This window comes from Melozone crissalis, unplaced genomic scaffold (genome assembly GCF_028551555.1).
Source record: "Melozone crissalis strain CALT ecotype California unplaced genomic scaffold, PUWL_Pcris_2 ptg000019l_1, whole genome shotgun sequence".
Classification (NCBI taxonomy): Eukaryota; Metazoa; Chordata; class Aves; order Passeriformes; family Passerellidae; genus Melozone; species Melozone crissalis.
This window is the reverse complement of record NW_026535797.1, coordinates 24,279,273-24,422,249: the sequence shown is the minus strand read 5'-3', so window position 1 is coordinate 24,422,249 and position 142,977 is coordinate 24,279,273. Positions and strand designations below refer to the sequence as shown.

The window sequence follows — 142,977 nt, the reverse complement described above, 5'->3', positions numbered from 1 at the left end:
CACCGGGTGACCTGGACACGGCAAAACCAAATCCTGGGTCAAGGCAAGGTTGTAAACCTTCAGCACAACGTCGGATTTAAACCCCAAACCATCCCTGACTATTCTCACCAGGAATTTCAGAAAACATGCTTTCCAAACACGGTGGTACAGAACAAAAAAAAAAAAAAAACAACATTTTGTATAAAACATACTTTTCCTTAAGTAAAATTCCACAAAAAAATCAAGAGGAAGGAGACTGATGGTGTCGACCTTTTCTAGTACAAGCAGTAATAGTTAAAGGCGTCAATAAACTTTTTTTTCCCCTACATGCATTCTTTAAAGATGAGTGAAGTTGCTCACATGGAAGCATTTAGAGAGAGAAAACCAAGATAATAAAAACGGAAAATAAAAAGGGCTAACATTTTCCAATTATATTTCTTTTGCCAAGACACTAATAAAAATAGCAAACACAGCATTATCTCACTGAATCACAGCATTATACAACTTGGGTGGGGAACGAACTTGACTTGGCAGCTGGGAATTTTGTGAGCAGGGTCCAGAACCTCTTTTCCAACACTTGCTTCTCTAATATGTATGCTTTGTAACAGGTAATTTCATTTAGAATGAAACTAAATCTGGATAGATGTGTTCACATTTCTTAAAGCATCCTGTTCACCAATAGCTTTCAGAGGAGGACCTGGGCTTTTTCTCCTCCAAACAAGTTTCACATACCACAATGGCCAATCATTGAAATACAGCAGCTGTGACTGAACTAGCAAAAAGAAATTGTCATTTTCCCCTCTCCCTCATCAAAATTTTAATTGGTACTGTAGAGGCCAAGGCTGCACTCATGGGAAACATCTACATTTAAAGTAGTCTAAAGGAAGTGAATATATTTGAATATAGGTGAATATATTTGAATATAAGAACATATGTGGTGGTTTAACCCCAGCCAGCAGCCAAGCCCCACACAGCCTCTCTTCCTCCCTGGCCAGTAAGATAGGGAGAGAATGAGAGAGGTAAAAACCAGAAAATGTGTTGAGATAAAGACAGTCTAATAGGAAAAGCAAAAGCCATGCACACAGGCAAAGAAAAAGGAATTAATTCTCCACTTTCCATGGGCAGGCAGATGTTCAATCATTTCCAGGACAACAAGACTCCACTACACATAACAGTTACTTGGAAAGACAAATGCCATCACTCCAAATGTCCCCCTTGCTTTCATAGACTGAGCACAATGTCATATGGGCTGGAATATCCCTCAGGGTCAGTTGGGGTCAGCTGTGTCCCTGCCCAACTTGTTGTGCTCCCCCAGACTCCTCACTGGTAGGATGAGAAGCAGAAAGGCCTCAGCTCTGTACAAGCCCTGCTCAGCAATAACAAAAACATCTCTGTACTATCACCACTGTCTTTAGCACAAATCCAAAACATAGCCCCCACTAACCACTGTGAAGATAAATTGCATCTCAGTCCAAACCAGCACATTAGCTTATAGTGGTTTAGCACAAATTATAAATTATCTTAAGATACCTTAAGCTTCACATAAAGACACTTCTCATTAATAGGCAAAACTAAGCATCAACACAGGTTCTGATGCAGAGTGTATCCTGATGTTCACTGTGCAGGCAGATGGAGAAATGATGTGCCCAGAGCAGCTCAGGTGGAAAGAAGGCCAGGGATCTTTGTGCTCTGAGTCCACTGCTATTGCTTCTCTTGGGAGTTAAACTCCTCTCACCTGTGCCAGCCAAAAGGGGCCACATTAGCTCTAGCACAAGAGTTCTGTTAACCAGAGTAGCTTTGAAACAGGTGAGGAGCCATTCAGAGGAGCTGCTGCTCCCATCAGATGAGGACACAGCAACTTCTACAAAGCATTATTTCTCCCAGCAGCATTTGAAAAAAAACCAAACTCATATTTCTACAACTTTAGTACTGCTATTTTTTCATGTAGAAAAGCCCTTTGAGTATCAATGCCTAGGCTGGAGGGGGTGTATGAGGAAGCTCATACTGCTGCAACCAGCCTGGTATTCATTCCAGACCAGGTTGTGCTCACTTTCAAGTCAATTGCAATCCTCCATGGGTTTAACCAAGGTCTAGATTTGGCTTACTTCTATGAATCCCTCTATTTATCCAGGCTCAGTGACTGGAAGTCTCACACCTTTGATGCTCCATTCATAAACAGAAAACTGGACTAGCTATGGCAGCATATGGAATATTCTTCTGACAAAGAAATCATTGTATGGAAACCTCACTACCTGCCATTTTCAGACAGTCAGGGACTGAGACATTTGCTTGACATACTTTATTTCTGGAAATTTTTCCACAAGAATGATAACCTCTGAGCCCATGCTTTTTCGAACCTCTGGCTGGAGTAAAACCTTTTTCCTGCAAAAACTGCTACAGACAGCATATGTACTTGTCAGCATCTACTTAAAGTTCCAGGAGTTTTAATATCTTCTTATTTACCAACTCCTTGGGTTTTAATACTTAAGCTGGTATTTAACCAGGCTAGAACCCCAAAGAACCATGTGCTGTGCAATTGAACAGAGGTTTACTTTTACTCATATTAAAAAAACTGTCACTCTGTATTGGCATTTCAAACCAAATTCATATAGACAGTGATCCCACAGTCAGAAATGAAGCAGAAACTAGAATCCTTGGTGTTGGGACAGTGGGAGTTTGCCTGTCATCTCAAGCATAGTCCCACTGCTTTCTGACATTGTGCCAATACTGACCCAGTACCAACTGAAACAGAGAAACCTTTGTGGGAGAAACCACAAAAATCACAGCAGCATTTCCTGCAAGCAATGCATTTTCCTAGTGATCCTTCCAAGCTTACAAGCTCCAGCCTTGTACTTTTCCAAGTGGATTTGTGCCATTATAACACACAGACCAGAACTGAGTGGTGGAAACTTAATACAACAAAACATCCACACTCCTGATTTCACAGGTGCTGTCTTCTTCATTTTACAGCATTTCATTTCTATCATTAAAATATTCCATTGCTGAAAACTCAAAAAGAAAAACCTTGGGTGTTTACAAGTAAAAGCCAGCAGAAAATACTAAGGAAAGCATAAAATCTTTAAGTATTACAACACCGTCTTTTATACAGTCTAGGACCCTGGAGTACCAGTCAGTGTGAGGTACATTTTTGGGAGTGCTAGCCTGGAACCAAAATGGTCCAGGTTACCCCAGAGGTCAGGTCCAGATCTCTGAAGGTGCACATACACACACAGCCTACATTCATTTTGAGCCCTAATGAGCTGATATACCTCATCTGTAACTCACTCTCTTATGAGAAAAGATGTTCTCTCAGTCATGCTGAGTTGTAATTCACTTTTTTTACAGTCATATTGGTTGATGGAGATTTTAGAAAGACATTGGCCTGAATCCTTTCACTCTGCTTTAGCCACAAGACATTTATCTTCCCTCCTTGCTTTTTCACTGCTCCTGAGCATTCTGTAGATTTTATACTTACTTTTTTTTTGCACATGGTTTCTAACTCCATCAGCTTGCAACTCTTCTATGCACCTGTTTTCCTTCTTCATAACTGGGCCTTCAGTTAAACCAGATCCCTGCAGGACAAAATCATGTATTTGGATTTGCCTCCCCTGCTTGTTCCTCCACAGGTTCTTTGTATATGCCAGCGTATCAGACTTGCAGATAACAAGTGTTTGATGATAACAGCACTATCCTCAATCTGTGTTACACTCCTGAGAAAATTTTACTGCTTAAAATCCATTGCTTGGAGGCAGGCTTAGCTGAAATGACCTCTGCACTCCAGCTTAGTTTCCTCAGTGCATTTTTGTTGCAACAGGAGACTGCAATGTTTAATGTCTGCTCTGCCACTAGTCTGGAATAAAGGTAATACAGCCTAGGGATCAACTTGCTGTACGCTGAGGAATGCAACACTACAGCCATTTCATAACTGGGCCAGAACTTGTGATGGACTGTACAAACTATGTTATCAAACTATCTGCCTTAGACCTGGGTAGGTCTCTACCATAAAAAAAAAATTGAAATTATTTTCTTGCCTATATCTCACATTTTCCCCCAAACCATCATGCTGTGAGCTTTGATCTGTGAGGCTGTCAATCTGAACATCTTCCATTGCTACTAAAAGCACTCAAATTAAGAGTGAATTGGAGTGTTGAGCATGCATCTGTATGTAAACCATTACCCTTCACATGCAGCAGAGTATAGCCTTGAAATAAACATTTTCATCAAGGAATGACAGGTGGAAGTGTTTTCATTTTCATTTTGTATTAACAGAAACTTCTCATTAAACTCTTGAAATGTTACAGTTGGATAGCTCTGTGTTTTCCTGCTTGGTGGGCATACCTGGCTGATTTTGTGGGCTGACACTTCACCACCTGCACTCATAGAAGTCACTAGTCCACCCCTTTACTGATCAGGTTTTCTACCATTTGTTTAGATTTTCTGTTTTGCATTGTGTCTTGTGTAAAATTGAATTCTGAACTCCAGTCAACATTTAACTTAAAGTAATAGAGTTAGCCAACAGGAAAAGGAACTCACAGAAACAGACTGAACACACACTTCACTTACAGAGTTTAAGCTCCCAGTATGGGGAAATAGATAAATATCTGCTAGTATTTTTAAGTACTGCTGAATGCAGTTCAGTTGATTGAATGGGAACCCCATCTGAATGCATTCTGGAGGAGCCATTCATCCCTATGTGTCAGCTGTGGCAATTTGTAATACCATTCTGAGCTGATTGCATCATCACTGTAAATGACGTTCCAGTCCTGCAAAGTTTCTGGGTGGAACTTAATATGATGCAAACACAAATACCTACCTACCTAATTTTTTACTCCTCCAGGAAGTAGAGAGCAAAAGCAACTCGGCCATTCAGCAGTATCAAAGTGTTTTCAAGATATTAATAGAAGCCATTATTGTAGGGTTAAGCAAAAAGTTTTATTAAAGAGTGATTTAACAGTGATGATTAAACAGCTACTAAACAATGACAACAAGGTGGTCAAACACTCTATTACTTACCACACTTGTAATAAATAAGCTAGCTTGTGTAGAGGACGCTTTAGATTTAACACCAGGTGTCACTTACCTTGCTGTAGATTTCAGATGCCAGGCAAGGGATCTCTTGGTCTTGAGGAGTGGCCTTGGGAGGCACCCCTGCTCAAGGGGACATCACCACTGTGCAGCCACTGCCACTTGGACTGTCCCTGTAGTGTAAAGCGATTGGCTTGTAGTCAAACTCCTCTCTGGTGGGAGCCACAGAAGTTTTAGATATGTCTGGTCTCAGTTCAGGCTGGTCCTGTTATTTCCCAGTAAGGCCCAAACTCTTCAGGTGAAGAGCTACAGCTTCACATAATTCCTCAAGGTTTGCACAGTAGGGCTGGCTCCAGCCAAGCCCATTTGCTGGTGATGCCAACAAATGGTGTACCACTGACTCAGAGCAGGTGTGCCCATTACACCATAAAGTTTGAGAAAGGATTTGGGAAAGAAATATCTCAATTCTTATACTCCTTCACTTCTGATGTAACTGTTCATACTTCTGTCTCACAGCAATGCTTCTGTTGTACTCCTAATAGAAAAAGGTGGGATTTGGAGTCACTCACAAAGCTCCATTTAGCCTTGATTCTGGTTTGACACCTTTTAGGTCCTCCTATCAGGTCATGAATCCACAGCTTTTTACCTTTACTGTCCTATTCATTAGAACTGAACCCTCTCATTTATCTTCTGTTCTGTTCTCCTCACCTTTAAATCCTATGTCAGAATACACATACTGAACTATTCTTCTTTTCCTTCATCTGCTATATGCCCCTCTTTCATATTTGTGTGGTAATTCTGTGAACAAAGGAGTGCCTATAGCTTATATGTGTATTAAATACATCAAAACAGTCATGGAGCTGAAAATACAACCACTCAGTAAACATCAAGGTCTGGGTAATTTTAGCTGACTATAGGCCTAATATGTGACTTCAGCCTGTTCATTCTTCAAATTCTCTTCCTTAACACTGGAAATAAATACCATTAATCAATTCTCAGTGTGATGATAAAAACTAAGAGGGCTACATAAATATCCTACATGTACTAGACTTCTTTGTAACTATTAGTCAGAATTGAAAGGCTTAATAAAAAATTCTCAAGACCACAAAAAAACCAGTTCAAATTGCAGTTAAAAGTGTAGCTTTTCAGAGGTTCTGATAATTAATGCCTGTGGGGGTCATCTGTGCACAGCGAGGTGTTTGGGGCTTCTTCACCTCACTAATGATATGGGTCAGCACTTCCTCAAACCATGCCTCCTGCTGTGGCAAAACAGCTCTTTGGGACAGAACTCTTGGACACAATACACCAAGTCTCATACAGAGAAGCAGCATAATCTTCCCATGACTCAGCCCTGACTCACCAGGAGCCTTTTCCACATTTAAGGAAAACCATGTCATTCAAGCCATCTTTAGCACAGATGACCTTTTAAGCAAGATTGCTCAAAATATTTCGCAACTATTAAGAAAAGCAAGCACTGAAAGTTTGCCTTTCATAGGTGTCACAGCCCAGCCTTGCTTGCAGGTAAGCACCCTAACCACAGACTACAGATCCTGAGAGAGCTGGACAACACAGTATTTAACTGAAACTGAATAGAGTCAGATTTGTGCTCTTGGTATTGGCAGCAACCAGGCAGGGTTTGTGTAAAAGGAAGAAGGCAAATTTAGAGCTAAGTAAGCGTTCTTCCAACAAGTATTGCCCACCCAGCTGAACTGTGAATCAGCACATGCTCCTTTGCTCGCCTTCCAGCTGCAGGGAGCAGGAGTCTCCTGGTGTTGTGGGAGTGCACAGCACTGCAGCCCCGGGTGGCCTCATGGCACAGGTCCCCTGCAGCTCTGCAAAACACAGGCTCCACTGCCATGGTCATCCACCCTTGCCAGGGAAATCTCTTTTCTTTCTCCAGCTCCCTCCATCCTAGGTGATTACAGCTGGCCTCAAATGCTTTCTGGTTTGCTTTTGGTTTTTTGTTTTGTAACTCTTATCCTTATTTTGAACACAGCAAACGGCTTTTGATTGAAGTGTTAAGGAAGGGAGCCTCATTGCATCCTGAACTAGACTTTCATACTCATATTTAGAAGTAATAAAAAGAAAGAAATTGTTGTTTTCTACAAAGCAGTTGCTGTCAGCAAAGCCTATTATCTGAGCTGGCTCAAAGCACAAAGGAATGACAGCTCAGTGCTAACATTTGATTCAGAGTTTCAGTCTATTTTAAAACATTCTATGATGAGTCAGAGCCCTCTCCTAAAATATGGAAAAGCATTTTTCTTTTTTAAAATAGTTGTACTATTTCATCTGAGAAATACTTAACACTCATAAATATGATCCACTGATATTCCTGCTTCCTTCAATTTTAGTTTGCTTATACAGCAGAGAACACAAAAATGGGGTAAGAGAAAAAATTTAACAATGATGCTCAGATGTAAATAGACCAGAATAATTAAAGTGTCTGAGTTTACAGTTCAGCTGCAGATTGTGGCTAGTTACTTTTGTTTGTTGAAGCACAACATCATCGATCAAATTGCAGAGATTTCACAAAATTCAAGTATCCCAGGAAGATACAAGCACACAGCAATTCTCATTCTCTCTCAGTTACCCATAGATTTGCCAACAGAGGGAGTCCTCTTACTGTCTACCAAAGCTTTGTCGGAGTGACGGTGCCCCTGCTGAGCAGCTTTCATTGCACTAATAGCAAGGATGAAAAAGGTTTGCAAAACAGTCACCTCGGGGTATTTAGCAAATCAAAACATGGGGTAATATCAGACATCCAATCACTAGAAGTGCACTGGAGGATTCAAGCGGTCGTTTGTGTTATTACAGCAATTATATCTATGGGCAGAGCTATGAAATATCTATCAGAGTAATTACTCTTAAATATATTGAGAAGAATTATGCCAGATAAACATATAGTTCCCTTATGACTGCAAATCAATACTTAACTGTAAAACTCCTTTGAGTTCTTTCCTGTTGTTACAGTCATAGCTCATGAAATAGCAACTATTCAGGCTGTGGTTTGGAGAAAAAAAATAATTAAAAAGAAACCAAAACAAACCAAAACATCCCCTCCATCCCCCCTCAAACAAACAAAAAAACCAACCAAACCCCAAGATTTTCTTTTACATTGTGATTTCCTTAAAGGATCATATAATTTTAATCCCAACCAAACTAACTTGTATACAGTAAGACCTCCAGAACTTCATTTGCCTTTTCATCACAGAATAAACCAAACTTTCTTGTGAACGATGAAAATATTAATATAGTATTTTATAGTCACTGTTTGAATCATTATGGTTTCTGCTGCTTACCCCTTACTTGAAGTGGTCAGTTCCCTTATGACTTGATGAAAGGATTTCAACAGCTGATGTGATAATGACATGCATCATGTTCCAGATTAGCTTGGACATAGCATTTCAGTGCATTTAAGGGAGAATTTTTAAAAAGGCAGAAACAGCATTATACTTATTACATCAAAGTAAACACTTTACAACTACAGTGTATTGCCAGAGCTTACAGTTTTGTGAAATATTAAGTAATCAAACCAAGAACTGAGCAGCAAATAGGTCTGGTGATTTCCTAGCAGTAGCATAAGGACAAAAATATGAGGTTACAATCACATCTGTGTGAAAGGAGCTCCTTCTTTCTCACAGAAATTGCCATTTTTACAGTAGTCAAGACTGAAGTGCTCATGAAGCACTCCTAAACCTGTGGGTTTTCTCAGCCTGATATATCCCAGTGAGTCTTTCAGAAAAATAAAAATTAAAACCAGTATTACCTGCATCTGTTCCATCCCCTTTCATCCTTTTACTGGGCCCGGATTTACACTGAGATTCCAGCAGCAGTCCTAATCTCAACCAATTATCTTTTAAAAGGAGTTCAGGATCAGTAAATCAGTGCCAAGGAAACTCAGAACTGCACCTAAATTGAGCCTAATTATTGAGGGGAGTAAAATTGAGATTTTTTTATTCTTCATTTTCAGATGAGTCAAGTTCTTTGTTTTCTAATTCTTTTAACACTGCAAACAGATCAGCTTTGCAAGTTTTGGACGTCTGGCCATTTTAGATAAACATTCCAACCTTTTAAGTGTTTACAGACTAAACTGTAGAGATAAATGTTTATGTCGCACTGAATAACTTCAGCTTTGTATTTAACAGAAAGACTGCTAAAGTAATATTGTTTCAATCAGTAGGTGAAGACACATGCTACTGAAATAACCAAAATTTTAAAGAAGGTATTAATACTAGTCTGACCACAAATATTTAATACATCTCTATGTAGTAGGCTTTATAGTTGGAATATATAAAATTGTGACAGTTTACAGGTTTTCTAATTTTAAAACTATTCCCAGACCCTTCAAAAACAATTATTATAGCCATTAGCTTCTAAAACTAGAATGTAGCTGTTTTGGTTTCAAATATTATGCTCCTCACCTAATTCCAGTTTAATATGAAATAAATCTTGGCTATGTATTTCAAGGAACATAGCCTCAGTTATTGCTCAGAACAGGGTTTGGATCCTGTTATTCTACCTTTGCAGGGCAAGAGTTTACCCTTACACATGGAAAACTACATAGAGCAGAGAACTGGTCTGGTGCAGAATAGAGAATTTCTGGACCAAAATATCTGTTCTCAATCAAATCTTAGTTTTAAATAACGATCTAGCTGTTGCTGCTAAGATTCATTTGAATTATGTCTCCCTCTTCTTGCTATTTACATTTTGCTTACTCTTTGAAAGCAACAATATCTAATAGTGTGTAAATCTGAAAGTATATAATTCACTCCAAAATACCACTTTGCTTGCAAAATGAAAACAAGCTGGGGCACAATATTGCTTCTAAGAAAAAGGAAAACAAGATGAAGAGAGTTGCAGTGGCATCAGCTTGCAGGCTGTGTTATTCATTGCTCAGCTGCTCATGTAGAGACTTTCCATGTTAAAACAACTTAATGATGAGGATATTTCTTAACTTCTGTGGTTAACTTGTATGTTTCCATTTGACTGTGAGTTTGGGCTGGATGTGTTTTCCACAAGGTCAGAAGAGTTTGCCCTGGATGGGCTCCTCTGGGGATCATACCATTACACGTTTCCTGTTTTGCTCATGACAACACAGTGAGCTTTTTCAAAGACACAAGCTGAATGTGTAAGCCATCTGAGCAGAGTTACTACTGTACTATTGCAAGAGTAAGACAGTACAAAGGGAAAAACTCTTGACAGAAACTTTTCCCATCTTTCTATCGAGTCCTTCAGAACCTCAGTTCAAGCCCATTGCTCTAACAAGTTGAATTCAAAGAGCAACCACCTCAGGCTTTAACCTGGGTTTTCAAATCCCTCAGTGTAAAGTAATAAAATATAGCATTTATGTTTTATGGTTTTTGTCTTTTGTCCATGGCTTAGTCAGGTCAGTTTTCACTGGGTCAGAGTAGTTCCTTCTCAAGTCTGGTAAGGTGAAGTTACCCGAGACTCAGAACAGATACATCCTTTCTAATGAACCCAGAGGTAATCAGGCAGCAGTTCCTGAACCATCTGATAAAAACTGGCATCCCTATTCCTTTTTCACAGACTACTTCACCTATGCTTAAAAAAGCTCCTTACTCTAATTTTCTCAAAGTTCCAAGTTATTTAGAAGTTGAACCATGTCAAGCGAGTTACAGTAACTATGCTGAACTGAAGATACATTTAGTGTTCAAAGGAACTAACATGTGCAAGAGTTTTCTGTTAATATGTTGTGTTGTAAAAGGATCTTTTTAAAGACATGGCAACAGTAAAAGCATGGAAACTACAAAGGGAAGTGTAAAGGAAATGACTATCAAGAAACACAGTTTTGGGGTTTTCTTAATCAGTTCAAGTGGAGATGCATATAGACACCCACTTGAAAGTCCTGGTGATGATCTACAAAACTGAGGAGAGTGCTGTCATTTTAAGATGGTTTATATCAGCTAAGTATACTGAAATTATACCTGAAGACTTGACATAGATCTCACTTTTTCCTAGACTGCTGGAAACACTGTCCAAACCAGAACATTGCATCCCTCATGCACATTTCTACTGCTGTCTGGCCACAGAGCATCTTTGGAGCATCTCAAAGATAGGAAAGAAATTGTCTGAAATGGTCAGGTTTGTCCTGACATGATCTTGAAATAATGCTGGCCTCCGTATAGGAAAAAAATAAAAAGGAGGACTTTTGACTAATTTATAGAATCTGATAGTCCCCAAAATTGGGACTGTTATTCATAGTTCACAAAACTTTGCTGTGAGAAAATGCTTGCAGTAAGTGGGACAGAACAGCAGGAGGGGATCAAGCCAGCCTTCGATTTTGGGAGCTTCAGGCAACAAGGAATCCCAGGCATACCAGGACTGAGATAGAGGCTGCTGTGTTCTCCCTCCCCTCTGGTGATTTCTGCATTATCATCACCCCAAAGGAAGCTCTGCCTTGGGGGAGCCTGCCTTGCCTGCTCCTGCAATCAGGAATGGAAAGCATTGACAAAGATGAGCCAGAAAGAGTGCATGTACTGCAGGATATTGGTATCTAAATTTATCATTTGGGAAAACAATTCAAAGGAAAAAATCAAGAAAATACATAGAAGCATTGTCATTCCTTTCTGGTGTTTCCAAGGATCCTGGCAACATAGCATTTCCTCAGAAAGCCAGCAGCCTGCTCCAGCTACAAAGATGGACTACCTCACTTCACACACAGTGAAAAACAGGTATAGAGAACAATCTGGTGCCTGCTTGAGTCCCCCAGAGTGAGATCCGTGGAGGCACATCCATAAACAGTGTTCAGGGGCTGCTTGCATGAAATTCAGTACAGGACTGGAGCTAAATTCTCTGTTCTGTCAGCTGTTGGTAGCGTGCAAGACCCCAGCTAGTGAGCTCAGATCAAGCCTCAACAGGCACATGCTCACCTCTTAAAATAGTACAGTCTGGCAATAGATTGTAAAAAGGCAAAAATACTCATGCTATAAAACCTAATTACCATTGCAGCCCGTGTCATGGCCTGCCATTGCACACCATGCACAGTGAAGGAAGGGTTTTATCCAGGACTCTGACAGCTCAGCATGGTGGCTTTTCACCCCTGGAGTACCCTGAAAAAGTATATCAAAGGAGAGATTGCTATCTATTTTCCTATAATGAAATAGTTTTGAAGGAGTGAGATTACAGATGCTAAAAATGGGGAGCACATACCATTGATTCATCTAGTTGTGTTCCATACCTAAACAAATCTGATCTCAACTGTGCATTTATACCAAATTACTCTCTATGTGAAAAAAATATTTCACTGCCTTCATCTTTGCAGTCTCATAGTGTTCACCATCAACAGATTAGAAGAATTTCTCTTTCCTGACTACAACCTGATAGTCTCTGTTTTGCACCTGTTTAACAATTCACTTCACTCTTCAGTGTTGGAGTTCACCAAGTATTTGCTGGCATTTACCTTGAATTCTCTGCAGGAGGACTTCTGTTCTTTGAGGGTTTGAAGAAAATGACATTCCCCATTCATGCCTCTACTAATGTACTATATGAAGTGCTAGTTCTGCACATATTTTCTAGTCTGTCCATGTTTTCCAAATATAATAACTGGGTCCTGACTATCAATAAAATGGCCAATTTTGATCACTACCTTCTGCACCTACAACCCCAAGCTTGCATCATATGTACTTCCTTGCCAGAACATTGAATAATTTATCTCTTATTCAGGGATTGCATTTTCACAGTTATTTCTCAGCCCATTCTAATGTTTACAGTTTCTCTAAATCTGGTATTATTTGAATATTTTACTAATATGCTGCGTCTGTTTTCTTTTACAATAGGCTCATGATGTTCTTTCAATGAATGTATTTAAATCAGTAGCTCATCCATGTACATGAGAGCAAAAGAAAAAGATTAAGCACTTGTTCAGTGTTATCTCCCACTATGCCTTGCATTTGCAATCTATTGCATCTAACCCTGAGTTCAACTCTAAATTTCTTATAAATTGAAATAAAACTTTAAAATTTGTTTGAATCTTATCAATTGAAACTCTACATTCCTAATAGCGGAAACTGAAGAAACAGTTTACTTACCATCTCTGTCAAATTGGACTCTTACTTCTACCTCTATCGCAGGAAACAGAGAAACTGAGAAACTTCATTTTTAAAATTCTTTTTCTAGGGTTTGGGGAAAGGTGGGGGAAGGCTTTAATAGTGCAGCCACTTTACCAGGTACAAGTTATTAACAGGAATTACTTACCTTCATATATATATGTATATATATATATTTATTTATATGTATAGACACATCACAGTTGATACGCCCACAACACAAAGAGTATCACCACACAGTACCAGAAAGCTTTAAGCACTCACCCTTACAGAGTAACACCTTGACCCATCAGAAGAACTCAGGTGTCTGCTCCTCCAGTTCTTCAGCCCAGGCTTTTATCCCCTCCTGTTGATGCACTGCCCCTGTGTGCCCTCTGCTCCCTTTGGTGGTTGGTCAGTGCCCCTGGGCACTCCATGGCTCATCAGCTCCAATGGGATTCACCTGCTGCTCCCAGCTGTGCCCATTGGGGATGAGGCTCAGCCCAGACCCACCCCAATTACCACAAACTGTGTGCCTACACTTCCATATTAGCTACCAGTGTCTAAGAGATTTACATGACCAAATCACATAAAACCTAAGCTGAATTACATGAGTGAGAGAACTTCTTCAGAATATTCCACAAAACAGTGCCTGATGTGTTTGAAGAAAGTTTACATTCAAAATACACTTGGATTTCTAGTCAGGAAAGGCCCACTGAAATAGGGAAACTCTCCCCTCAAGATCACCCTTTAACAGGCTCTTGCTTAGAAACTGAATATGCAGAGGGATAAGAATAGAGTGGCAGAGAATGCCCTGCTTAGAACAAGAGAAAATAGCAGCTGCTACTATGACTGCAATGCACTTGTGCTTGCAGGACAGCTTGAAAGTCGCAAGGGACTAGAAAGCACTACTAACTTAAGAAAAACAAAAATAAAACCTCTAATTCAGTGCCTAATTTTGTCTAATTTTAAGTTCTGCTGAATGATCAGCTGAACACAATGAAACAAGGACAGGCTAAAGAGAAGCACAGAACATTTAGATAGGATTTTGGGCAAGGTTCTAACTCTACTCCCAAAGGCAAGTGAGCTGTTAATAATCCTGTCCTTAATACATTATCATTTCAATTGACACAACTACTGATCCTATTACTGCTTAAGTACAAAAGCCACTTTATATGTGTAATAATTCCACAAGCACTGAGATTTCCATTCGACAGGCCATCTAATGTCTGCAGTTCAAGACTAGGGCACAGCACTTCTGGCAGAAAAAAAAATAAAATTCAGTCCCCAGTGTAATTGCACTAAACTGATAATTAACTGCTTAATGTGATGTGTAAGGAAAGGCCGAGGGTGAGGTGAAAGAGATGACTTTCACCTCTGTGCAGTTTGATAGCAGGAAGATTCCTTTAGAACCTAGAGATACAGTAGGTTGTTGGTTGAAAAGGAAACATTGTGTGGGTTTCTATGAGGCCTCTGTGAGCAGCAACAAAAGTTGTCCTTTCTGAGAAATGTACCCAGAATGAGAAAATCTCCTGCTGGACAGCTTGGACAAAGAGCTGGGACTGCCAAAAGCTGTGGAAAGCTGCCAAAGGACAAGGAAGAAAATAAAGCAACAGAGAAGTGCTAACATTTTATCAAAAAAATCTTTAGGCTAGGGAAAGGCAAACTTATAAATACCAACAGTCACCGTACATGAACACCCTGCAACAGGAAAGAGCAGAAATTCCAGCTGGGGAGCACAGTAAAAGATTTTGCACAGGAAATGGGGAGATCACATTACCATCAAAATGTTGATTTTCAGAGGGCCCAGATAGACAATAAAACAGTTACAGTCCTATAACTCCTTTTAATACTATGACTAGTAAAAAATGTAACATCTAACCTGCAAGAACCCTTATGGATCACCATCTGCAAACAGCAGGAAATAGTCACACACTTCACTTGCTGAAGAGGGATGCAGGCACATCAGTCTACAGACATTTTCAGGTAACATTTCACTGATATTCACCAACATCTGAGCCTTTGTTCAATCATTTCCTGTCATGGAATAAAATTTGTATCAATTGTTGCATAAAAATGATGAGGAGAAACGATTAAAACTCCTGTGGAGGACTACAATTTTGCAGCCACTCAATTGTCATGATTATCACTTCAAAAGTAAACCAAATTTTTTTCCTCCATATCCAAAATAAATAGAAAGATCTCAGAAAACCTCCATATCCAAGATAAATAGAAAAACCTCAGAAAACCTCCACCAGCATATTTGCAGAAAATAAGATCAGTGACATAGTGCTGGTAAAACAAGAGACTATTTAAGTCCTGTCCTCAAATAAACTGATTTTTGTTCATTCAAGCAAGCATTCTCACATACACTTCTACACGAGTTTGGGAAGGAATTTTAAAGGAATATCTTTAGAGTTGTTTCTGCTCTCATGTAGTCAGGCCTGACTTTAAGAAGAAGTTACACCTGACTGTGGAAACTGAGCTGCTGCATTGCTGCCACAGAGAGATTAGATACTACTAAAATTAAGATCCTGGAGCCACATGTCATGCTTTGCAGCATAGTTCCTTCTCTCATTACAAACTTTAGCAGATACTTCTTCAGTACTATGCAATTCAGTGCAGCTACACAGAGTATGTGCCCATGCATTTGTATATGCATATGCATTCTGTGTTCCAAACAAATGTGGCTGTTACCATATATACCTGCTATAATATTTGAGTTACTATTTTAGCATTACTGCACATGACTAGTGCTATCCAGCTTTATTGTCTGGAAGCTGCATATAAAATAGTAAGAAAAAGTGGCACTGATTTATTTGCATGATTAGTGAAAGCAGTCCTGTGTAAGGATCTCTTGATTACCACAGGCTGTATAAATTTCAATAAAAAGCATTCAGTAGCTGGCACTGAACTCTACGTGGCAGTAATGTACCAGCTCAGTCTGTACAGCCAAGGCTTAAAATAGGCAGGGGATTACATGTAGCAGGTGTAAATTAGGAAGATATTAGGACTTGACCCTGTGAAGCAAGAGAAAAAGTAACAACCTGTGAAACAAATTTAAAGAATTCATAATTTACCACAATTTTAGGAAGGCATGTTCCTCCATCTCCTGCACAATTAGCAAAAAATTCCCCTTCATCTTTCTGAAAACATATTCATTCTTGCTAGAGTCTTAAAAATCTGCTTATATTTTTGTGGCCATCCTGTCTGGCTTTGTAGAATCTTTTGGAAGAGAGCTCTACAATTTTCCATCCTAAGACATCTGATAGCTACACTAAAAATAGCCCCATGGCAGTTCCTCTGTTGAAGATACACCTACTGGCATGTGTCATGCTGATCATAGTTCAGAATCCTCTTGGACACTCAAACTAGGGCTGATGTCCCAGGGGCTGTAACAGAATGAGTCTCACTGTGCTCTTTAAACAATCATTAATAACTTATGCCCATAATAAACCACATGAGAGTGTAGCTATTTTCTGCACCTCGAGCATCTCAAACTTGGTGTTCTCTGACCATGTGAGGGGAGGAAGGAGATGCAAATCAGCGAGTGAGGAGAGGGCATGAAGAACATCTTAGCATTGTTTGCACAGCTGTGGTGTCATGTTTTCCCCTTGCATTACATTTTTCAGTATTCCTGTCCCACACAGTTAAATACTCCACAAATATCAAAGAATTTACCTCTCATAATTCATTAAGAACCAAGAGTTATAAGAGCTAGGCAAAGTCCCAGTTCTATGGATATCTGCTCATCTTAGGGAAATGTGAGCTGGTCTCTCACTGGGGTTTTTCTGAAAATCACCTCAGCAAGGCTTCTAGGATGTACAGCAGTAACTCAGGTGCCTCAGGAGAGAGCTCCAGAGCTTCCCTATGGCTGCAGGTAGCTGCAGTCAATGCTCTTGCAGCAGAAATGCTTCCTGACAAACTCTGCTTTGCAGTTTCTTTTCATATACATCAAATAGTTGCATTCTGTGTGTAAGCAGTATCAAATATTATAACAAAAGAATTAAAAAGGCTTGAAAAAGTGCAACTTAAGCTTTAAATCTTAAGTTCTCCTTTAAGGAAGCTCTGTAGCATCTAGGTGTTACTCTGACTAAAACATCTCCTCTGCCAAATTCTGGGGAGTATAGGCCTCCATTTCTGCACTGCTCTATGAGCCAGCACTTTCTAGTTTATTGCTTGAAAAGACATTCCTGTCTTTTTTCAATTATTAAAATGGAATTTCTGGAGCAAGTAAACTGAATTAAAAAAAAATTTAAAATCAGTCTCCATTATTCTATGTTTAAACATTCAAACTAGTCACTAGCTATCTACAGTCTTGTTTTTATGTTTTTTGGCAGCATAATTATTGCATAGATGAACTTTCCAAATGTAAACCTACTGAACAACAGGTCTGGAAAAGTCTAGCCCATTTTCTTTTTTCAAACAGAAGTTTGTAAAAATGTCATATTGATCAAACAGGGAAACTGAGGCCACCTCAAGCATGAGCAAGAACCAAGCTACTAATGATACTGCTCATGAGCTAAATTGCCATGAAAAGTAATATGCACAAAAGGCAAAGAGAGGAATGGAGTAGGTAGGGTGAGGGGGAAGCATCTTGAAAAGTGAGAACACGTTTGATAGGATCTCCCCCTAAGGGCTAGAATATCACTCCTGTGCCCTGGGAGCCTTTCACTGCTCCTTTCCAACTGCTGGCTTCAGCCTCAACTCAAGCCCTGTTATCCACACATGCACAGTTCTGGGCCATTTATACTCCAAGAGTTACCTCGATCCAACTTTTATAAACATGACAATGTTATAAACCTAACAACTGCTATAAACATAACAGTGTCACAAGTTAACAACTGCATGCACTGCAGTACATCATCCACCTGCCTGGAGTTCCAGTCACTTCTTGCAGGTGCAGAATTCAACACTTTATTATTATTACCTGGCCTCACATTAGTAACATGGAGAAGGTCTGTCCTCAGCTTTGGGAGTACAGGTACAGGGAAACAGGAAAGAGAAGGAAGTCATTAAAGAATTCTGATTCTAAAGATTTCAAGTACTACTTTGAGGGTTTTTTTGAGAAGGCAAATGATAAAAATCTCTCAATTACTTGTAGAAAAAAAACCACATTCCTGCAAGTCCAAAAAGGTACACAAAATATGATATCCAAAAGCAAGTAATGCAGTTGCAGTTCATATTAAAAAGAGTTTGGAACCAGCATGATCTTTCCATGTGCTCCAGGCAAAAAAAAGTTTCTTAGATATACAAACAAAAGCAGATGTGTTGATTTTTAGTGGCACAGTGATTTATCTCTATATATGGTATCAGTACTAGAAAACTGTGTGCAGATGACATCCACATTTTAATAAGACCAGATGTAGTTTGGAGAGCAGGGTAGCAGGAAGGAAACACTTCAAAAATTTTAAAAATATATTCTAGAATTGATTTTTCACTTGGTAATAAAGGGCCTCAAACAATTTAATATAGTAAAATGAAAAGGCAATATGATTATGGAACAAAAGCACTTTCAGAGAAATAAAGCACCATGTAATTAGAAAAACCAAAACCTATTGGCCTGGAGAGCCTCAGCAGAAAAAAACTAAACCCTACCCAAAAATCTGATAACTAGCAGCTGAGGACAATTTTAATTTGGAGAGTGATTACCCACTGGAGCTGATGCCCTTTCTGCTGCAGGGCTGTTTTTCAGATCAAGGAGATGATCAAGAAGATATTTTTAGCCAACGATACTAGAAAGATTATCCAATTCTTGGCAAAATTTACTCTCTTGCTTACTGGGGTTGTTCAGAGCAAACATTTCCATAGCCTTTTCCAGCTTTAAACTCTGTGAAGAGTTAGACCTTCTTTGAAACATATTGAGGTGAAGGCTCTTATTCAGTTTTTCACACGAACTCCTGCTATCCACTAAGGTATCTTGTAACAAGAACTGTATTTTTAACAAGGTTGCTACTTCACAGCAGTAGAAGAGAAGAAATATGAGCACACACAACAAAGCTGTTAAACCCAGTGCTAAAGTGCAAGCTCAAGCAAAGTGAGCCATGTTCCAGCCGTGTCTGTAGGGCTGAGTAGTCAACTAATTAGGTACATCTGTTTGTAAACAGCTGGCAGCGATATAACAGGGATTTTTCTTCCTATTCCATTCCAGGAAAAATGGACTACATTGGATGGGAATAAATCACACACTGATAAAACACACCAGAAAACACTCATGAGGAAACTCATTATTGAAACCTTGATCAGCAGGTTTGCTGTGCCTGCACAAAGCTATGTACTACTGCAGACACAGGGCAAAATAAAGGAAATCATTAAGAGTACGTATTTGAGATTGGAACTATGCAGGCTTCCATCATGAAGCCTCCTTATGGGCTTAAAAGCTCTTTGCTAAGAAATTGAAGAGACAAACAAGAGGCAAGAAAGACATATATTGCTGACAGCCACCTCCTGAACACCTACATTTGTCTACCAAAACTCATACATTTCTGTTTTCTGGGTACAACATATAGCATTCCTTTTTTCTTTTGCTCACCATAATTTTCTAGTAACTATTTCTGACCTCAATTCTTCTACTTTTTGGCTGGGGTATTGGTTTTTATTTGGTTTTGGATCTTTTTCCAAGGAGAAATTTTGACATTTTTGTGCTTTTCATCATACATTTTGTTTTTCAAACACTATGAAATTACTCAGCAACATCTGTCAAGCCAAGGAATTAGCCTGAAAATACTTAAAGGAACATATAATTTTGCCTCCTATTCCTCTACAATACAACCAATATAACAATATAAACCTATTAGGCTGCTTTCCTACAAGAAAAGGCACATGGGACAGAGCTATGTAGATGTGACCACTCTGTCCAGGCAGGCCTTGTGCTGAGCTTGGCAAAAGAGAACAGGGGATAAAATATCCCTAGAAAAATGTCGACAAAATCTAACAAAAAAAAAAAAAAAAAAAAGGAAGCAAACAGAAAGAAGTGAAAGGGTTTTTCTAATGCCATAGAGTAGTTCAGTGGCTGAACAAGTAATAAACAAGTAATTGGAATACAGTTCTTCCCAAGTTCCCTGTATTACCCTAACCACAAGATGTGCTGCTGCATACCAGTGATTATTCTATGAGATTAAGACTTGCCTGTGTCGTGATTCACTGTTTAGAAGCTGAAAACAGACAAACAGTTCAGAAGCATAGTAAGAAATCAATGGATCACTGTTAATTTCCTTCCCAGCATCCATTGTTTGCTAGGAGATGCTTCCACACAGCATTTATGGGAGCTCTCTAACCAACAATGCAGCCCTTCTTAGTCCAAGCAGTGACACACTTTTCCAAGTTGAATTTCCAAGAAGATACTTCAGCAGCTAAAGGTTTAAAATTTCTTAGCTCTTTGTCAAGCTCTTTAAGGGGGCTGGGGGAAAGAAAAGATTGGTAGATTCAGCAGTGAAAATAAATTCCCCAAAGAAGAGGAGAAGTTTTGGCAATGAATAATAAGTGGGAAAAAGGTCAAAACATCAGTTGTGAAAACTCAGACCTCTAAAAAGGTTCCTACAAGGTCTCAAATTTATTTACAGACAATAAATCTATAATTATAAAAATGTTCTAAGATAGGTCAAGATAGCCTTTTCCCTGCAGATTAGTTATCCAAGGCACAAACAAGATAACAGTAACATTCCCAAAGTCTGACTTGCTGCAAAGCTGATAAAGCCACATCACGTATTTTCTGGTCTTGATATGAAACTCATTCAAAACAGCAGACTTTACTGACACAAAATGCTTTAAACACCCTGCAGAGGAGCAAAGGGTTTGTGTTGGGTTTTTTGGTTATTTTCTTATTGCAGCCATTTAGAAACACTGACAATCCTTTATCAGAAGCCCACTGTAGTAGTACTGATATCAAAATTCAGTTCTCAACATATAACTACTGATTTTTACTCACCCTGGTTTTGCTTATGAATGTAAGTAATTTGTTCTTCTATGGCAGAGTAAAAAGTAAGAAAAGTTTCTTCTTAGATAAAGAACACATCAGCAAGTCCTAATAGGTAATTACAAGAAGGTTGCACAGCATCAAGAAATATTTTATAGTATTCTTAATAGGTGTGTAGAATAACATGGAGCCAAACTAATTAAATGTAGAAATTTCTTTACTATTATCTACTGCAGCTAAGGTTAAAAACAGGTATTTTGAGGAAAGTGGCCAGAACTCCAAAAGACAAGAGACTGTGCATTCAGCTGGCTCAGTCATACTGTAGGCTGTACAGATGCTGTGTGACAAACCCTGTCAGAATTACATGATTTTCTCTTTAGACTGGAAACTTGTGGTCCTACAGAGTAGGACTAAGGTTTGTGGTTTACTGATTGGAAAGATCTGCTGTGTCACTGTCTATATAAGCAGCACTGTGGCCAGCCCTTGGCCAAAGGATAAATATATATGATTTCCTAGTCTGCCAAGACATAGGCTCCACTGACATGTACACTTGAAAGGCTAAACTAAACTAACTCACTTCATCTAAGCACCTATGCAATTTAGCAACATCTCAAATCTATAATTGAAATTTCAGCTAAAATTTTTGTGTAGCACTGAGGAGCTTTAACCAGTGATTATTTTCAAGACAGTAGAGCAAGACCTGTAAAGAAAAAAAAAAGATTAGCTCATGCACAGTCATGTTAATAATGAATTCCCTTATGTATCCCTAGGCACCCCCAGGTTAATAGTTAATGCAAGGGGTTTTGAAGAAATTCTGCAAGAAAATCTAGCTTAAGCTAAATCTCAAAAATATAAGAGGTGTCAGATATTGGACAGGATAGTCAAAGAAGAAAAATAATATTTTAGTAATTTGTCCTTGGCAAGATACTATTTTTCTCTTAAAAATTAGAAACAATTTTTCCAGTCATATTTGTACATCATTTTCCCACAGAATCTGACGTAATCAGAAGTTGCTGATAAGACTAAAAAGAAGCACAGCCCTTTACACTTATACCACATTTTCTTTTGGGTGAAAGCTGAAAAGGAATAGCTGTGTTATCTGCTAACAGATCATCAAAAGCCTTCCAGAAAATGAACTTACTGTCCATGTAGAGCAAGCAACAGAATCACTGGGTCTTGATTAACCAGTGGTTAAAATAAACAACTGGGAAGCACCATTCCAATAGCCACTTTTAAAACCTGAAAAGAAATAACTTGATAATTATAATAACTGCTGCTGGAAAAAGTCTCAGTGGTTATTGCTTTATTCTTAAGCCAGGTACAGCCTCAGCTAGGAGGCAGCAAATTCAGGTATTTCAAAATATACTTCTTTAAAGCTGAAGGTACTTGGAAGGATTTTTAAAAAGCAAATAACAATTTAAAAAACCCCAAAACTATGTTAACAATGCATGTTAAAATTTAGTAGCTGCTTTAAATTTTTAATTTGTAATTTTTTTCATGAAGCATCATGAGATAAATGCTGGCACCCTTATGTTTCATTTTGTTAAATTTAGAGTGACCAAAATAATTTTATCACTCAGTGATTGAAATATTTACCCCACATTAAACTCTTCTTTCTTCATGTTCCTTCTGTGTGAGAAAAAAAAAGAGGAAAAAAAGCTAGAGGTGGGAAGTCTACATGGAGGAAGTTTGTCAGTGCTACAGCTTCAGTCAACTCAAAGACTTACAGTGTAGAATACTTGAGAAGTTCTAGCTAACCACGCTCTATAATAAATAATTCCTTTTTAATAATCATAAAATTTTTACTGGGAAACTAGTGAAAAATTATTGGAGACAGCATAGTTGACCATGGAGATAAAAAGCAATAGCTGCTCAGTCAAAGCAGTGTGGTTCCTTTAAAGAAAATCTGTTCCCTCCTTCAACAATTTGACTGCACTAATAAGTTAACAGAATAGCCAATAATATGGTTTTATGTGCTTTTTTTCACAAGGCATTGTGAAGAGCTGTCTCACAAATATTAACAAGGAAAATAAATAGTTGTGAGCACACATGCACATAACCAGAGACATCCACCTCTCTTCCTGCTAGGGAAGAACAATAGTACTGGAACAACCAATCTCCATTTATTAATTGTATTATTGATACATTTATTAGAGATTGGAAAGCAGAACAGAGTCAGGAAATGACTAATAATAATAGTCAATAATAATAATAATAAATAGGCAAAAGAACTCTTTTTTTAAAAGAGAATTAGAGGAATACGGGGGATCAAGAGGAAAAGTGTATTCTGTGTTGCCTTATATTGGAATACACTATCAATACTTAAATTTTTATTACACAAAAAGGCAGAGCATAATATTATTAAATAAATAATTTTAAAATATGATTTTTCAAGAAGAATGTTAATGGGCATCAAGTGTAAAGTCAAGACCAAATAACTTTGTTTGATATGCCAGTAAGAACTGTTAGGTCATGGCTTTTTATACAGGTATATTTGAGAAAGTAAATCTCTGAGAAAGTATTTCTGATATGCAAAACTATGCACTGTGGTTTGCAGAGCAGATGCTGGACTCCTCCCAGGATGTGGGAGCATTCCACACAGAGCCAGGGTGCTAGGAATGGTTATGGCAGAGCCAGAGCCTTCCTCCTGTTAGAAGAGGGTGGCTTATTAGTTTGGGAAACTGTCGCAACCAGCCAGTGGGAAACAAGGGAGCTGGAGATATTCCACTGAAGGTATAGCAAAAGTGGCTTTTCCACTGCAAGCTAGGGGGTTTTTGTTGGGTTTTGGTTTGTATTAATTCTAACAATGTCATCCAAAAACACCAATACTCAAGTTTAGCCTGTACCTATATTGCTGCATGAGCAGAAGTTGAACAGTAACAGAAGAACTTAACCTGAAAAAAAAAATGTTTCAAGTCCAAAGCTCATAATAAATTCTTAGCTTAGGCTTCAAGCTTCAGGGGTCTGGGCAGGCACTTAAAAGCCACAAACACACAGGTGGCCAAACAAACCCTGGCTGCTGCAGGGCTCCAAAGCCACCGCTGAAGGTTTGGGGTTTCACTGCCTTCTCCTGGCGATCTGTTGAGCTTGAGGGGATATCAGAACTAGCTGATTGTGCAGTGAGGTGTCTGACAGACACAATCGATCATGGCAAGAACAAGAAGAACCCTGTATTTGCTCCCCACAAGTATCCCACAGGCAGAGGGTGGGGCTGACATTACAGCCTTTCCCAGCCTGAACACGGAGGAGCCAAAGGCAGACGGGCGCTTTAAATTCACGGCTATGCCTTAACAGTGCTGCAGCTTTACAGCACTGCCTGAGTGCTGTGAAAATAAAGGAGAAAGTTAAATGGAGGCTTTTAGAGTTCCCCAGTAGCTTCTGTCACTCAAAACACAGCCACTCTTAATCCCAGTCCCAATAAACAGTGGAAACCATTCCCCTGAAATTCATGTGGCAAAGCAGCCTAAAGCAAAGGGCTCAGAGACCTCCTGGGTCCTGGGGGATGCCAGCAGCTTTAGCAGTCAAGTCAGCTCATTACAAAAGGCAGAAAACTAGTTCAAAGGTAAACAATGAAATAAAAGACAAATATTCTTCATGGGCCCAGATTCTAGTCAGCCCTTTAAAGAGGCTGTGGGACAAAAGTTCTGGAAGCAGACTGGCTTTTTTTTAGGATTTTTTAGGATTTTTTTTAACTGAAAGTTTTTCTAATTTCAGAGGTAAAGGCAGGATGAGACTTTGCATCCCAAGTGCAGACCATTTTTTCAAGGAAGGGGATGTATTTCAAGAATATCCACTGTTAAAGCACACTCATCAGGTCCCTGCTATGTGAGTTAGTGATTGGAGTTAGAAATTAGAGGTCAGAGTTTTCATGTCTCTTCCTGCTAGGGGTTCACATTTATGCACATTCAAATCAGGTTCTTGGTCCAAGTTTATACACCTACAGAGTTTGTTTTAATAACACCTAGCAAATGGATACACCAACCCTTATTTAATATTGATAAAGGACTTAGCAATTCAAGAGTACCATTGATTTGAAGGTCACTGAAGAAAAATATTATTTTAGAGCATGAAAATAATTATACTAGGGCATTTTCTTTTTCCCTTGATGGCTGAAATTTGTCTCACACCACTGATAAAATCCTGACTTAATGGGTGTTTAGTGTCCTGTGACAAATAATACATACTTTTGATTCTATTCCAAGCAAATAAGTAAACATCAGTACTGAACTGGGCCACTAAGCCTCAGAGAAAGGACAAATAGCTTCCATAATGAAAGAAACATAAAAATAGTACAAGTAAAGACAAACTATTCAAGGTATCACAGTGTGAAAACATTTTGTGATTTCAGAAATGCCAGTATGGCAAGCTTTCATGTAATATTCTGTGCTCTTCAAAAACACAGAGGGGGATCATCTTACCATTTTGAAACCCTTGCTAACAAAAATGCTTGGTTGAGAGCTGTCTTTCATGCCTCCACAGAAGAGAAAGCATAAAAAGCTGTATAACTGGGTGAGGAAATCAACAACAAAAAAACCCAAATAAAACCCCCAGAAACAAATAAACCCCCTCAAACAAAGAGCCAAAACAAAGAAACCCAGCAACAACAACAAAAACCCACACAAGGGGGAGAACTACCATAATACATCCTGAATGGATGGGCAGGGGAAAGGCAGGAATTTGCATTTAGCCCCAGGACCAGCACAGAAGGAAGAAGAAATGAAAGAAGAAATGCACTTCATCTCTCTTAAGGGCAAGGAGGAAAGGCAGAGGAGCAGCAGAATTCCTGTTCTGGTCTCAGGTAGGCTCACCTAGAGAACATGATGCCAATGCTTTAATCCAGACCAGGAGCAGTTCCTATCTTAAATATTGTTGGGACTGTTCTCACTTGTTTTTATTCACATCTCAGAGCATCCATAGCATGTGCTAAATAAATCTGTGCTCTTACTGCTGGTCTAGATGGCAAGACCATCATTTGCCTTAGGGAGAAAGAACCACAAAAATGTGTAGGATGGGGATACCAGAACCATTGATCCTTTTATAAAGAACTAAATCACTAACACAGATATAATCCTATTTGCCATCCACCCCTTGGGCTGGGCTGGTACTTCTCCAAACTGACATTCAAAACAATAAGCACACAAACGATTACAGGCCAGGAAATGGAACAGAGAATTCAGTGATAAAGAGTAACTCAATAAGGAGAAGTGAATGATTAGAGAAGCAGATTGAAAAGAATAAGGCTTTTCTCCCAAACTTTGAAAATTACCAGAAGTCAAAAATTTAAGGCACCTGGGCAGGATATATTACTCTTTCAATTTCTCTGGAGTTCTGAGTGATTTTCAAGCTTTCAAATGGAACATGCAAGTACCACAGAGCCATAGTAGTCCAATTAAAAATGCATTCTAGAACCCAAGGAGACTAAGCTCTATCTCTGGCAACTCAGTGGAATTTATTGGTCCTTGCAGACTGGCTGCTATTATGAAGAAAAGCAACTATTCATGTTAAAGTGTGAGTGTTAATTTAAAAATGTCCCAATGTAACCCAAGTCTCCTGTTACCATACAGCCATCAAGCCATCCAGAAAGCAGATCTTTATGGGGTATAGCATGAACTATTTATTTATTGGTCTTCTGGAGCCATTCTTTATGAAAGAATTACAATCACTTTGCTATGATGGCGGAAGGAAAAAGAGAATATTTGAAGTGTACAAACAGTACAAGATAAAGGTATTTTAAAACAGAGAATAGAACCAAATCTGAACCCTGTTCAAACTGTCCAACTACAGCTGAAAATTAATTATGATTTTGGAAGTACTTCTGCAAATTGCTACTCCAGCTGACATCCCAGCCACAGTTAACCACAAATCAAAGCCAAACCACAACATTTTACTGGGGATATTAGTTGTCACTGTCAGTTCTTCTCAAAAGACTTTTTAAAGAGAATCATAATTTTGGCAGTAATTGCAGCACAGTCATATTTTCAGTTCATCAAGGAGAAAGTTTTAAATAAAGGATTTTATTTCTAATATATTGTTGAATTCTCTACTAAACTTAGGTAAGCTTAAGACAAGTGAAACATTTTGGTAACACTCAGTTTGCCAAGGGATGCCTGATATTTTTCTGCTAACACAATAAAAACCACAATACAGATAAGTGGTTGTGGGGTTTTTTTCCTAGCTGCATGAATCCTCTTATCTCACCTCAAAACATCTGGCAAAATAGGGAAACAGATGCAGGATACCAACATCTTCATGCAAGTCATTCATGACCTAGAAAGAAACAGCTGAAAAGCATGATCCTTTCTTGTGCTGTGCCTCCTTGGGGATGTTACTGTTTGCCATCCCCACTTTGCTGTATTTTGATATAGATTCAGCCAAAACACACATGCTCACACCAGAAGCAAAATGACAAGCACATATAACATTACACCAGTGGTAAGGCAGAACATGAAATTTTTTCTGCAGAGCCTTCAGTGGTGCTCTGGACCCCTCTGGTTGTCATTAATGAGGGGCAATACCCTGCACCCCAACTTTCAGACCATAAAAACCAATTTGCATCTGTTCCTTTGGAAGTAATCTGTACATGACAGTGTTCTATTTCTTAAAATGGTAGACAATAACTCATTTCTAATATTTAAAGGGTTTTTAAAATTAATTCTCCTTTCCTCCGAACCCAAGACAGCAAAGATGAACACAGACTCGCAGCTGAACTCCTACTCACTGTCATGTCCTTGATTCAAAGTACATTAGCAACTAAGCAAAAACAAGCCAGACTGTCAGAAAAATGGTTCAACAATTTCATATGTTCAATAATTTCATCTGCACCACTAGAAGTGACAGCAAACAAACTGCATATTCCACATATGTAAAATAAATGCATAATTACTAGCTAAAATTTCAACCTTTTTTTTTGTTTTTTGGAAAACATAGCTGGTTTGGGGACCCACAGACTCAACGTGTATGATTTTAATTTAGGTTTTTCTGTGAAAATATTATCAAGTAACATAGTTTTTTTTAGAAGAAATGTCACTAACTCAGAAACAATGTAACAAAACCAGCTAAGTTTGCTCAAGTAGTGTCCCATTTTGCTAGAGAACTGGATATCTTCTTGTTGAATATAATTTTATTGTAGCATTTTTTAATTAAAATATTTAGAGATAGAAAAAACAATTGTGAATGCAATACATAACTGTGCTATTGACAAAGCTGAAATTTAGCAATGGCAGGAACACAGAGTACCTTTGACAGCACTGGTGTTTGTGCAATTGAGCTGGAGCACCTTTCCTGAAAGATGTTTCACCTGAAGGCATGAAAGGCAACCAGCATGGGAGTAAACCATCAAGAAAAGATTTAAACTATGATTTTATATACTTAGCTTTTATATTTCCCAGGGTAAAAAAGTGCAAGACCTTTTGCTATGGTTTGTAAGGTGAGAACTAAGATTCTACTGGGACATCCACCCATTCCTTCATGTCCTTATTTACCTAGCAATTCACTTCTGACACTTGTAAGGAATGTCTCTGACAGTGCTGACTGGGATGAATGTTTTTGACTCAGGGACAGGGATGCTGTGGCAGAAACAGTGAGGTGGGCACACATCAGCTGGAGAAGGTGTTTCTGTAGGTACACAGTCACACTCTGTAGCTGGCCCTGGCCTGCAGCTTGGGCTGAGACAAGTGGAAGAAAATAAAATGCAATCAATAAAGGTGGAAAAGTAAACACTATGCTTTTTTCACTTGTTCATCAATAAACATACTATCTGTTCATTGGCTGTCTACATTTCTGAGCAAATACGACATTCCATAAGGTAGAAATATTGGAAAGTTAATTTTGGAGCAATTATACCCTTGCAGACTTCCTCAGCTTTCATTTTTATTTTTCATTCAACGAGTTATTAGTGTTAATGATACCCTTGGCTAATCCCATCCTCACAGGACCAGGTGGTACATGTTAACACTTCCAAATTAACAGCTGTGTTTCAGATAGAGACACTGGTAGGCTTGTTCAGCCCTTGTCTCACTGCATTGGGCAGGGTCAGGTCAGTACTCACGGGCTGGCACCAGTCTTAGCTTAAGAGGTTCATTGTAAGGGTCTGCAGTAGTGTTTAGGCGAACACAGAGAGTAAAAATAAAGTTTCAGGTTAGCAGGCAAGAAAAATTACCATAAGAATTCAAAATATTCCAGTTTTACACCAAGAAGAGTGGTATACTTTTCCCTAAGGCATGAGTGCCTTTACCCTTCTGGTTCATTTATTTAGTGTAATCTTCACTATAACTGAATTTTTCTTATTCAGGATTGCATTGAAGAAGCAAAGAAAATGTCTTGCTAGAAATTCCTGTTTTGCCTTCAGTTGAATTAAACTGGGTAACATGAATAGGGACTTGAGTAGGGACAAGCAGTTTTAGACCAAGAATTGTTTTTACACAGGCTTCAAAAGAGCATTTTTTTCCTGTGAATATTTCCTTTTTCTTGGTAAGTGACTGGAATGTAGTGCTTCTACTAAACAAGACATCCATGTGAGATAGAATGATGTCTGTTGATTGTATTAACTGAGGTGAAAAAAAACCTGGATTAAAAAGGAAGAGGACAGATTTTAATGTTTTGAAGTAGTTCTAGTGTTCCATTAGCAGTGCTAACTTATGCAATATCACTGTGACTTTTATCTATGATTGACAGATGCATATATATATGGAAAGGGTTTTTTACTAGAATTTATTCCATATTTGTCTGCACTAATATCACTGTTCTCATGAAACCATATACCAGGACTGATGTAGTAAATCATTTGTGTTATAAAAGCTGATGGTTTTAGGCCCTTGGTGGGACAGTAGCAGGGAACAGCCTCTTCCAGCACAGAGCTGTGGAAGCATCAGTACTTACTGCCACTCCACTGCCTGCCCCAGCCAGCCTAAAAGCTGATGGCCCTGGCAAACTCTGTGGGTGTATGAGGTGTGCTGAGGCAAGAACCGAGCCCTTGTGTGGGACAGAGGTCCAAGTTTCAGAAAAAAAACCCCTTATGTCTTCAGTCATCTGCAGTTCATTCCTTTTATTTGAAGGATTGCCCGAAACCTGCTTGGAGAGCTTTCAAGTCTGATATAAATATTGTGCTGACTCAAAGTACCTAGGAAACAAACTTCCCTGCAACAGGGTTAGTGCCAATTAAGATTGGCAACTAATTCTAGCCTGCTCTAGAATTAACATGGCAGCTCAGCATGGATAAATATTTACACTCATGAACAAATAATTCATTCTGCTATCCAGACTAACAGAAAGCGGGGATAAAACAGAAAAAGCAAACCCACTGACAATCCTGGCTATGTAAAGAAAGCATTAAGAAGAAATTAGTGAGAGTGCAGCACTGACACAGGGAGTAGCAGTATGCTCTGTGATGGCTGGGGTGCCAGCAGATTGCCATGCCATGAATAAAATACTGCTTCCAGACCCCATCTGACTTCAGGACAATCCCAAAAAGCAGTCAAACAATCCAATAATCAAAAGATAATTGTGGATACAATCCCAGCTTCCCATCCCAGTACAGCCACTCTGTTTGCAGGTCCCAACAGTTCCTTCTTGTCATTTTCATCTCCTATTTACCACTATGGCCTGTACCATCCACCAATCACCATTACATGTACCTTTATCTCTGGCATTCTTTTTGTCTCCTGCAGTTGCTCTAACTCAAAGCCTTGTTCTACCTCAGCAAGCAGGGTGTAAGAAAAAGATCTGGTGGAGCTCCTAGGGAAAAGCAGAGAAGTGGTAAACAATTAGGCACCATCTCTGTCTCCTGGAGCTTGCAGTGCCATGGAATTGGTGAGAGAAGTAGATGGGCAGAGATACTGTATACAGTAAAGGGACACATAGAAAAATGCAAATCAAACCCTCCATGCATTGCCAAAAGGATCAAGTAAAGAATCCTCCTTTCCCTTCTTGGGTAGTTGCTTGAGGGTTTTTACTGCCCTCTTTAACACCAAGGTCTTTAAGGGGCTCCATAAACAGCACCTAACTTATTCTTCAGCTGGGAACCAGTTACAAAGCACTGAGGCCATTTAACCCTCAGCAAGGGGTCTCCTACAGCATAAAGCAGATTAGAGGGATCCCCAGGTGACACAAAATCCCTGGGCCTCCCCACTTGCCTGCAGAAGGAACCATCAGCAGCTGTTCCAATGCAGGCACTTCAGGTAAGGCAGATGGGCTCCCCTGCACTCACTTCTCCCTAACTGCTACTGCTCTTTTCATTTCCTCTGCTCTTTTCCTTGCACTCCCTCTCTTGGATTCCTGGGTCAAGCAAGTCAAAGGGGTTAGGCTGGGCTAAGGAGAAGGAACAAGATACCTCAGCTACTGTTTTGGACATGGATGCTGAACTTTTAGATCAGTACCAGAAACAAGGAGACGCTGCCTTTCAAAACTGAAATAATGGAACAATTCAGATGACTGTGCTGCAGCTGAAGAAGGTACAGGAAGCTCTGTAAAACAATACAGAAAGATCAACCACTATTTCTCACACAGCTACTCAGATCCAGGGCTTATTTCATGCAATTACTCAGCAATGCACTGACATCTTAACAGAGAGCAAGCAAGGAGGCCCCAGGCCTGGAAACCACAAACTGGCCAGGTGCAGGATCTGTGTGCTCCAAGAGGATCTGTTACCTACTTGGTGGTTTGAGACAGCCTTGCAGGAATTGCGCTTCACACACTATCCACAGCATTGTTACTGCATATGGTATATATTTACTAACATTCTACATATGGATGAACTATATCTTATACCCATATATTTCCAGGATTTTCTATGCCAAAACTATAGGAGGAAGAAAACAGGAATTTTTACTTTTATACTTAAGCACTGGGTTGCAGCTGATCCTTTAGATAGGTGCAAAAATCCGTGGAGTTCCATACCCAAGCACAAGCATTTCCCAGACTCACTCTAACTTTGGTTAATGCTACATTTCATTGCTGGCAGTGGAACTGTTGTACCTACCCAGCAAATACAAGTGGTTTTAACATCCATAACTCACAAATGCCACATGCAGATGTGCTTTCAGTTTACAACTCTGCTGAACTGCCTTCTCATAATTCGAGGAGGGCTCACACAGTTTCCACCACATAGCAAAATTATTTCATAATAAGATAAGAATCTCTGCTGCAGCAGATGAAAAACATTTGTTTGGAATATTTCAGCTACACTGCAGATGAACAGCCTATTGCATTATGTATAGCCTGATTACAGAAACCAGAGAATGCAGTGGGCTCAAGTTACCCATGTTCTCTAGTCTTACTGGCAGTTTTGGATATTTGCTCTATTTTCCTACTGGAGCCCCATCTAATCTGGGAGATGACTAAGACAGCAATTCAGACCAAGACAAATTTAAAAGCACAAGAATCCAGGATATCTGTAGTAGGGCACATGCATTTTTAAAATATGGAGGAGCATAAGCATTTTCTTTAAAAAAAAATCAAATCACATATATAGTTTAAAGGCTGACATCATCTAAAGGTATGAACATTGCAAGCAAGAACATAAATACATTAGACTATGAAACAAGTCCTGGCCAGAAGTGGAAAATCATGTTCCTCACTCTTGCAAAGATGTTGTGGGAAGGGTGCAGCCACAAGATGTCCAGATCACTAAGGGGACAGGCTGAGTGAGCAGTTATAAGGAGATTTTGGACAAATACATGATCACTTAAACAATAGGACTGAAGCAGCTGAATCCTGTCCCTGTGTTTGCCTTTGCCTTGTTTCAAGGCTTCTATTTTCCAAGTCACTTCAGCTATTCCATTTATCCAAAGTTTGATGTTAAAGTTCCAGTTGTTTTTTACTTCATTAGCAGTACTCAAATAAAACCAAGAGGATTCATAGATGTTTTGGCAACATAAGGCTGATGTAAAATCTATGTAGTTAATGTCACTTATACTCCATTCCAAAATAATCAATAGGAAGATATTGTGCATGTCTAGATGATATTTCAAAGCCATCTCACTACCTTATTGGGCACTTTTGTCTCAAGTATTTGAGAAGAAGAGATGCAATTGACCTTAGCACTTTTTTCTGCACTGTCATGTCTCTGCTCAACAGACCATTTATATCCATCTTCTCCTCACTCATCTACAACTCCCAGAGGTGAAGAGTGGCCTTCCAATGAAAAAATTGCTATCTTGAACCTAAGTGGACTGTAACAAGTGTGGCAGCAGCATTTTGCTAAGCTAAGAGCAGTATTAAATACAGAAATGAGAAGGAACTGCCTGAAACTGTTCCAGAAGAAATTGCACAGGAGACCAGGATGACAACTGAACCTCAGAGTGGGTGCTTTTCAGCTAGGCTCCTCATAGTGCATGCACTTGCAGCCTTTCCCTTTCCTGATATGCCAAACAAAGGATCTATTCAATTTACTCATTGCTCTGCATGGTTACTAGAAGCCACCAGGGCTGCTGCCAAGGGCAGTGACAGCCAGAAGCTCTGGGTGTTCAAATGCACCTGGTGGAGCACACGGTGCCCCTCACATCACAAGGGGTTGCTGCATTCATGAATGCAGCTGCTGCAATAAATGCACCCTAACTCCACCTTCCCCTGTCCCACAGCAATCTCTACTGTGTTGTCTAACTAAAGCAATCCAACCACCTACAATAAGAGCCATAGTCAATTTAGGAGAAAAAGTATCAAAATAGAGCAAAAATTCTTCATCCAAAACATTGCACCACCTTGACCACCTTTTATTTTGACTTCTGCTTTTGACCTCTATTGCTACAAGAACCCTTTTTTGTTATCTTTTCTGCCTGTTCAGTATTTCTATTTCCTTCACAGCATCTTACTAAACAGAGTGCATAGTGGAGCTGCAAAATACAAATACATATATTTAACTTAGCAAGTAAAAGAGGGAAGTGATAAGAATAGAAACTGTCTTTAAGGAAGGAATTAGCATGCTTACAAAAAAAAAAAAAAAAAAAAATCCAAACAAGTCCACAACAACAAAACAAGCAGTTTCAGCCTAGTTCCCCCTTCTGGACTTTCTACCATATCCTGACTTTTTAAATACCATCTGCCAGAAAGGCAAGTTCCTCAGATGTGATATCTGTTTCTTGGAGTTTTTCTTCATTTACCAGCAAATCATGGAAAATCCTCCTCCACAATTTAGGTCACTAAGCCTCATCCATATTTTCCTTCTTTAAAACACTATGGAACTGTTTGAGTATGGGATGCAATTTGACTGAATTCTTCTGTTATGATCTCCGTTGTGGACAGAGTATAAAGACCCTTTACACTGGTAGAAGTTTGTTCCTTGTTATGCTGATGCACACACATTTAAATGTGCCTCAAAGGGCTTCTAATAGAGTGTACAAAAGAGTGAACTCCATTTGTGCTGCAAGGACTTTGTCACTAAAAAAAATTAAGAAAGCCCAAAGAAAAGAAAGTAGCCTCTCTAAAGGAATTCAGCCTGATTCAGCTGTTCTAAGCTTGACCTTGCAGTTGTGGAAAGTAAGAATCTTCACCTGCATTTAAATTCCTGCAGACAGATCGCTCTGCTGCCCTATCTAGCAGCTCTCAGAAGTTGAATGCATCCATCTTTGGTGTTTGCAGCTGACAACTGAACAGCATTTTCTACTGTGTGTACACTGACCCTCATTTTCTGTTGCTTGTAACCAGGCCTTTTCAGAAGAGTGACTTTTCTTATATCTTGGCAGAGACATATGGCTTATTATAGAAAACGAAGATACCAACTTTGATGTTTGAAAGGTCAGATTTTTTTTTCTGTTATCTAAGTAAAGAAGGCTTTTTTCCCCCCCAAAACCATATTGGGAAGACACATTAATTTCTACCTTTTTATCACTCAGCAAAGAGCACAAGGAGCTACGATCAAGTTTTTAAGTTACCTCCTGGGAGCTCCTTTGAAAACTCCTAGTTTGATTACTGGGGTGTTTGTACCAAAGCAAGAAATAGCTGCCCTGTTCCACTCATCGCAGGGAGGGCAGCAGGGAAGAGTTTATGAACTGTAATTACCAGCTTACCCACTCAGGCTCCTTCCTAAAGCAGGAATCATTCATCATCCTCTTTTGTGCTACCGACTCCTTAAAAGGCCTAGTGAGCTTTAACTCCCGGGTATCCCACCAGAGCCAGGCTCCCCCGAGCCCACGCCAGGGCTACCTAGATGGATTTCAAAGGGAGCATCGCGCCGCTCGCCTGCCTTATTTGGAAAACCCAACTCTGCACGGCTTGGCACAACCTCAGCGGCCGCGCAGCGCTTCGCAAACCTGGAGCTCTGACAGAGACTTAACGAGAAGGAACCTCAGATTGCAATGAACTCCCAGCACCAGCAAGAAACAGAAATGAGAATAAAAAGAGCGGGCGGGCTGACAAGAGCCGAGCGAAAGTTGTCGAGTTAAAAACAAGCCCAAAAGGGCCCAGCGAGGAGCCCTCGGGAGGGCTTTGCGCGCGTTTGGAGTAAAAATCTTCAGGAAGGAGGAGAAGGAAGGCCGGGGAGCGAGCGAGGGAGCGGGTGGGACCGCGGCGGACAGGGGCCGGTGGTGCGGGGCCAGCCGCGGCCGCACACGCTCCTCCGGCCGCGCTCGGGCGGGCGGGCGGGGGCGGAGCGGCGCCGGGACGCCCCTGCACCCCCGCGGCGGCCGGGAGGCCTATGGGGGCGCGGCGCCGCCGCCGGAGCGCCGGCAGCCCCTCCCCGCCGCTGCCTGCGGGAGTGGGAATAAAGACAGATAGCGGGGCAGGCACCGGCCGGGCGGGCGGGACGGAGCGCGCACAAAGTTTCCTGCGGAGCCCGCGGGCGGCGGCAGCGATGCCCGTGCTGCGCGGAGCGCTGGGGCTGCGCGGGCGCCGCCGGCCTTAGGGGAGCGAGAGCGGCGCGGGGCGCGGCAGCGAGCCCCGGGCCCGTCCTCTCCTCCGGGCGGCCAGGAGGAAGCGCCCCGGGCAGGGACGGGAGAGCGGCACTGCCGGAGCGCGGGGAGGGGGACCGGCACCGCGGGGCCAGCCGCGCCGGCGGAGCCGGGGGGAAAGATGAGCTTGTTGTCAACCATCGACACCAGCGCCGCGCCCGTGTACCAGCCCGCCCAGCTCCTCAACTGGGTCTATCTCTCGCTGCAAGACACGCACCAGGCCAGCGCCTTCGATGCCTTCAGACCCGAGCCCTCCTCGTCCCAGCACCCCGACCTCGGCTACACCAAGAGCACCCCGGAGCTGGGCTCCTCACTCAGCTCCAGCTATCTCAACAGCTTCTTCCAGCTCCAGCGGAGCGAGGTGAGTCCGCCGCGCCGCCCGGCGCGGAGCCCCCGGCCCCCCCGGGCCACAACCGCCATGATGCCTCGGCAGCCTCCTGCCCCTTCCCCGGGCCGGCACCGAGCCGTCCCGAGCGGGGCAGCCCCGCTCCCCGCCGCGCTCGCCGGGGCGGCTCGGCCCCCCGCGCACGCTCCCTGTCCTCCCGGCCCCTGCCCGCCCGGCGCTCCCTCGCCGCCCGTCCCGCTAACGGGCCGGGGCCAGGCGCCGCCGCCGCGGCATTGGCGCGGCCGCCGCCTCCTCCCGCCGCCCGCCAGCGGCGCGGGGCGCCCGTGTTGACAGTCTGGTCAATGGTTACACGGATTTCCCGTGCGCAGCCGGAGGGACGGGGGGCAGGACACGCAAAAAGTGCTACATCCGTCATAACGTGCAAAAATACCACCGCTGCCGCCACCCCCCTTTTAGTTTTCTTTTTTTTCCTAAAGCGCTACTTTAAAAACTTGATACATATGGCTTATGAGAGATCAAAGGCAGGCACTATTGGAAAGGAAGAAATACAAACAGGAACGTGATAAAAACGGCAAAAAAGTTTTGTGCACGTTTTGTAACGCAAAACAAGACTAAATGTAACCAAAGGGAAGGAAGCTAAAAAACTGGGATATGCAAAGACAATTCGCTGTGGAACTCCCTGTCACAGGAAGTTGTTGAGGTCAAGCACTTCTGCATTGGAGGGGTTTCACATGTGTGGAGACACTGCAAGGTGGCACCTCACACACCACAGCTCCAGCCTCTCCAGAAAGGACCCGGCTACACTTTGGCACCCTACTGTGGGAGTTTGCCGGAGGCATTCAACAGCATCTTTGTTTGATATGGTCAGATGGACTATACACCCAACCTGCTCTGGCACTTCCCACAGAACGACATTTCCAGCACCTTTTATGTTAAACATCGACTTAAAATGTATTCTCAATCAAAGTACACCCTTCTGTTCTGTCAGAAAAGTTATGGAGTTATTAATTAAAACTAAATCAAATTCCCCAAGTGCACTCATAATAGAGCTGCTAACAGCTGAGAGCCAGAATTATATAGACACGTTTTCCTTTAATTAGAAATTCTTTCTTCTTTAAGAATTTAACAAAGCACATCCAATCTCAAAATAGGTACTATTTTTGAGAGTATGTGGCTCAGAACCCGTTCAACCTGATTAAGTCTTATTAAGCATGGCATGACATGGGCAGTGCAACAACATATATACCTAATAAGCACGTTGATTTTACAAAAAGATTGGCGGGCAGTGCAATTTAAACTATTAGCTACCTACCTGTTGATGACAAATTGTAGATTTTACACCTTCCTGCTTGGCTTTCGAGCTTTATGGTACCCAAGTATCAGCAAGGCTCCAGGAGTTCGGCCAGCATGGATTCCAGATTGGGACTCTCTTCAGACCCATGTCTGTTGAAGTTGGGATACATTCTGCTCACAGCAGGTCCTTTATTTTTTGGGAGAAAAAGGAAGAAACAAGTAAATGGAGTCTGCATTCAGGAAGTCTTTGAAACAGTCTCTGAGAAACAGTTTTCTCTTCCTGACAGTTCCCCAAGTTCATTTTTGGCTTCTACTATAGTCTGCGCAAGTAGGGGCTAATCCTTTTGTCACACTCCCTTTCCACTTGGCTCATAGTTTTTTCCATTTTCCCCCCTAACCTTTCTTCTGGAAAATAATTTGCCTGCTATGCCAGGCCTTCCTCAGGCCCCTGTCTCTGCCCCAGCTCCAAGCAGTCAGTCCCTGTGCAGCCTCCCCCAGCTGTGCTGTTTTCAGATCCCAGAAGTCACCTTCTGTGTGGATTCCTATCATCCACAAGCTGCAACTTTATTCTGCTCTTTTTAACCTCATTACAGTTTCCTGAGGCACATGAACAGTAGCAACTGAGAATTCCAGCTCTGTAGAAAGCCAAGAGCATTCACCATTCAGAAAATAAGAAGCCATTTCATTCTATGCAGCTGTTTTATTATTTTTAAAAGATAAAGTGTGTTAGTTTGTTGCCGTTCATGTTCCAGCCTGTGATGACAGCATTGACTATGTGGGTGATGGAGACACTTCTGTGTTTCCAGTATTCACCTGAACTTTGTCTTAATACATGGTAACCTGAAAAGAGGGAAAGGAGCAGAGCTATCTCCTGTGGCATGGGAATGCATCTGCCCTGCTGGAAGTAGGGAACCCTCTAATTTCCCAGGCTAGCACTGCCTGCTTATACAGCAGCTTTCATTCAAGGCTTTAGAAGGTGCTAGAGATACTGTTGCTCAAAAGAAGTTCTGCCAATATGTTAGATGCTCTGTTCTTTCCAGAAACGGGAAACTAGGCTGCTTTTTGGCAGGAGCCACCCAAGAGTTTCCGACAATGTCATGCTCCTAATTCTTGAGATTCTAACATCTGTTTATTTGCAGATGCCATTGGGTATGCACTACACATTTCAACCACATAAAATTGTTTTGGAGAGCATTAGTACTGTATGCTGTTTCTGCAGCAAGTGGGCTTATGCTATCTTTGGAACAACACATAGCTTTCCACAGTCAAACTGTTGACTGTTTTCTACACAGTGCTTGCTTTGGTTGGCATTTTTTTCTCCTCACGGTTTTGTCCTGGGTTGGCTTAGCCTGGAGCTGAGCTGTGACAATGATTGACACATAGCTGTACACAATATTTGGAAAGTGACCTAATGAGGGTCCAAAATAGCAACAGATTGAAAAATGATAGGATCATAGGGTGTAAAATAGTTGTGTGTCCTGTACGTTGCCTTGCAATTGAAACTTTCTGGAGAAAAACACTTGGAATAAGAGACAGCGCTTGTGAAAAGTTGCTATTATACAGGGTTTGCAAGTCTGCATGGCACTGCCTGTGTATGTGACTTGCATACTGACCAAAGGAACAGGACAGAAAAAAAATAAAAGTGCCAGCACCCACAGAGTAGTCTTGTACTTCAAGATTTTTGTCCTCCAGACTTTTTCCACTACAATGGATGCCTTCTAAATAAACATGATGAACACAGCTGTTTGGTGCATAAAAGCCCATTGTACCAAGAAAAAAAAACAACAATAAAGGTTTAAACAGTAAAGAAACAATGAGTGTTTTGTTCTATATGCAAGACTTGTTTTGCAAAACAGACCTGCTTTAAACCAAACTTTATGGCAGCATTTGCTGTCCTAGATATGAAATAAAAGCACATTAGACCATTAAGATGCAATAAATTGGCCATTGAACTGAGCTCCACCCTCATTATAACACCATCTATCAGAGCCAAGTATTTGAGGTTTTGTTGTGAGGCTGGTTACAGGAATTTAATACCTTTGAGACACAGCCAGGTATCTGTGCCTTTGTCATTGAGGGTTATAATTGAATAACCTAGAGTGAGGGGTCAAGAGACCCATAAGATGTTTTTCTACACTGACAGGAGGCATCCTACCAGGTCAATGCTGTCTTTGGTCAAGAAGAGACAGCAAGCAGTAACTAGAAATTATCATAATAGTTTATTTTTTTTCTCTACTCTGTGTCTTTCAAGAGCAAAATTCCTTCTAGAAGCCTCTATGGCAGCCACTTTCTGGATCTAAACCAGATTTTATTTAAGCACAAGTAACTGCACATACTAGATGAGAAAATAATCACCGTTTCCATGTTTCTGAATTGGAGAATCCAGATCCAGTCCTTATAGGCAAGAGGGGAACTAACTGGGAATAAGAGCACACCAGCTAGTTCAGTTTGCTGCTCTAACGTATGGATCACTTGTTTAGAAAGAAAAATGCGTGGAGGTAAAAAAAGTTCACAGAGTGCTGTGGAAAATAACATTCAAATCCCTGTGAAACAAGCAAGTCTAAAGCACTGGGATAGATTAGGTAACTTCCCAAAGAAGATAGTGACATTCACAAGCTAACAACAGAAACTGATGAAACACTGGAAGAACAAAAACATAGGGAAGGAAATTGGCAGTTCTACAGAAAATGTATTTTATCAAACTTGTTGTCCATCTGTCTTTCATAGAATTAGGGGGCTACATACTAGGCTGATACTTGATGAAGAAATATCTGTTATTTGGCCTAGATGAAGTAATTTGAAGGATAATGATAAGGTTTTACAAAATCTCCATTCCGTTAGTATCACAAGAATACAATGATTGCCATACCACAGGAGGCCATTTGTTCCCTGAATTAAGTGCAGTATCTTTGAGAACAGCCATGATTAAAAGATTTTAAAGGGAAAACCAAATGCATTTTAAGGGGCTGCTCACAACCAGTATGGTCTGAAGGCAGACTCAACAGAGAGGCAGGTTAGCAGAAATTGCCATATGTTCCAAAACGTGTCCAATTTGTTTAATTTTGTGTAACATTGTTAGTAATTCTAACACACAGCATGCTTTTGATCCACAAGGTGCTTAATGTGGTAGCATTCAAGTGAGGACTTCTTGCTTTCTCAGCTACAGACTGACAGTAGCAGTCTATGGTACCTGAATATGTCCTTTAATAATAATGATTACTATTTATTTCCTAATTTTAATTTTTTTTCTCAATATTCTTTGTGTAAGTACCAACATTGGAGTGCCCTTAACCTTCCCCAAATTTTATTGAAAGAGCACTAGCTTAACAATTCCTGTCTTGCAGGAACTTGTGCTCTCTGCCTCAGGATGATTGTACACTACCAATATTTTGTGGCTACTTAAAGTGCCAGACAAGTAATTCCAAAATGCTTTTCAGGAAGTTAAATGTCAATTCTCACATCAGACCTCCTAAGAGATTCCAGGGAGCTGAATCTTTTACATTAATCAGAGGACAACATGCATTTGGAGATCTTGGCAGGACCAGCCTCTGTCCTCCTGACACAGCCAGCTCCAGAGCCCTTTTGATGGTGCTGCCTCAGTGCAGCTTTCATAGCCTACGGTACACTGCACTCAAAATCTTAGATCCTATTGCAGGTATTTGAGCTAATAACTATTCTGATCCTAATTCCAGTTGGACATATGCTTTAAAATGCAAAAATTCAGGGGTTTATGTCTATGAGCATTCTCTTTTGCACCCTGTTCTTATCTCTGCAGCCGTGGCCTCCTGCTTTGCTACTTCTGTAGCCTTTGGAAAACACCCATGTTTGCCAGGGAAATAAAAACCCTACATGTGAATGTACTATAGGAAGTGGAGTCAGAAAATAAGATCTATATCTTGTATAAAAAGTGTGAAACTCAAATTATTATCCAAATTACACTCTTCCATTTGTACCACCTTGGTGTGGCTTTAGGCTTCTCTATTGTCCAGGATGAAGTGCTTTGTTTGTGTGTGTTTTCGGAAGTGGGCAGTCCTGCATGTGGCAGATACTCTCCTTACTCTTGACATTTAGTTAGGATGAATTACCTAATAGCAATTTGATTGCAGGAAGAAATGCACAAGAGCCAAATTTGATTCACTAAAGTGTTCTAAATACAATTGTGTTGCTTTTACTCTGGCTTCCTTACCTGACTAAGGACAACAGAAGGTTCCCAGAAGTAAGAAGAAAATGTCTTGAATTTACTCCAACAGCCGGAGCCTCTTGTGTTGTGTCCTTGCCCACAAACTCCCCCTGCCCCCAGCAAGTGCTGCTGTAGCTCTGCAGCACACCTGCCCTACCTCCAGCTTTAACTAATTCAAAGATGACTTACCCCTGGGCTTTATTTACAGTGAAATTATTATCCACCATAGTAATCTGCAGCTACTTGCTTTCACATGACCATCAGAACCATGCTTGGAAAGCTGGCAAGAACTAAAATATTAATTGCTGAAAGTAAATCAGGTCTTCAGCAAGAGGAATATGCACTTTCTAATTTACCATTGACTTCTTTTCGATAGCTTGAAAAGAAAAATAAAATAAAGAAATATCAAATTATTATAGTTATATTTCTTTTTACAGTTATATTTTTTTATTCTGAATTAGCTGAAAATCATTGCCAATTCTTTAAAATCACTTGGGATTTTGTGTCTATGCAAATTCCTCATTGAGAGAAGCACTGGCATGCTTTTTCTGCCTCACAAATACATTCACATCTTGGAAAAAACCTGTCAGGCAGTTTATAGAAAAGAAAAACACACTAACCTATAATTGGAGGCAAAAGGATGTAGAATTCTTGTTACAATTATATTTTATACACAGAGCTTTCATTTACAGTTATTTTATGCGTTTACAGTGCCTTCCATGCCAAAGCACCCAAACAAAGGGGTGATGTAACTCTGTGTTGGGTAATGATTTTGCATCCACTCCTCTTTTGCTCTGCAGACACAGACTCAGTTATTCAGAAGAGAAAGGGAAGATCCTTCTCCAGTGAACTGCACAAATAATCAGACAACCGAGTCTGACTTGAAGTAATATATTAATTCATTAAGTGTACGGAATGAATTAGATAACCAAGAGGTGTAGCAAACTGCTTTTATCCCAAAGCCAATGCCACTCTTCCCCCCCAGCCAGGCCTTTTTGGTTACATTTGGGGGATTTTGTGTACTTGTACAAGATAGAACTTGCAGAGATGGTCCTGCTACTTGGTAATTGACAACTAGAAGAAAAGATTGCATTTTACTGGCAGATGCTAGGTGAGGATTAACGCCAAGGCGAGTTTTCTAGATCAGAGTTTAAGTGCACCATAAAAGGACTTTGGAACACAATTTAAGTGAAATTTAAATCTAAGACTAGAGAATCTTCTCATCTTTAAGAAGCATGAGCAATAATGACACAGTGCACTTGCCAAAAAGTGCAGGCACAGATATTACAAAGCCAAATCATACAATTCTGATAATATGTATTTGCATAGGAACAAAAGCAGCTGTATCCTGCTACCCAAATTAGATGCATACATAAAAATGCTACCTAAAAAATGATACTGGGTATAACATACCATTTTCTGAACAGATTAATGAAGTGTAACAATTAATGCCCATACCTCTCCCCAGTTTGTCCTCCTCAGAAAAATTGCCAACAGCCTGATGCCCATTTTGCTAACTCTGGAATTGCTCTTCCTCTTTTAGAAAGCCACAATGAAATTACTAAATTAAATGGAGAGAATATAAGTCTTTTCCTCATGGTTTACTTAGGTTCTGTGTGGGTTCCAGAGTAATTATAATAGATCAAAGCAACTAATTGAATTTTACAAAGCTATTTAAATCTTACAGTAATGCTGACATAATTCAGACAGACAGTATTTCATAAGTGTAAAAGCCTGGATCACTTGGTGTTTCCTGCAGGTTGGTTCTTACTCTCAGAAATATAGCAAACCATTTGTGATCTGCTAAAAGTAGAATCTAAAATTATAGACAGATTCACTTGAGGAAAGCAGAATAAATGCAGGGTTACAAGTCCTTTCTCCCTGTCCCTCATTGTCTAGCCAGGCCAGCACAGCTGTGGGGAGTTTTGGTGGCTTTTACATTTTAACATATCACAAGCCTAGTCCCTTAATTTCTGTCATATATTTTAGTGTAAGCAACTAGTAACAAACCCAATACTTTGACTAAGAGGAGTTTTAAGGAGCCTCATGTAGACCCTTGTTCTTAGCTCTTTCAACTGCTGCTGATTGGAGAACTGCTGCCTTGTCTTCCAGACCTCTTTCTTAAGAAATACATTTTGTGTTTTGACAAATTTAGTTTGAAGATTAGCAAATGCCCTCATGATCCAGGACTTGAGCTCATATGCAAAGCAGAGATAAATTCCTGCTGTATTAACTGACCACCCACACCTACTCCGTGCATGTAGCAGGATTTGGTGTCTCTTTTCAATGAACACAAGTGCAATACCCTACATAGAAGGATTGTGGGTACCTGGAAATCTGTATTTGCATCTCATCCAGCTAAATGCCAACCAAGCAAACACTTTGGGGCATCAGCTTGGTCTCACAGATTTCTCTTGCTTCTAGGAGTTCCAGGTATTTCAGAGATCTTTGCAGGAGAGTTGCAGCCTGTATTTCTTCACACTAAGGGAGCCTGCTAGGCAACTATTTTGTAAATAGTCATTAGGGCTGTGGATACTTGTGGTTGAAAGGAGAGCAAAGGATCTATTGTACAGTCACTGCACCCTGAAAATAGAGGACTAGCAAGAGTTTTTAAGAGAGTTTGGGCATCAGTGGTCCTTGAAATACAGAGGTGTTTTTCTATAACCATCTTCCTCTAACATACATTGCAACTGAAATTAGTACAATAATAGATTCATTCCTCTAACAGTCACAGCATGGGAAGAAAAAAACCCCTCAAATCTACTTTGAAACCAGATTTCTCAGTTGTTATTTTATAATTTATCTGAAGCAGATTGTGATGTTTTAGGCTTGCTTGCTGAGATCACACTTCAAGCTGTGCTGTATCACAGTTGATTAAGAGGGTAACTTTAAACGTAGATAAAACTATCTAAAAGCTGGAGTCACCAAATGAAATTCCAGCCTGTCACTTAGTAATAGAAATAATTTATTTTCCTCCCTATATTCAATTTAATAAAGGTTTTTGTCTTCCCATGAGTGCAGGAGCTGGGGCCCTGGCCCTGAGAGGGGCCCGCTCTGGGCAGATGATGTATTGTTCCTACCTCTGACAGCGACCTCAGCTTCGCCTCTTCCAAACCTTGGCAGCCGTCGCTGAGCTTTCTGTGCCAAGAAGGCATTACTGGATGTAAATGATATAAACAAAACTGTCTCAGACTTAGAGTTCTGTTTAACCCAAAATGGACATTTCTTAGCAAAACCTTTCATCATGCGAGAGCTGCACAGGAGGTGAATGCTTCCCTAAGTGTGCCTTGAACAGGCACATATCTATTTCCGGGTGTTATTTTTCTTGCATTTGGAGTGTCAAAAGACCTACCAAATGAGAGGAAACTCGACTCTTGTTTTTCAGACTGCAGGTCAGATTGAGACAAGATTTCCTGCAGGAAGCAGAGATGTTAACAGAAAGTGCAGGGATCAAAACATGTCCATCCGTTTCTCCCCTCACTTCATGCTACACAGCCTTCATGGCCTGCTCCTCACCAGAGACCCATCTCGAGCAAAAGGACTTGGTTTTGGGCAGGGGGACAGAGGGGCCTGCCAGGGACCCTCCCCATGGCCTCTCCCCAAAGGTCAGGGAGGTTGGTGGCCAAGGCAGACCCGGCTCAGGCAGGCCAGGGACAGCCTGGGAATCCAGGGCTCCTGGGGGGATGTGTTAAAGCAATTGCAATGTGAATGGTCTCTGGTGTCCCTAATGTAGTGCTCATGTGTTAGAGCTTCTCTTGAACATAAGTGGGCAGTTGTTGGGCATTCAGCAGATGAAAAGGATTGGTGCATGATTTAGAAAGTTCCTTCAAGACTGCACACCTCTGACCAGAGCAAATCTCTGTCCTCTCCCACATCTGCCTCTAAAGGCCTTTTGTGAGGTCCCTGTACATTGTGGAAAATGAGTGTCCTCACTGATATCCACAGCAAACCCATTCCTGAGGCTGAAATAAGGAGGATCACACTACTAGCAGAAAGCCAAAAGGCCTGCCTGAGCTCCAGCAAGCCTGGAGATGGTGATTGAGTAATTCCTGAACTGTCAGCATGACTTTACCACTGTACAGCACAGAGGGAGCAGGATTTTTTTAAGACCTGAGTAACTCATTGAAAGCTTTGGATCCAAGTGTTAAAGAGCAGCAGATCTAAAGCAAGGCGAGGTGGTGGCGTGTGTTGCTCCCCAGCCTTGCAGTGATTGAAGGGACACACCAGTCCTGCTCAGAGGAGGGGGTTGCACCCCTTGCTGTTCTGCAGAGTCTCAGCAATTGCAGCCTGAGAAGCCACCGCCAGCTGAGCTGTCAGATTTGGAATAACTAGATTAGGGAGATCTATATGCTGGATTAAAGATTCATTGCCCCTCAATGACTCTTCACAACCACTGGCAGGTCACTCTGTGTTTGTAGCTGTCCCCTAAGTTACTGTTTCTGCAGAAGGAAAGGCCTAGTGCCATCTATCTGAAAATATTTAGAAGTAGACATTAGTGTTAGCAGTTTAACATAAACATGTATTTGTCTAAAACCCCCTGCAGAAGAAAGATGAATTAAGGTATACTTGGCTAGTCTAACTAACCAGGAATGCATTAAGGCTTCTTGGCTAATCTGCATTTATCTGTGGTTTTATATGAGAACTTGAGTAATTCAGATTTTACTAAAAGTCAGGCCAAAGACGAGATTTTTTTGACAGCTGACTTGAAAGTTGACTTCAGAGGAAAACAGAAACCTGAGTCTTTTTTTTTCTTGCTCCAGGCAAACATTTTCTTTACTGAGTGATGAGCTTGGCTTTCAGTATTCCAATGATAAAATGTTACTGAACAAACTCAAACTGTTTTTTTGTAAAAGTATCCAATTTATCAGATGAGCTAAAGCAGACACAAGCCATACAGGAGCAGTTTTTGAGGTTTTCCAGTTCAGCCTTGGTAATTAAACTTCTCTATTTCTTCTGGCTCAAATTAATACAACTAAATTTATTACAGTATTTTCATTTAATCCCTCTGTTTTCAGAAGGCTTTGAGGTTGGCCATAAACATTGATGATGATCTTAAAGGCCTTTTCCAGTCTAAACAATTCCATGATTCTATTCTGTGATTCTGCATTGGATGTTTTCTTTGGGGACAAAACCAGGGAACTGTTTTAACCACTTATGAAGAGCTGAAGCACAGAGAAGTCAGATTTGAAATGCTCTTCTCCAAACATGGTTGTCTTCTGGTGCAACTGTTGTGCTTTCACACCTACTGCATGGCCCTGTGGATAAAGCTCACATCAGAAACAAGCCTTGGGGCACTAGGAAATAAACCAGCTATAGGCCCTTGGGTTAAGTTTTGTATATTACACATTCAAGCCACTGAATTACTGTTTGGGTAGCTCAGATTTCCCTCTCCTCTAACATGAAAGTAACAACTGAGGGCAATGACTTGTCTATCCCACTGTTTTATCCATGACACAGCACAGGGACCGCTCAGTTCTTATCTTTGTGAAAATCCAAGCTGATAACTTTAGCGCCTTTTGATATTTCGGTGCAGGGCTAATGAGGAGCATGGCTAGTCTGGTTACTGTCATACAGGCTGGAAAATATTTACAATTTACAGGGGATGAAAACCTTGCTTTTTCCATACTGATGACAGGGCAATCCAACTCCCTTTTCCTACAAACTTCAAACAGCCATGGCATCTGTTGATTTAAACTTAACTCTGTCCATTAAGACTGCTTTATTTGTGTTTGCTTTATTAGGTCAGCAGCAAAAATAAGTCATCAAAAATTCTTTGCTCTTTGCTTTTCAATTATAGGTTATTTCATTTTGTGGAAGCATTGATGGCTGGACTAGATTGTAGGACCATTGGAATGCTACAGGACATCATTTCAGTATATGCAACTACTACAAATGTGGAGAGAACCATAAGCACAAATCGCATTGACTTCTAGAGCATCAGACATGCACTGGCCAGATACAGCCCCCAGCACAAGTCATTCTAGCTTTATGGAATGTGGATATCTTCATCTTTATCACTGCCTTAATGGTCCAGCAACCACAAACTCAACTTGGGGCAGAAACTGGTTTTTCCAGAGATACCTCTACTTTTCCAGTCCATGCCTAATAAAAAGATACCATTCCCACATGAACAAGTTGCCATTGCTTATTAATACCAGCTGATCTGGTAGATGCTCAGGCATAAATGTCATACTTGAGAGGCTGTTGTGCTCTCTGTGCTTTCTAGTACCTTTTAAAAACATACCTTTATAGGTAAAGCAGTAGCTATACATACCAAAGGGAAATTTGGAATGTAAGACTTGCCTCTTATTTATCTTTCAACATTTCATTGCATATTCACATTGAAAGTTGTCTTTCTTCTCAACATTATACCATTGCTAAAAAAGAAACTGAAGAAATAAAGCCAGGGTTTCAGGGATTTTTTTTCTACCCCTTGACACATCAATCCTAAAAGATGTTTCTGAAAGGCAGGGACCCAGCCAAGGGAATCAGGAGCATTAGCCAATCATTCATGTAATGAGGAATAACTTAGAGGTGAATTAGCTACTGGAACTCTTGAATCACTCATGTATGTTACCCAACTGGAAATCAGAGTGAGGAAGCCTAAAAGACAATAGCTGCCTTTCACAAAGGACCACACTGCAACCCTACAGGTTATGTGCCCTTTAACTGGAAACACTGAGCAAACAAACAACAAAGGGAAATTCGCTTCCCAACACCACCAACAGATACAGTTTAAAGATCTGCCCAGCAGTGAGGTTGCCTTTGGAAAATACAATACAAGATCTTCAGTTTGGTTCATACTCAATTAAATCAACAAGTTTCATAGGAAGGAAAAAACAAACAAATAGACAAACTTACATTATCAGCTCGAACCTCCCACCAAGGCTGTTTCTAAGTTTTACCACCAGGTTTCCCATCCCCCCAGTATGGCAAGATAAGGAAATCCTGAATTCATTGCAGCTGGGCTGATGAGCCTTGTAATTAGGACATGCAGTGTGGTCTTTCAGGCGCCTTGAGAGCACTAACCCTTTCACTGCCAAAGCCTTTTTGCCTGTTCAAGCTCAAAATGAGACTCTATTTGAGAGGTATTTTTGTCTACCATTTAAAGAAATAGGCTGGCTTTGCTAGTGTTGCATTGTGAACAGAGAGCAAGTCATTGCTTTTGGTGGAATTCATGAGAGGAGCAATCTCCCTGCCACCTCCCAGATGAGTACTAATACACTTGAGACCAGAGTGAGTCAGAATGCATTTGTTTCTTCATCTCTGTTTTCTGTCTGAGGCCATCAACACTTTCCCTGGCACTCTAATCACCCCCTGGACATCTCCTTTTGGTGTGAAGCTAATTCAAAGTTTTTATTCAAAACCCATCTTAAAAATCCTCTTTGCAGCAGTGCAAATACTTAGTAAGGGCTGAATTGCCTGTTCTGCTCAATTGAGTGCCCCAGAAAGAAAAAAAAAAACCAAACCAAAACTGTTTTATGTATCTCAGCAATATTCGTTCACCCTTTGTCTTTTACAATGACAAAATGGAGTCAATCACCATTTCATCACATTTGTTACAAGCCCTAAGCTTTCACTATGTGATTCCAGGGGCCGGGATGAACTTTCCCATTACCACCCTTATTATATAACTTGGCTTTTGGGAATGGTTTATTTCCTCATCTCTTTCTGAAGAACTAGAGATTTCCAGAGCTAGAAACAGGATGTAGCGCCATTTGTGCTGGTGCTCTTTATAGCAACTTTCAAGTGTCAGATTGATGTGTTTTTCACATTGACTTGGAGTCAAACAGATTTAAGGCCATTTTCCAGGTCAGATTGGCAGGAACTGCTGAATCCTTTGCCTGACTATACCCAGAGGGATGGGCTGCATCTTGGGACCATCTGGGCATTTTCCAAAGGAATGCATTGTTCTTTAAAGTACCAGTGTCATCAGCAATGTCCATCTTCTCCTTTACTGTCATGTTCTGGGATGTTATATTTGTTTCTTCCTTTTTACCACTGGGCCTCAGGATGATTGTAGGGAAGTGTGTCATGGTGCTGTGTGTGCACTGAATGTTTTGCTGTGTCCAGCTGTGGCATGCATTGCACAAGTGCCCTGCCAGCTGAACCAGGTGGCCACTTTTAGAGCAGTGTGCCACTCTTTGGCCACAGAACCCTTGGTGGCTGCTAGGGGTAGGATTTAGTGTCAGTGCAGCCCATGGTCTGATGGGATCCCAGCCTCTGGCACAGCTTCTGGCTGCCACAGTTGAAATAAAAGTTTGTGAAGGTTTGCTGCCAAGGTGCCAAACTGCACCTTGTTTTCAATATTGACCTGAAACTTGCCAGGAAGGGTTGGTGGAGGAGTGAGTTACAAAATACCCAGCTGTGGTTCCAAATTGCTCCCTTTCAATGAGGGCAACAGCTCAGTGTAAAGGATGTGTAGGAAAGAAAACAGTCATCACTGCATGCCATATGTCCAATTCAAAGCCCACTGTAGACAGCTGACAGATATGTTTTGGTTTGTTACTGAGTTGGCCCTGGGGGGGAAAAACAACAACCTCCTGATGGGCAGGAGTTATTCTGCATCCCCAGAAGATATTCCAGATTTCAGCAATAGGTAAAGAATTTGTGACTTCATACGTTCTGTGTTCATACTTTCACCCTTCTATAAAGTCAGATAGTAAGGAATTTGCAAAGCTACTAATGGGTGTAATGCAGGTGAAGTACTTTAAGAACCTCTTGGCAAGAGGATCTCTTAAAAAGAAGGATTTTATATTTTTCCAAGAGTATATAAGAGAAAGTGGCTCCTAGGGAGACAAGAACTTCTTGAAGACCCTTAATTAATACTATTTTGGCATTCACAGCACTTCCCCTTCCTTTTCAAAATCTGATGCCAAGAATTTCTCATTCCAATAGCATCCAATAAATCCTAGAACTAAATTCCAGTGACCATTGGAGGTCTCTTTGGTTGCTTGATGGCTAAACCAGCTAAAAGCTTTTTATTCATTTTTGAAATACCTTTTCCTTTTAAAATCTGTAGCTTTAACCACTGAAACAAAGTGGCTGATTCTCCTCTCAGCCACATCATCTTGCACAGCACAGAACTATGCTACACAGGATGTTTTAGCCCCAGGGCAAATGTGAAGTCCCAGGTGAGATCAGATTCCACTCTGGGACCTCTTGAACTGATCCTGCTGCTGTGCACCAGCTTCAGCTTGGCAAGAGGAGTCAGTGGAGGTCAGCATGTTGTGTTTGACTACAGTGCAAGTGGGTGAAGCAGATTACTAGGCTGAATTCTTCTGTACACCATCTGTGGAGAGATGGAATTCAGGGATAGCTGGGGCTCACCCAGGTATTTGTGCCTAGAGCTTTAATATTTTTTTTTTGTATGCAGCTGTCACCCAGAAAACACTCACTGTGCAGGCACCCTGAATGTTTGAGATCTCTGAAATTAATTTAATTTCAAGTTCAGATTAATTTCACAAACTCTAAATCAATTTCAGTGCATGTCTTCAAAATATATATAACATGTATAAACACATGAAAACACCTATAAAGACCCCATCGAAATATTAGAATTCAGTAAAATTACAGCAGAGAAGTCACAGATTGGACCTCTTCTTACCTTCTTTCCCATAAGCCAGCAGTAATTCTCTGATGGCAGGAGAATTACATGAGCTTAGCATTGCAGACCTAGGGTGGAAACACCATGTGAAATGTGTCCCATCATGTGAGGATGGAAAGGACACTCAACAGTTGGTCCTATTTCTACAGTCATTCATTATGTTAATTTTTAAAAGAGTTTTAATTTTCCTTTTTAACTCCACTAGGGTTTCTTTTGGACCTTCAGTGGTTAAAGTGAATTAATCCTTCTTATCTCCATTAGGGAGAATACCTATTTAGGTGTTGATGGGTTTCCTGCTGCTCTAAAACCACTGAATAGCAAATTAGGAGCTACTGATTTGGATTTGCAGATTGAGAGAGTGAAGATCCTATTGAGGTGAAGTACAAAACCCAGGTATTTACTGTTTATCAGGAAATGTTTAAATCACAGCAGGTTCCCCCTTAGAAAATCCAAACCAGATGTAGCTCTCAATGCTTCTTGTTATTATTTGAACATGGGACTCTGTGTTGACTGTCTGATTAACTGGATTGGAAATTGGAAGTTACTTTGCATTTTTCTTGGTGTTCTTTCCTTTCTCTGACTTCAGTATTCTTTGCCAAAGTAGTTTTGGACACAAAAGGGTTCTGTTTTGTGAATTGTTCTTTCAGCTTTTTGCCTGCATAATCTAACTGTACTATGAATGCATTATGGCCAAACACAAGAAAGCAATCATTGCTTAATGGAAAGGTTGCACTAAGAGAACCATGGCAAGCTCAAAGTTTCCTGAGCAATGCAATGGTGACCAGCTCCATTGCACTGCCATTGTGAAGCCTGTATATTGCTTCCCTCAAATGTGTAGCCATGTTCCTAAGAAAAAAATAATCACTTTGTTTTTCCTGCTATTTTTATCCATCCCCTATTCAAATCTCCCCCAGAACAACCCTTAATACAGTACTGTGTTGCATGTGACTTATTTGTTTTCTTTTGCAGGCTCTGAGCAGCAGTCTCTACAAGAGTGCATCCCCTTATGGCTCCCTTAACAACATTGTGGATGGGTTAAGCTCCCTCACTGAGCATTTCTCTGACCTATCCCTTTCTTCAGAAGCCAGAAAACCCAGCAAGAGGCCACCTCCTAACTACCTGTGCCACCTCTGCTTTAACAAGGGACACTACATCAAAGACTGCCCCCAGGTAAGTAATATATAATATTCTGAAAAATATGCATCAAGATTTTCTTTAGTCCTTGATTTAGCAACACAGAAATTTGACTGAAATACTTCAGAGTGAGTAACACTGAAGAAGTATCTTGACAAAGTGCCAAGCTAGCCATGTGTTCCTTTAATCTATTCTTTATCACTATGCTGATAGACAAAGTACACTATTTCATTTGCCTTGTAAGTATTACAGAAGACATTAATGTAGGCACACAGCTGAGCAGATTCTGGTAACTTTAAAAATGGCTACTCTGTAATTTTCTATCGGGCAGCACTCTGTGTTATCAGTTTGGCAATGGCACTTAATACAACAAGTTACATATGCTGAAGGAGAAGAAATTGTTACATTCAGAGAGAACTTTGAATCAGTGTTGCACTAACACAGGCTCCAGGTATTTTGGGTGCAAAGTCTTTTTTGTCCTACAGTAGAGGTTTGCTGTACTTTGCAAAATGTGATGGTCTTTGACTCCTAGAACTTTTCTGTAGTGGCAAAGCTGGCAATATTTATTTCCTTCAAAAAGAGGTATAAACCAGTGTGCGCTAAAAGCACTTGCCAATCTACAATTTTTTTTTTCCCCTGAGGCTCCCAAGCGCAGTGAACCAGGTCTCTTAATTTTCTGGTTTCAGCTGGATGCAGTTGTGTTGCTGGCTTAAACTTACACAATTTCAACAACATCCTATGTAAAGTCCCAAGGAAATTAAAATGCTGCCAATACTCTGAAAACACAGATGTGGACATTACCAGCATCCACTTCATTATGACTTTAACCTCCTAGCCTCTTATTGTGTGACTTCCAGCAGAATTAATCTGCATAAAAATTAACTACAGTTAGTTTGCTATTGAGGATGTCAGACATTTATAAACCAAATACAGGCAGAAAAACATCTGCCAGCAGAGGAAGGAGAGCATGAAATCAAGACTAACGTCAGATGAGCTTTGAGTGTATTCCTCTTGCTGTTATGCATAGACTAACTTTATCACTTTCACTGTATATCTTTCATTAATTCTAATGAAAGCTATGGAATTAAAGTATGTTTGCAGTCTTGGGTGTGGCAATTGAAAATATTTTTACTTCTTATTTTGATCTAGGTTGAGTAAGAATTTTCTTTAGCAAAAAACGATGACATTTTCTTTGCTTCTAGGAGATTGAAAGTACTCTGGTTTCTTTACTTAAATGTTTAATCTACTTAATTTAGCATGTTACAGAAGAATGTAAAGATAGAACCATGTAATAGCATACGTTACTTAACAAGAGGATTGAAACTCCAACTACTAAATATGTGGCAGATTGAGAAACTGCTGGACTAGGGGTGGATGGTTGTGCTTTGCCATGCTCTGTGAGAAAACAAATGAATGCTGCAGGTCTCTTGCCAATCAGTATTGCAAGCTGCAGCTCACACAGACCAAGTGAATGTGTCAGTGTTGGAGCAGTAATGCATTATTTATTTCATGAGTATTTTTAGGGTTTGAGGCACCAGGGATTAAACATGTTAGTGAAAATTGAAGACATGCACACAGAAATCCAGGAGATACGAACAATTTAGGATTGTGTAGTAACACTAATTCTCTTAAATTGCACGTCCTGTATATATATTTTTTCAGACTTAATTTGTCAAGTCTTCAATTTCTCTGTGAACCAGGAAGTGGAAAGACTTCCTACTGGCATACTCTGTGACTATCCTGAGAGTTTGGGAGGAATGAGTAAAGGAGCCCAGGACAGGGAAACATCTGCTCGCTCACCACATGCAGTCTATGGTTACAGGCAGCCATATCATATAGCCCCTCTTGAAAACTGATCAGGTTTTACTTGGGAAGCATTTCAGTATTTTGCCTTTGCTACTGCTGGTGTGGGAAGCTGCTCCAGAACCTCAGTCCTCTCCTAACTAGAAATCTTCCAATTTCTAGGGTGAGTGTAACTCATGGCCACTTTATAGTCATTTGTTCTCCTGCCAACATTGTCCTCCACTGAAATAGCTCTTATCCCTCCCTGGTGTTTATCTCAGGATGTATTAATAGACTGCAATCATATCCTCTCTCAGCATTCAATCACATCCTCTCTCAGCTTTCGTTCTGTAGGACTAACCTAGCCAGGTTTTCTCAGTTTCTTCACACAAAGGATACAGAGCCTCTATTCCGCTGGCCTTCTCAAGCCTGGCTTTTTGTGCTTTTCATCTCCTTGCTCATGCATGGCCACACGTACCTGTGGCATCCCCGAGCAGAGTGTTCAGTGCCTCCTGCTCTGTGTGCACAGTTCTGTTTGTGCTAGTTAAGGGACAGGAGATATGAAATCGATTCTCTTTAACTGGAGATTTCTTCTACCACAGGCAAGTGCTTTCTGGTTTAATCAGCCAGTGCTTTCTTGAGGAAGAGCAGAGTTAAGCATTCACAGAAACATACACACTTTCCTTATGTTATCTGAGATGAGGACAGTTCTAGAGAGGATGACCCTGTGTACACAAGTCATGTTCAAAACATTGAAAACATTGTGCACAAAATGGGAGCAGCAATGGCAGGATCAGGCTTTTTTCATAAAGTCGCCATTTGTTATCACTGCTTTTAACAATAACTGATTTCTTAATTTGAACATTATATACACTGCTTAATATCTTAGGTTTGATGCTTAGTTTTGCTAGTGCTGTCAAAAATAAGTTGTTTAGCAAATCCTACCACAAAAAGGGCTGTAGCTATGTGTTTTTAAAGTCCTTAAACCTGGATAAAGAAAAGAGATAAACCAATCTGATCTGGACAAAATGTATATCAGTAAATCATACAGTATTTTTTCTTTTGTTTTTATGAAACTGCCTAATAAGAAACACATTTTGAAATGGGGTGTTCTATGAAGTTTTTTCTGCATAGCAAAGAAATTGTGTAACAGTTTTAGGACTTAATATCCTCTCTTAATTCTGCCTGTTATCACCACTGAAAATATATGTTGTTTTTCTGTTGTTGTAAAAGTTGATGACAATGCATGTATCAGTTCAGATTGATATCTTAAGTGATGATCATATTCCAGGAGGTTAAATAATTATAAACAAAAACTGCCAGCTTTAGTTTTTAAGTACCTCTTGTATCTCCAATTTGTCTAATATTGTGTCCACAACTATCTGTTTCAAAATTGAAATGGGATTTAGCAGACTTCTATTATTTTACCGTGTAGTTTGTGTCATACATGGTGATAGAAAGTGTTCTTTTCTGTTTAGGAAACTACCAGAAATAAGAACAATGTTATGATTGCAATTCATCATTTCCAATTTGCCTACATTTTCAAAAAGCTGTTTGTTGCAATAATTATGTCCATAAAAAACCCAACACTAATCTTTAGTATCATCTTTATAGCATATCTGCATTTCTTCTAAAACTAATTTGTGAGTTTCAGTGGCTTACACAGTAACATCTTACTCATACCTCTCTGATGTTCTTGCACATACAGAATTCTCATTGACTTGAATGAAGTGAAAAAAGTGTAGAAAATAAAGGTTAAAAGCAGTGTTCTTAATATAGCCCTGCTCTTAAATTATCGTTGACAGTGCCATAAAAAATAAACAAGATCTTTCTCTTTAAATAGCAAGGAAGGTAAGGAATGAGAGGACTTTTCCTATCTGGTTCACAAGTTGATTGCATTATATATATATATAGGTGTGTATCTATATATATGTGTGTGTATATATATATATATATATATCTGTATATGTATGTATATAGATCTGTCAAAATTTTGTACACTTATTTGTGTACCTAAAGATATTGTACCTATGCCTCATGACCATAGGGGCTTTTTTCCCCTACCAGGAAAAGAAAAACCAATGAGTTCTGGACCAGTAATATTAAAGATATATGATTCTATGTGACCTTTTTTTATATAGCAGGTGTAGAGATTATTAGAAGATCTTGTAAAAAAAGTTACATTGTCTTTTTTCACCCATTATCACGATATCTTTATTTTTAAATCCTGTAAAGTATAAACAGTGAGTTCCTTTGTACCAAGTATGACCTAGAAAAAATGAATCTTGCTCCTTTTAATTGTTAAGAATGTTATTGACATAAATTCTCTTCCATGATGTCATCAACCTAAACTCAGACCTATCATAGAGGTTTAATTTGCAAAAAGTATAGAATAATGGGGTATGGTGTCTATGTCTAGATACAATCTATGTAGACATTTGTAAATAAAGCACTTAGTTCACATTCTAAGATGTTGCTGAGTGAAGGAACCTTTGTCATTTTTCAGAAATCTACTTAGGAAAGTAAACACACAAATCCTGGACCTCATTTTATGCTTATGTCATTCCAGCTGTTAATTTAATAAGGAGCAACAGAAGCCCAAGTTCAGAGGTCCAGCAAAGCATCTCTGTATTCAGAATTTTCAAACTGCTCTACCTGGTGTCTCTGCCCTAACTGTATTCAAATACTGTGCCAGTGCCAAGCTCATTGAAAAGGCTTTCTGACAATTCCTGTGAATTTCTGCACAGGCAAGGAGCCCTTACCTCATGGTGATGTGGTGGGGAAAGTAAATAGGCAAATATTACTGTTCTGTAGTCAAACTCCCATGCACTGGCACTATTTATCCCAGTTTCTGGGAGACGGAGGAATGTTTCACAGTGTGTTTCCCAATTTTACATTGTAGTTACAGAGGAAAATGCCATGTGCATGCTCCCAGGAGTACAGACATACATGCAATGGGAAGCTCAGTCTCTTTCTGCACTGCATGTTTAAACCTGTGGCTGAAATGCGTGGCATGGTCCATGCTAATGGGGCCAACAGTGGGAGTCTTTCCACTGCCAACAGGGATCTTTGAAGCAGATGCTGTAAAACTGAAGTGCCTTGAGAGCACAAATTCAAGTCAATAGGAGCAGTAGGTAATTGCTGTGGCTGCTTGAGTTTGCAGAGATTTGCTTTTGTGGTTTCAGGCAGGATGTGGAAGAAATCAGTGTCAAGCTGAGTTCAGTCCTTTCTTCTCAGCCCCTAGCTTGGGCTGCCAGATCACACTGCCCTGAAGCTGTCCCTCCCTGTGCTCACACACACTGCAGCTCTGGCAGCTCTTTGGCTGCACGACTGGAGCAACTCTCATGCCTCAAACATTCATCTGGTTTCACCTGTGCCTTATTGTTGTGCAAGGATCTCAGAGGTGCAGAACATTTAAGGAATTCCCAGCTGAGATTTCTCCAGGTACCAAAGGCTGACTAAGATGGCACTGAGGAACAAACTAGCATCTCTACAAAGTTGGAAAAAATGTAACTGTCTGGTTTTAGATCCAAAATCTTTTTTTTTTTTTTTTTTTTTTTTTAAGGCAAAACAAACACAAACTTCTTGGAATTTATCTTCCCTTTAAAGTAAAGGTGAGATTTCAGAGAGCTCTGGAATTAAAGGAGATCACAGACCTTAGAAAACCCTAACATTCCCTCTGAAAATGTTTTTGACAGTTGCTACATTTTGTAGTAGGTTTTTAGATATTGTGAGACAGCATGCAAATAAATGTGTCATTTCTCTATTGAACTGAGTGAGATATCATTATTATTACTTAGTTATAGGATGAGGGATTAATTTCCCCATTCTTGGAGGAATCTGACACCCTGTATGGGCTCAATTTTTCAGGTTTCACCATAGTTTGTGATCAAAGTATACTTGGTGGCATTTAATCTGGTGCTGTACAGGCCTCTCCTATTGATGCTCCTATTCTGTCCCCCTAGGGAGTTACTAAAGTATCCCTGACACAAATAAATCAGTATTTGAATCACCAGAATGAGTATTCTTCTTTCAGAGGTAAAGATGAAAATATAGGACACATAAGAAAAGAAAACAACAATTTCACATCTGGTAAGTTAGTGGTGTTAGTGAGGTCAGTGCTGAACAGAACCTGTAAGCCTGTGTTACAAGGAGGGAAAAGGTGTTAAATCTCTGCTATATGTAATTGCTTTCAAACCATATATGGCACTCCAGAAAAAAAGTCTGTATGTCTAGGCCCTTCATTCTCTAGCTTTGAAATACATTGAGGTATGCACATTTCTCACCTACACATGGTTCTAGAAGGAATTGTAGCTTTTAGTGTTCATTCTGCAAATACTTATGCACATACTAAAATTCCACATTACAGGATACTGGATAAATGACAGACTCTGAAGAGTCCTCTTTGTGCACAACATGCTAATTTCATTTATTCCTATTTTTTCATTGAGAACCTGCATTAAACTATTGTAGATAATTTGGACTTGGCTTAGATTTTTAATTTTTTTTTTTGTCACATGGAGCCACTTTGACAACTCCATGATATTAAATGTACTACAAAATTTATTGCAGGCTGTTATTTTTTTTCTCATATGCTTGAACCTAGCTGTGCCAAGTTTTCTCAGCATTTCTGAGATAAGCTGAATATATTTTTTCAGATAATTTCTACTTTTATTATGAGGACTTGCAGAAATCTTGTAACCAAACTATAGTGGGCTATAAATTGGCCACATCCATCTTACCTCTGAAAATTTAAGCTATTTAAGTGTCTGAAAGATCAAAAAATACCCATTGTACTCTTTTGGAAATTCTCAATAAGCTGTGTATGTCATGGATTCAAACCATTTATCAGAGGCAAATAACTCACACAGCTGTACATGAGTAGAGGAGATCCAAATAGTCTTGTTTTGAGAACATGTTCCTAAAATTCTTGTTTCAAAGCTGTATCTAGAGTACATGGCATTTATGTCCAGTTTTTTGATAAACTGTGTGCTTGAAAAGAAGATACTGAACCCTAACATAGCAAAGCAAGAAGAGTTGATAGTGAAAAAGAAAACAGAAAACACCTAGTAAACTCTGTCTGTGCCCCTTTCCTGTCTAGCACACTGCTTGACATTACATTCCCAAAAGTCTGCAAGTCCAGCCAAACCCAAGCTCCTCCTTCAGGCCCATGACTAAGCTGTTATTACTGTGCTTCAGTCTTTATATACTAACACAGGTTCAAATGGGCTTTTTCATCCCTGTGGGATGCCTGCAGTGCAGACAGAGGTGATAAAGGCAAATACCCTAAGAGAGCAATGCTTGCTTGAGCACAGCTTGCAACGGGCTGGTTGGATCACCCACCACAGAATGGGATTGCATTTCATCAAGGTTTTCCAACTACTTTTTATTCACCTTTGAATCTCATTTGCATATTCACTTTCTAGATAATTTCAAGCCAACTAGCAACTAGCAACAAGGTAGATATCAGGAAAAAGATACTGTTTAAATGCAAAACCATAAGGATATCCAGCATTTAAACTGAACAAGGTTTTGGCACTGATAAAGCCTCCTCTGGCTCCAGGTTGGGCACAGAAATTCAGGGTGAAGCAGAGAGGAGAAAAATCAGTTTGAGGTCTCTGAAACATGACTTGTGTTGAAAGGCTGAACAACTAGTGTTGTTTGTTCACACAAAAAGTAATATTAAAAATTTGCAAGTATGTGGAAAGCCTCACATGAAGGGCACAGTTTGTTTCCCACAGCCACAGCTAATGAGTCCAGTAGTGGCCTTCAGATAAGCTGCTCTGACTGCAAGGCCTTGAAGTAAACTGCTCTTGATCATTGGAGGACTGTCAGAACAGTGTAGGTGAACATAAACCAAGATTTGCACTGGTGATCCTGCCCAGGGACAAGTGAGGAGAACATCCCAAAGCACCTCCCAGCCTTGTGTTTCTGCTGTTACATATCTGCATGCTAATATTACAATTCACTGTCTTAAACATGCATAATTTATATTTAAAATCCATGCACAATAAACTGGGTCCAAATCCTGTGCAAGTCACTGGAACTCATAAACTCATTTGAAGGAGACTGAACATAGCTCTTACACTGGTCTAAATATGAACTCTGTTTACTAACAATTTAGTATTTGCTTGGTTTGCAGTAAAACTCCTGATAAACCATAATTAGGTGATTAGCTTTGAAATTAGTACTGAGAGCATTCCTTCTGAGGAGGAAAGTAAGATCTGGTTTCCAGCCCTCCACCAGCTGATTTATAGATAAGGTAAAGAGAGAGCTACCAGGTCAAACCACACTTGTTTATCAATTCCTCATTTGCACTGATAAGAAGTGAATAATGGAAAATTAAGTGAGCTATTTTTTCTCACTTCATAAAAGTATTTTGGTTTAGTGTGAAATATAGGTTGTGGAATTTCCATTCATGCTTGGAAGTGTTTGAGATCTGACTGGACAAAGTTGCAGTAAACCTGACCTGAACTCACTGTTGGTCCTTCTTTGAGCAGGAGGTTGGAATTGGTGACTTCTCAATGTCCCCATCAAATTTAATCATAGGGTTATTTATGAAAATTACCTATATGTTTTCATGCTCTGCAATAAAAGATCACTGTTCTTCAAGATCTGTCTCCCAGCACTAATATCTACCATAATCCTTCCTCATAATGCTTTTAAATAAAAGCATAAAAGTAGAAGCAAACAGGCATTTATTACAACATCAAATACATTAAAAAGCCCCTCTAAACTTACCACCTGTCCAAATGTCCCTGCATAAACACTTTCTGTAAAAAGGTAGCTTCATTTCATCTATATTTAAAACAGGAATCAAATAACCTTTTTTTCCAAATGAATTTTCTCCAGGAAAATGTGCTTCAAGTTGTTCAGCTGAAAAAGCAAAAGTTGAAGCAAACACCTGAAGTGGAAGCTTTTCACTTTGCAATGGCTTGAAATTGTTTTGCAAGAATTTGTTTAGAAATGTTTCAAAAGCCTAATTTACCCAAAATGAAAAATTATGTCTTAGTGTTTCTGGTTTGAAATTCCAAAAATTTTCACATCTGCCAAATGTATAAATATTTCCCTTTCCCAGTTTTAACAGAACCTTGTTTCCCTGTTTCTCAAAAATGAAAATGTGTTTTCTGATAAACTACATGCCCAATTAGAGAAGGCCTTCAAGCTCTGAGCAGAGGCGGGGATGGCGTCCTGGAAATGGGAAACTCTCTGGCTCTTGAGGAGAAAGTGACTGTCAGGGGTGTCAACTGCTGTGTGTCCCTCCCTTTTCCTTTGAAGTTCCTGTCCAGAGGAGGAAGCTGGCAAACAGCAAAGGCAGTGAACCAGAGCAAATGGTGAAGGAGATGAGCAGTTTCTGCTGGCCGCAGCCAAGGGTGCAGCTCAGCCCCTCCTCGCTTTCCTGCTGTCCCAGGACAGTCAGTAGATTGTGAGGGCACAAATCCAGCCCAGGGGCCCCTCTCATTTTCCTGCTGTCAGCATGTCCCACACAGTCCTGCCTGGCCCTCCCATTGTATCACTTCCCCCAAGAAATCCCTTAAGATACTAAATGGAAGTTAATCCCTATTCCATTTCCCTGCTATAGCACAAATACTGGTGGTATTCTACTGTATCTGGCTTATATCAATAAATGTAGAAGGAGCCTTACATATTTGGTTATGTCTCCTTTCATAGCTATAAAAAGGTCTAGTATGAGATATGAGCAGAGTTTCTCAGGTAAATATTGTCACCTGTGCCTGGTAGGATTGTAGATATCCTTCACACTGCCTGAGAGAGAGAGAGAGAAGCGGGAGAGAAGGCAGCACTGCATGGATCAGGAACAGGACTCTGCTGTGCTGATACAGGGAATGGCAGCTTCATAGACATGAGGCTTGGGGTAAACTTAGTGTAGACTTCATTCCTTAACATTTTATATTTTATACTGTAACCTATCAGTCATGTTTCTGATGGAACATTGTTATTTAAAGAGGCATTTCTCAGGTTTGTAGAAGCTTTTTTTTAAGACCAAAAAAAAAAGAGGAAAAAGGTTTGAAGATATTTTTTCCAAATGTCCTTCATGTGGCAGGAAAGCTAAAATGTTTGTATAGTAATTGGAGAAAACAATGACTAAGCCTTTTATTTCAGAGCCTGGTCAGTGCCAAATTATTAGCTAAAGCAATAAAGCCTATGTACAGGCACTTAAACTGAAACATTTGGGGATTTTAGCAGCAACAGCAGACATTTTGGAAATGACAATCTTGATAACTAGTTTATCCTTAGATTTCTGACTGATTTTCCACAACAAACTTGCTACTCTGTTTCTAACTCATTCTCTGTGTAGAAATGTGCATAAGAGTACAGCAGCACTTCTGAGATCTTCTCTATTATTGAACCCTGTAAATAATTTTTTTTTTCATTCTGGAGAGAAATAACACATTTCAACTAGTTTTCAACCCACTCTCAAGCTATAATCTTGGAAATGAGTTCAGAGTAACCCTGAACATTTCCCAGGCTCAAAGGTTTCACATAGAAAATACTGGTTTCAAGTCAATTTCTAATTCTAAACCACATTGCAGGTGTGCAACTACAGTTAAAACTGCAACAGCCCAGGCAAATGAACACTTGCACCTGAACCAGGCTGCCCACACCACCTGCAGCCAGGAACACCCAGCCCAGGTGCACACCCAGCCCCACAAACACTGCCCTGGCAGTCTCACAGTGTGAGGAAAGGAGACCCTCAGAGGGCTTCATGACAGCAGAGACAGCTTCTGACAGGATTTTATATAGAAGCCATGTTTCTCTTATTCCTGATTGCACAGTTGAAAAAATTAGAAGAGCAAAAAGTGGGGAAGAGAAAGGCTTCTTCCAAACAAATGGCAAACAACAAGGCTTTCCTAGAAGATCAAAGAGGAGTAATCATTTAAGTAGAAAGGTGGCTTTGATTTAAATAGCTTTAAAAAACCAAAATGTAATACTAGTCATTCCAGACCTGCATTTTGTATTTCCTCTTTTTTCTGTTTCTTCTATGGCAAGTTGGAACTCTGCTACTTAAAACAGACTTCTGTAACCTCTAGCTAAGGAGAGTCAATAGATTAGAATATAAAGACAAACCTCACTGCTGTCTTCCTGAGTTTTCTCAAAATTCATGAAAAAAATCCTCCTGTTATGTCAGCTGTCTCAAGGCCAGATTATCTGTACACTTTATATGAGGACAAACCAGCACCAAAGTGGTTGCAGTGGCTTTTGTGTTGCACTTGCCACTGGTCAAAGTGTTTGCACAAAACATGAGGAGGAGGAAAATCAAATCAAGTCCATGAATTGTCCAGCTCCTTGAAAAGAATTTCTTGTATAAATAAAGGCCTCATTCCTATCCTAAGGTGTGTGATGGCAAGTAGATATTTACCAGCATATCTCCTGCCACAAGCATGTTTATTTCTCAGGAAAGTTGGTATCCATATCTCCTGAGGCAGCATAGAGTGCTGTTTCACATATGAAACTAACCATACTGTGGTTTTGCAGCATGCTAGTCATTTCTGCACTAGTGACTCAAAATTTCTATCAATTTTTAGCTCATTTAAGTACACTGTTGTATCCTATGTGATGTCACGTAGTCCTCAAATGTGTAGGTGAAGCCCTCAAGAGGGGATGGAGATCTGTCTCAATGCCATATGAAGCTTTCTTGCGGTGACTTACAGGGGAGTGTTAGAGCCTGACTTCCATGTTTTTCTGCAGCTTTTTTTTTCTTTCAGCTTTTCTCCAGTATCTACAATCACACTGCCCTCTCAGCTTTTTACCATTTTGTAATTTTGCTAGATTCCTTATCCTAGACTCATCTGATCATCTAAAACATGACCAAAATCTTCTTGTCAATCGCCCTTTCTCTGTGTGACCTAGACACAAATGATGCTTAGACTCTGCTCATTTTCTTAGAGCCCATGGAAGACAGGGCTGTCTGACTAGATAGTGTGGCACTCGAGATCTGGGTGCCAGATGTCGTGCACTGGGAGGGAGAAGAAGGATAAAGCAGGTTGTAAAGGTGGATATTTTATGCCAGCAACTATCAGCCTTAGCAAATATGATGAGCTCTTTCAGTCATCCAGAAGTTGTTGGCATAGCACCATGCACAGCACTGACAGAGTTACTGCTTCTATGGCTATTTCTGCTGTTCTGCAGTGAAAGCTATGCTTATTAATAACTGTCTGACTTCTCAGCCACTGCTAACACTCCTGTTAAACTTTAAAAATAGTGGTCTCTCTTGCTGCTGTTGTTTACAGAAGTCTCCTAAACAGCAAGTCTTAACTGTAATTTTATGGTTGGTTTGTGATAAATTATTTCCTTTCATACTCTATTGAATTTCTTAAAATAGAAGATAGGAGACACTACAAAACTACAAAGTAGTGGTATTAACGGGAAATTACTGGAAAGGTTTGGTTGAGGTCTTGTTACATAGTGATATATATAAGTAAATAACACAATGTTCTCCTCTGTAGGTGCTTGAGGTAGAACAAATCCAATATTAGTGGGTGCAGCTAATATGGCTGTGGTGCTTGTGCTGAGCTCACAATGTGACTCACATGTTGTGTTTGTTTGCAAAGTTGGAGAAAAGAAGGGACTTTTTTTTCAACATTAACGTAATTTTAACTCTCATCTGCTTTCTTCTGAGCTCCCATTCCTGATTCAGCACGCATGAGTCTGCTAATGAAATCCAGATGTCAGACGAAAAAACAATAAGCTCTCCCACCCTTCTGGTGGATCAGGTTTCTCAGAGAATGGAAAAAAAATGAATCAGGAAAGATTCCTAGAATGTCTGAAACTTTAGATTTCAGTGTGTGTTCAGAGAGCAGAGGGCAGCAGGGGGATGGATGGTTTGAAGGTAAAATTGATAGCAAGTTAAGATTCTTGGTGCAAACATGAGAAGAAATTGAGTGATTATGTTATCAGTTAGTCTGAGCCCTAAGCAGATCTAGTATATCCCAAAGTCAGTGCTACTACTGAAGAACTACTGAATAATGAAATAATTCATTAATAATAAATAATTAAAAGTGGTGTCTTCTGTACTTCCAGTAACAGTAGGATGCATCAAGGTTTGTTTTGACTCTCAGAGGCATTTATCCCTAGGCACATGTGAGGCATAGCAAGCTTTCCTCATTTCAGCTACATTTGACTTAAGCCAAGTCACAAAGTGCTGCTTTGCTGCAGGAAGTTTCCTCTGTGACTGAAAGCAGAGTGGTTGACAGCAGTGGCCTCCTCTCAGTGGCCTCACCTCTCCCAGATCTCTCTGACCGTGGTGCTTGCAGACCTGGGCACATTCTGCCTCTGCTGCCGGCCAATGGCCAGGCTGCTTCTGATGCAAAAGTCCTGAAACCCTACTTGTTGGGATGTAAATCTGTAGATTTAGGATTTCTAAATGCCACAGCTTCACATCTTTCAGTATTGCACTTTTTTCCTTGGAACACTATGATTAAACCTGTACTGATAGAGACAAATCTTGCAGCTGTCCAGTGGAACAGGTACTCAGGGATGCTGCTCAGTTGTAGTTCAGTGTCTGCATAAGCTCCAGAGCTCTCTGCTGTCAGACTGAGCAGAGCTGTTGAAATTTGTGCCTCCTACAAAGGGAGCTGCTCTGTAACTACAGGCCCTTCAAAACACACATTCACTACTATGGATTTGGCCCAGGTTATCAAGCTGTTCATTATTCATGAGCTGCTCTTATCTGAACTGTGGTCACAGTGGTCATAACTTGTGATGATGGATGGTTAAGAGCTGGGTCCAGTGTGCAGACTTTGCATTAGAGCCTGTGTTGTTTAACCAGTTCCTCTGGTAGTTGTACACAGGGATTCAACAGGATGACTGTGCACAGAAACCACAGTGGGAAACAGAGTCTCTGCTCCTGAGGGGGGCAGGCCAAATGATCCCTTCATGAGGGATACAAACCACCTCAGTGCAACCCCTTGGACCCTGCCATTCTTTTACACAAGGAAGAGCAGTATCTTATGAAAGCATCACTCTTCATAAACATTTCTTATCACATCTTTTCTTTCTGCCTCATAGTCATCTCTGTTACAAGCCCCCGATACATTTGATGTCTGATAAGGGCCAAAAGCAGAAGCTATAGAGATAAGAGCCAGGGAAGTGAGAGAAGTGAGAAGACAGCTGTTGCCTGAAGACTACCAGCTGTTGAAAAACAATCAGAGGGAACTATAGAGCATCACCCTAAGGTAAATTAAATAAAGACTTCAGCTCTGATCTCTGTTTGTGCAAAAAACCTTCTTGTTTCAGTAGGAACAGAAGATAGACAGAAGCAACTTTGGATGGTCAGCCTTCAGAAATAGGCTGTTGTCTCACTCCAGCAGAATTATTGGAGCACATACAAAGGATCTGACCCTACTGACCCCACGTTCTGCATCATGTCATACCTTCTCTTTATCTCACCTCCATTCTTGACATTCTTTCCCAATCAATTAGTCTCCTTATCCAGCTGGTAAAGGTAAATCCCTCATTTATTTCCCAGAGTATCTAAGATCAATATTTTGACCCATTCAGACTTCTTTCCAAGGTGCCTTCCATGGGTGTGAGAGAATTAAGGCTGAAGAATGGATATTTAGCACACCAAAACAGATGGGGAATGGAAAGCACAGCTCTCATATTCCTTGTATACAGTTCCCAGAAACACAAGCCTTATCTAGCTTTTCCAAACTCAACCTTTTTCCATAATTTTCTCTTTTAATCTCCAGTGTCTCTCATGTCATTCATCACTGCCATTTTATTAATCACTCTAGAAAAGACACTGTTTATCTGCTTAGCACATCTTGCAAGTTAAGATACAGTGGTTTCTTCTCTGGATATTTTCACATAGCTTGGGTGGTTGTGTTACAGCAAGGAACACAGCCAAAGTGCAGTGAGCATAACTAGTTAAATGTATAGATTCAGATCTGTAAAAAAGCAATTTAAAGTTCTTGAAAAAGGCCAGATTACATTTTAGTAGGACTCCATGTCAGACTTAGCTAGCAGTTGAATAACCAGCAGTTATTCATTCCCTCCTTGTGAGGTTGATTTATTCCATACTGATTCTTAAAAAAAAAAAATCCTGATTCCTGCTTACTTAAGGTAGAGATAAATAACTGAATTTGGACACAGTAGAAAGTACCATACTGTACATGTCCATAAGACAGATCATCTGTCAGCTGATTTTTCTTTTAAGCCCTCCCTGACTCCTTGATTTACTGCTGGAGAAAATTATGTGGACTGATCAGATAAACATCCAACAGAATACAGAACTGGAAGAACTGGTGTTCCACCACATATAAGCTGAGCCTTTTCTGCTCATGTAGCGTCACTTCATCCAGGTAGAACTAAACATCTAGCCTATAGAACAAAATACTCTATTTCCATTTCATTTATGATCAATTTGTGGGAAAGGAGTCTGGTTTTAGTTGGATCTGAGCAGTCTGGTACAGTTTTAACCTGCAGTTGGGTTACCAGTATTCTGATATTCCATTTTTTTTGCTTAATTATGGCTGGTTAATAAATTCCTATAATACTGGTCTTTACAACAAAACCAGCATTTTTTGTTTTCCAGAAGCATGGGACCAGGAAGTATGTTTGCTCAAATTTTTGTCAAAAGTGAAGACAGCTGAAAACAATCCACTAAATATCCACTAATATCCGTAGATATTTAAAGAAGAAATTGTCATCCACTCAGTCCATTTCAAAATCTAGTCTAATGTACTTTTGCATTCGTATATAAATCAAGAAATGAGGTGCTCAGCACATCCATATTAAACTTCTAAAGCTGAAAACCCCCTGGTGTTTGCAAGCCTCCCCACACTTTTCATACTAAATACCACTTTTATTCTCCCTGTTACTCTTCAAAACACAGGTGCTTTACAGGAGACCTTCCACATGGCTGCAGAATATTCAATCACAAAAACAACAAACCTGCTGAGGCTGGCAGGGATCTGGGAAGATCAGCTAATCCAACCCCCTGCCCAATACTCAGGTGTTCAGTATCTCAAAGGAGAAAGGCACCACAATCCCCTTGGACATCCTGTGTCAGTGCTCAGTCCTCCTCACCCTAAAGCAGCTCTTCTTATATTGAAAAGGAATTTCTGGTATTTCACTTTGTGCCCATTGCCTTTTGGATCAGATCTCCTCTGCCTGTGGATACCAGTGAAAAGTGTCTAATTCTGTCTTCTTTAATCTCCTCTGTGCTACATATCAGCTACACAACACAAAATCTGAGGAGCCTTTTGAATTAAATATTAGTCACACTGAACAGGTTTTCACTGTGAGGGAAGATGGTGTGGCCACCTTTTGCCATCTGAGATGCAAAGTCTAACAAGTTGGATGCTAAAATATGTGATTCATAGGATGTTAGAAGTGACTTGGACCTAAACTCTGGCTCTGCTTAAAACACCTGCACTTTCCATGCCACAGTGCACTGTCATGGAGAGAATTAGGGTTGCATGCATTGCAACATGCAATTTCCACTTCTGGAGGTACTTTCTGCAGAGCTACCATCCTGCCAGTCCCATAAAATAGGAACTAAGAGGTATAATCATGACAGATAATCATGTCTATGAAAAGCAGCTTTTTGTCCTTCAAATACACTCTGGGGAAAAAAAACCAGTCAAGTCAATGTATTGAGAGACTTTTGCCCATCTAAGTAGTGACATGGAAACTTCTCTTGAGGCAGGCAGTGCATTTCAGATGCTGGGGGCAATGAATCTCTCAATGCATTGGATTAACACATACAGAATCAATTATATAGAGTACACATTTTGACTGCCTCAAATACCATTTTCTCTGTTCCAATTTAATGAGAGAGAATGGAAAGAAAGAGAAATAAAAGCAGATCTTAATTTTAAATCAGAATATCTCCATTAGCTTTAGTATTTTCATCAACTTTTTGACAGAGAATATTCTGTGCACTGCAGATTGTGTGTTGCAGTGAGACAGTTTGCTATCAGTTCTCTGTTTTAAACATAACTACAGGACCAGGATTTTCAAGACCTTCACTCTTTCTTCTCCATCTTTGCTGGGTTTTACCTCACCACCTCTCCTGAACTTGCAGCAGTGTTTTGTGTGTTAGGCTTTAAAGGTCAAGGCAGGCAAGCCCTCAAAGACCAATGAGCATGATTCTATTCAAGTCTGCTAGGATGGATCTGTTTGTAATATTGGATTGTCTGGTCCACAGTACCAAACAGGAAAAGCCAGAGATGCTGTTAGCTGAGAGTTTCAGTTGGCACGGCACTCTGACTTGATATAGCTGGCATGTTCATGTGATGGAAAGAACTGAAAATCACAATCAGTATGCCAATCTTATCAGGAGGGGCAAGGCAACTTCCTTGAACAATTACTGGACCTTTTGCTTTTCCATGCATTTCCTTATAAACCTGACATTTCTCCTTTTGCCCAGTGGCACTCCCTAGAAACCTGTCTGCTTCTTTCTGATCCAAGGCTGGTGATACAAGTTTTGAATACCTGCATCTCAGCTGACTCCAAGACCCTTGGCTCAGACGTGGGGCAGTGCTGCAGAGCTGCCTGTGGCACATCCACACTCTGTTCCCAGCATTTTACTACCCACTCAGATCCTTGCAAGTAGTAAACTTTCTGCTTGTTTTTGCACAGCTGACCTAATTGCTCAGAGAACTAAATTAGAGTAGGCTTTTCTTTTTCTTTTTAATGACTAGCCTTGATTAAAAACAATGAAAAAAAAAACCCCACAAAAACCAAAATAAAACAAAAACCAACCAACCAACCAAAAAACCCCAGAGCTATAGTGCACAAGATCATCTGTGATGAAGAAAAAGGTTTCTTTTTTCATAGTCATACTGGAAACCCAAGTTAGCTGATTCTGAATCATTCTCCTGAGAAGAAACCTCGATTTATGGTAACAAGTTGTAGCCCTTCAGTTTTACATTTGCCTATGGTAAAACATGGTGCTGTGCTACTTTTGCAGTGATTGAGATCACTGTATCAGTCAGCTGATCTCTTCATTGTTTATCACATCCCAGGCACTCTGCAGACTTCATTATTCGTTACTACCTACATTTCTCTTTCTGGCTACATCTTCATGTAATATCAAAGTGAAACAAAAGACAGGTTTGCTTCAGCATCCACATATTAAGAATAATGAATTTTTATTTTCAACTCACTCCTAAACTGCTTTTGATACTGAAAAACACTCATTACAACCAACTGTGGGGCTGATTCAGGGAATGGTAAATTTGTGACATTGAATTACTATGAGTAAGAGTCAATGCTGTTCTAATATTATTCCAAAATATAAAAGCAATTCTAATTTTGAATGTTTGGCTTTGATCCTTATAATTTTTTGTATTGGTGTAATTATAATTCTACTTATGGTCCCTTGCCCATTAGAAATATTGTATCATTACAAGCAGGTAATATCACATCTTAAATGTTTATCTATAAAGAGTAATAGATAAAAATCCTAGAAAACCTCTGCAGAAAAGGTTTTGGAACAACAGCACTTCAAAGTTATATTTAATGAAAAATTAGAAATATTTTGTGCACTGATGAAAATCACAAAACATTAAAAAACCCAGTTGAAACAGCCTGGCTTCTGTTTTATCAAACTGATAAAAACTTAGAAATAAACTCAAATATTATTTTCTGAACTTTTTTTTCATATCATTTTGGAGAAAAGTTATCTAACTGGCTTTCATGATTGCCCAATGATGCTTGAATTTGTGATGCTAGTCATTTTGCTCTTCTTGTATGGAAGTTTCTCTGAAATATTTTTCTCCCTCCCCATTTGCTTCTTACCCTTTCAATCACACTTTATGGGCTTGCTCTAAGGCCAGTGACTAATTTTTAAGGCCTACAAATCAATCCCGATCACTTTCTACATGCACCAATATACATCATCACTCAAACTAATGGTTCCTAAATGCCAGCATAAGTTGTTGTCACTGTTCTAATTTCTGTCTCACTGTTAAATCAACCCAGCACTGATTTCCCTTTCAACTTCGTATTTGCAGAGCTCTGGCTTAAGCTAGTCAAGATAGGAACTAAGGACTAGAAAAGAATAAGAACACTGTACATATCCATGCTCTTGGCTCATCATTTCAGTGAGAGAGCTGTATCATGGTGGTGATTCCTTCTAGAGCCATTTATGAGAGTATTTATGTCTTTTTCATTGTCTCACCTTTAACTAACAGTTTCACTCTGGAGAAGGTTACTCAAGAAAGAAATTAAACATATAGCAAACAGTAATTTGTTTCAGCAGTGATCGTGTAGTTTTAGTTAATGGTGTAGTTCTGGAAGGAAAACCAGCACAGCTGGCAGATAACCATGATGGGTCTATGGAAAATATTCCTCAATCAAACTCTGCTAGTTCAGAGAATATGTGCTTAAAGCACTTGGGGATGGTTAACCAACAGAGAAGAGAAATTCTGGGAGGCAATGGTTTGTTATTTTGTAATCAAAGTTTAAATCCTTATTTGTTACTTCTTTGGAGGAAAGTTGTAATTGTCAGGCACAAGATAAAATGAAAAACATAGTGGTAGCCTGAGGAATGCATTGGTCAGCTAACAGAATCTAATTTTTTGTTTAACAAGTTGCAGCCACTGTCCTCTTTTATCTAGAAGTGGAGCAATACTATTAGTCATTTATAGTATGGTCACTCGTCTTGGATTCACTCTGCTAGGCATTGTTCTTCTACACAGCCACAAAGGGGCCTGGTCCCACAGGGATGGGAAAACTAGAAAGTGAGTTTTCTCAACTACTGTTTAATAACTAATATTAATATGGGAGAGACAGCTATTTATACAAAATAAATACAGAAAATAAAAGTTAGAAACCGTCCTAAAATTGATCATGTTTTCTATAACAGACCGTGGTCTTTCTTATGGCACCTTGCATACAGCATCCACTAGTAATGCTTTGTCTTTGTACTGTATCAGTGCATCACAGCATCTTTGGGCCAAATAATGGACTACTTCTAAATACTTTTGGTCCAGAAGCTGCTCTTTGATACTGCTTCATGTATTAAATCCTAGACAGTTCGATTCTGCTAAATTATAAAAACATTATAAGTCAAAATATAACCCCATGCATTGTTCAGTGAGGACTGAACTGTCCCATCTGTTATTGTCTTCTCAGTACCACATACTCATGACAAAAGTACAACAGAGAGATTGTGTGCAGACCTCCCCAGTTTAGCTGCAGTGTGCACTGTGCTCAGGAATTTCAATCACAAAGAAGATCCTTTTTTACAAGAAGGCGGTAATGTGCCCTTAGAATCCATTGGTATCATGGAAAACAGAACTGTGTTTGTTCTGCCTAATGGACTTTGCATGGGGCATCTTTCTAGCACAGTCAGAAATATATTCTTTGGCTGTACCAGTTTGCCCTGAGGCACTGCAGTACCCCACAGATTCTGCCCAGGGAATTCATGCTTTTCGAAATCCTAGCCAGGTCCTCTTTGGTAAGTGTGTCTCCATGGACCTTCAGTGCAGCATGTTGCTGTTGGCTGCATGTCATAACTGTAAAACATAGGTTGAAAACAGCATGGGAGTTTTGTCTCATTTTGTTAATATAAAGAGAAACTGGACTGTGTGCCTGTAGTTCATTGAAATCAACCATATTGCTTATTTCATGGGGGAAGTGGATTGTTTAATGGGAACTATGTTCTTACTTCAATTACATTTGTAGCAACGAAAACAGCATTTTCTAAAGTGGGCAAAAGTATATGGCTTTTAGCAGCTGACACTAAATTAATGGAAAAATTCCTAGAGAACTTGATTCCACAGAAGCTTGCTGAGTCAGCAAGCTCTCCAGCTTTCTTTCCTTTGTTTGGTGGTTATAGTACTCAACTTTACAGTAATGTATTCTCTAAATCATGTATTTTAAAAATATATCTTTTTCTTCTGTAGGTCATCATTAGTTTTACTAGTTTCAGAATGTGGGAGTTAGATTTTTTTTTTCTTTCAGTAAGCACAGATGTTGTGCATATTGACCTTAAATTCAGTTCTGCTTACTGTCTACAGGCACAGCAACAGAACATACAAGTTTACATGGTTATAGTCAGGCTGAACTCACTGAATCCAGTTTCCTGCACAACATGCTTTTCAGATATTTTTGTTTGCATTTAGACTTCTTGTAATGTCTAACACATTACTTGGGAAGTGAGAGAATGGTTTTGTGGTTTAAGACATGGACTAAGATTGAAAAACATGTAGGTTGGATGCTGACTAGTTATATACACTTGTATTATTGATATTAGCAATACTGTATGTCCATGTTTTATGGATAGGGAACTGTGCAAAATCCCATCTTACCCACTAGGGTCAGCTCTTTAGGCCAAAGTATTTTTTCTGTCATTTTGTTTAGCTCCTACTGCAATAGACTCAGGATCTCCACATAGTAGTAAATTAAAAATAATTTTTAGACAAGGTTGAAAAACACTTAATCACTGCTGGTCTGCACTGGTCTGGAGATCAATGTGTCAAGTCAGCACAGCTGACATACCACAGGTTTACAGAGTACTATTTACAAAAGACATGAGAAACCAAAGAAGAATTCAAATATGGTTCAAAACCAAGGGGAACCTGGTTTAGCCTCCTGGACGTGCCAAGCAGGGCTGGAAAGCAAATGAGAACAGTGTTTCATGAGATTTTCCTACTTCTGGTCAGGCCAGAAATTTTGCAAGAGCAGCTTTTCTCATGATATTTTGGCACTTTTGCTTCTGGTCTTGCCTGAAGCCTGGAGGCAGAGCCATGTGAAAATACTGAGGAGAAAAAAGAACTTTACTCAGTGTGTTTGATCTTCAGCTAAAGCCTGAAAGATTCATGTTCTCATACTTCATCTATGTCCAGCTGTTACTTTCAGGTTTAAATGTTTTTTAACTCATACCTCCTTTTTTTGCTGCTGTAATCTTGCAGCCTCACATACAGCTTAATCCTTCATCACCAGAAGAAACTGAAAGCATAAAATGAAGTCTCATTCTTAAAAGAGATGACTTTGAATTAAGGAGAAGAAGGTGCTGTCCTTGAAGCCAGCCTTCAAACTACCTTAACACCACTGTCTACTTTACCCCAAACTTCCCCACTTAATGTCAGAACGTTGTGGCTCACTTGAGTGGAGACTTGATGTATTCACTGTAGTCATTGACAAGACTACAAAAGCTCACAGAATTTACTCCACCTACCCTCAACCTAAAAGCAATCCTCTGTCATTTTCCAGTCAGTTGATGTCATCATCTAAATAACAAAGTCCTTGGGCAGAGACTGAGCCTATCCATGAGTTTCTACCAGGTCTGTTGTGGCAGACAACTTCCCACAAATAGCAAATGATACCACTGGTACCAGCCCTTTCTTCTGTGGAGCATTTATCCTCCATGTAAAGTAGTGAATCACAGACTACACAAGCGTTAATAGGAAAGGATCTCTCTAGCCCTCTTGCTAGGAAGCTTTTCTTCTACTCAAATGAACAGAGGGTCTCTGTAGCCTCCTTTTTACAAAGGAGATGATTTTGAGTACGGAGAGCAATCAGAAAAGAAGTTAAACTCACACTTGCCCCTCCCCTCAATTTTTCAGATGGCACTATTCCAATGAACTTCTTAGCTAACCTGTTCATGGCCATTTGCAGCATTACTCTAAACACAGGTCATCTGTGCCTGCATGCCTGCCTGCTTTCTCTCTCACCCTCTTTATCTGCAAACACTTTTTCTATGCAACCACCTGCCAGAACCAAAAGCTGAAATTTGGGGGATTTGTAGGAATATGCCCTGTGGTTTTTCCTAGAGTGGGGAATAGGAGGGAACAGGAGGTGGATGACCTGAGCCTTTCAGTCTTTCTTCAGTGTGGCTCAGAGCATTGTCCTCACCGAATCAATCTCCCCCCAGACATGTATTAGGACCCATTGCATGTGCTCTTGAACTGTGTTCTGGGGACAGGTGATAACCATACTATGGACCACTGAAATTTCATGTAGGCTGGAATTTATTTCTTGATTCATCTACAGCTGTTTCTCAGATGATAAAAATAGGCTCCCTGTGCTGGTGCTATCGCTGCCTATTTTGATTAAAACAAGATGTGCAACAAGATCCTGTTCTGATCCATATGATCCAGAATAAGGGAAGGGTGAAACAGAGTTTTCTTTCTAGCCAAGTTTTGGGTAAAGGGAGAGGAAAATGAACAAGCAAGAAACAGACAATTAATTCCCATTTAGGTCTTTTTAGAGCCTTTCCTAGAGTTTGCAAATTGCACTGGGTAAGAACTCAACACTGCAGCTTTCTCAGCACCTCAGTTTGTTGCACACATATTAGTAGAATAAAGGTACTTGCCATGATTAAACCATTACCCCAGGTGAAGCCAGCAGTTGATCCTTGCTTGTTCCTGTGACAAGCACAAAATAATACTGCATAGTTCTTATCTCTGTCAGCATGCCAAAGGAGGAATTGAGGACTGGAATCAGGTCTGGGCAGCAGTTACCAGAAAAGTGATCACTGTGTTGGGCTTCAGGTGGACTCACCAAAGCCGTCCCTTTCACCGATGGTGGTGTTCTCAAAGTCTGTATTTGTCTCAAATTATTGTACCAAGCAAGAGCAAAAGAACTTCCACACATTCAGAGCCAGGTTCATAATAGACAGAACTGGAAAGTGATAGGATGGAGAGAAATTCCATAGTTTGGTACTGCACTATAACAAGAGTGTTAAGTCTGGACAGATGGTGATGAACCCAGCCTGAAGGGCACATATCATCTACCCTCAGAGCAGAGACAAATACTCTTCCATAGTGCCCTCTTAGTTCAGTACTGATCAATTTTCTTTAGTCAAAAAGTATCCTCACAAAACTTTTTATACTGTTTTAGAAATCTTGCATTATTAATACCTTTAAAAGAAGATGTTGAAATTAAGATTTCAGATGACTTTTAGTTCCACTAGCAGTACTATACTTGATCTCGAGTATCTCTAGCTAGTACAGTTGTTACTTCTTTTAGAGGGCATTGGAGTGGTCTTCAATCTAGATACATTCAATTCACTTTAGCAGGACTAGAATATTTTTGATAGGAATCCAAACCTGGGAAAGTTTATCTGAAAGTTTGAGAATTTTGCCTTTATCAACGAGGATTAGAAAAAAGAAATAATGTAGCCCAGATCAAAGTGAAGAATATCAGGTTAACTACTGGCCTTGAATGCGCTTAACCAAAGATTTCTTGTTTCCTTACTCTAGAAAAGAAAATGTCTTGGATTGTGTGGAAAGGAATGATACTAAATACCCAGAGCCCCTTGATAGAGTACTACAGAAAAAAGAAAATCAGAGAAAAAAACCACACAAGTCCCACCACCCCAGAGTGTTTTTTCTCTGTCCTACACATCTTTGTAATTGGAGATCTTTGATCATGGAACACCTGTTGTCCTCTAGAACCAAACATGCAATATTGAAAAGAGCTGAACACTTTATCAAATTATTTACTCATGGTCTTTGGGAAAGCGTTTCATACTTGAGCTGCCTGGATTGTTTTCTGCCATAATCTGGCACAGCTTTATCTCACAGCAAAAGGTGCTAAATCATCAAGTTTGTCCAGGCACATCTGTGATGTCATACCACATGCAGTAACAATGTATTTATTATGTGATGTGGTGTCCATCTGTCCTACTAGGTCATTCCTATCCTTGTCTTCATCAGCAACACGCTTTTTTTTCTTTCTATGTGCAATGTTTTGTTTGACTTTGAGAGCACAGACAGCTTCGGCAAGCTTTAAAAGTTAGCAGTTGCATGGACCTAACTGGACAAGTGAGCAGATCAAAACCAGGAGATAACAGTGTATATTTATAGGGAGATATGTTTATGGAAACCTATGGGAAAGGCCAGCTTCCTTTCCAGAGAAGACAGAGGTTGTGCACGCTCATTACAGCTTTGGAAAATTTTCCTTTTACCATTTTACCAGACTCTGAGTAAAAATTAATTGCAAATAAATTCTTGCTACTCCTGTCAGCTTTAATGCTCTATTAAGCTTTGGTTTAATACTTTGTTGCTCCAAAATCTTTGGGACAAATTATCTCCTGGCTTAACTCCACCAACTGTGGTGAAGCTACATTAGAATGGATTTGGCCCTACAATTTTTTTCCCCAGTGCTGCTTTTGCTTGATTCTGTACATGACCAGAATATAAAGACAGCAAGCTTACATTAGAAACAAGTCACTAGAGAAACCAAGAAATCTTTCTAAGCTATCAAATGTCTTTTCATGGGGTGTAAATGACTGCACAGTTCATTTCCTCCCTTTTCAATATCTTCTGGCAGGAGGACAGTGCTAACTGTCGTGTAAACATCAAGTTTTACAAAAGAATTCTCAAAAATAAGTGAAATACTGGTTTACATTGCTTAGTTCACTTTTCCCACTGTTTATACACAAACCTGAAATTTTCATTACAGAATTATAAACAACTGCAACCCCCCAAAAACATTCATTGCAGAGAACAATCTGTTTCAACATTTTCATGGTTCAGCTGCTGCAACAACTCTTGGATTTGCTGCTGGTCTGCTGTGCAGCAGACCCCTAGAAATTCTGCCAGAGAACACCTCAGTCATCCAGATTTGCACAGTCTTTCCCTAAAGCAGTGTTTTCCCTCTCCTGCTGTCCCATTTTACATGACTCAGCAATGGAGTTTCACACTGAAGACAATTCCACATTCTAATTGATGGTTTGCTTTTTTATTGCTATTTCTTTTCAGGGTTGAAAGAAAGCTGCTTTTGTAGCCTTAAGGCACGTGGCAGGAGGAGATGGCAACATTTCTTTCATAACATCTTTCTGATCATAGAGCCCTTTGATCCTAGAAGATTTACATTCAACTGAAACAAAAACTGAGACAAAACAACCACTTGCAATCACTGGTCACTGGTACAATTTGGAGTATCTTATCAGGCAAGCTAATAACAAATTGGCATAACCTCACAGACACATACAGGAATATCTGCCTACCACATTCTTTTAAAAAAACACAGTGGAGGAGAAAGAAACTTTCCAAGTTTTGGCTAAATCTATTTGAAAGAGTTTGTTATCCTGTTAGTACAGAAGAATCTAAAGATAGTGACATCAAAGCACCAGGAGAGCAGTGCTCTTCCTCATGCAGTGCACTGTGCCAGCAAATTCTGTGCTGAAGATGCCACTGTGGCAAACTGGTGGCTTAAATTTAGACACTTGCTAAATTGAGAGCTGTTGGAAAACTGCATAGAGACCTGAGAATCTGTGAGTATACCTATCTGAAATGCTGTAGGTGGTGTTAATGGTCCCTTTTACATTGCCACAGACCTAAATCCCACCTAACCTGAACATCTGTGCCAACATGGTGTGCTCCTCTCTGATGCTGAACCTACTGATTTGGAAACTGAAGCACAGCTGTACAGCCTGTCCAACTTAGGACATGAGAGGAATTGCTGTGCCATCTTTGGCAATTCTTTGTCTATTCTGAATAGAAAATGAAGAAATTAGAAGGTAGAGACACACAAAATGACACACTAGTTGACTCTAGTAGATATTTATGCAGTTCTAGCTACAAGTGAAAATCTGAGCAGAATGGAGAGGAAGGGGATAGTGTTGGAAGCTTGGAGGAAGCAGCAATCACTGCCCAAAATGGAACAGTCTGTTGACTTAGCCTTGCCATTTCCTCAGCTCCTGGTGCTGCCTTTCAGTCTGTATATTCTCAAGTGTTCTCTGCAGTCGGATTTCAAACAGCTGAAAAGAGTGGCATGTCTGCAATTTCCTAACCTGCTAGGAATTTTCTATACCTTACTGCTAGGAATTGTCTTCTTAGACATTTAAACTGAGGTCTCACATCTAATACTAGGAAGAAGATGAGTGGCAACACCTCCCACCACTTACTTTATAACAGCCTGACAATGTTCACTTAAAACTGCTCACAGTAATTCTTTACTCCCTTGGAATTGATGTATCTACAGAAGTGTCAGTCTGCTTCTGAAATCTATAGGACATTTACTTATTTACTAGCACAATATCATCTAGATTGGGATTTTGCCACCAAATCTTACTGCAGTTTTATGAAACTGAGTACTTGATACATTAAGGCTCCTTTAGAAAACCTGATACAGTTGCTTTTTTCCTTATGGATGATTTTCCTAAGTTTTACTTGTTACTTTATAAAAATAACTTCCTGCTTACATCTTAATCTATGCTTACACAAACATAAGTCACCTCAGCAAACTAGAATTCCCATGATCTGAAATTCTCATCTCCAACATTTTGGAAACTTGGTCAGAATTTTAAAACCATCTCATCCAGTTCGGCACTGTGCTTTGATGACCTTGGGGAGGTACTGCTTGTTTTAAATGTCAGCTACCAAATTTCCAAATCAGTCACCAATAATTTATATTTCTAGCTGCACAAGCACCTTTTTCTCTCAACACTTGATTGCCAAAGCAGTTTTTAGCATTTGCTAGATTCTTAGCTCAAAAGACAAAAACAAAACCTAATTTTTACTGACACATGTGGAGTTTTCCCACCCTGCCTTGGAAGCCTAAATACAAGCAGACTGGACCAGAAGAGGAACAAAGCAGCCATGCTGGAGGAACTTGCTCTAAAAACACAGCTGAGCACGCTGAGTTCCCAATGCACCAGAGACACAAACAATAATGTAAAGCGAGGATGGAAGCTCTTGCTGTGAAACCCCTTGTTCTCCTGCATCTCTAAGAATATGTCCAGCCCAGAAGAATTTCCATGAAGATGGGAGTGAGGCTGCCCAGCTCAGAGGTACAGCCAGTGCATGCAACTCAGCATAAAGCCCTTTGTGTTTGCCAGGGGCCAGTCTCTTGCTCAGGGAGCCATGTCTTTTTGTCTACCCACTGGGGTGCTGCCTGCTGCTCCTTGTTAGGGCCCCTGCCTCTACAGGCATTTCTTGGTACAGTCAGTGCAAGCATTTTTTAACTATTACTTACAAAATGGCAGTGGCTTCCCCAAGGCCATATCTTTGTTTCTTTGTACAATGCTGTGATTGTGTAAATTGTCTTGCGTAAGCACATCAGCCCACTCTGGAATTAATTTTTTCCCCCCTTATGGCCTTTCATTGTTGTTCTTTTATGGTGGGATTTGTTCTTTTGCCATCTTGTCACAAATCCATTCCTGTGGCTATGCCACTTTTAAGAAACAGCATGGCTAAGTCTGGCCTTTCAATTTGCAGAGGTCTGGGGAGCAGCTACTTCTACTGAGAGCACTGCTGTCAGCAAACTGAACGGGCTCCCTAGCACTGTCACACAAAACTGCAGAGTCCCCAAAACCATGAAACCCAAAGCAGCCACTTGTGTTCTTATATCATAATCCTTTCCTGCATATAGCTCAACAGACTGTCTGCTAAAATCAGTGATATGGCTTGTGACATCAAAGCTGGGAGTGTGAGAGAGCTTCCTCTCTTAGGGATGATCAGGCAAACAAGTCCTTGGATCTTGAATGCAGACACTGCTAGCCTCAGCATCGTGTACAGGTATTTCTTCTTTCATTTGGATAAAGAGCAAACTATAAGTGAAAACCAGACTCTGCATTTTCCAGAAAAAAACAGAAACCTGCAGTTTCAAGATGGCACAGCACTTTGGAGCCTGTTTATCTCCATCCATCTCCACCTTAGCTGTAATCCTGCTTCAAGGTGTGTTTTAGTAGTGTACAAGATCCCTCTCCAGGTCATGGATCTCACCACTATTTCCTCAGCTGCTAATATTCAGCTGGCAAGTTATTAAAGGGTAACAGGAAAGCACATGTAGAGGCTTCCCCTTTTTCTTTTGCTACAAGAAGAGGTCTGGCTGACCAGCAGGCTTTGCTGGCTCAGTGTGTGCAAGAGCCCATCAGGAGATGCCCATATGGGGGGACACTACTACGGGACAGACCCTCAGGGTTTATTACAGGCCATGTCTGCAAAACCCATCCCAGCTGACCCTGACAGCATTGCACAGGTTGTCAGCTATGCAGCAGCCCCATTTGGAGCTCAGGAATACAATAGTCAATTTGAGATTAGACAGGAAAGAGTTAACTATCAGGCTTTCTTGTAAGAAAGGAAAATTGCACTTAATTAGCTTGTGCCACTTAGAAGGATTGAGACCATGTTTTTAGCCAAAGACCCACTCAAAGGGAACACATAAATCAGGATCAGTATTGTTGATTTACCAGAAAGGATGTAATCCAAATCCCTGTTATCCGAAATGTGTTGGTTTGTCATTATAAAGCAGCACCCATGGAGTTCACTTCTTACCATGTGTACATACACAGTCATATACTCCACCAAATGAGCAGTAATTCCAATAATGAATAAGCCCAAGTCTAACTGAGGGCAATGGAAATTCCATTGTCTTCCACTAAGCTTTGAAATGAGCCTGAGTCAGACATACAGAATTCTTGCATGTGTGTTTGTTATAATACAGTCATACTTCACTGGACAGTGTTGCAAGATGTGAAATACTATGTTCAAATACTCTAAGCTCAGTACATAAAATAAATCACTTCTATTCATCATGTTTGTCCTCACAAATCTATTGTTTTAGCCACATTCAAAAACAATCAAAATTCTTAAGGCTTGGATGCTACAAGGGTTCAGATCAGGTGTCATAGACAAGCCACTAAAAAAAAAAAGCGAGAAATTACCTTCCTATAAATAAAGTGCATCATCTTCAACACAAAAATTAGAAAGAGTTTACCTCCTAATGTTAAGTTACAGATTATTTAAAAGCTAGACTGTCTGAATGATGCTAGATAAATATAAGGTTATGCTGCTGTTGTCAAGAGAACTTAAGGAGCTTGATAAGGGTTAGAAGTATTTTGTCTTTGAATGGCATGATTGTGATATCATCCCTGAGTCTAGAATTAGATTTTAGTCCTATAAAATCAATTAGCATAGAACAAAAATGCTGCAATAAAGTGGAAGCTGCCTTTGTAACAGTGATTCTCCAGGTATGCCTCACTCCCTTTTCTCCCCCTAATTGCTCACTAAACTGCTTGTGCATTTCTGGTGGGCTGAAAGATCCACAGTCCACCTTTCCTAGAACCAGAACCACTTCTGGAAGACTGTGAGTGTCAGTGACCCACAATTAAATAATCTTTTGGCAGCATACTGAAGAGCAACCTTACCAGCTCTTTCTCTTGACTTATGTTAGCTGCATGGCTCATATATAAGTATCAGACCGAAATGTTTTCAATTCAGAATTGGATCTGAACAAAGAGTTGTTTTATACAGGCTGAGCTATTATTACTGTTACCCTGGGCTATGCTTCTGAGGCTGCGTTTGGCACGTGTCCTCAACTGAAATGCTTTGTGTTTACTGCTATCAGTATTACTCACGTTCGTGCTGTTTGTGTCTCAGCACACCTGATCTCTGAATTTCAAAGGAAACTGTAAGTAGAACTCTGGTGCTGGTTGCCAGCTAAAGCTGATGAGCACCTGCCTTTAAACACTGCTGCTGTGCTCCTCCTGCCAGCACTGGAGCACAGGCTGTTCATCATGCCTGGACTTCTCTGCTAACACTAACAAGAGCTGGTTTAAAAACATTTAGATTAATCTGTATCTCTGCATTTTTTTGAAGCTTGGCCTAGCTAACAAGAGCAAGATTTCTGTTGTAAAGGAAGGAAAATTCTGAAAAGCGATAAAAATGGGAAATAGCTCATTTGGAAATGACCTGATTGGTCATATTGTTTATCTTATAATCTTAGGAACCTCGGAAATATTCATTCTGTTTATACTTTGGCTTCAGCTACAGCAGAAAGTATTGGTGGTGCTGTTCATCTTGGTCTAAACAAGTAATGGTGAGAACAAGTTTATTGGCAGAACTAAAATACATGGAGGTAGCAGGAGATCAGACCTCCTTTTTGTGTTTTTCTTGAAGAAAATCCTGAAATACAGAGTTAGCATGATGAGGCCTCAAGAGAAGATGTGAAGATGATTGACTGCAGAGACCATATATATGTCAAGAAATAGCAAAATTCACCAGAAAGGTACAAGATCACTGGCTATATGCAGAATATAGAAAGGGGGAGAATTAAACCATTATTAATCCTAGCTTTCAGTGTACTAAAAAGCAGTTTATAAGAAGACATATAGCTTTGTCCTCCATCAATAGTGTCCTCCCTGCCTGCCCAGGTCAGTGCCATGCCAAGCTGATGCCAACCAGAGCAGCAGCTCTGGCCAGCAGGTGGATGGGCACTAAGGGAAAAGTAAGAACTAATCCAGGGAAAGATGCTTTGGAGATTAATCTAGCACTATTTTTATATTACTGATCAGAGGAGTTCAAATGGCTTATGTCCCATGGAAGGAGATGAGGAGTAATGGATTTTCTATAAAAGTGATTTTATAGACTTTTGTTTTCTTCCTGGCGAACAGGCAAAACAAATCTGTGTGTTTCTTGCCAGGAAAATTAAAACAGAATTAAGCTGTAAAGCAAGCCCTCATTTTCTGGGGTGCTCAATGAAGATATTATCCTTAAATTCCCACGCAGTAAGATTTTTAAATTTTCAAATGGTGTTTCTGCCAGTGTATATACAGGAATGGCAATCAGACATAGCATGACAAAGGCTCAAGTATGTAAAGTTTTTAGATAATCACCACTCTTTGCTATTTTCTTTCATCTGTTTTTGATGAAACTGTCCTTTAAACAGACATTTCTATCCTCTTCAAACAGAACGCTAAGGACTCCAAATTTAGTAGGAAAAATATAATCACCATACAGACCAGAATAACAAAAACTGCTGTTGAGGGCCATGGAACTGAGCTAAGAACAATTTCAGTAACCAGGCTCATACACTGCTCAGCCTGTTTAGAAATATCGTCTCAAAACTGTTTACTTACACATGATGTGACTAAGTACTGAAAATTTAAGGTAGGTGCTTAGTTCATTGGAATAACTATTAATTGACTGTTGCTATATATTCCCTTCCCAAAATGCACAACCTAAAAATTAGCATTCTAGGAAGTCCAGATGCATGCAAAGAACTATTTAAACCAAATCACCTATCCCACAGAGATGCCTGCACTTCTATTTTTTGTGGAATTGCCTTATTTTGGCAGGATGACAAAGGGCAACAAGTCATGATGTGGACAGCATGCAACCACACACTTAAGTTTCCAGAAGGTGTTTCTTATATTGGAAAACAAAGCCCAGACACATCCCCTTCAGGTCTGCTTTGGCACTAGGTTCTTTGAGGTATTGTCAAGAAGAGACAGGAGTTTAGTTCACTTGTACAAAAAAGGAAGGGGAGATCCCATCCTTTAGGTTGCGGTCTTGAAAATAGCTATATAATATGATAATAACAGAGTAGATTTTTATTTTTCAAGAGCTGATGTGATGTGAATGTGGGCTCTTTGGAGGCAGAGATGTGTCCTCCATGTGCCAGTTTTTTCCCCATTTGAACACAGAAATATGGGCATGGAGGTACATAGATTCCTGCAGACAGCTCAGGGCTGAGCACAGCTTTGCAGGCTCTGCTACAAACATATCCCTTGTGCTAGAGAGCAGCATGCCAGCAGGGAGTGACAAAACAGAATAACATGTACACATGGTTTTCAAAACAGAGTTTTCAAAGCTCTGTTACAGTTCTTAAACACTGATAGAGACCAGTTACCAAGTATGCACAACGCATGAGAAAAAAAGAATTTCAGTTCTTTGAAGTGGTTTAGAGTGAGAAAACAACCTGTACCTGTGCACACAGTTGAAGAAATGAATATATAAAGCTGACAGCTTTCTGTATGTCCTCAGTATAAAGTGCAGCTAAAGGAGCTACACCTGTTCATGCACAGGTGAAGATTGCTCAGTGTCCCCTGCTCCTTTCACAAGGTTCATGCAGTGATTTCACACCAGCTTTTCTCCAGCATCTGCATCAGCTAAACAAACAGAGCAGAGGACACTCCAACTGTCCCGAGAACTTTTCACAGACACAAATCTTGGCCTGGCAAGAGTGCAAAGAAGGCCATGGGAAAAACATATCCGAGCATGCAGGAGGCCAGGCAGGCCTGATGTGTAGTAGTGTCTTATGGTCTGTCACTGCCATGACTTGGAGAGCTGCTCACTTAGAGGGGCTAATGAGATCACTTTGAAAATGTGGTCTGAAACCTTCCCCCCGCCTCTTTCTCCTCTTCTGAGTCATGACTTCCTTCCAATAACCTTTCATCTTCCAAGAGAAACAGTCACAACCTCCATCTTTAAAGGAATATATCATACATAAAGGTTATAACCCAAGTGAAAAATGAATAATGACATATTTCTTCTAAAGAGGTTAAACTGATATCAAGAGATCTTTTTATAAGCCTGGAATGTGTGTGAGGGTCCCACGAACCCCAGCCAAGCTGAGGCACAGGGCTTTCCATCTGTGCTGACCTTCATCACAGCCCCTGCCTGAGGTGGGCAGCACATCATCCCTGCCACAGACTATTAATGGCACACAGAGCAGTAAGGCATGAACTGAGAAAAGCTAGGTTCAGTCCCAGGCAGCTCTTCCCAGGTCTGTCCTCAACCACATAGCTTTTTGCCCAACAATTATCTCCCTGTGTACACACTTCAGTGTAGAAAAACAGCATTTAAAATTAATATCTCAGAAGTTTCTGTTCTTTGAAAATTACATCTGATGTCAGCCTACTGGCAGAACACATCAAGTGCAAGCAAGGGAGAAGGGGAATACAAAGCAGAGGATGTGAACTTCTACAGAGCTCAAAAGAAAAACTGTTGTTATCGTTGGCCTGGGTATTGTGGCTTTAAATTACAAATTACTTTAAATTGTAAAAACATCCATAGCAAGCCCTGGAGAAGAATCCCCAGAATGGCAGTAAATAAAGAGCATCCTGTCCCTCTTTATGCCACAGCTAATGTGGGAGGTAGTTTAAAATCCTAGCTTGGCAAGTGCTGCATGTCAGAGTTGATGAGTTGGAAGGATGTGCAAGTACACAGACCCAAACAAAGAACTTCTAACACAGAGAAAAATTACTGCACTTAGTGGCTGTTGATGTTGAGCAGTGCAGCAACATTTGCTCTTATACTTTGGACTAGTTGTCCTGAATTTTTAGAGAGGCTCCTATTACCTTGGAAGTGGCAGGTGGCTTTTCAGGGATCCTTGGGGCTGCTGTCATAGGGGAAAGTTAAGCTCACAAAGTACTTCCTTGTCAGATCCCTCACCACCCTGGGAAGAGGATGGATTTTTCTTTCTGTTTTGTCCCTGGTCTGGAGTCTGGGAGTCCCACCTGCTCCTGCAGCTCACATCCCCTGAAACCAGACCCCATGCAGCAGCTGCATAAATCACTGGGAACAGGCTGCAGCGGGGTGTCCAGCACTCGGGAACGCATGGGGGAGGGAGGGACTCCCTCCTCCCCTGCAGGCCTCCATCTTGCCCTAAAGTAAACAGCAGCAGGCCCCACTGTGAACCCAGTTGCGAAACCTCGTGGCTCTGAACTTTAACTCTGTGATGAGCAGCCAGCCCTTGCCTGGGCTGTGCGGCTGAGAGCTCCTCTGGCCTGTGTTCTGCTGCTGCCAGCCAGGGAATTCTTTCCATAGCTTGTACAGACACCCTAGGAAAGGCAGCCTGCTTGCAAATGTGCAGCTGAACGCCTCATTTTTCTGGGGCCAAGTCAAGACCAAAAGTGCTCTTAAATAAATTGCTAATACCAGTTTACATACAGTCAGCTCTATCAATATTTATCCCATGTCAGGTAACTTTTAGTTCTCCTAGAAGCTCTTAGCATAAGAAAGCACCTTAAAAAAGTAGGCCAGTCAAGTTGTAAAGTTCAGTGACAGATCAGAGTAGTAACTCCCTTTACAGACTAAACTGTGAAGTTCAGTGACAGATCAGAGTAGTAACTCCCCTCTGACTAGATAATGCAAATGATTTTTGCTTCAGACATAATTATAACAACATGTTGTAGATGCTGATGTGGTTTTTTTCCAAGATGGAATTCCAAAACTAGCAAAAGCTACCACATCACAAATGAGGAAACCACTCCCTTGGTGAAGAGAAGATGGTACAACATTAAATGAGTGGAAAAGAAAACCCTCAGAAAGCCAAGAGATGCATTGAAGCTATCCATATACAGAAGTGGTGGTCCAGGGATCTGAGCAGTAATGCTCTGCAGATGCCTTGCAATCCAAGTCATGTTTAAAGGAATCCTTAAAGTCTCACCCACACAAGAGATTCTGGTTTAAAGCCAGCTCCAGGAAACAGCATTCTACAATGTTTCTTTCATATAATGAGGACTTTCTGGGTTTTATTTTGTCATTATGATTACAGCACTCAGATAAAGACTTGGAACCCAGAGCTTTGCATGTTGAGATGAAGTTTATACCTTCCCCTCTAAAGATTTCTCTCCTGATGATATTTTAGTTAGAAAAACTTATCTTTTATACCATGTCATGAGGAAATATACTGTCCTGAATTTTTTTTTAAACTCTCTGTAAGCATGGAACCTCCACTCAAATTATTCATATGACTTCATATAAAAGAAGAACAATGGCTCTCACCTTGATATAAATTTTCTAACTTAAGGATCTCATTATTAATGGCTAAACCACTAATTCGGTTGAAATTGAGCTTTCAACCAAAATCTGGACTGTATTTTTTGGATGTTTTCATTCCTGTCTATCCAAAATTACAGATACCTGTGCATTCCCAGGCATTTAGAAGTAAAACCAATCTGTGTGTATTGAGGTGGAGAACATGACAGGAAGAAAAAGAGGGCTCTAACTGTAACTAGAATTAAAACCAGGAGAAAAAGTCAGAGCTTCAGGAGAGCAGGTCCTTGTTCAGCACTCAGGCTGTAAATCTCACTGTAGCTCACCCAGGCTCAGGTTTCAGAGCCCTGGAAGATCAGCAGGCTGAGATGTGCTGTTCACAGCATGGTCTTTGGGCTCTTGGGAGAGGAATCTCAGTTTAGTCCTCTGTTTGTAGTAGGCTTTGAGCCTTTTCCCATCACTTTGGATGTGGAAGTACATAAATTTATTACAAAGGTAAACTGAATTGGGCTCTCTTTTTGTGGCAGAGAGGAAAATGAGAGACAACAAACAATGTGCCATGGGTGCAGGACACCCAAAATGCCCAAGTGAAATTTGAGGTGTGTCACCCTCCTGTAACTGCAGTTGAGCTCCTTGCTGCTCCCTGTTGGAAATGCTCTCACTGCCATTTTTCCACTGTTGTTTACCAGTACACAGCTTGGCTTAATCTTTTTATTTCTTCTTCTCTTGGGATGGGGAGCCATTAGATGTACCTGAACTACACTTCACCACTCTCTTCCCTAAGATCCAGGGCCTTCTCAGGAACATCTGCTCCTTCCTGCTTTCCTACCAGTTCCACAGAGAATTGTTTCATTCTACACGCATCATCCAGAGAAAGAAGGAAAGAGATTTCCTCTCTCTCTTCCTATCTTTCCACAGCATGGAAAATACTAACTGGTATGGCTAAGTTTTGAGGCCTCCCTTGTGCAAAGTCACCTAACCCAACCATCCTATGAGCAGCTGCGTAACTCTGACTTAGGTCAGCAGGATTCTGGCAACTTCAGCTAAAATGCATCTTCACTGGAGTATTTTTTAGCTGCCTTCATTATGTATCTTCTTTTAGTTAGCTATACTCCAAAGAAGTACAGATCTATTGGATATATTCCAACATAAGAACTCCTTCTGCAGGCTATCTGAAACCCTGGTTAGCACAGGATTATGTACTTTCAATGCACACCTTTCTGTAGCTTGTAATATATCATTAAAAAAAAAATCAAGCTCTCTCTGGAACATAAGCTAGTGCCAGAGGTTATAGTAAATTCTAGCAAGTGGACAGAAATTTTCCTCCCTAATTTTGTTTTCCTCAGGGAGTAGTGGTTTCCACGTAAACACTTCTGTGAGCAGGCCCTTGGAGACAAGCCTGGAAGAATATATGTTCTGCCTAACACATATCCACCATATCTTAGCGGCTAAGAAAAATAATTCTGCGGTCTCACAACACTTCACCACTATCACCTCAGCCTGCCTAAGCTAAAAATTAGAAGAAAGACCAAAGAAATGTTGGTATGTTGAGAGAAAGCTATGGCTCATAATGGCTGATATGTTGTTTCTGGATTTTTTCCCATCTATTCTGCTAGGTTTCTAGCTCAGGAAATAGTGTTTGAAACCATGAATTATGGTACATAAGGACAGAGAAATCATAACACCATAGTCATTCATTTCTCATTGCTACATGGAGCAGTAAGCAGCACCAGCCTGTGACATCCAGAGAAATTGCTCTAAAGTTTAGATCATTGTAAAACATACAAAGGACTTTTTTCTGCTCTGTTTTTATGTAGGGTCTAATACACATTGTCTTAATATAGAAGATCCCCTTTGATGTCCATTCACATTTCATAAGCCAAGAGGAAAATAGTTAGGGCCTTGGAGGACAAGGGGAAAAAATGTAAATGTAAGTTATTCTTGGAAGTAACTTGGATCCCAGCTCCAGACCAGAGAATCTTTGAACCTGCCTGAGCAAACTGTTCAGCGTCTGAGCCCAGCCCAACATTGGATTTGCAGCTATGAAAGGGGCAAATCCAAACCATGGACCTGGATGCTCATAAGCTCCTGAACATTCTGTATTCCTGGTTTATTTTTTGTGGGCTTTTTTTTCCATCCTGAACTCTCTCCTAGTTATTTATACAAGACACCTCTGAATCTTTTGGTTAGTTTGGTTGGGTTTTTTCCTCACATGCACTTACTTATAATGCCAAGATGCTATTAAATATTTTTAATCCTTACTAAGCAAAGCTCTGAGTAGTGAGCCTGGATTAAAGTACCCAGAGATTCCCTCCACAAATTCCAAGAGCAGGCTAAAAAAAAAAAACAAAACCAGTTCTGGGATTTATAATTATAGAATGCTTATATTTAAAGCATGCACCTCCAGTAAAGCAAGTTCTGAATTCATCTTGCACATAATCAATGACATTCTTCCCTCCCAGCAAAATGGCAGCTCTTTATCCCAGCAGAGCAAAGTGGGAGGCAAACAGAGCAGAAGAGTGTGAGTGTGTGTGGAAGGGCTTGGTCTCTGGTCACTTGGTGACTCAAGGACTGCAAAACAGAAACTGAAGTTTATTATGACAGGAACAGAAAAGCTTCATATTCAAGGAGTGAGATTCCAAGAGACTTGTGGGGATTTTTTCCCCCCTTCAAACAAAGCATTTCTTTTCTAGTCAAGTCCAATTCCCTCATGGAAACCCAAGCCCTAAAGTAGCTAAAATAGCCCTTTCTCTCTCTCCAGTCAGTCTCTGCTCCTTGGCTTCTTGAAAAGAAGGAATTTTGAGCAGGAAGTCATGTTGGTTAATGGCACAGGGCAGAGCTTACAGAGGAAACTTCACCTACAGCCATTTATAATGTTGATAGTGATGTGGTTTGTGGCCCTTTCTTTTTCCCTAGACAAAACTGAAAAACAGATCCCAATCCAAATCTCATAGCTCTTGGTTTTTAGACACCTGAGCACTCCCCATTCCCCACAAGTCTCCAAGGGGTACTGGGTCTCAGAAGGAGTAAGTGAGTGCAATAAACTTTCCATTCTTTGCTACAATTCAAAGGAGCCTTAGGAAACTGGACACTCAAGTCCCACTGTTTCTGACAAAGCTGTCTTGCTTTCAGCTTGCAGTTCTTTTGCTTTACAGGCACGCCACATCTGTGTCTTATTCTCTGTGTTCACCAATACTTCTTAATTTTCCAGTACTGCCCCAGTCTTATTAGTAACCAAAACAGTACATGTAGTTTTGCAGTTGCTTCTGATTTTGTATCAGAGCCTTGTAGTTCTAGATGGTATTGCAACAAACTGCAGGACTTTAAAGAAGTAGGGTAGAGTGGGATTTCACACCAATGGGCCCCTTATCAGTAATCAGTTTTTTTTCCTCTAGATGCCAATCAGTAAACAGCCAGCTCGCCAACCATAAACTTCTGTTTTCAAGCAGTGATGTATCCTGCTGGGTAACAACTCTTTTGATACTAAAGATATCTCCTGCCATGCATTCTCCACTGCCAAGCAATGACTGTTGACATAGTGTTTCATTTAATAAATATTACTGGTGCGTATGAGCATGAGGGGATGATTCAGCAGCATCAGGGGCCCTATGGCAGCATTCCTAACAGGAAGACAGAAGTGATTGCTTCACAGCAAATGAATCAGGCCACAGACCTGGGACACTTGGCGAAACACCCTTTTTGCACTAAATTGTCATGCCTCAGGGTTGCATTAATAATGACAACATATGCAAAAGCTGCAACTTGTATCTCATCTGTAAAGTGGGGATCATGACACTCACCACTAAAGCCTGTGGGTCTCTGTAAACTCATAACACCAATTGAAAAACCTCTTCCATGCACCATGCTCTCAGCCATACCATTCTAAATAGCTTTTCTTCAGAATCAAAATTACTGAAACTTGGTAACTGCTACTAACAGCTGACTTGCCTTGGCAGGCAGTTAAACAGATTAAGCTTGTGACCAAAAACTCCTAGACAGTGTTGAGGAACTGACTCTGATCCTAGTATCTCTTTTAATTTTTGTGTAGAAAATTGGTAACAGACTTCCATGGTTAAATTCATAAAATCTGCTCATCTTTGAACTGCTATGCCAAAAGAAAAAAAAAAATCAGTCTTCTATAGCAAGAATGGTACATGTGTAAATTGCAAGTTACACAAGTAGAAGTTTACATTACTGTTCCTTTGGTAGCAAAGAATTTTAATTGATCTATTAGACTATCATAGCCTGTTATCTAACACACAAAGTTTCTGTGATATATAAAAAACTTAAATGGAGAGATCAGTTTTCTCGGTGTTCACAGATGAAGATAAATGCTGAGACATTTATTCATTCAAGAGGACCACATGCTCAAAAAATAACTGCATTTGCATCTTTGTGGTTAGTCATGAATGAAAATATTCAGTGAGAGGAATAAATGTGCACAAAACTTCCCTGAAGAAATCCAAATGTTCAAAATTTTGCTTGTCAGTAACAGATTGACTTGTGGAAACACTCAAATTCATGAAAGGCAAGTTTGCCACATAACTACTGGATGAATTCCAGGGAACCTTAATTTGACACTGGTTGAAGAATTAAATGGTATTTAAATTATTAAATCTGTGTAAATTTAGTGCAAATTATAAATCCTGTCTGTTCCACATACTTTTTAATAAACTCAGGTTATGATTATCATACTGTGTGTTGAATAGGTGCTGCACTTTCAGTGCTGTGGAAAGTGCCCTTTCTGTTACCTGACTCAGGCAGGACTGACCCCACTGCAGACCCCAAGTCTATGAAGATTGATTCTGTCCTGTCTGGGAATAAAGCATGAGCAGACAGCAGAGCCAAGTTAGACCTGCAGTTATACTGTGTACTCTTGCTGGATGAAAATCCTTTTTTTTTTCCCAATTGACTCTGAAATAAATATTTAGCTATATGCCTTTGAGAGTAATGGTTTGTTTGGGTTTATCTTCTACACCATCATGTCACAGTATTTGGTAATTCGCATCCCTTGGGGTGGCTTCCTACTCAGAACATTACACAAAGAATGCATTTTCAGGCTAGATTTCCAGTAAATAACCCTGCAGTTCTAGGAGATTGACTAAAATAGCAGCATGCCTGCAGCACAATGCCACTTAAGTTCAGATCTCTCCCTTATTCTAGTTCCATCTTCTTCTGTCTCTCCCCCAACACTAGCATAATTGTCAGTGTCCTCTTCCTGTGAGCAACTTGGTTTTCACCAAGCCCTTCTCTGGCTCATCTTTGTCTGCTACTATGCTCCCATGGAATCCTGCACTCTTAATTCATGTTTCCAGCCCTCTCCATAGAGTCATCATCTGCCACATTACAGTAACACTGCCTGTGTAAGTCTGGAGACACCCAGCACCTTTTCCCAGACTATTATACAGAAACAGCCTCAAAAGAGAGATCACTCTTAGTAAAGAACAACGACTAAACAGAGACTTCAAGAAATTTTAAAAAATGGATGTAAAATCTTGAAGTGTATCCTTGTCACATTGTTTTATGAGTTGCAGTTGCCACATGTCCTGCTGAACACTGTTTTTTTATTAATTGCAGATGAGTTTTTACCATGCCTAACTCATTGTTCTCACTTTTTATAAATCCTTGATTCTAGTTTTGAATGCAGTTTGGTCCCCAGTCTCAGTGAGTGCCAAAGACTGGAATTATGCATTGTATAATACATATCTTTTCAATGTGTTATTTTCTAATTCAGTTTCATATCTTAATCTGTGTGAGAACCAGGAGAACTTCCAGTTTACCCACTCTGCACTTCTACCATGTGCTCTACCAAGTGTTTTACACTTACTGTGTAAAAACAGGGGAGTTTTGTTAAGAGAGGCTGACCAGTCTTTATTTTCACAGATCACCCTTTTGACCTTCTCAGAGCCCAAATCTAAACAGGTAGCAGAGTCTTTGCAGGATCTTATCTACACAAGCAATAACCCATGCAGCAAGAATAACCAATGCTCTCACAATGAACTGGTCAGAAATATATTGTCAGATTAGAGGGAAATTTGTGCTGGACAACTTCAACAGTCATACATCTGAAGGAACATCAGTTACATTTGTTTAGCTTGTAGACTAAATGGGTTCTTGGAGGTGACCTTACAGTTTTGCATGCAAATACCATGCTTGGTTCAGCTATTCCTAAAATGCATTGCTCTCCTCATTTTGTCAGCTAGCATACTGCAGGACAGGCTGCCAGCTGGCTGGCTGACATATCAGGGTGAGTTAGCAATGTGTTGTGAGAAATGTAAGAAAAAAACCTGAATGCTGACAGAACAAATTTTTTCCAGTGTTTTTTTGCAGTCCCTCACTAGCCACTTGATTTCCTTCTCTTTCCTCCTTATTTTCCTTTCTGCCCTGAGCATTTATTGTCCTTTGCTCTCTTTCCCTGGCCTGCCCTGGCAGGAGGGATCACTGAGCAGCAGAGAAGCCTCTCTCTCACATCTGTATAGCTTTACTACTACTCGCTTTTCCGGGCAGTACTTTCACTTACCCCATATTTCACTCTGCACTGACAGCTTGGCCAGAGCATAGCACATTTTCCAGGCACAGATGTTTCTATCAGATTCATGCTTGCTTCTTGGAGAAATGGCAGAAGGAGTCTTGAGTCTTTTTACTTGTACTTCAACTGATACAAATGATCCCAAGCCAATATACAGCAAATTTCTTTATCCTATTTTTGTCCTTCTGAACACATGTGTTTGCTTCAGTATTTACATGAGGAAAGGCTGATACTTAATTCTAAGTAAAAAAAAATAGATATACCATTAAGGATAAATGACTGAATTTTTAATATGCTCCTTTTCAAATAGCAAGACATTTGAGCACAGCTCTGGTCTTAGAGTAAGTGGCAAAACATATGAGGTCTTAAATTTTCAGTCAGATAGTTACTTGCATAAAGATCTTCCTTAAACTTTTGGGAATTTCCAACTGTGCCACAGGCCATCCTGCATGAATCCAGTTGTAAGACTGGAACCTAAGATTATTATTTTTTCACACAAAATCTCTAGCTGACTGACATTAACTTCTGTAAGAGGGTACAGTTGAATCATAGAATCTAAGTAGTCTTTAACAAAAAAAAATGTGCAGCTCTATTGCCAAGAAAAGATCAATCTATGAAGATAAGCACAAGGTATTAATAAGGTGCTATTTAAAACACTGTTTTCTCAGAACTCATTACTGATCTGGTCCTAGTGATGGAGTGTTCTCATGGAGACACTGGCAGCAGGTCACAGCAAGTAACTCAGTTCACATCTATGCAGTCACAGAGAGTGTTTGCACACCTACACTTTCCACATTTTTTTAATGCGTGGATTTTAAATACAATGGGAATAATCAGTTTCATAGTCTGATCATATCAACTTCCTTATCTTTTATTTTTATTCCTGTCTTTTACTTTCCTTCCTCTCTTCCACCATTGCCATACAATGAAAGAGGGGCAGGGGAAGGAAGAAAAGAGAAAGAAGGAGTGCATTCTAAGAGTTCTTCTGGCAAACCTTGCATATAAGGTTCCACCTCTAGCTGGGATCCAGAAAGCAATGTCCCAGTACTCCCAGTAAAGGGTAAATGTCACTTGGTACAGCCTTTCTGTACTTGCTGTTACTTCTTCACAGCTGAAGAAATAAGAAGTAGCAAAGTAAATTGGTCAGTTTTTGCACAGGCAGTTCCAGAGAGCAATGCTCCCAAGGCAAAGCAGTGGCTGCACTAGAGGACAGCCCACAGCTGGCATCAGGGTGCTGTGCAGGACAAAAACGGGATGTCTGCCAGTTCTCAAACGGAATGGGAGCAAAGCCATAGGTATACAGTCTCTAACTGCCACAGCTGCCAGGAAAGTCTGTGTTGCATCAGTAATTCCATAGGTCTCCTACGACCATTCATCCCAGTCTGTATCACAGCTCTGGTTTTAATTGCATCTGAAGTTAACTCAGCAGAAAAATATCCTTGTCCCAAGTGAAAGACAACTGCTTTCTTCCAGTTTTATGTAACCTTATATCATCACCAGAAGAAAAAGACAACACCCCACCCTCACCAGTCAGTCTTTCCTCAGTCTTTCTGGTGCATGTGAGCAAGCATTATAAAGCACTACAGAAACTGTCACAAATTCTTTGTTTCAATGAAACAATCATAAAGCCTAGGAAATAGCCATTTATATGTTTATTTACTACGCTTGTTTACATCTATCTGACTTCAATAGGTATCCCAATGGATTTTTTTTCAAATATATTTTTAATGTATAAATAAAAGACAGGATTATCCATTCCTAGCATAGATTGACAAAAAAAAAAAAAAATTGCACTCTGTGGCACCTTGCAATCCTGCCAGCTGTACAGTTGTCTTACAGGGGAATATAGATGCATGTTTGTTGTGAGAGCTCCCAAATCCCTGCATTCTCCATAGGAAAGAATGGGACAGGAAATTTCTGGGTTACTGGGCTCTTTGGTGCAGATGTCTCTTTTGCTTTCACACGTATTTCCACAGCAAGAGGAGATCCATGCTAAGCAACAGACACAGAGTCTCATTCAGCAATGGTTCTTTTCTTTTTTTGTCTGCTCCAAAATAGTCTGAGTGTTAGGAAGAGTAACAAGCACTGAACTTTTCCCCACATACATTACTCACACAGAGGAATGAAAGTGGGTTGAGATAAGACTACTTTTTTTTTTTTTCTTCTCTAAGGAAAAACCTAAGTTCAGATGCCTTCAAATTAGGTTTGTTTTTGGAATAATAAGACCACAATCCAGCAAAATGTATCTGATTTCAGTATAATTTTTATGTGCTTTTGAAGTTAAATATAAATTTAAGAATTTGCTTGCTTAGGTGATTAGGCTTGTGACAGAAGATTTAGGCAAACACCTACATTTGGGGATTCTATGATCTCAGTTCTCATGCTGAGAGCTTTAGGTATGAAAAAGTGCCAAAGATAGAGTCTTTACATTCTCAAATATTTTACCATATTCTGCAATCTTACAGTTCAAAGAGAGCTTTTCATCATAAGTAATAGCACTTGATCAATTTTTTTCTTACACTCTTTTTATTCTGTTTGATCCACATTGCTATAATAAGAGTCTAAAGTTATTCACTTAGCCTTGTCACATTCCTTCTAAGGCAAGAGTATCCAGTGATCTATGGGGAAGTGTGAGGAATAAGAAGGGCAATGACATGTCCTAGGTGGCATTTGGAAGTAAACCTTCTTCCCCTTGAGCTCCTGTTCTAGATCTGGAAAAGTTTCTTTCCCCATAACACAGGTTCCCCTTCAGCCATATTTTGTGCTTTATAGCCAAAAACTGCAGTAGGCAGAGGCTTACTGTGGGAACCAGAAAATTGTGCCTACTCAGCATTTTGTGTAAATATTTTCTTACTAGAAGTTTGGCTTTTGTTTTGTGACATAACCTGAGGAATAGTGGCTTCCTATTCCGATGGAATATAAAAAAATGAAAGAAAGAGGCAACCAAAATGCTAAAGATATAACAAGACCATAGGCACAATTTTTCTGGAGGGTCTAAAAGGCTTGAACTCCTCTGTGGGGTTCTGCCCAAGCAACTGCAGTGCACCAGCTGTGTATTCTCCCTCCTGGCAGCAGCCAGCACCTTAAAAATGTAAAAGGCACCAACATTTCCCAGTGATTATTGCAAAGTGACCTGCTGTATACAGATTTAAGGTGGGCTGGGGAAAGATACTCAGTGGTTTTCAAAAAATAATCAGGCTTTTTGGAGGGCTGAGAACAGGATACCTGGGAGGGAAGGCAGTGGCATGCAGGCTTATTGCAGTGTGCACAGGAGAGTTGGGAATTCAAAGTCATATCCATATAGAACTTCAAGGGAAGCACAATAACAACAAATGCAAAATATTACTGGTTGTCATAAGTTCTGCATCAGTTTTGAGGCTCTCACTAAAAGAAATTTTAAAACCCATAGTCTTTTAGCACTTTATATTCAATTCTCAAGTCAGACACCAACTGCAAGAAAAAAAGTTACCACTCCTCTGTTTACATTAATCCCACTGGTAGGGTCTTATTCCCAGTGACTTCTCCAGCACAATTTCTACTGCCATTGGTTAAGCTTAGTCTGAGACCCCATGGGTCTTTCAGTACTCTGTTATCAGATTTCCCTGTGGATTATGAGCAGTAGGTTTTGCCTGTACCATAATCAGTTCACACACACTGACAAGAGAATGCAAACTCAAAATGCCTATAACAGAAAGCACTACTTTAGTCCCAAAGCTAAGAAAAAAACCTAAACCAAACCAAAACAGCAAAACCCCCAAAACATTAAACAGTTGCAGCAGAAATAGCCAGTGTCTGTATTTTGTAGAGGAACAAGATAGTATCAATGTGGAATATTTTAGAGCACTATAACCAGCTCAAAACCGCTCAGCTTTTAACTGATGGCATTTTGACCACAGCATACAGTCCCAGATATGCAATTTACTGAGTATAAACAAGCCAGAAGAAGAAGGGAGAAAACTCCTTGGCGCCTGCTACACGTAATACACACAAGTGCTGCAGAAATCCGCTGATAATCCCCTTTTCAGTTTGTGTTCACAGCTAAATCTACTTCACTTCCTCTGATACTGAACATTATGCAGTGCTCTGAGGTCCACCACTAGCCATAAATCCCAGGCAGGAAACAGTCTTCAAGTCTAAGGAGGAAAGACAGCATTTCATTTTCTAAAGCCAGCCCAGAGTAACCAGGTCAAACAAAGTTTGGAGGTGAAGCTCTTGAAACTCAGGGTATAATTGTGTATGTTTTTCTGCTTGTTTTGTTACCGGTTAACCGGATGCAACAAATAAAATAGGGTTTTCTCTTATTTTCTCTCCCTGACTGCCTCGTTGGGAGCTCCTCTTTGGGAGCCAACCTCTCCATGAGCCAGTGCTTGAGGTCATAGCTCCCTAACTTCAAGACATCTGCTAGGTCAGACGTACTTGAAGAGAATCGGCTGTTTGCAGCCAGCACATTATTAGCACACTGAGTCCCAGACAAAAGTAGAGGGTCTCTCTCTCTCTCTTTTTCCATCTCTCTAACAAACACATATATCCACATATTGTATTTAAATTTTCTTGTCTTGATCATAGATCTATCTCCAATGCCAATACAGAGCATTAAATAAAGAGTTTGAGCTCTTAAATGTTTGAATAATCAGCTAGAATAATTACAGGAAAAAAATTACAAAACAAAATATTCGCTTCACTTCTGGTGCTAGGGATTGAGTTTGCCCTGTATGGTACTCCTAACTTTCTGAAAAATCACAGAAGATACAAAAAAAGCCCCTAATTTGCTGTGTTGGATATCTGAAAAACAGATTGATACTTTGTGAAAACAAAACTCCTCTTAATGGCTGAAACTCAACCTTCAAATCCAGAAACTCTCTAAAGCATTTGCTCCTTATGAAGCACTTGGTGCCCTTTCTTACATTCATTATTTAAAACATTCCAATTATTTCAGTAACAGATGTAACAAAGAGGCAGATAAATACCCAGGATTTGTGTTCATCTCTCCAATATCAAAAATATACATACAGGAAAAATGTAGCTAGTAAGGAATTATTTGTTCTTTCTAAGTCAGCAAAGGCTTGTCCTAGAGATCCTTCAAGCCACCTTTTCTGCCCTAAATGAAGTGTTACTCGGAAATAGAACAGCCAGTTTACAGTAAGGAAAAAAATCTGCCTGGAAAAAAAATATACCAGGCTTGATTCAAAACTTGCACACTGGAGTGCCAGCTTGGCAGCAGTTGAAAGTGCAATGGAATTGAAAGGTTTCCATCTCACTGCTAAGCTTTAACACAGCATGTTAGATATTCACAGTGCTGTGGCACAGACCTGCAGCTCCAAGTGTACTAATTTCTACAAAGCTTTTGAAACTCTCATTCAGGTGCCTGGAAAAGCAGAAAGTACAAGGAAATTGGTAACATACCCCTCAGGGAGTACCTAAAAGCCAGTCAAAATTGCAGGACCTGTATCTAGGGAATTGCAGTAAAAATCATTCATACAGCTCATCTCTTTAACAGACTTCAGGAGGGAATTGCTAGGAGCTGGATTTACAGCCACTATAAAGCCACCAAGCACATTTATCCATATATTGATACCTGTTCAGCTAAGGTTCAGTCCCTGCTCATCTCCACCACATCTAGTGTTATGGAAATAAGGAAAAATCAACATCTATTAAGGGCTCTTTAAAGCTCTGTCCATTTTACCCTCTTTCATGCAATGCATTTTATTCTTTCCATGTATAGCAAGAACTAATTTCAGTTTTGCACCTATTCTTTTCAAGCCTGCTGACAGAAAAGATCAGGGAGGCAATGTATACTCAGAGATTGATGCAGGCTCTCTACAGGACTCTCTGTGTCTTTTGCAGTAAACAAAGTCTTGCAAGAAAAGTAAGAATACTGCAATGAACAAATGTAGTGCAATAATAGTTATATTTTCCATCTCAAAGTATTTCCCCCGTATTTTATCTGTTTCCATCATAGTACAAAGATCAGAAGTTGGTTGAGGTTTAAATTTTCGTTGGACAGCCCCTGGGGAAGCTCTTCTGCTGGCCTGCAGAGACCATGCAATCCCTGCTGAGTGCAGGTGCAGGGAGGACAGTGCAAACTGTCAGCCTTGTCTGCAGTCCTCTCTCTGCCCTTGTAAGATCAGCATGCAGGAAGAGCATGGGGTAATGGCTTTGGTCTGCAGGAGTTTGTCTTTCAGAACTAGACTGAAAAACATGTCTTGGTAAGTCCAAAACAAGCACCACGTTTGAACCAAGACACTTCAACAGGGAAAACAGAGCTTTTTATAAAAACATTCTTGCTAATCTACTTGATACCATTTGAGCCTCCAAAAAGTACCAGTCTAAAAGAAAACATATCTTTCATATGCTGACTGTAAGTAGTTTTGATTCTGTGTCTTTCAAGTTAGAAGCAAAGTGTGGGGAACATAGAGCATTTGAGACTATCATTGTTCATCATCTGCACTCAAAAAAGGAATATGGAGCGTTTAGTCTCTTGTGATTTCTTCAGTGGAAGTGAGTTATGATCCAGCACTGCCACTTGCTTAGCACATTTGTGACAGGGTTATTAACTCCTCCTTTAATCAGCTGTGCTCTATCAGATACAGTATTCTTGGATTCAACTTCTGAGCAGCAAGATCAGAACAGAGTTTGGGTAAAGATACCATCACTGGCTCAGGGCATCCCTCAGTTGCAAATTGGTGGGGTCTGGAGGTGCTTACTGGGGTAAAACTATTTTATACTTAGTTTGGTTTTGTAGTCTCTCTGACATCCATGGCTGCACCTACCAAGGGCTGGGCTAGCACTTGGTCTGGCCCAGTTCAGCCATTCTGGCATGCATGTGCCTATATGAAATGATAGTGCTCAGTGAAGGAAATAGCTTTTATTGTAACCTTTAGTTACAATAAAAATGAAAAAGTCCCAACTTCAGAGACAGCAATACAGTTACTATAGCTACTATTAGATCTTCATTTACAAAAAATTAAAGTATTAGGCATGCTATACAGTAAAAGCAAATCTTGACATAGAACCACCTAACTGCTGATGTCAGGCACCATTCAGGATGTGATTCAAGTACTGGGTAGTAATAACCTTAGAAATTCTTTTCAGTTTGTGGAGAGGGAAATAGGATTGCAACTAATTTATTACATATTCTTTGGGAACAAGGAAAAAGGTGAATTAGAAAAATCACAGGGAATCTTATTTTCAAACACACATTAGATTTTATAGGTTTTTTTAAAGAGGCAAAAAAATAAGGTTGAGTCTGTGCTTCATCACTTCAAGAGTGATAAAAATGTTGCATTGTTTTAGCATTCAGCATGGTCTGATCTGGTTTTGGAGTTGGAAAGAAGCACCATTCTGTGTCAGAATAACATCTTTAGCATGTCACCAAACAGATACATAAATTTAAACATCAAGTGCCTAATTTTGTTTCTGACTGGATTTACCAGGTGTGTGCTTCGAGCTGCGTGTCAGCACCACCAACACAGAAAGTCTGGGCATGTACACATCAATGTACAAATACACCCTGCACCCACTTTCTCAAGTATAGGCTCATGCTGAAAGTCCTGTTTACAGCATCTGATAAGCCATTCTTAAGCTCTTTTTAATTTCAGTTCTGTCTAAATTCAGCTCTTCTGTGTTAATGTTAATACATACAGTAAGAAAAAGATAGGAATAATTTAGCATTAAAAATCTTTTAAATGTACAGTACAAACAAACCAATGCTTCTCTCTGAATGGTTCATTTTTATCAGTCCTACACACACAGACTACTAAATCACAAAGGGAAGAGACATGAGGGCTCTTTGAGCCTGTCCAGGAGACAGGAAGGAGAAAAATCAAGGCACTTCTGCCCTTTTATCATTCCTTAGAACACCAGGTTTCAGCATCACTGAGTTTGGTAAGAATCTCCTTCAAAGACTATGAATAAGCAGAAGAAGGCCATATCAGAGGGTATGAAATTTGGCCAGCAGGTTACCTAAGGTTCTGAGTATAGATGAATTTTGAACTATGATATGAGTAGGTTTTACACTTTGTAGTCAATCTAGAATCAAACTTGTTGTTTGCTTTTTCTTGAACAGCAGATTTTGCTAAAGTTTTATTGTAGCAGATTAAACTCAACCAAGACTACTTTAGAGGAGGATTTTTGTCTGCAAAGCACCCACTCATCCCTCTCAGGAGACGTGAAAACTATAGCAAAGAAATTACTTTAGCAGATACTCCTCAATAAAAGAAAAGGCAAGGTACAACGTGGCATTTCTCCTTTTGATTTCTCCATACCACCTTTTGATGGCAACAACAGGAACTCTTTACTCTTTTATAGATTTCCCCAGTCTCTGCCTAACACCAAGTACACGCATACACGTAGGTGCAATGTAGAAACTTGCTCTAACTCAGAGTGCTGGCAGCCAAACTCCACTAAAATACAGGCCTCCAAACACTGCTGTTGGACCTCATCCTTCTGGAAGAATTAATTTCTAGGAGGGGTTTGGGACTTTTTCCCCTTATTTTACATTTTCTTGCTCCTCTCTGCTTTCTGGTGAAATTGTGTACTGCTCTCCCAGTCTTGCTCCCCTTCTCTGATTTCCATGGTTCAGATGTTTGAAAACACTTTGTAGAATTCTGCAAGCTCCTTCCAGCTATGCCAAAGCAAACTTGAACTCACAGCCTTCTGAGGCTTTCCCATCATTGCTGACACTCGCTTGGTGATCTGCCTGCTATGAAGTTTTTGCTGGGGTTTTCTGACCATTTCTGCACATCCACCATGGAACAGCTAAATGAGATATGGATGCCAAGGGAAAAAAAACAACCAAAACCCTACATTGCTTTCCCTTGGTTAGTCACAGAGCTGTTTAAATGCAAAAAAAAAAAAAAAAAAAAAGAAAAAAAAAAAGAGAAGAAAAGAAAAAACAAGGAGAAGGGGCAGAGGGGCAGAAAAAGAGAGAAGCAGTGTGGGCATGTGTATTTGAGGGAGGAAGGAACGGTAAAAGAAGGTGGTCTTTTCACTAAGTACTGTCTCTTTAAAAATAAAATTAAAAAATACCCTCAGTGTTTTCTTTAGTCTTTTTCATTCTTTGGCAGCATCCCAAAGATTTCACTGTCCTTGTCTCCAGCATCTGGAAACCATCAGGGTAAACAATAGAGTGCTAGGAACTGGAACCCCTGCCTCAGCTCCCGTGGGACTTCACTCTGGAGAACATGAGAACACAAACCATTGGACACCATGTGGTCAATTACTTCAAACTAACAAATCTGTGTGCCTTCCTATTTTCTGTTTTCCTTGGCACCACATGACCCTTTCACAATGGAACCCAGCTGTTGAAAAAGCCAGACGTTTTCTTTTTTAACCTCTTGCTTACTTTTGTGCTTGCTTTCTGCAGCAAGCCTAGGGCTGGCACGTACCCTAGGTAGAAGTGTCCTGCTTATTAAAATCCTGGCTGGCTCTAATGTTTGCCTGTATTAGTCAGCAGAGAGGCTCGAGAGTATTAACTTAACAGGATCATACTGCAGTGAGGACTCCACAGGTGGTCCTGTGTTTTCTGGGTTTCCTGACGTTGCATGCCAGGACTTAAAGCAGATACACCAGGACACTTTTATAGCCTGCCTGGTTTGTGCAATCAGTAATTGCATGTGCAGTTGTGACCTACTTTTTAAAATTTGTTCCTAGTGCAGGTGCTGTATTGGCAATTGCAAAGAGCTAAAGTCATCTCAAAGCCAAAGGCTGTTGAGGGGGCCACCCCCTTCTAGTGCTGGGAAATAAACTTTGCTCTGGATAAGCCACACTTGCTGCAGCACTAGAGCTGGTGGTCACAAAGCGGAGGCTGATGGGTTCTTGTTCTTTCCAGCCTTCTGTTTCAAAATACAATCTTTGAATTGTGGGGAACAGTGCAGTGTTACTGACTACACACAAGCCAAGACTCCTATGCTGTATTTAGATGCATCAACTTATATGTGTGATTTACTTTCATTAACTTTCTTCAATGAAAGCAATGGACTTGTGCAAGAGATTTAGGACTTCACCTTTAAGTCACCTGTAAAGTTGCTGAACATCCCTAGCACACACTGAAGAAAAGCAGCTCTATTTCACATATAAATAATCAATCACACTGTGCTCCTAAACTGACAGTGTGATTTCTGGGAGAAAGATAGGTACATGTTCAATGCTATGCCTAAAAGACAGGAAAAAACAAGGATGTGCCATGCAGTTGGATCCTCACAGCTGGAAACCCACTCAGAGATGTGGCTTTACCTGTATTCTGGGACTCAGCTTCAGCACCTCTGACCTCAAGCAGGTGATTGCTTATCTGCTGTGCAAAGGCAGCTCTGTTAGTCTGTAAAGGTCAGGGAGTTGGCACCAGTGGAGTCAGGAGCCCTGTGCAGGGTAACCAGACTCACAGTGGCAGCTATTTCCAGCAGATCTGCATCCCAGAGGGACAGGGCTGTCACACTGACTGTGTCCAGCCTTTCTCCACAGGCTGCTTGGTGAGGCTGGCCTTGCCCGTGGATACAGGAGGGCTTTGCTAGCCCTTCACTGGTCAAGTCCTGACATCCTGGTTATATACTGAACACTACTCACTCATTTCTAGGTTGCTGTGTGAAACTGTACTGCTTAACTTTCATTAAGGTCACAGAAATCTTTAGAAACTTTGGACCCTGTCAGTTTATTTCCATTTAGAGCAAGCAGTGAAGTTCCTTTACAATTTTTTTCCAGCCTTTTTGGATTTCTGTATAAAAAATTTCACTCTAATGGCCTCACATCAAAACACAACCCAACTAACAGAAACAAAATGAGTAATAATAATATGTATCTGCTGTGAGCTGCAGAGACCAACAATAAGCATGAAAGCCGACAATTTTAAACTTCAAAGACAGACAAACTAGGAGACAGCTTGGATAGACTGAATAAGCAAACAATGCTTGATAACCTTACCTGCAAGCTTGTTATTGATATGCTGCTGAGCCTAAAACTAACAAGATGGATGCCTGGAATTGGTAGAATCTTGTTCCTCCTATCTCCATAAAGTGCAATATATATTTTGTGTACACTTTCAAGTTATATTTCTTTTAAAAGAGATGAAGATGAATCCTTAAATGGATTTGCTGAAGGAACTTCTACTGCAGGATCTAACAATTTAGCCATTTTGTAGCCAGTAGTATTAATATGTGATTTTTTTTTTTTAATCCCAGGTCCAGCTTCTAGCGCAACAGCAATAATAGGAAAACTTTTTATCCCTTTTCTGCCAGTACTTTTTGATCCCAGATGTCTGAAGAATTGATTAATGTGATACTGGAAGGGCAGAAGTGGTAGGGGGAGGGGAAAGTTAGGACTATGCAGTAGCAACTTAAACAGCACAGTACATGCTTAATCTGTTAATATTTATGGAAGAGTTGGTTAAATGTATGGCAAAAGTTCAAATCAATTTACTCCTTCCCTATGTGAGCATCTTGGACAACCTCTTGTCTGGCTGAAGCATAGACACAGTTCATTCACAGGAATATAGATACAGTGGCAGTATCTATACTGCCTGTAGCAAGCAATCTATGTCATACAAGAGTTAAGGGAGCCTACCTTAACTAACTGAAGGAGCCCCAGTACAGCTTGGGTGCAAGCCAGGACACAAATGAAACCACTAGAAAGGCACTGATGGATGACCCCATTCCAGTAATGAGGAAACAACACATCCATTCTCTTCATCCTGCACCTCTTTAGCATTTGACATAACTGTCCATGAGATAGAGCTGTTCCACCAGGAAGAGGTGCCAGACAGCCAGAGTGATGTGTTAGGATGGTTTCAGTCTTTTTCAACAAGAACAGCACTTCCAATATTTGTTCCCCTTTCCCAGCTCAGTGCTGTGACATTCCACAAGAATCAGTTTCCCTCTGGTCTCTTACAGAATTTGTGTGTTTGCACTTACTAGGTAGAAAAGTTGCATTTAAATGCCAGCAATATGCCTATGTGTGACACACAGAGCACAAGCTGGTTTCCACTGCCCCTCTAACACTGTCACTCCTATGCAGTGAGCCTGTGCTCAGTGAGGTGAATTGAATTCAGGGATGAAAAACAGCTGCTTGAAGGTGAGCAAGAGCAAGAGCTGACACTGGCAGCCAGAGGACAGAGCTTTTGGCAATGTTTTAGGACTAGTGCAATGTGAAGATTGATCAAATTTAGTCACTTTTGTGGTTGTTGTGGTATTACTCCCCAAATCTAGCTTGTCCCAATTTTCAAGGAACATTTTTCTGTCTCTCTGAAATGCTGCAGTTATCCCCTCTTTGCTGAGGCTGCTTTACTGCTCGAGTGCAGTCCTGTGTACCTGACTGTGATGCTCGCACCTCCTAGGAAGCTGAAGGCATTCAAGTATAGTGCAGCATGCATCTCCAGCAATTCAGGAGTCAGTTTGTGTTCTGTAGCTTTCCACAGGGCAGAAGTACAGGCTGAATCACATGCTGTAATCCTACAGAACAAGCAGTACCAAGTTCATGAGATATTCTAAACAGCTCTGATGATCTGGTCCACAAAATCCTCATCTTCAAGTTGTTTCATTAACTGGGCCATGTTATCTGAGGGTACCCACCTATTAGTATCATCAAGAATTTGATGAGCACTTGTCACCACAGGGCAAAAACCTTTTCAATGGAAAGTTTCCTTTATATTTAGGAACAAGGGCAACATAGGAACTGAGGATTCCCACAAGCCTCAAGTACACTGTGTTCTCATTTTAAGCTTATGTTCAAGTAAACATGTACTGCAATATATATGTTTACAATATATTTAAAAACTAGAAGTCCTGTTTAGAACAAGATTTACCCTGCATTAAAGGAAAGGGAGAGAGATGAAGTGCTTTGGTCTTTAAGCTGATTATACTGGAAAAACAATCTTCCATCTTTCTGTGAATCTAAAGGATGCATATCTTATTGCCAGCTTTGAATCTGCACAGCATGCAGAACACTTCAGCTCTTGTGATCTCTTTCAATGTATTAAGCAGCATGTTTGAAATTAGTTAATGTTTGTCTGTGGTTGCTCTCTACTTAAAGGAACCTCTTTTTCCACCAGTCAAGAGCATTTTTATTTCCAGTCAAGTGTGGAAAAGCAAATGCAATTCTGATGTTGTACAAGAGATAAAACTTGTAAATTTCAAGTTCCCAGAAAGCTGTTAGAAGTAAAGCTAAAAACATCATCTATGCTATTTTTTTTGGTTTGAAATACAGAAAAGCATGAGCCAACCTGCAATATTGTTCCATCTCTTGCAGTTTCTACACTCTGTTGTGATCTCCTGCTCATTTTTTAATGGAACTGGTAAATAATTAATTGAAAACAGTTTACTAGTGCAATTTTGTGTTTAAAAATAATTTGGAAGTCGTATACAGTCAGATTTCTGTGACTTTTTTCATTAATTGCTACAGCTTGTGCATCTGTTTCTACAATAGATTTTAATAAATAGGTCCATAAGCCGCATTTCCTGCAACTCCTTACAGTACAATCCTACATATCACCACTTCTGACAGATCACAGACTATAAAGTTATATTTCTGCCTCATGGGGCTGAGTTATTACTAACCACTGAGCTCCACAGAGATGAGTCTGTTTATCATAATGTGACTAAAAAGAGCAAGCAGTCAGGGTGGAGAAGAGTGCTGAGGAGGGAGAGGTGTAACTGGAAAGAAAGCTTCATTTGTGGATGACAGAGCACTGCTTTTCTACAGAGATGAATAACTTGGAGGAGATTTTACACATCCTGTTTTTCCTCCACTGTTGAAGTTTTTAAACATTAACACTGATCCTAAAAGAAATAAAGAAGGAAAGAAGAAAATAATACAGAAGAGCATGAAAGTTGCAGCTGAAAATAAAAAGCCATGAAAATAGAGAATTCTGTTAATTAACTACCAGTGAATTCAGACTCTATGATGGTCATTTCATCTCAGTTAGTCTCCTGGGTTCAGAAGGAGAACTGACTTTAGGCTGCTGATCATCAAGAAGGATGTGCATGTAGACAAGGCTGGAAGAACTGATTGTATTGCTCACACCATTTCTGCTGAGGGGAAACAGGGCACCAAAGTCATACCTGCCTTCAGCACTAGTCAGCATTTCAGAAGCTGATTCGCATTCAGATGTAATACACAAACTTTTTACTTCCATTTAACTCACCAAATTTCCAACCATCTACAAGTGTGGTGTCTATTTTGTGACATCAGCTCTGCAACACAAGGTTTCAGAGTATCCCTTTCAAAATCTGCTGCTGCACACTGAAATTCCTATTAGGAAGGGACCAAAAGCACATTTTATGTAATATGGGAGGAAATGGCATTCAGTTGGCTGCTTCTGTAGTCAGGTACCACAGCATACTGGGATTTTGGCTCTAGGTTTAGACAGTGCCACCTGGTAACTCTGGTTCAGCTAACACCTGGGCTTGTTTGTTTTCTAGTACCTGTTTACATGACTGAGCACTTGGCTTAGGGAAAGCAAATGTGCAGACAGTAGAGATGCTGCAAAGGGAAGTTCATTTTCACACTGGTCAGCATGGTCACAGGCCCTTTCCTCCTACTCTAAATCTTTCTGTGGTAGTACACCATTAGTCCAGGAATGTCAAGCCAGCCACAGGACATCAGCATGCCTTGGGTTCTTACTTTGTTCTGCAAACTCTACCTTGTTTTCAGTCTGAGGGGCTGTTTGGCTCTGTCCATTAAAGGGAATGAAAATATCCTTTGCTTGTGGGGCTGTTAGTCTCTATCTGAATAGTCTGAAGAGAATTGCCATATTCAAATTAGTGCAAAACTCAGTGCTCTAAGGCTTTTATTTATTTATTGCAGCAAACAGGTTTGTGAATAGTCTCTATCTCTTCAACAAAATAAAAGTTCTCCATTATTTATATGCCCTTTTACTGGCAAGATTCAACTTTTTCCTTTTGTCCTTCCTATTTACTAGTGCAAATACTAAAACAACCTGCTCCCAGCTGTTGGAAGCCCCACACTGTCCCCTTCCCCCTGCCAGGACAGAACAGCTGTTATTGTGCACAACACAGGCACTGCAGGATCAAATCCAGGCAATCTTGATCACTGCTTTTCTAGGGAGACGTTTTGAACTGTAGTTTGAAAAATTCACTGCTGAGCAGGAGCCCCATGTGCAATTTTCCTTCTGTTCTTTGTTCATCCATAATGCTGGTTAACAGAAGAGGCATTACATGTTTTCTCTTGTAATATAATCTACTTTTAGCTGAATTAATTGCTTGAAAGAGGGAAATGCAAATCCTAAACTGGCCCCACACACTTCAGCAGACTATTGCTAAGTTGTAGTTGAAAGCAATTTCTTCTGCAAGTTTACAAACCTGACTTTGCTGTACCAGTGCTGCCTTACATTTTCAGCATAGCTCTCCACAGGCAGTGTTAAATGTATGCTTGAACAGAGTCCCAAAACAGCTTCCAGTGAATACAGACAGCGAGAATGTTTTCCAAAGCAACATCCTAAGCAAAAATCTGCAAGTTATGGTTGTGTCAGCCAGGGCAGACCACCCAGCTTTTATGAGATCACTTGGGGACTGCCACGGCCCACAGCAGTCACCTGAGCAGAAGCTGCAGCGTGAGCTCCTGCCTGGCTGCCCGCAGGACAGCGGCACCCAGCATGCAGGGCCTCTCTCTGCTCCCCAGGGCACATGGGGGCATATCCAGGAACAGGTCAGGACCTGCAGTCTAGGCAGACAGATAGCTGCAAGTTACCCCAGTGACAGATGTGTACAGACAGATGTGTACCTAACAGCAGCACCCCTAACCTTGTGTCCTCCACACTACCCTTCTGCACCAAGCCAGCCCTGGGGGGCCCTTCTGCCTGCACAGCAGTGCTGCCCACTGCCAATGCAGCCTGCAGAAATCACACTTGTAAAATCTGAACTAATAACTTTAAATAGCTCTCCTCCCTGGTTAAAAAGTGCTGGTGAATGCAGATCCACCTACACCCTGAGATGGCTGCAAATAGCTGCAACTTTTCTACTAGCAGGTATGAATACTGACATTGGAAATGCTCCAGTTGTTTGCAGGCACTGTGAAACAAAGCAGCTCAGTTTAAAAGCAGAGTTCAAAGGCAGAAAAGATTTTTGCAGCTGTTGTTCTGCCCTGGAATTTGTTGTGCATATGTCCTTTTTGGGAACATTTCTTTGTTTCACGGTGCCTTCAAAAATATACTGTCATCACAACCTTCTTGCCAAGTACCACTCAAGCTGGTTATTCACTGCTGCCCTTTTCCCAAGTCAAACCATGCATTTCTAGAACATTTCTCACACTGACAGGGAGCAACATGCTCTGTCTCAGGCCAACCTGTGAGGTAAATCAGCTGACCTTCATTTCCTCTAAGTGAAGCAATGAAACAGCAGTCTCATAAGAGAACGGAAAGATAGTCCCTGTGTGGTTACAGTTTTTTCATATCAGGAGCTTTTTTTAACACCTCTGGTTTGACAAATTTACTCATAACAGATCATTTAACTGGCACAAACTGCAAGATGTCATAGAGAGAAATTATTTGGGAGGTAATCCCTATTTAGAGACTCAATTTTTTAAAATAAAACATTCAGGTAAGGTCTTTTGTATTTCCCTACCTACCCCTACTTACAGGAAATAGCTACATGTTTAAAGCTTTAATATGAAATAGCACTGTGATGAATAATTTGATAAAGCCTGAGGAAAACAACAAAAGGACAGGATAGGCATAGTAAAAAATGAGCTCCATTCCAGTTCACATGCATCTACCCTGATATTTTCAACCAGCTACTAGATCATGAACCTAAACTGAATAACACTGTATGATCAGTGATGGCAAATAAATAAATTCTGGAGGCTGTTCTTTAAGTTTTTCTCAGAAGTACTAGTATGCTTAAGTTTACTAATGTCACAGGATACAACACAACAAATCTTTTGCCATTTCACAAACAAAAAAAAAAAAAAGCAGAGCATTGAAACAACATCTCAACTACCATTTTAACTTTAAAACAATGTCGTCCTGCTCCCCTTCTAGAGAAGATGACTATTTTGATATGAAATACTTTAAGAATATTTTAAAAAATAGTGAAAGTGCAGGAAACAATGTTGACTTGGAGAAGCTGCTGAGATAGCACAGATATGAATTTCTGACTGCTGGGCACATCTGTGTCTGCAGGTTTATTTGGTATTAACACTAAACTTCCTTGCTACACTGCAAATTACAGTGAATGTGTAATTCCATGCTGTTTTCTTATAGCCCTCTCCTTCATAGCTTCTAATGTTATGTTTCTATTTTAGTTCACTGTGTCTGTTCACTGCAGGTTATGTTTAATAAAGATTAATTTTATAGACTTTAAATTGTCTGTCCACACACACTGAAGAGTTCTCCTTACCCATTCTTGACATATTTCTAAGCAGACATGTGTCTGTTCCACTGTTTTATACCTGGTGGGGAATAAAGAACAAGCAAGGTAAGGGATTTTTAAATACTCCTTAACTGATGTTAAAAGCATGGCTTTAGTTTATACTCTTTAAACTCAAGTCCCAAGAGATGATTTAGGAATAAGGCACTTATCCACAGATAATTTAGAGAAATTCCTTTTATACTGCTTATTCAGATAAGAACAAGAATGAGGAGGCTTTTCCTGTTTATATCCCAATTTCATGTGCAGAACCACATGCTCAAAAAGAAGTGAGTGGTGGGCAGTCTCTAAAGTCATTTCTTGCACATATTTCATTGATTGCATCCTGGCAGCACAGAATGTGCTGCCCACAACCCTGTCCAACAGCTGTAGCGTCTTGTTGTACAACCTAAGCACCCCCACAACCATCAGAAGGGATTAACAGTGACATGCTTGACATCTATTTCTTCCTTTTATTTTCAAGGAGTAATTGGAATGCCTTAGAACACAATTCCTCCTCCAAGCTGGCTTGTCTACTCCAACATTTAGGAAAGGATCGCCTGAGGCACTATCCTACTGTCCCAATCTCTCTGTCCATTTCCATTAGCTCTCAATATTTAGTATGGAGCCTTACAGATGAGTCCTCTAGCAACATTATATCAAAGTGAACTGTAACATTCACCATTATAAGAGAAATTACCTATATTTGCTGAGTGAATTGTATGCCTCATGCTAAATATACATAACACATACTCTTGTTTCTGTTTACCCATGGAAGTTAAATGCCTAATAATTATTCTTCTCTTTCTGTGTCCTTTTCCTATTGCTGCTGTCATTAACTCCACATTTAAATTAATTATGTATTATGATGAAATTGTTTCAGTCTCTCAAAACTCATTCAAAACTCATTGTCTTTCCCAATACCTCACATATTGGAAGCTATTTGGTAGCTTTTCTTCCTGAAGACTGACTGAGTGTACCCCAGAACTTTCTCACAGATTTATTACTGTGAAGAGGTAGCAAAAGGCAAAGCACAGGCTGGAAGTGGTCTCCACCCCAAAGGTGCATTTCCATACCAGCAGGTGTACCGTATAATTTTAGAGTGCTCTGTAACGGGAACAAGTGGGAAATAGCCCAGGACATGTTTTTAATGGCCGACAAAATTAGTTTAAATTTTCACTAAAACACAGCAACTTCTTCAGTGAGTATGTTTTAACAGTCTCATTAGAGGACAATTTAAAATAGAAAACTAAGATTGCCTGAAATCAAGCCTTCCAAGACCTGCACTGCAGCTGTCTGCATAACAAAAATACTCCAGGGTTAATAACCTCTGTTCATTGCCCCAAGTACAAAGAGTTTTAAGTGAGTCAGTTCTTGTGTTCAGATAGTGGGTAATATGATATTTACAAAACCAGTGGATCTGTTTTCAATAAAGTGGAATAATCTTGGTTACATCATGCTGTCCCGAGCCATGTACTTTAACTCAACAGCAAGGGCAAGAGGAACCAATGCTGTTTGTGAGGAGTCTGCTGTCTCATTGAGCAAACTGTCTAAAGGGCTCTATCTCTAACCTTGGTTGTTGTTGATGTATTTGTCACCAGTGGAAATGTCTACTGTCCCTCAGCATATTTCAGGGTTTACTAGGATGTCTAAGGAAGAGCAGGCTTCCCCTTCTTTGTAAGGCGGCCTCTCACTGGCACCTTTTGGAGAGCTCAAGCTGTCCCCTAGGGCTGGCAAGAACCTTTTAATTCTAAGTGTTGCACAGGAGACAAAAGTGTCTGATATGAAAATAGCTGCATCTATGTGTAAAGTGTGAAGAGAAATCCATTTCTTGTAGGTTTAATTTTGTCCAAGAGTGAACAGAGCTGAGCAGAGTAGATTGCAAAATTGCTAAAGATGGCACTGCCCCAGAAGAAAGGCCATTTGTTGCTAGTCAGCTGTCCTCAAAACCAAACCTGAACTTGCCCCACAACCCCAGCTGAAGACGTGGTCAACACAAGCCAGCCCTTTCTCCAGTTCTGCCAGACCTGAAGACAAACAGCAGCTCCTGTAGAGTTCAAAGTTTGACAGAAGCCCATTTTCTGTCCCCTCCAAGGGCTTTTCCTGGGGCCCTGTGCCTGTCTCCTGCTCCATGAATGCTGTCTTTGTACCCACCAAGTTGACAAATGCCAGCACTGCAGAATAAGGATGACATTTCTGCTGTGGCATTAGGGCTGAGAAAGGGGATTATTCCGGGCAGTTGGGGCCAGGATGCAGCGCACGAGGGAGGCTGCGCGACGCCGCTGTTTGTGCCGCGACAAGGAGGCCCTTGAAGGCCGCGGCCGAGGCCGAACACAGGAGCTGTGTGTGGGGAGACGTGCGCGCACAGCCGGGCCACTGTCCCCAGCCGAGTCCCCGGCCTGGTGGCACACCTGGGGCAGCTTCCTCCTCCCCAGCCCTCTTCATTATGCCCCAGTGAGCGAGCGCACAAAGAGCCAGCTGCGCCGGGGCTGCCGGAAACCAGGAGCAGCCGCCTCTTTTGTTGCCTTTCCAAAATCGAGGGTTTGTTTTGAGCCTGAGGAGGACAATGAGCCTCTCACCAGGCACACACTGAACTGCACATCCCCCCAAAACGCAGAGCGGATAAAATTAACTGGTCCTTGGGAAGACTGAAAAAAAATAAATCAAGGGGCTAGAAGACTTTTGCTGTTGTGCCAATCTCTCACAAGTGTCTGAATCCACAGCTTAGGAGAAGAGCACCCCCTTAAACAATACTCCTTGATTCAGAAAAGTAACACTTAGAGACCTTATTATACATCAGGTGTTGCTGACTTGTTTTTGTTCATGTTCTAGTTTATCACTCCTTCTTGATTTTTTTTTTCTTAAATCAGTAATACTACTGAAGCTGTCCAGTGTGAGATTATCCAACATAACAGAGAGGAGTACCTTAATATGAAAAAAAAATCAAGGACTCCTGATAAGGTTTTCTCAATGGTTTAATTTTTTTTTCCCCTTCAAGATCAAGGCAAATTCACTTGTAGTACATCCCTGGAAGCAGAGCTGGCATGAATCTATCCTTAGACTAGCATCTGTCAGTTGAAAGAGTATCAGGATGAGACAGGAAAGGGGAAGCAGTAGCAAAAGGCATAAAGAACTGCACATCTCCCTTCCCCAAATCTTCATCCAACCTCTCCAATCATCCTCTGCAGCAAACAGCATGACAAGCATTTAACACCAGATGCTTCTTGCACAATACCTTTTTAAAAATGAATAGTTTCTTAGCAAACAACAGTGAGACAGCACTGTAAAAATATTTTCCTGTGGGCTATTCACTGTGTCAAGAAGAGTGCCTTAGATTTAAGAAACACTGAAGATGGCCTTGGTCACAAATGTGTTCCCATGAGAAGAACTGAATACAGCACAAAACCTTGCCATGCCTTCTGTGCCCTACAGCCCTTTGGTGGATCCTCTGGTCCCATGAGATTTCAATTAGAACTTGTGTTCTTCCTTTCTATTGTTTAATAATGAGCTTTTCACTGGCCTGTGGATATTGAAACTATCTGCTGTAAAAGTACAAAAGTGGGATTAGATATTTTGAACAGGCTGATGAATTTCTAAAATAGAACTAGAACCTCAGGAAAAGACTGTTCCTAGTCATGTCGAGTAGCTGAACAGCTGTCCTTCCCATGTGCTTTGTGGTGCACTGTTTTATTCACTAGTAAAAGAGATACCTAATTTGGTAGTGGGGTCTGATGCTGGCTTGTTTTTTCCTGAAAAAAATTCTTCCTTTGGGTAGAAAGATTTACTGTGTAAGGCATATTCATAAGCCAGTCCATGTTGAAGAACATGTAACTACCAGTTGGCCTCAGGCCACTCTCCTGTTTTGGTTCAGCTGCTAGCTGAACCAGTACCCAGGTCTGGGGTACTGCAACATCATATGCTCCAAACTGTCCAGTGTGAGATTATGGTGAGGTGTGTCCTATGGTGACAGCTACTGCTGTGTACACAGGCAAGAAAGTGTTGCCTTTCAGGAAGTGAGACTTTAGGCATCCATGATAAGGAAATGCTGTGAGTGTCTTTGACAATAAATTCTAAAACGTAGGAAATGCCATTGGTGCCACTGGACAAACATATTGTGAAGATTGCAAATGGTTGATTAATTTTGCTTTTTGAAGAAGGACCAGGCAAAGCAGTAACAAAAAAAATCTGGAATAGAAATGTCATCTATTTGCATGAAAGGAAATGGTGCTTACAGCTCACTTGTTTAGATAGTTCCCATTCTGTTTCAGTTTTCTTACTATATTCTGGTCAAAACCAAAATGTTTAACAGCAATGACGATCTTATACAGAATGGGCCTAAAACATCACTGTTCAAAAGACAGACTTACAGTACAGGCAGGCAGCCTGATGAGTCAGATATTAGTTTCCTATTTCAACACAGAAAAGATTTTATTTCTCTCAAAAACTCACACAACATCCATGGCCTGAGTTAACCTATGACCTTTTTGTTTCCCAGGAAGTTTCAGATAAACATCCTTCTGGCTTATTTTTTGACTGAATAGAACAACAAAATCATTAGTTATGAAAAGACAAAGTGTCAGTTAAATAAAAGAAGGCAAAATCTGAGCAGTTGAAAAGGCTATAAATTTTATTCCTTATTGTTGTGTAAGAGTCACCTCCTAGACGCCACTCTCCCTGTTCATTCTAGCAAGAACTCTGATGTGAGAAGTGCTTTTCACCCAACACTACCAATGTTGTCCTCTTACCCTTCACATGCCTGTTAGTATTCTCACTCTGCTTACTGGTTTCACTCCATCCTTCCTCACCTTCTGCATATGATTAAGAAAGGCATTACAGAGGGAACCAGTTTGCTTCAGCTTGTTTTCATGAGAATTTCAGTGAAATCCTCCAAGATCTTAAAACACTACATGGTTGCCTTTGGGTCATCTAGATGTATGGTTGTGTATGCCTATGAGCTTTCACTGCAATTCCATGGCTATATTTAAAACACTGAGACTTTCTGATGCACTTCAGTTAAGATGTTAAAAGCTTGCTCTTCCACAGCAGGGAGAACAAGCCTACTGTAGAAGAAAGCTATCTGGGGGTTCCTTCCTGGCACCTGCACATGCTGGCCAGAACAAGCAAGGAGCACTCAAGCATGTCAGGCATGTGAACCAAGTCAGGTAGCTGGGATTTGGTGGCTCTTGAAGTAGATGAACAAACACATGGCTGCTCTGGGCAGAAAGGGTGGGTTTCTGAGACTTTCTTCTATTCAATATACTCATGTATGGCCTGGCACAGTATTTCCAGAGGAAAGAATACTAGGACAAAAAAAAAAGTCCCCTTCACATTTATGCCATTTACATATCAGCATCTGAAATCATGTTTCATTTTTGGGCTATGCATAGCATGTCTTTTTCCAGGCTCAGAAAGAATGCTGTAATTTAAAGCAGGCTGACTCAACTGGTGTTTTTGTATGTCATCTCGTAGGCAGCATGGCAGGGGGGAAGGAAGGTGGAGGAAAGGAGGCTGAAGTGGAGAAAAGGAGGGTGGTTGCTCATCTGGTCTTTATTTCCTTTCCCTGTTTCTTAATAGCTCAAGCAAAGGGTTCATTCCAGCCAGAAGCAATGACACTCCTGCTGTGGTATTTCATCTTGGAGGAGGACAGGCCACAGCTTGCCCTGTGTGCCGGTGTCCTGGGAGCCTGCACCACTGTGCTGCTGTGGGGTGGGGCAGGTTGCAGGGGCAGGTGGTCCTTATGCTGCATTTGTAACGCTGGAGGAGCTTTCTGAGAGGGCCCAAGCTTCATCTTTTGCATAAACAATTTCCTAGGAAACCCTTACAACTCTGTAGGTACTTGTCTTACCTTATGTTGCTAGTTTTTTTAAAATAATGTATCAATCGAGATACCACAAGCAGATAATGGAAAATTACAGTTCTCACTGCTTTAACCAGTCAGGTTGTAGAGAAAACAAAGTGAACAAAAACATCCAAAAGCAGAGACTTTATAAAAAATGGCTCAAAGGGGTGAGGCCAGCATTACCAGTGACAGGCCTGTAGTAGTCCTTGTTCAAAACTCCTGCCTGAGAATTGTATAACAAGAGTCATGCATACTGCTCACTTTTGTAGTAACAAACACTGATTAAATTCTCAGAATGTGAGGTACACTAGCACTGCCCATACTCCAGATGAAAATTTAGACATGAAGAGATCAAGTAACTTGGGCACAAACCAACAGAAAGATCCTGTAGTCAAGCCAGGAATGAAACCCTGGGCTTGCAGAGGCCCAGTCCTGTGTCTTAACCACAAGATCACATTACTCTCATGATTCTGCACTCTCCTGCTGGAATTTTCTTACTCTAGTTGCACCTATTCTCATGCAGTGTGTGGGATATGCCATGAGCCAGGTCTTGAAGCCTTAAGGATTTAGTGGGTAGTTGAAAGAGATCCTGTCCCTTTCAGAACAGAAGGAAGGAAGAAGGCTGAGCTCTCCTAGAAACATCCTTTCCCCTGAAAGTTGCCCTTATCATCTTGACAATATTTCCTTTCCTTTCCAAGAGTTGTTTTGAAGAGATAAAACCTTTACATGAGCAAAAGCATTTATAATTCAGGCTAAAAGAAATCCAGCAGTATAATAATTCATACAAATATGAATGGAACAAAAAAAAGTGTGCTGGTCCAGAGGGTGCAACAAGCAACATACAAAAAATCAGAGCAAAAAAAGCCATTTCCTCAGAAGTAAGTTGCTGAGGCTGCATTTCATATTGCATTGAATTAAAATATTCTCTGCTTTGCCACCTCCTTCTCCTCCCCACCTCCCAGTGCAATGCTTTCCCCTGCACACCCTTTGCCCAGCCTGTAGAGTACAAGGCACTCATCCTTTGGTCACTGTCAGCTGAGGACAATGACTATGCAGGAAACTGCATACAAACTGGATATAGTTCTTAATTTTTTTAAAATTAATTAAGTAATAAAATTTCTTAAGTAATAATATTAAAGCATCTCCTGTATGAGTTTAAACTTGTAGGCTATAAACTGTGAGTATGGGAATAACAATATTTTGGGTTGATGCAGTCTCATTTAAAAACTAAGCAAGACATTAATGTTATTTTTAGATACATGAACATCAAAGGTACTAATTGGAATAAAATTCTTATTCATTGGATGACGCTAACAAGGATATTACAAGTCCTAAAACTACTACACCTCCAATGAAGAAGTACCTTAACATAAAGCAATTATCTCCCCTGACATCCCAGGACATCAACACACTGTGTTTCTAAAGAACAAGTGAAAACAGTGGATTCCCAAGTTGACATTTCTTCTTAGCATCACTGATACATTCAAGTCCCTCCCCAAGTACTTTCAGCAAGCCTAGCACAGCAGATATTTGGCTTGGAGGAAAGCCACAACAGGTCTCGATTTACAAAAGGACAAAGGCACCAAAAGCTATGGCTTGTCATACAGCAGGATTTTACAGTGCCACTCAAGCAGCAGAGAAACCTCCCACCTCTCAACATCTACAGAGCTCTTGAATACAGGTGTTTTCTCTACTCCCCTCTGTAAATTGACACCAAAGTTATATCAAGCTGCACCCAGTATAAGATTAAGGTACAGGAGTTCATGAAGAGCAAGTACTAAATGTTTTGGAAATTGCCATGCGTGCAATTTAATTTCCAGTGTATCTTTCAAACAGTTCTAATAGTAAGGACAACACTATTATTTTGCATATACTTGGAGGAGAGAAAAGCCTCAGATTCTCAGCTGTAGCACACAAAAAAAACCAACATAAACTCTATGGTCACCCCATGAATTGGAAAATTAATTCTCTGATCCAAATACACTTGAAAATATGCTTTGACCAAATAGGAGTGTACCCAGTCTAGCCTGGACATTTCTATGTCCATGGCTGGACCCTAGTCCTCCCATGAAGCTTCTTTACCTGGACACTTAATAAGGACAGAAAAACCATCATAGAATCAACTGGAGATCTGCAGCTTTATCTCATTATCATAATTTAAACCACATATTTTCTTCAGGTAGAAACTTTGCATAAACATATCTCAGAACAGCAATGAAGCAGAAAGCAACATCCCAGTTGTTGAATTTGGCTCCAAAAGCAGCTGCTACTCACTTAGATTTGGAATAGAATTGCCTTCAGTGACATCTATCTGCCTTCCTACCTGTTCTGAACAGTCTCATGACCTATGGGGAGGCAAGGGGTCTATCAGAACTACTCCACTGCTTTGTAAAGGACAGATCACAATCCTTAGACCTGTCAGTTTCTCACTAAATCAGTGCCCCAGCTGTGCCACATTAGCCCTAGGAGAATTGTGAAATCCACATGAAGGCATCTGAGGTGAACCAGTTAAACAAGTCCAAAAATATGAGTCTTGACCTCAGCCTGGAAGAGGTAACGCTTGATTGTAGCAAGGGTTTGACTTTCCCTTCTCCAAAACCCTGATTCCAACTACTAAATAAATATGAACATATTAAATATAGTGTGCCACCAGAGGGGGAGGGAGAGGAGGAGAGTATTGCTATTGTATGTTCTAAGCAACGGATGAAGAGGAACAAAAGAGTCCAAACATCAGGAAACTATTAAAATGAATACATTCCTAGTTTCTTCATAATTAATTCAGCATGTCCAATTTTGTATCAGAGAAGGGAAAGGAAAGATTTCGACCACTTCCTTTTATCTCAAGCAGTTTGGAAGAATATGATCTTGTAATGCTGAAAAGAAGTGCCTGACTGCATCCCAGCAGGCGAGTGTAATTTTAACTCTTCCATATGCCTAATTTGATATGCAAATCCCTATTTTCTGTAAGTCATACAGTTCTTAAATTACACAGCAAAGACCCAGGTTTGCTTAGGCACACTCCATCCCCACTTTTTCTAGCCCCACCCCCTTTTTTACTTTGTACTTCATTAGCCATTACCTTGAAAACAGTTTTCACTATGCAATTTCCTAAGCAAATTTTTTTCAGTTTGCTTGCTTTGTTGCCCAATTTAATACTTAGTTCAGATTTTAATGGTTACCTTCACATGCATAAGGACCTATTCTTGAAACTAGGCTTTGGGTTTGACAGAGTTATGCAATATTTTCAAAAGAAGATTCACTGGGCAGCTATTTATATGCCCAAGTAATTTCACTGTTTTCAGGGTCCTACAGGAACAAGCATATTAAAGCTGTGTTTGGCCACAAGGATAGATAGCCCATGTGGGAGCTCTTTCATGGTCACTCAACAAAGAGTATCATGTGCAGGTAAAATAAATCCTGGAAATACAGTCAACCAAGATAATTATTTGCAGTTTTCCTTAGCAGAAGATTTGGGTACGGTTGGCAGAGTTCTGTGGCTCTGAAAATCTATCAAACACATTGAATGTTTGATGCCTGCCTGTTGCCCTGTATATGACACATGATATACTAAATATATAAGCATACCTGGAAAATTCATGTGAACCTTTAGGAAATGCAGAAGTATATCTGAGATTATGTAGACTTGTAAATGCAAGGGGAGTTTACCCTTCTATTAAGGCTCCACTATAGGGACAACAGGTTTCTATGCAATACAGTGCGCACTCAAATGTTCTTCTATGAAAAGGATTGACTGAAAAAATTTGAGTGCTATTTGCTTGTTTTTTTCATAATAGCACTTATGTAAGTGAGATGAAAGTCAAGGTTCCATTATGCTACACAAGCTACATTACCATACGTAGCCCAAAGAGATTTATTCAATGCCACAAGAACTGCAGAAGTAGCAGGAAACAGCAAAAGGATCATTCCCCAGTGCAGGTGAAGAGCTGAGATACAATCTGAACACAGAGAGAAAATCTCTTAAGGCTCTATACTCAATCCAGGTGCTGGAAGTCCAACACCTGTCCCATCACCATGTTACCATTCTACCAAATACTTTTGTCTTCTGCTGTTTGCTTGCATCAATATGTCCTTTTTAATCTGGACAGAGGCCTGTGAAAGCAGCATGCTATTCATGAACAGATTTGTTTACTCAGACTGGATGGTACTGAGTGTTTACATGTTTCCTATATCTATATTAGCTGTGGAATGATGAGTAGGACTGGCAAAGAAAACCCATACTATCAACCTCTCAGACCATTCACTGTTGGGTAATTGACACATCAGATAATTGCAGAATTGCCAATTAGCAACTATTCAGCTTCAAACTAACTTAGCATAGTAATGATATCATATCTTTCCTCCTGACAACATGGCTAGGACTCTGAAAAATCTGTGAAACCAGATATTGATTTAACTGTTGGAATATTTGCCAAGCCAGATTCTTGGATTTCTAGACTATGATCAACATGTCCATGACAACTATGCCTATTGATTTAATCATCATCAGAAACTATATGTGTGTTCTTAGTAACAAACTGCTAGACCTTTCTCTTGGTTTACCTTTGTGGAAACTAGATCAAAATCACAGTCAACATACACAACACTGTTGAGAAAACTGTTTTTTCAAAGTAACCAAGAAGTACATACTCAAGCCTACATTGGGTTCTGTCACATAAAAATTAACCTGTAAAATTTCATTGACACAGCTTAATCAACATGCTTTTAAATCCTCCCAAAAATTAGGACTTGGGGAGTGAAAATGTTTGGAACAGCAGAAATAGGGTATTTCTTCAAGAAAAATAAAAAACAATGCTGGTTTGTACTGCACACTGCACAAATTTGCATGGTTTCTTTAAAATTCTGCTCCCGGGAAATTGAATAAAGTGCACTTTACCTGACTGTAACAGCTTCATTATTTGGGACCTCAGTGGCACATGTGTGACAAAAGGTTTCAGATCAGCAACAACCAACAAGCTTCAACTCAACTCAATGAAATGTCAGTTTCTGTGGATGCAGAAGGGGGAAAACCATACAGTAGACTCCCCAGTCAGAGGCTGAAGTAGCCCTAAGCCATGCCACAGAGAAGTCACCTAAGAAAATCCCAGTCCAGTAAAACACATACTGGCCTCCTCTTTTAAGCTACACAAACAAGCTTAAGTTTTCTTTACTTTTCAGCCATATCTTGTTCAGATATAATTTTATCTATCATAAATCTTTAATTTGAAATATCCAATACAACTAGAAGTTCCATAATTCCTATTGTTCAGCAAAACAAATAGAATTTTCTATTTAAATAGTAATGCTGTAGTGAAGAGCCTTTCTGACCATTATGCATTTTTTCCCTTAACCAACCTGTATCAAGACTTCTCATTATATCACTAATACACAAATTAAACTAAAGACAAAGCCGAAAAAGCATTAGTATGGTTTCTGTATCCCCTAGATGCTCTTTCTATATTGCATATACAAATTAAAGATGTAGTGCCTCTTGGTTTAAATCAATACCTCAGAAGTCTTTGGTGTCAGACATCAGCAGTGTCATTCCTAAACACATCACCTATCTGCCTCTGTATTCTGTTGACACTCAAGATTTAGATGAGCACAAAAGTGAGGCAGGAAAAAGGGAAAAAAAAAGTTGACCAATCCAAAGATTCCCTTTTATGTGCCATTTCAGCATAAGTGTGCAAGTGTGTCCTCATTCTTTACACAGCATGCACAGAGCTGAGACAGGTCAGAGCACTTCTGTGAATTTCCCAACACTCTGCAACTTGCTGCAGCCTCAGAACTAGAATGCCACAACACCCAGTACACTGAATCAGTCCTTATACTTTTAATTTTCTAATTGAACCTCTTAGGGATGCATTATCATCTCTTTATTAAAAGATATGATAGGCACCTACAGCAGTACACAACAACAGTAATAAGGCATTTTTAATGCCATCTCCCAGTTGTGCTGACTTTCAGTTGAGAGTGCTGGAGCGTTCACATTTCAAAATACAGCTCTGACCCTCCCACTCGCACAAACCACTCAGGAGCCAGTCAGTGCATCAAGCTGTTGTTTGCTGTTACCCTTTTCTGTTCATTTCATGAAGCATGCTTACAAGCAGATCCTCAGAGTTTTCCTGTGAAGGGGATCCACCTACCAATGTTAGGCTGATTTAATCTTTTCCTGCGCTGTACAGAGCCCTTTCAGCTGTGTAAAACAAACTTGGGGGGAGATGAGGGGAAGAAAAGCATTCAATTGTGTCTCTGCATTTTGCTTTGAGGAAACTCAGCCTCATGTTGTTTATAGTGAATCTAGTTTTAAGCAGGGCATGTTGGGGGAGGGGGGCATGTTTTGTTTTTGCTGACGCTGCAAACTGATACTTTGAGGGAATTGTTTAAGGAAAGCAGAGAGTCCTTTATTATGTACGTCATTGCCGAGTGATTTGGCAGATCCCTCGTGAGATGCACTCTCTGATAGGTTGACAGAGAGCTGGACTGGCCAGTTACCAGCAGAAAAGCTCAACTTAAACACTTTTAAAATCTTATGATGGCCAATTTGTGGTTTTGGCTCAAGAAAGAAAGAAGATGAAAAATAGAGACAGCTGGGTGTCAGTGAGGGATGGAATATTGAGGTAATTTTTGTTACTGTGCCACACAAAATTCACTGGCTTTGTACACTGGTTATTTCCAGCCAAGGCAAACACACACACACTGACTAGGTACACCTGCAAAGGTGATGGCAGTTGTGTCAGTGCTTGTCCAAATCAAAACATCACAAAACTCCCTAATACCTACATCTTGACATTGAGACATACTTCATGCAATGTCTAGTTTCTGGTTCTCATAGCAAAATCTGTTTGGATTTGATCCTGTCCAGGATGCAGTAAATCCTTGAAACATCCAAATGCAGACACACCAAGTTTTTGCAGCCAAGGATTGAAACCAGGTCAAAGATTTACCTGGGCCTACAGGCAATGGGACAGTGTATTTTAATATGGTAACAACAAAATACTGTACCATTATGAAAAGGAGCATAACTTTCCAGATTAACTTTGCACATAAATAAATAAATCTCTATCTGCAAACAGAGTAAGAAGGGAATGCTCAGTACAGGAATTGCAGGATCTAAACATCAACCAAAGCCTATTATTAACCACCATTCAAATGGAGCTGGAGTGGAGAGAGAATAGGAGAGTACTTTTACTATAAAGTAAAGATTTTTATGTTAATACAAAACGACACAAAGTGTCTTCTTGCTCTCTTTTGGCATTTAGTTAGGAAAAAACCTCTGGTGAAAATAGTTCTTGCCCTCCAGCTGAATGAGCACTGAGATACCTCAGCTGCAGAGTGACCGGGTGCTCGAGCACCCTGTGGGCAGGGCTGGCTGCTTCTGTGCCAAGGAGCAGGCTGCTTCTTGGAAATGTTTATGCAATTCAGCTGTGCTCCTGCTGGAGCCAGACACTTTGAATTAAAAAAAAAAAAAAATCAAGAAAAAAACCAACCCAACAGCTACAAAAAAACCCCAACAACAAACAAACCAGAATACCCAGCCTCAGATCTCCCACGCCATTAGTGTATCACACTCAGATTTTGCCTTCTACCAAATGCTGTCAAATACCTGTTTTGCTTGGTTCTGCAGGGTGGAGGGAGTTGGAGGACTGCCTTCACTGCTGTCAGTGGTTCCTGATGATATTTCCCACTAGAGAAAATGAGCTTGCTTGTTTGTAAGTCTAAATTCCCTGTGGGGCACAGCTTGGGAAACTGAAGATATGGGAAGGAAAATAATATCTATTAGGGAAACGTGTAAACATCCATAAAGCAGAATGGCAAAACACCTACAGAGAGTGTTGTAACTTTGCCAACAAGCTAATTAGAGTCACTGAATGAGGAGGGAGCTGTGACAGTCAAAAAGTTAAAATAAAAATAAATCAAAAGTTTAGTCTAGCAATTATAACAGGAAATAACCAACAGAGTCAGGCCTCCTACATTCTTTTCCTGGTTCTGCTTCCGATTTACCAAGAAAGTTGGAGAAGCCAGATTTTAGAAGTAGCTTTTAATCTGGATTAAAAGCCTTCATTTCTGATGCCTAGCTGTACACACAGAGGACTCTACAGATCAGTATCTGCAGTGCTCCCTGTGCATTTGTGAGGGCAGAGTTTCAGGGCACTGGTGTCTCTGAAGTCACGTATGTGACCTGGACAAAGCCACAGTCACTGGCCCGCCCAAGTGGCCGTCTCTGAAAGCTTCCCATCTGGGAATTGTGGCTGGCACAGCATATTGCTGTGGGAGTCTGATGTTTAAATGCTCTTTATGACTGACATAACATATTGCTGTGGGAGTGTTATGTTCAAATAATCTTTGTAAACATTTACAAGACTTCCAAGATGCACTCTGTCTCCAAAGGCAGTGCTATTTCTTTTGGAAATAATGAACCCTATGAACTGCACGTTTTCTGAAAGGACCACTGCTTGGTAGGGGTACTGAGCTGCATTTTCAAGTCTGGCTGCAGGAGGAGTTCACATAGAGAGTGACTTAATCAGAGAATCAAAAATAATGTGTCTTCCATTCAATAACACCCCCCCTCCCCCTCCATAGAGACTGCAAATAAAACAATCTGTGATGCCTCAGGAGGAGAGGACAGGTCTCTAAAACACAGGAGCTCTCTGGACACAGGGTTTCTGTTCAATTCCATAAGAATTTCTAAATGAAGAGAGCAAGTGGCTTCTTCTTACACTGAGTTGTGCTATGAGCTCCTCAGAGGCAGAACCAAATTAAGTACCCAGAATAAGGATGTCTCCATAAATTGACATTTTCCTGCACTACATTCAGTTGCAATCTCTCATTCTTATCAAGGGACACCATGGGTCGGAGAGCTACACTCTGACTGCCTGCCAGCACTCACTTAGTTGTGGAAGTCTGAATGTTTCTCTCTATATCAATGCACTATTTTTTCGTCTGTGCTATACTGCTGTAAATACATGCGTCCTGGTCAGCTTTATCTTTGTTGTCAGCCAGAATATTTAGAGTGGCTTGTCAGAAGCAAATTACTATACAAGTTTGCCTTTTTGTGATGAAGGTTGCTACTGATACAATCTTCTAAAGAATATTGCTATGCTGAGGAATAAGCAGAAAAAAACCCAGAGAATGTTGTTTACTGACACTACAGGAAGAAAAAAAGGGCTGGAGTCGGTTTGGTGTCCCCAGCTCTTCCACCCACAGCATGCGGGGGAGAGCGCACTCAATGTTCCTTTCCCTTCTTACTCCCACATGCGGCCCAGGAGGTAACACAGTGTTCACCATCTCCATCAGCCACTGGAGCCCGAGTCTCAGAGCTCCTGCCAAGCTCAGGTCTTCTGCCAACCACCTGCTTGTGCAACCCGTGTTTTCACATAGAAAGCAATTTGGACCTACACACTGAGAAATCGTACAAACTCCCAAAACAAAAACAAATGCCTTCCCAGCATGATGGCTCATTTCACTTTTGTAAACTTTATCTGGAAGCCTTAAAAAAGAAAAGATGCTTAGGCCTGACATGGAAGTAAGTGACAAAGAACCCTTTGCTAGGTGATCATAGTGCACTGCCACTATACAGGCAAAGTATCTCCCTCTAGGCAGCAACAAACTGAACACAGTGACATGGACAGTGTTTCCACACCTGCTAGGGACTCTGGGAAAACAGCTTCATCTTTACAGCTATCCTAGCACAGCTGGATGCAACACCCTCATCTTCACATACCTCACCATCTTTTGTTATGCACAACACACAGTTTTAGTGAGTGAATGCAGGTACAAAAAATAAACCTGGTATTTGCGTACGGTCATTGTCAACTCGACTGGCTTCCCTAGATCAAAAGGCTTTCTTTAAGGGACATTAAAATTCAGACATCACAACACACCGTTTGAGAATCCTTTCCTGTTTCCTTCAAAAGGCAGAAATAGTGAAACCATTTACCAAGAGCCTGAAACCAGATAAAGTTAATGAAAGTTATTATTTCCACTAGTCAGACTGTCTTTCCTTCATACTCAATCCCAGTTTGTGCACTCCCATATGATAACATATAGGCTGTGAAAAGCAGAAGTATTAAAAGTCTTCTTAACTACAGGTTTTTAGTGGAAAATAGACTAGATTTCTAAACTGGAATTTCTAGTAAAAAAGTAGTACTTTATTATTAATGAGCTACTCCCCCTGATGACATATATATTGCTAGTGATAGATACTCAATAGAGATGATTTTATCATAATGAAACTAATATTAAAACTATTTAATCAAAAAGTGAAAGGGTCTATTTCTAAACATTTGAATGTGAACTTTTGAATTCTTCTTATAGAAACCACTCTCAGAACTGTTGAACTCTAACTTCAACATATCAACTCTTCATTAAAGGGACATGTCCTTCATACTTGCCTCCAGTATCTTCTGTCCAAAGTTTCCTAATTAAAAAAATGTTTATTTCTCTACTACACACACCCACACCCACCCATTTTCAGTCATTCATTGCTATTTCCCTTTGTTTTGTAGGCTCGTCCAAAAGGAGAAGGCCTGACACCATACCAGGGCAAGAAACGCTGCTTTGGTGAATATAAGTGCCCCAAATGCAAGAGAAAATGGATGAGTGGAAACTCCTGGGCTAACATGGGACAAGAATGTATCAAGTGCCACATTAATGTCTATCCTCACAAACAGGTAGGAGAAATGCAGACCTGATGGCAACAGGCTTGGAGCTAGGAATGCTGTTGTCTTTGTAAAGCATGGGTAAGACTTAAAGAACTTGACATGGGCTGCAACACACCGCAGAGAATGTTTCCCAGATGAGTTGTCTCAGTCCTGGAAATCTGGACAGGTGTCATCAGAGTTGCAAAATTTGAATGTTCTTTCTTTCAGTACAAATACCTCAAACCCAAAATCTTTACCTGCCTTTCTTATAGAAAGAGACTGTGGGGCTTTTTAATCTTAAGAGTAAAAAAAGTTCAGCAATAGCAATTGGCCTTTTAGTTCTTCTGATTCTCTTCATATTTACACCAATTTATTGTTTCATTGCACTGGTTTCAGCATGTGTACTGCTTTTTTCACTTGTTGGATTTTCTCAAGGGGCTATCTCTACTTACAAAGAGTAGTGATACAGGAGAACAATATTAAGATGACTCTTGCCTACAAAACTTATTGGTTAATGACACTAATTTAACGTAAGAATCTCAGAGCTTCCAACGCCTCTTGTTCCTTGCCTCTGTTTTGACAGCTTATCTAAAAAATCCAAAATCCAGGTTGAGTCACTTACCACATGCATGGAATAAGGTCTTGAGCATGAGAGAAATTACAGGACCATCGACAGCACAAGACCATTTATAGCATAAGTTTATCAATACTTGTCTTGTTCTTCAAAATTCTTTTCATCATTTACGTTGATGTTCAAAGGGTCAAGAAATCATTCAAGAAGTATCCCATCCACACTGTACAGAGGCATTATAGACTTAGAAGTGTTCATTTTTATAATAAAGTTTTGCAAGTAGGCCACTGTGCAGAGCTGCCCCTCGTGGCGGGGCTGGAGGAGTCCAGTGTGCACAGCAGTACTAAATCAGACACACACTGTGGGAGGGTTGCCATCTGCAGTGCTTGCATAAGCTGTGCTTGCCACCAAGCCACATACAATGCACTTTTCTGGGGAACCATCCCAGCATGTGCAGTGCATCTCTCCACAGTTAACCCCATCACTATTTCCATGCTATTCTCTAAGCACACCATAACTCATGGATGTGGAAGAAAGAGCACGTGTCTATCCATATGTTCCTGTCCCAGCAGCAGGTATTGCAGTTATCTGACATTTCAAGACAAGAGTGAATTTCAGCTAGGCTTCCCAATATAAATAACTTGTAACCAGTCACTAGTGCTCTTCACCAAAATGTGAACTTTGAACCTCCAGCTGAAAGATTCTACAAACTTTTGTCACTGCCTCACCTCCATCTGCTTCTATTTCTCAGTGTTACCATTGTCATCCTTTCTAGTCCTTTTCATTCTTCCAGAGGGGTCCTGTGCTGCTTCTGATGAACCACAACAGCAGCAGGCAGGCAGTGAAGGGAGCAGCATCAATTCATGCACAGAGGCAGCAGCAGCAGCAGAGAGCTGCCAGGCTGCAGGAGGTCTGTGCTGCTGCTTGGCACAGCTGCCTGTCTGCTATCCCATACATGGAGTTTGGACATGCTTCCAGTGCCACACCAGGCTCTCTAAACATTTATCAACATTTATCAGTGGGGAGCTATTCTGCTCCATTTTGGAAAATGTATCTAGTCACTGGTACTCTTATACCAAAAACTGTATTTTGTAAAAACACAGTGAACAATTTCATTAGATTTCAATATTTCTAGTTTGAGAATTAAAGCACAACAAAGTCTTGCTCACTTTACATAGTTTGTTTTGGTTTTTTTAAATAGCACTGCTACACCACTTTAACATTTTCTAAGTATGTTTCCTATTTATTCTTTAGATTTTCGTTATCTTGTTGGTATCTACCATGACAGAGGCCTCATTCATGTTTGATTTCCTGTGCATTTCTAGATGTTTGTAAGCCCTCACTTCCCTCTCAGTGGATGTCCTCAGTTCATTATGTGTGCCTTCTGCATTTATTATATCGGATCAGAGTATTTGCATTCTCATCTGAATCTTCCACTGAACAGGTTTTCCAACTTAAATAATTCACCTGAGAAAATATCTTGCCTCCCCCTACACACCATGATTCTCTTGTGTCATTTTAACTCCATTTGAAAAAATAAAGTGTTGCAGTTAAAGAAAACAGCAGACAGATGCTACAAACAGCAATGTCCACAATATGTGATGTGATTGATCATAGTACAAATAATCAATAAATTAAGTTTTTTCTTCAGTTTAACAAAAAACAGATGAACTGTAGCAGTCTGACTTCCTTTCAAGATCAGACAGTATTTACTTCTAGTGAAATAAAGTATTTCTCCTTTCAAGCAATCTTGTCAGTATTTCTCTTCAGCAATGTGCTGGAATTCATCATCTCCTATTCTTACTGTTTGCCCTACCATTTTGTAAACATTTTTTTGTAGCCTAACTAAAAAAAAATATATATATATATATATATCTTGGAACATAATTTTAAAAAGTAATGGATATTTTATCAGCAGATGAAAATGACTGCTGGTCCCTCAACATGAAGTCACCTTTTGTCAAGTTACAAGAGCTTCCAAAACTGTAAAATCTATAAATATCTCAGCCCATATCTAAAACAGTCAAGGAGCACAGTTCCCTGGCGAGGGCATATGATAGAAAGTTTCCATTCAGTACATTCATCAGGAAAGCTCACACCAGGTCAAACCAACTCCCCCATTCCACACCTGGTCCCAGGCAGTGGCAGACACAGGAAGGTGTGTGTGTATCGACAAGACAAAACAGTCACCTCTGGGGATTCTTCCCCAGCCTCTTGTATGGCCTAGTGACTATCTCTGCATTGTCCCAGTTTGTCACCAAACAGATCAAACCTTGCAGAGCCTATTAAATAGCTGAAACCCAATCTCAGGCCACCAAGCCTTGCTGCATCACTGTCACTGTAGGAAAGCAGGATCCATGTGCCCAATTTAGGACAAAAATTTGAAAATCTTATTTCAGGATTGCTCAATATTCATTGTAGTGAATTAGGAGTTTCTTCTCAATTGCCAGGCCTGCCCTTTTTTCCCATCCTCATCTCTGTAGCTGTATTTCATCTTCCCCAGCCACTTTCCCAAATCCATGGACTTCCCAGTACTGTAAGGTTTGTCCATGTCTCACAAAGAATGGTTTGGTGCTGAAGTACTCCCATGTAACTGGCTCAGGCAATAATATCAGAGTACTGAAGATAATAATCTCCACTCTGGATAGCTCTGGGGTAGCCATTCAAGCACATATGTTGGCTCTGTGAATGGCTCGTGCAGCTATGCTCAAATCTTGATTTCCTATGCATATCTTTCATTAGTGAGTCCCTGGAGAGGAGAGCAGCCACACTTTCCTGCCACCTGCTCATTGTTCCCAGAGGCTCATTCACTCCAGGAAACTATCCTGGGCAAGTTCCCCACAAGGAATGTCTCAATTCAGCCCTATGCTCTTAGTCCACATGGCCTAGCTGTGAGAATGAGTTTTTAATCTCTCTAGGGCAGGAAAAGTCTTCTCAGCACTTTTACAGCTGTGTATATACTTTAGAGTGCTCTATAAATACAGCTCTAAATCTCTGTATTTAAAAGAGATGGTGGAGCATGTATTCCAAGAGGTAACACAGGGGCCTGACAGGAGGGCTGTTGCCATTCCCAGCTCATCCACCAGGTAGGGAATCAGGTGATTGTCACACCTGAGCTGCAAAACTGCTCCTCAACCAAGCTTTGCTAAATTATTCCACTGTGTTCCTATTTCTGCATTTTCACCTCACTCCCTCAAGTGACAAAGCTTCCCATGGGAGTGCTTACAGGAATACACAGAACATGGGGCAAAAACCATAGGCCCATTGAGCTCAGTCCTTACTGGAAGTTAAAGAGCTATCCAGACAAATTTGCTCGATAGCAATTTCAAAAGTTGTTTCCCAGGTAGTTACTTTAGCTACTCTAAACATAAGCAGGAATCTCAGACAAGACTTAAACCTCTCCTGTTCTTCCAAGGAATTTGGATTTTGTGGTTGTTTATGCTCCTTCTTACCCTGCTTCAGCAACAGAGCCAGTCCTTATAGTCATTCACCAGCATTCTTGGCAGTGTAACAGCCCAGATGCCAAGCTCTGAATTCTCATTTTCTTCCCCTGCCTACTATAGCAGCAACATCTGCGCCCGTGGTTATTTCCTGGCTGGCCTCTTATCAAGGCTTCTTCTCCGACTTTGTGGCAAAGGCCAGTGCTGTTTGTGATGACAGCTGTTGCACTGGTGCAGAACCAGCCATCTGGTGACTGACTTGTCCTCTTGGACACTATTTTCTTCCAGCTGTCAGGAATTTACTGTTGGACTGGAAATAATTTGGTATGTAAATACATACCTCATGATACTCAAGTTATTACTTTCATGGGCAATTCAGTGGTCTCATCATAATTCCCATATCTGAGTGCAACCACAGCCACCTTGCTTCCCTCAGTATGGGGAGGGGTGGGTATGATCACTCAAGCCCAATAAACTTTTCAGCAGTTTGAAGCCTACAAGTATGATCTTTTGACTCTTTGGATTTAATAAACCCTCCCCAGCATGCCCACGCTTGTGTACTCCAGCTATGGGAATACACTGCACCTCAGACTGCTGCTTTTCTGAACTCTTAAAAAAGAGATTTTCACCATTTCCCTCATGCTGTTATCATTCATTCCTAGTTGGCCTGTCCCAGAGGCATGCTGCTCTCTTTAAGCATCCTGCCTCTGATCTGCTGCCTTCTTATCACTGTCTCTTGGATTCACGGCGACAGCCCAGGGCCTTGGTCATGTCTCTCTTCCCCCAGGCAGATAGAAAAGCAGACAAGATGGACATTGCACTTAATCTTTTCTTCCCCAGGCCCAATTCTTTTATTGGACTAAAAATTTACAAATTCACAATATCATATGTTTCTTGAGAAAAGCATGGCTCTTTAGGACTGTTAACCTAACAATTATCCTGCCAGCAATAGCTGCAGAATCTTTCTATTCACATTCCTAATCTGACATTTAATCATCTCATTTGCTGCATTAAGATTTGATGTAAATGAGTCCAGAAAATTATTTTTAAGTGTTTTCTCTCATTTGAATTCTGATGTGATCCTCTATCCATCAGTGGTGCAATTAAATTGTTCCATTCCACAGCAGAAAATACAAACAGAAACAGGCACATTATTCCATTCTACACCTTGGTGGAAGCAATTTCCCTCAGGATGTCCTAGTGATGCTTTCTTTAACACCTAACACTTCATAAGGGTGAGTTTTTTGTTTGAGAGCTTTGGGGTTTCAGCTGACTGTTGAGGAATGCACAGGTCATGCAGTACATCTAGACTGGGACAGCAATAACTCATAGTCAAAAGTTAATTTGCAGGTCAGGAATTGATATATAAATATGAATTTCTGTCAGCTTCATTCCCCTGTGGCAATATCTTTATTCACCACCACCAAATGCTTTCCTGGTGGAGCTGCACAAGATTATTTCCACCCTGCAACTACCAGGAGAAAATTAAACAAAGATGCACAAAAGTGAAGTCCAGAAGAATACAGCTGCGGATGCTTTTACAGTTAAAGTCTCCATTTAATGGAAAAAAAGGATACCTTTCCCCTAAGGAACATAGCAGGATTTACTGTTGTTCTACAAACCCCATTTCACTGCTTTCTAAGGAAAAGAGTTAACTTATCAGCCAAATAGCCTGTCCCCTTCTCCACACCCTGTCCAAGTGCATGGCTGAGTGCTCAGAGGCAGTGCAGGGCTCTTGCAGCCTCCCCAGTTCCTGGTGCCTCCTGCAGAACTCGGGCAGCCCCAGAGCTGACACAGCGTGCAACAGCCAGGCCCTGCTGCACACTCCTGTGCCAGTGCCCTCTCCTTGCACCACACCAGAGCTGGGGATTAGCCCAGCCCTGATGGACACACAGCTCCGTGACTAACATCCTACACTTTTGGCATGGTGTAAGAAAAGTTCCAAGAGTATAAGGTTATTACTTTTAGGTTCTCCTCCATTAGTAACAGACAGCAGCAGGACAAGAACACTTGCTACTCAGGGTGCAAGAAACCCATGAAGAGAAAACGGCAAATGGAGATGAAGTGGGATTTCATTTTATGCAAAAGTTGGGTTGAAATGGTTTTGAGACACAAACCACACAAGTACACCACCAATTTCAAAGCCTCAGCCCTCCACCACCTCACCAGAAGTGCAGCCTGGGCTCCGCACGGCTTCGTGCCTTCCAGCTGGCCCTTGGCAACCTGCTTTCCTGCATTTGTAACCCCTCTCTCCCCAGCCTGTGTCGTAACATACTGGTAACAATAACAGTTCTGAAATCAAAATGCTTCGCAGGCCAAAAAGCTGAGCTCAATCAACGCTGGGGGAAAGCAAACTACGGAGAGCTATTGTTTCTGAAAACCATCCAAAAACTCTTGGCGCTTCAAGGCATTCCCAATGTCCTTTGCACTATTTCCAGGAAAAATGATTCCCAAGGCCTTGCATATTAAAAAAAAAAATCTGGCTTATATCAATAAACATGATAACTGCTGTATTTTTCTCTTTAATCAGAGCACAGCTAGCATGTAGAAGCAATCAGAGCTGAGTCAAATAGCCTGTTTCGAGTGTAGCATTTCAAAACTGTCATTCGCTGTTCAAGAGTGTAAATTAACCCCTGGGATTCCAGAAGCTGAGCTTCATCTTTGTATATTTATGTAATGCAAATTCTTGAAGAATATTTGTGGGCAGATGTTGGTGGAATAAGTGGTAGATGAGGTAGAATGGGAGTCTTCTGACCAAGCACACTTATTCAACTTGCCTGTCTTGTGGAATAAGCAGCATCTGGACCAGTGCTTGGACTGCAAGCTTAGGAACAGAATTGCTGGTTCTGATCTCAAATCTCAACATAGTGACATGAAACGTTTAAAGCTCAGTAGGGTTGCAGGGCAGAGATGAAGAGTGCATCTACCTTCCTCATGTTACACAGGAAATCCACTTTGCAGTTGAAATGTAAAGTTAGACTCAAAGACCTATGTGGAGCAGGACAATATCATGGTTCAAAACACCAAATCAGAAACAAACCATTGACAATCACTACTGAATCACTCCTATATATTGTTCTGCCTAGATGTGCAACATAATAAGAGTGTTGCACCTAAAATCCAGTACAAGCAAGCAAGAATTCACTGACATCCCTTGTTCAAGACAATACAATATGTTTTGCGTCATTTTAGCTATTCAGAGAGAGAAACCCTTCTACTCCCCGATTTATGAGCAGTTCTTGCAGTATTACATAGCCAAAAAAAGCTTTAAATATATCTGTTCCTGTCCACAGAGTTTCAGGTAGGTGGCTTGACAAAGAACTTATAAATGAAATCTTAAATGATCAGGTGTACTTTAAGACCTTACAGATAAAGAAAAGTCTTTAAGATTAAGAGAGGTGTTAAGACATAAATGGCCAAGATGGTGTAATTTTTATTTACTCGCCCACTGCTCCAAGAATCACATTTTGAAGATATAAGCAAGGGTCTAATATCCCTGTAAAAACAGTGAGAAGCTTGTGGCTAGTTTTCAGATTTCACACCACATGCTGTGTCTACCACAGTCCCATGAAGAACTGCTGCCTTCATGGCACTGTGCAATGAAACAGCCTTTCAGATACATTTCATGAAAACAGATCAGTTATGGGTTAGGGAATTTGGGAGTGTTTTCCAAGCAAATGGTACACTTTATTAACTTCTACCTCACATCTCTATCGCTTCCCTACCTATCAGACTTCCCAAACCTTTGACTTTGTCACAATATTTAACTTGGGTATTTTATTTTCAGAATGACTGTGAGGCCTTTTACATACCATGAAAAGTGAAAGCACAAATACCTAACAACAATGAATCAGCTTCATTTCCTCCAGCATGCTGATTTCATGAATATTATTAAAAGTACATCATTTATTACTCAGATTCAGTGCAAAGGATTGTGTCATGATGTTGGATTTTGCTTTGTTTTTGTTTAAGTTTAGAATTTTTTTACATTTTGTTAAAAGCTTTGCAGCTGCTCTGCTTCAAAACTTTCAGCCTCAAAACCATGGGACTACCTATTGGGAAAGCACCATTTAGCTATGTAATATCTGTGCAGAGTATGACAGTTTTCTTCATGTAGCAGCTAGTCCTAACATTGATAATGCCTGCTCTGCATTGCTGGGCAATGGGATTCCCAGGCTCTAGGTGTTAGTGCCTTTGGGACATCTAAGTTACTGGAGCTAAGCAAATGAACTCTTTTGTTACTGCTTTTTAGAACTGAAGTCCTCAATCCAGTATTTTTGTAATTTGTCTGCAACAAAGTTAACAGCACCTTTATAAAGAATGATATTGAATTGTGAGGTCACTCTGAACCAACGTAGAGCTCAAGGGCTGAAAAAATCACTCCATACCTTCAGGAAAGGAACATGGTACCTTTTTAATTACCAGTAGAAAGCTCAGTTCGGGCCTAACAGTAGACTTCACATGCTGAATAAAGAGTACCAAGGACAAAACTTTGGATCTAACCTAATTTCCTTCCCAACACTGCAGAGACCCCTGGAAAAGCCGGACGGCCTGGATGTGTCAGACCAGAGCAAAGAACACCCCCAGCACCTGTGTGAGAAGTGCAAAGTCTTGGGCTACTACTGCCGCCGTGTGCAATAAACCTTCACCGTGGCCTCTTCCCATCCCCATCATCCTGAGAGATTCTCTGGCAGCAGCACAACAGATCAAGATAAAAGCTAAAATAATTGCCAATATTGCCTATCTAATAATATGCCTTACCATTAATAGAATGTAACATTTCTCCTGTGCATGCACACGCATGCAATAGGTATTTACAGGACTATGATTTGTATACATATATATGTAAATTTATATATGTACACACATAAGGTGTTACTAATGATGTTCACAACAGAACTACAGTTACAGGTTCTGCTGATTGTTTACACAGACCCTATATCACAGCCAGGTGAAATGAAGTACTTTTCAAAAGGCAAGGAATAATATTCACAAGGAATATTTGTTACATGTATGGCTTTTGCAGAGGTTCAGTAACTGTGGGGCCACTAATTGGAAGCACTCACCCACAACATGAACACTGTTCTTATTATATGACAAGACAAAGGAAGATGAAACAAGCCACAGCATAAAAGGGGAATTACTGCTTTCCCAGTTTTAGAAAGTCTTAAGGGGTTTGTGCTGCTGATTTCTTGGACTTTTTTCTATTTGCTACCATCTCTTGGGCAGGACTTAGGCAAAATAATTTTTGCAGGACATGAAAAAAAAAGTGAATAATTGTTTGAGGGGCGTGGGTTGGGTAGGAAGGGAATGCCATAAGATTCCAAGAGGTTTTTGTAGGAGACAAAATTGGCTTGCTTATGCAACTACGAGATCCTTCTCTTGTCATATAATCCCACTGACATGGCCCCTTCTTCGTGCATGACATGTTCATTAGGCTACAAGCACACTAAATTTACTATGAATAAGGGGATGAGAATACTTAAAACTGACCCCAATATCCTTAAGTAAAAGATTAGCCAAACTTACTATTTATAGTAGTTTAAAAGCCGCTTGCTGGAAATATTTTTATGTCCTGTTTTCTACTATAGAAATTTGTTATGATATGAAACATGTTAGCCATAGGGGTGTTTTAAGGCATGGAGAACACTCTATATAACCCTCTTTCTTTATGTCTTCCTGAAGAAGACCTACATACCTGGGGAGAAATTTAGGAATTCTATTTCATTGTCCCATTTCAGGTAGAACTTTGCACAGGGACAGCCTGCTGCAAACAACATCTTGTCAGGGATTGGCAAACTGAAAGTACCTCGAGACAGTATCCTGATTGTATGTCTGTGTGAGAGTACATTGGCAAAAGGACACAACAAGCAATTAATTTGTAGCATTCACTAAAAAAATTAGAGGAATAATGTTTGAGGTTGGGGGGGGGGGGTTTACATCAGCAATTTACATTTTTATGAAGTTTCCTTTAGGGAGATTGATTTGTGTGAATGATACTTAGAGAAAATACTTTAAATCCTAAATAACTTGATGTGAACTAAATGTGTTCTGAGGACTAGCTCTGTAATGCAAAGAAAGTGGGGGGTTTATGCCAAGTGATAGCAGGATGTTACCAGTATGTCAAGACGAGCTCTTATAAAGAAAGTAGAGAACTTATCATGACTACTCACCTAGGGAACATGAAGCTCCTGACAAATCTGCTGCAGGGTCCAGCTTTTGCCATTTCCCTGCTTTGCTATAAGCAGGGCAAAATTGCATCTGCTTGTTTGGTGGGAGTGGCAGGTACATGTCTTGAAAACTCTATTATTTATGGGCAGCCTGAGTGACCCAGCCTGCTGCTCACAGCAATGGATAAGCATCCTGACTCCTGGCTTCTGACCACACCTGTCCCATAGCTCCCTGATTTTGGGCAAGTCACAAGATCCTTCTGGACCTCAGTTTCCCCAACTGCAAAAGGGGGTGATAATACTTTAGCACACCTACCTCACAGGAGAGTTGTGAGGTTTACTTAATATCTCTTAAGTGTTTTGGCATCACTGGATGAGAAGTGCTGTGTAATGCTAAAATAGAATTACTAAATTAATCACTTGGAAACTACTTTTGCCCAGTTAGCAACTCCAACTAAAATAGTTGAAAATAATATTATTGAAAGTAACACTAATAAACAGTTCAGTTGCCTCAGTGAAGATATGCAGTTTTAGCATTTTCAAATGCTAACACATTCTTTTGCACAGATTCACAAATTAACTTAGAGACAAATTCTCTCCACAAAGATACTAATCTGTCTATACAAATAAGAAAATACACAAGCAAATCTAGGGGTGGATTTTCTAAGCTTGACCTCTAGGATTAATCTCAATAGTTTGTTTCAAGCATGAGTAATTTTGAAAGAGGAGCATTTTAGACCAGATCTATTTTTTGCTCTTGAGCACTTAATAGTACAGGAACAAAAAAAAAAAAAAAATCACCTAGATGGTTCACATCTAGCTAAACAACATGTAGAAAAACCCTCTTAGATGAAGATAAGAGAAAACGTTATTTTATTTTCTCCCTGAAACTAAGATGTTGCTATCAAACATTTTTTTCAGTACTGAAATTATCTCCCTGTTATGATAACCACTAAAACCAGTAAAATACCACAACTCTTGAAATAGCTGTATCACTAGATCACACACCAGCAGGTTCTGACAAAAAGCTGATTAAAAGACACCATTATAAGCATTGGTATTCTCATGACAGTGCGCTATTAAGAATTGTTTATCCATATTCAACACTGCGAGGCAATCCCTTTAGCGTATGGATTTTTAGATTATACTAAAAATACACGTGATCTACTTTAACACAACGTCTATAGGTGTAGCATTATAATTCTTGAGAGTATACTTATGAGAGTTCAGTATTTATATTATTGATGTGTTCCTAGGCAGGAGACATATAATTTAAGGGATACTTAGCATATCTGTAACAAAGAGGAGAGCAGATCTCCCCCTGCCCTGGCGCTGGGGGGAAGCAGATGAAGAACACAAGGTGTGGGGAAGCACGGAGTGACACTGCCGTGGTTTTACTGCCTGAGGCGAGGCACAGATCCGGCGGTGCCGGGGGCAGCGGGAACCGCGTCCCTGCGCAGGGTGAACCCGGCCCGGGCAGGGCAGGAGCGCCGAGCTCGGAGCCCCTGTCCGGGCATCTCCTCCCTGCTCAGGCTGAGCCCGGCCCGGCCCGGGCAGGAGCGCCCAGCTCGGATCCCCCGCCCCTCCCTGCACTGCACTGCAGCTCAGGCCCCGAGCATTCGCTCCACACTGAGCCTGTGCAGTGGGAGCGGCTGGAAAACCACATCCACATAATTGTGTGTAACAGCTTATGATCATTGGGTTTTAGTTAGTGGCACAGAAGGGACTTTTCTGAATTTTTACTTCAAAGGAAAGAAAGGATGATTGATTACAACATCTAGATTACTTCTACCCCCTCCCTCCCCACACAAAGAGAAATCACCTAATCTAACCAGCTCTTTCCAAATTAGAAAAAAAAAAGGTAAAAGTGCAGATTTTTGATGGGAAAAAGGAGGAATTGATTTATCTTTTAAATTTTAGTGACTGCTTTCTGATGTTCTCTAACTAGCTCTGCACTGAGAGCATCAGCTAGCAATTGTTGAAGGCATTAGTAGACAGTATTGGCAGGAGTGAAGCAAGCATCAACAAAATGAGTTTTTAATCCATACAGGCCTCCCTAAACTGAGTATTCTTTAGGGGCGTACCTGAGAGCAGTTTGGCTCTGTGCATTTATTTGGCAAACTAGATTTTCAACCTCAGATGCTTGCTGTTGACAGCCCACCAATATATTCTGTCCTATTCTAACTTTTTAAAATTTTCACCTTTTTTAAACCTTTTTTTTCAACTTCCATTTATTTCTTTAAAACCAGCAACAAAAGCCAATCAAACAAATAAACGCCCTGTAATTTGTTTAATGAGTTGGTCATAACATTTCATATCAAATTTGGCACACCTCTGGAAAAATGTTTGAGGAATTTGAAATGTGTGACATAGGTTTTTAGCTGCTTTAACCTAATGAGGCTACAATGAAGTTATTACAAAAACTTCATTTAAAGATGATGAAGAAATATCCTAGTCGTTTAAAGGATGGCCCCATTTTAGCCAGTTCCTACTGCTGCTACAACAGATGCAAAATGATGCCACACAAGCAATGTTTGAGGCATTTTTGTCTCAAAGTTGCTATTTAATTTCAGATAAATACACAAGAGTATATATTCTTTCTGAAACTAGGTGTATTTTGAAGTTCCCCATTATATGGGACTTAGTTTTTAAACTAAAAATGTGAAGTTACATATGCCTGAGAGAAGCCTTATACCTAAAAGTGTTATGTACATTTTACCTTTTTATATAACAAGAAATTTAGATTATACATGGATTGCATACCTGTGACACTCTAGCATTTTTTAAAAAAACCCGAAACCTACTTAAAACGTTAAAAGTTTAGAGCTTTTGGAAACATCAGACTCCATAGACTGGTGGTCTTTGTCCTGCAGTTACACAGAAGATTTTTTTTTGTCCTGTTCTGGATCCTAAGAGTTGTCCACTGAACAGTAAGCAATAAATCATCAACACGTGTTTTTCAAGTTAAGTAGATAGACATATATTTTCCACTTGCCTTTGCCAACATATTTTAAAATGTGATTGAACTATCCCCATAGAAAAATCATTCTTTCAGCTATCACTCCACTCCCAAGTGGGCTTCCACCCATATCTCTTTCTTATCTGCAAAACCAGTGCTGTCCATTGAGGTTGCTATATCGCTCAAGTGCTCAGAGGGCTGTTTGAGATCTTAGATATAGGGATGATGGATTGTGTTTCTAGGATGAATTTCAAAGGGACAATCGTGTGCAGTTACTAGCTATAGATGATTGATATAAATGTTTACCCCTGTATGAAGCATTTTACAGTTTTACTTGCAGATGTGTATTTATCTTGAGTTATACTTGACATAGAGTTTCTTTCAATTTTTTTTTTTTAATACTATGTGTGTATTTTGGAAACCTTTTTAGATGTTAAAATTTTTGAATGGTTACAAATATTTCTTATAATACTGAATTGTTATCTGGAAACTCTTTGCAGTAACTTTTTGTATATATTTGAGGGCCTTTTTAAAAAAGTATTGTTTGTTTTTTGGGCAAAGTTTTTACAATTGGGAAGCTTTCAGAAGGGCCTTCCTCTCAACTAGGATACTAACAGAGGTAAGAGTTTTCTTAAGTATTTTGCAGTATTTTGCAGAACTAAGGATGTATCCTCAAGAAAATATTTATGGAAATAATTTACGTTTTTTTTACAATGCTTTTGTCTGTATAAAGTATGCAACAGAACTACATTAAGAAGGAAATATTGTCTACATAAAATATTATATGAAAGTTGGTACATAATTCTGACAAAAAACCTTGCAATTCTTTAAGCCATATTGTTTTTGTTATCCTTGGATGAAAATATCAGTATTAAGTAACCAGTGTATTATTCAAGTGCTTAGACTTATATAAAAATGCTTATACGGTTTATTTATGTGTATTTGGGGAACGAGTGCTAGAAAAGCTATCACTAGACATGTAGCAAGTGAGGAGCAAATATCAGAATACTGTCACTTTATGGCCTCGTGAGGGACACAGCGGTGTTGGAAGCACCGTGGAGACTCCGCTCTCAGGAGCTCCGAAGCACAAGTGGTGGGTTTCAAATGGTGGCTCTTCCCTTCCCCGTGACTAGAGGGGAAGAAAGTTGGTTGGGACACTGTTTAACTTGACTTTCACAACTCTTTGCAGACTGTGAGCTCAGCTATGCAGTATCATCTATAGCAATAATATCAATCAAAGGATGTAAGAGAAAAGGATTGAAGTAGATTATTGTAGGGGTTTACGTTTATTTTAATTAGGACTGATAGCAATATAGAATATGCATGTGCACGTATTCGAAGCATTTTACACTTTACATTTCATGTAGTTTGATTATATTATGAAGGATTGAGTTTTTAGTTTGATATTTTACCATGCTAAAATGGGAGGTCAGCCCAGCCCTATACTGGATTCTTGTTTCCTTTAAAAGGTTATTTAGTACAGCACTCACTGCATTGTGTAATAGTGCTAAAACTAACACTATTTTATTAATTTCTTCAGCTTTAAAAAAAAATTAACCTAATGATTATTACATTTGTTTAACTGTACCCACTGACCTTGTCAGATTCAGTTGGCAAATTGTGTAAGTTCTTTTTCTGTAACTGTTAATAAACTTGTACAGCTAAAACAAACAAAACCTATGGACAAAGGCCTCAGAGGTACCAGTTCTGTTTCACCAATCAAGATGACAGCTTGCTCATCTGGTGACTGTGTTGCTACCGAGACTGTAAAACCTCTGTTGTGGATTGTCCATAAAATGGCATTCCGACATGTGCCTTATTTGCTGGATAGTATACAGCTTTCCTCTAGTATTCTAGCATTTTAATGCTGT

The 142,977-nt window shown here is 40.3% G+C and overlaps 1 protein-coding gene and 1 long non-coding RNA gene across 2 annotated transcripts; one reads left to right on the top strand and one right to left on the bottom strand.

Moving 5' to 3' along the window:
• Nucleotides 1-5,085: 5,085 nt before the first annotated feature.
• LOC128937528 (uncharacterized) lies at nucleotides 5,086-24,250 on the bottom strand. Its single transcript, XR_008483050.1, has 4 exons — nucleotides 24,186-24,250; nucleotides 22,106-22,203; nucleotides 7,939-8,004; nucleotides 5,086-5,177 (listed from the first exon to the last, which is right to left on the bottom strand). It is a non-coding gene; the product is annotated as an uncharacterized LOC128937528 (long non-coding RNA).
• Nucleotides 24,251-35,857: 11,607 nt separating this feature from the next.
• Nucleotides 35,858-136,667, top strand: ZCCHC24 (zinc finger CCHC-type containing 24). Its single transcript, XM_054277271.1, has 4 exons — nucleotides 35,858-36,204; nucleotides 52,239-52,439; nucleotides 127,832-127,996; nucleotides 136,505-136,667. The coding sequence occupies exons 1-4, from the start codon at nucleotides 35,965-35,967 to the stop codon at nucleotides 136,616-136,618; spliced, it is 720 nt and encodes a 239-aa protein (XP_054133246.1). The 5' UTR covers nucleotides 35,858-35,964; the 3' UTR covers nucleotides 136,619-136,667.
• The last annotated feature ends 6,310 nt before the right edge of the window (nucleotides 136,668-142,977 follow it).

Bases quoted from the DNA above. Each gene is read 5' to 3' on its own strand.
- ZCCHC24 (XM_054277271.1), top strand. From the start codon at position 35,965: ATGAGCTTGTTGTCAACCATCGACACCAGCGCCGCGCCCGTGTACCAG. The intron at 36,205-52,238 runs GTGAGTCCGCCG...TTTCTTTTGCAG, and splicing joins TCCAGCTCCAGCGGAGCGAG to GCTCTGAGCAGCAGTCTCTA. The intron at 52,440-127,831 runs GTAAGTAATATA...TTTGTTTTGTAG, and splicing joins ACATCAAAGACTGCCCCCAG to GCTCGTCCAAAAGGAGAAGG.